Below are 138,819 nucleotides of genomic sequence, written 5' to 3' on the forward strand. Positions count from 1 at the left end.
TTCAAGACAGGGTTTCTCTGTGTTACTGTCCTGGCTGTCCTGGGACTCACTTTGTATACCAGGCTGACCTCAAACTCACTGAAATCCACCTGCCTCGGCCTCCCAAGTGCTAGGATTTAAAGGTGTGTGCCCCCACCACCCAGCCTCCAAGTATCTTTCAATGCAACTGAAAGTAGAAGTATTATAGCTCTTTCACGTCATGGCCATGTGCAATCCCAGCAAACACAAGGCCGCAATTGCAGATAGAGTACACTGCCAACAGGTGGCAGCACGTGACCACTGAGCCTTTCTCCGCATCCCTCTTCTTCTGTGACTTGCAGAATTGCAAAACCCCAAATCGAAGTGGACAGAAACATTCTATTAGGAAATCTCAAGCGCATTTAAAATCACCACTGACTACTACGATGGTGAGCACATGGCAGTTGCTACATCGAATGACAGTGAGAGGGGACGATATGACATGAAATTAACCTGAGTTGTGAAGGCTGACAGAAAGGAAGCTGGTTTTTCTGCTGAAAATTAGGATATTCGGTATCAATAGAAACACTGGCCCATAAGCACAAACCGCAGTTCAGAGCCTCTCACATAATACTAAATGTAATATTTTAAGAGAAATACAATTTATATTTGTGTGCTTTATATAAGCTAAGCATTATAATGGGAAATACATATTTTGTTGTTATAGTTGTGTGTATACACACTTGTGAAACATTGGCTAAAAAAGTTTTGGGGACAGATCTGCCAAATTTTCACACTAGCAACATGAAATGGAGTTCTTATTCTGTATCCTATTGCTAATATGAAAGATTAGTAAGAAAAATACCTATATTAAAATGAGTGCTTTGTGGCATTACTAAAATGCTTAATCTGTCTACAATTCATTTATTAAAAAAATTACACCTACCACAGGATTTTTTTTGAGAATCAAAGAAATAACTGACACATAGCACATTCTTAGTAATTGAAAGCTGTTGCTGTTATAGTTTTAATTATTTTCCCACTCTCGCACAGTAATTTTTCATTTATTTCAAGTTCCTGGGGGGGGGGCAGTATCACTAGGGAAAATGGCCTGGAGCTTCCTCAATGTTCTTGCAAATACCGCACATGAAAATATAACAAACCCGCAGGGGAGAGAGCTCAGTAACAGCCTTGGCTGCTCTTGCAGAAGAAGGATTTGGCTCCCAGCACCCACAGGATTTTGTGGGCACCATGCGTGCATGTGAAGCACCATACACGCAGGCAAAACACCCATATACATGAAATAAAATACAAGCAACATTGGAAATGGGTGGGAAGTTTTATACTACCGTGTCTTAAGGCCTTATGAGATGGTCTCCGCTTTTAGTCCAGGGGAAGGATCGCTTAGGGCTTGCTTAGTTTGTTTAGCTAAGTTTGCTGAAGCCAAACTTGATTGATACTAACCAGTCTTGCATCAGTACCCACAGTGCAAACTAAATCTGTTGTTTCTTAATTCTCATTGGTACTACTTTGCTTAGAGGCACTTTTTGACAGATGGTTGATTAGAAGGGTTTGTCCCCAAGAAGAACTTACAAAAGATTCTGGACTCGGTCTCCAAATACTCCCATAGGAGATGCAGGAGACACAGTTCCTAGCAGCCTACTCGAACTAGACTGTCTACTCTTGGACTAGACGGAAGTGGGGGCGGGGAAGAGGAAGACCAGGGAGGCGGGAGGTAAAGAAAGCCCCTGCTAAGCGCTCCCAAAAGCACATAACATTGGAATTAGAAGTTGTGCGAGCCTCAATACCTTACAAACTCAGCTTGAGGTGAGGGTCGTTCCATTAGATTGTATGTCCTCAGTGCCTCAACCGGGACGTGATTCAACGTTACGAACACACGAATGTGACTCAGGATGGAGGACACTATACTGCGTTTACTGCTTTTTAAGATAATCGCGGCATCTCAAATAAAGCTGCCTTAGAAACGCGTGGTCCGTGAGTGCCATGTGCCAAGCATTAACGCTTTCACTTTACCTGAATACCAAGCGAAGTAAACTTTGGAAAGCTAGGTTGCCAAACTGGGTGACCGCACTGAGGTGTGGCGGCTGGCATGTGGGAACGCGGAGGCCCCGAACCCAGGCTTGTCATTCAGCAGAACCCGGCCAGCAGCTTGCACGGGCAGCTCCGGGCAGAACTGCCCGGATTGCACTCACTGTCGGGTTTACCGGGAACTGCCAGTGTCCCCACCCACCCCGCCCTGAGAAAGACCAGGAAGGCCGAAGGGGAAACGTGGCTTCTGCGCATGCCCACAAGGCCCCGGGCGCTCCCACCCGAGCCCTTCGCCGCCCCAGCAGCAGCTTTCCCAGGCGACCGCGGCCCGGGCCCCGCCCACTGTGAAGCCAAACTGGCGGACGCCGGTTCCCTCCGCGGCTCGGAACGCTTCCTTTCCCTCCGGCCTGCCCCACTCGCCAACGCTCGCCGTACCCGCCCCCTCGGCTTCTCGGGGCTCTTGCCAGTCGTCAATATGGCCGCCGCCAGGCTCGTGGAGGCGGAGGCGGAGGCTTCCCATTGGCCAAGGCCTCGCGAGGCCCCGCCCACTTCCTCCCTCCGGGCTGCGCTCGCTCGGGGCGCCGCTACGCATGCGCGGCGGGGGCGGGCCTTCCGCGTGCCGCCGCCGCTGCCTCCGCCGCGCTGTCGCCGCGCCTCTGCCCTGGAGCTGCGCTGCCGGCGTTGGCGGCGCGAGCGGAGGGAGGGGACCGGCGGAGCTGGTGAGCGCTCGCGAGGGGCGCCGCGGTGCCAGCAGTTCCCCTCGCGCGGGGCGGGCGGCCACGGTGAGCAGCAGTCGGCGGGGCCCTGGACGGCGCCATGTCGGCGGGCGGCCCATGCCCGGCGGGAGCAGGCGGCGGCCCAGGGGGCGCCTCCTGCCCTGTGGGGGTCTCCCCTGGCGGGGTGTCCATGTTCCGGTGGCTGGAGGTGCTGGAGAAGGAGTTCGACAAGGCCTTCGTGGATGTGGATCTGCTTCTGGGGGAGATCGACCCGGACCAGGCGGACATCACTTACGAGGGGCGGCAGAAGATGACCAGCCTCAGCTCCTGCTTTGCGCAGCTTTGCCACAAAGCCCAGACTGTGTCCCAGATCAACCACAAGCTAGAGGTGAGCCTCGGGGGCTGGCAGTAATGGCATTCAACCCCGGGCCGTCCCAGGGCGTTAGGGCCCGTTGTACGCTTCAGGAAAACGACCCTGTAAGACTGTCCCCTGGGGCACCTCTCGGCGGCCGATGCGATCGGGAGTGCGTTTGTTTATACGTGTGCAGCAAAGGAGCGAGGAGCGGGGGCGGGGGGGGGGGAAGAGGACGGGTCTCCCGGTTCTGTCACCCACCTCCCTGATTCTCACTAGGGAGGGGACCGGGAGCTAATCTCACTACCTGCCCTGTGAGTGTTAACATTGCAGACAAAACCACGATCCTCTGTCGGGGAATACTACCTCAGCCCTCCTTTGGACGTGTGAGCTTGGCAGGTCTGCTTTGACAGTGATAAGCTAGACTGATATGTTTTCGGACAGATGCAGCTCTGGTTATTTTCATCGGATAGCCCAGATCAACGTCCGTGGCTGTGCAAAGAGACACGCATGAACTTTAAGGAAAATGTAATGGGATATATGTTACTACAGTCCTTCTCGGTTTACATTCACACTTCGTCCTAAAATTGCAGGCAAATATGTCTTCAGAGCTCCCTGTCAATATTCAAGTAACTTCTGACGTGGGAGGTGTAAGTGTTTGTACTTCACGGTAGTTCCAGAATGGTGGACATTATAGAGTATGTAAAGACAGCCTTTTGATCTCCAATCAAAGGGTTGGGTAGAGTCCAAAACAAAAACTCCTTACCCCCTGTTTTGTGTGGGAAATTAAAAGAGGACAGTATTACAAGATTGAGAAATCATGGTGTATTAACATTATGTGGAAAGCACTTTAGAAATACACAATTTAAGTAGATAATGGTTCTTTCATTTTAAGGAGGATTTTAAAAAAATGAGATAGTCTGTGATGTGTGAAGTTCTTTGTGTCTTAGCTTTCTGAAGAGCTCCTCATTACTGCTAACTGTAACAGTGATAAAGCTCATTGTGTCCAGATTAATGTGTATGTCAGATTGGTTTCCTGCTCTTGCATAGTGGTCATCCATCTTCCACATTAGCTAACCATGAAAAACATGGTGCCACTAATATTTAATAGCATCTACTTACATATCTAGGATTTCATGGTTTCTTTTTTAAAAGGTTGGGATGAAAGTGTTTAAGTATAAGTTGGGCAATGGTGGTGCATGCCTTTAATTCCAGCATTTGGGAGGCAAGATCAGGTGGATCTCTGTGAGTTGAGTCCAGCCTGGTCTACAAATCGAGTTCTAGGATAGCCAGGGCTGTTCCACAGAGAAACCCTGAGTTAAAAAAAAAGAAAAGAAAAGAAAAGAAAAGAAAGAAAGAAAAAGAAAAATACAAACAAACGAAAAACTATTAAGTGTAGATAAGTGAAAATGTCTCTTGTTTTTCGTTTTTTTTCAATGAATGGTAATTTCTAGAAGCTGAGTTTTCAGGTACTAGTAAAGTTGCATTTTATGATTTTTAAAGTAGTATTTTTGCTTTAAGGATCAAAGATGAATAGGTTTTAATCACATGAGCACTTATGTACCATTTACATCTTTAACCATATACTGGAGATAACTGGTTTTCAAAGAATAAAACAATTCCTGACTTTTTTTTTTTTTTTTTTTTTTTTTTTTTTTTGGTGACCTAAGGAAGCTAAACAATAGTATTTTCTGATGTTAGCTATAAAATCTAATTTTGAAGAAAAAAAAAAGAATAGAGGGGCTCAACTTTTTTAAAATTGTTAAATAATTTAAAGGAATATTTCTCTAATAGATCATGTGTGTAGTAACTTACGTATGTTCTCCCCTTTTTTTCAGTTGTACATACATATTCTAAGTCTTATGTCCTGTTTTAGGAAGTATCATTATTTCTTAAAATAAATGCTCAGGCTGGGTGTGGTATTGAATGCCTTTAATCCCAGTACCTAGGAGGCAGAGGCAGGCAGGTCCGTGAATTCAAGGCCAGCCTGATCTACAGAGCAAGTCCCAGGATAGCCTGTGCTGTATAGAGAAACCCTGTCTTGGAGAAGAGAGGGAGAGGCAGAGGCAGGCCATTATATTACAGTGTGAGTGTTTTTTTTAGGTGTATGCAACTCTTGATTCAGAGATCCTAGAAAAAAAGGTGAGGGAGATGATTTGACTTTTGTTGTTTATATGTATTAGCAATTATACATGATTCATCTGTGTTAAGTTTTACACATAAATGACTTCTGCAGTTTGCATAGAATAGTTGTGTACTGTTGTGAAAAGAACACCTTTCCAAGTAGAACTATAGTATACCATAGACAGAATTTCAGGGGATCCTCTATAAACGGTTGATAATCTACTGAGATTCTCAGTATTGAAATCTTACAAGAGATTTTGATGCTTTCTTACTGTTTTAATTAATTGAACTAGTTCTTTTAACTGTTCTTTATGGATATTGAAGTAACATTTGAAGCTGCTTACTGTTCCTGTAACAGATGTTTACTAGTTTTAGAGAGTAATATTAAACCATCTTATAGTAAATTGTTTTTATATTCTCAAGACATGAATAACTCCAATGTGGGTAATATATATCTGTAACCCCAGTACTTAGGTGGTGGAGGCAGTAGGATCAGAAGTTTAAGGCTAGCCTCGGCTACGTGAAACCTCTCCAAAAAAAAAAAAAAAAAAAAAAAAAAAAAAATCCCCAAAACAAATAAAACAAACAACCCACATAAATTGGTCTTTTGTATCCTTCCAAATTTCCACTTTTACCCACCCCTTGTGTTTTTAGGTACTAATACACTTCACATTATTCCACTGGTTAGGAAAACAATTTTACTGAAAAAAAAAATCATAGGTTCCCTTTTAAATTAAATATAAATGCCATCCACATAGTTTTCCTATAAGTTATAGTTTGCAAAATATGTATATAGAGAGTTGGTGATTGAAAGAAATTAGACTTTTTTGAGGTGGTGCTGTTTCAAACTGCCTGTCTGCCTGAGAATTCCTGCTGTGGTGGGGCCACTTGATTGAGGCCCAGCTAGAATCATCCAAGAGATTAATATCAGTAGCAATGGCAATAACAATAATAACAATACACCTAGGCTGTGCATGGTGGCCATTGTCTATAATCTAAAGATGGAGGGGGGAGGATCAAGGGCACTCTCAGCTGCACATCGAATTCAGGGCCACCTTCTTTCCAAAATCAAAAAAAATATACCTTCTACACCATTTCTTTCTGTCACAGTAGCTGGTCTGGTTAGTGTCTCTTTGAAGTGATTTACTGTTCAAATCATTAGTACAGAAGTGTTAAGCTTTGGTCAGAAGTTGGGTTGACATTAAGCTGATGATATACTTATCTTCATGCAGCTTTTAGTTTGTGCTCTTTTGTTTGTTTATTGTGCATGGGTAAAGGACAGAGCTCAGCATCAGGTATCTTCCTCCTGTTTTGAGAAGGGTCTGTCACTGAACCTGGAGCTTGCCAATTTGGTTAAACTGGTCTGGCCAGCAAGGTCCTGGGATGCCCTGTCTCCATTTCCCTGTCCTGGGTTACAGGTATCCTTCCATGCCTGGCTTTTTACCTTGGTGCCGGGATCTGAACTCTAATCCACATAGCAGGTATTTTATCAACTGAACCATCTCCCTAGCTCCTTTATTTTTATTTCTGAAACAGGATCTCTTGAAGTCATGGCTACCTGAACCTCACAGTTATGTCCAAGGATGACCTCCCATCTCCATCTCCCTGAAGAAATTACTGTTAACCTAAGGCATAAAGGAATAGTAGACATTAAGCTAAGATACACAAAAATATTGCCCCGCAGGGTATAAAGTAGAGAAACTAGAAAGTGGTAAGTACATTTGAAAATATGGGAAGGAGTTGAAGGCATACAGGGGGTGAGATTGCAGATGAGTTTGTATTGGTAGGTAGGAACCAAACTTGCCTTGTTTCATACATAGGCTGTGCCATAGACTCAGGCGTTATTACAACAGGAGGAAGTATTTTAAACTAGATGAGTATCTCAGGCACAAGGTTAGAACAGGCTGTCCTGGTTATAATATGCAGAAAGTTTGGGAAAATGAGAGTGAATTCAAGAAACCATTCCGGAGCTTTTGACATGATGATAGCATAAACTATGGTACTGTAGATAGAGGAAAGTATTCAGAACAAGAGAAACTTGAAAGGTAAGATTCAACACAATCTAGAGATGGATTGGAATGAGGGAAAGATAAGGGGATTCAGTGTGACTCTGTTGTGTGTCACTCACTCTTGTGTAGCTGGCTCCCTGAACAGATGGATATGTGATATTAGCAATAATGATAAATTGCTAACCTTAGTAGGCTCTGTCCTAAGGTTTTGCTTTTTTATATACTCATCTAGTTTTCACAGCAGTTCCTTAAGATAGGTTTATAATTATGGTTTCTGTTATAGTATAGAAGTTATATTACAGAAAAGGCCAACACCCACAAAGCTGAAGAAATCATTCTGTATAAACAAATATGTTTGGAGGGTGGATGAGAAAACAGAAAAGCATCTGGAAGAATTGTATATAAATAATAGCTTAGAAAGGAAAAAAGAGGCTTCAAGAAAGACATTAGTTCATTGTGGTTTTAAATGAAAAGAAGAAGAAGAACATGCTTATAAACCAACAAGAACTGCCTGTTTAAGGGAGAATCTGAACATGAAGGGAAATAGGAATAGCATTGTTAAGATGCTGGGTGCAGATGAGATGCACAGAGCTACAGTACTTGGCTTTACATTGTTTCTATAGCAAGGAGTGGAAGTGACCAGAATGGATGGGGTGAGAGGGCGGCCCTGGTTTTCTTCTACTTTTTTTCTATAAGGTGGGAGCTCAGGAGTGGCTGAAAGTAAGATTAAGGACTTGAGAATGGAAGAGGTTGGTGTAGATGCTGGTAAGTCCTTTGCTTGTGAAGATGAACTGCCAGTCCGGACTCAGGACCCAGGTGGGGTTGCTTATCCTGACAACAGTATTCACCATTTACGTGTGGACCCGTAATGAGAGTGATACTTAGGTTCCTCTAGTGTTGCAGCAAGGGAGTCTGTAGACAGACAAGGAAGTTATTAAAATGAAAATGGAAATGATGGAATGGAGGCGGTTTAAGATGCAGGAAGTAGAAACACAGGAGTTATCATTGCACAGACATACTGGGTAAGGCAGAGAAAGTAGGGGTTATGTCACATTCCTGGCAGGAAAATGTATTTGTTGGCACTTGGAGTCACATAAGTGTCCTTCCAACCCCAGTTGATGTTCACCAAAGTGATGTTGAGAAACAGTATCTCCCAAACTGAATAAAATTCAAGTTCCTTAATTGGACTGAAAAGCTCTGTAGGCTCTGACCTCTGAACTTCTGTCTCTTCAACAATACATCTTGCCATTCTTTATTCTTACTCTTGATGATCCAAACAGACCTTTCAAAGGCACTGACAATATTCTCAACTTTTTTAGTTCAGGACCCCTTGGCACTTAAATTTTGGAGACCCCAGAGAGCTTTATTTCTATATGGATATGTGTGTATCATTACTGTTTTAGAAGTTGAAACTAAGAAAGTTGTAAATATTAATATATATTAATTAGGATGGGGATAGACAGTGAATAGGCTTCTATGTAGTCTGTGCTGGCCCCTTGGGAGTCTCCTGGCTCGGCCTCCCAAGTATTGTGATAGCAGGCACACCGTGTTGATGTTAAAATCATTTTAAATTTAAAATATCTTTTCCAAAACCAAATAAAATTAATGAGCAGGATAACATGGTTTTCTATAGTTTTCAAATCTTTTAACATGATAGTTGGAGTCTTGCATCTGTTTTTGTATTCAGTTTTATTGTGAGAGCATTGTTAGTAGGAAGAAAATATGACCAGACAGAGATCTGTAGCTTGGTAGGGGAAGTCTTTTCGACAGTCCCTCTAGGTAATTGTTGATATTCTCTGGAAGTAAAAGTTGACAACAACTCAGGAGGTAGAAGCAGGCCATGCTGGGCTTAGCACACAGTGAATTCCAGGCCAGCCAGGAGTGAGAGTGTAGCCAAACAAAAATGTTTGCAAAACGGTGACAAGGGATAATTTCTTCCAAGACCAGGCGAGATTCAGTGTGTTAAGGGTATACGGCTGTAAACATGAGAGTGGGTTGTTTGTTTGGTTTGGTTTGGTTTTGGTTTTGGTTTTTTTGAGACAGGGTTTCTCAGTGTTGCCCTGGCTGTCCTGGAACTCACTCTGTAAACCAGGCTGACCTTGAACTCAGAGATCTGCCTGCCTCTGCCTCCTGGTGAGAATGTTTCTTACAGGTTGGTTGTAATGTAAAATTAGCTATATAATGGATGTTTTTAAAGTGTTTTATTTTTTAGTGTACAAAGTAATGAGCTTATTCTGACATTTTCACTCTTACTGATCTGGGTACCTTTTCCTCTGTTCCTCTGTTCCTCTGTTGCCTGTGTCTTTGTATCTGTGTCTGCCACCTGATGACCTGTACCCACAACCCCACTGTTGCGTTAGTCAGCATTGGTCTGTCTAGTAGGTTGGGTGGCTCTTTATTCATTTATTCAGGGATGATTTTGTATTATGCATGGATCATTTTTTTTAAATGTCTTGCTGATCTTTTTTTCTTTAGGTCCACCAGATTTTGATACATCTTACAGAATATTTAAGAATTACATCTCTTAGTGTTTCCCATGACATCAAGAAAATCCTTAGATTTGGGGAAGTTATCAAGCTCATGATATATGATGGATTTCAAGTTTTCCAGGATTCCAGTTTTCACTTAAAAACTCCAGTTTGATCTTTAGTAACAAATACTGTCATATTCATTCTCAGGAATGTATCTGATCTGCCACATTTTAATCTAACCAACTGTGGTTTGTTCCTTTTTTATATTTTGTGTGAGACAGGTCTTGCTATGCAGTCCAGGGTGTCCTTTAAGTTGTGATCTTGCTGGCCTAGCTCCTTGGTGCTGGGGTTGTTATTGTGCATCACCACAGCCTCAGCTACTTGGCCCTTCTCCCAAGTCAAGATGTTCTTTAAAGGAAAAAGTCCTTTTCTTCGAGATAACATATGTTGATATACAGTAGACATGCTTTGCTTCCATCGTATCCCATAGAAGGTTAAAAAGACGTGTATTCAGAGATTGAAACTCACAAGAAATTAGTGATTTTTTTTTTTAATTCATAAAGGACATTATGTTAGCGCTGAATGCCAGCGTGAAGAGAATAGCAGCCACTGGTGTAGTTCGTGCTCCTGCACGGCCTGTGCACCCGTGTCTGCAGCCACTGGTGTAGTTCGTGCTCCTGCACGGCCTGTGCACCCGTGTCTGCACTCTACTTACCAGAGCTTTTGCACTGCTACCACAGACATCAGCCTAGTGATACTTTATTATCACGAAAGTGCCTGCACCCTGGAGTGTCCCGTGGGCCTTGGGAGGGAACTCATGCTTTAGTAAGGCTGAACACAGAATAGTTAGCGCCTCTCCTGAGTCTTTTAATTTCTCTCACATAGTTTTTAATAATTACCCGTAGTATATGTAAATAGTGATATGTAAAATTGACTTTATAAGGACCTTGGACATTACCTTACCTCTTCTTTTTAAGATTGATTTATATACAGTGTATATAGTGTATACAGTGTTCTGTCTGCATGTACTCCTGCACTCCAGAAGATGGCTGTGAGCCACCATGTGGTTGCTGGGAATTGAACTCAGGGTCTCTGGAAGAGCAGCCAGTGCTCTTAACTGCTGAGCCATCTCTCCAGCCCCTTACCTTGCTTCTTATACTTTTTCTTTAAGGTGGTAAAAAAATGCCTCTTAAAAGATCTAAGACTTACATTTTTTAAAACAATGCTTGGTATTAATTTCCATATAGCCCATTCTTTTAGGTTCACACTGTATTCCAAACCTCTATAACAATTACTGGGGCAAGATGCACCCTTGGTTTTTTTGTTTTGGGTTTGTGTGTGTGTCTGTCTGTCTGTCTGTCTGTCTGTCTGTCTGTCTTCAGATCCCAGCCCAGTGTTAGGTATGTCATTGAAATTCTGTGAATGTGTGATGGTGTGGAGATGAGTATTAAGTCGTAGTAAATTGTAGTACGTTTGTGTGTGTGGTGCATGTCTGTGCCGGTGTGTGCCGGTGTGTGCCGGTGCGTGTGCACATGGAGGCCAGTGCGTGTGTCTCAGATGCTCTGCCCTGCATTTTCTCTCACTGAACACAGTGCTCAGTGGTTCAGCTAGGCTGGCTGTCAGTTAGCAAGATCCTGTTTCTGCTGCCCCAGCACTGGGATTCTAGACACCTGCTGCAAAGGGTGAGCCCAGTGGTTAAGAATTATATTGGGCGAGGGAAAGAACATTAGCAAGGAATTGTTTTTAAAAAAGATTTTAACCAAATGATCAACCGTGAAAACATACATACAAGTAAAATATACAGGCTTCATTTAAAAATATGAGGAAATGCATATACATGTGCTATAGCAACAGTTAATGAGAAAAGAGGCCATGGATTTTAAAGCACGCAAGGAGGAATAGACTAGAGGGCTTGGGTGCAGGAAAGCAAAGGAGAGATGTCATTATATTTAAACTCAAATATAAGAAAAAAACTGCGTGCGTGCGTGCATGCTGCATTTTTATGTGCTGTATTTTCTTTTATCCATTAATGGGCACATAGACTGATTTCTTATCTTGGCTACAACAAATAGTGCTACAGTGAGCATAGGCTTCTCTCTCTCTCTCTTTTTTTCCTCCTAAGAACTGATTTAATTTCCTTTGGATATATCTAAATTGTGAGCTTGCAAGTAGTTGTATCTTTGGTGTTTTCCTTTTTTGTTTGGGGAAGCACCATACCGTCTTCAGTGATGGCTATACTGTTTGGGTTTCTTTTTTGTTTTGTTTTTGGTTTATTTTCATTGATGGTAGACATTTTAACTGGGGAGGGGCTGGTATTGTAGATTTTCTTTTATTAGTTCTCTAGTGATCCCTGCTGTTAAACTATTTTTTTTTTTCAATGTACCTGTTTCTTCACCCTCCCCTCCCTCCCTCCCTCCCTCCCTCCCTCCCTCCCTCCCTTCCTTCCTTCTTCCTTTCCTCCACCACTGGCAGATGTACAGACATTGCAGAAAGGGCTCTTTGGCCCAAGTGAACAATACTAAAAAAGACCTAGGCAGGTAGTTCCCAGTAGTTTACTGTTTGCTCAGAATAAAAGTTACAGTGTAAAACTGAGGGGCTATTGGCAAATGATGCCTGCCGGGGGAGGGAAAGTGGGTTATCTTCTGGGATTGAGCCCTGAGCAGCCACAGTCCACACTTACCACGGGTGGTGCTACACCCAGGCACATACTGGAGTGCTGAGTAGACTCAGAGAACTTAAAAAATAAATAGTAAAATGCAAGAAAGGGACAGACAAGTGGAGGCAATTGGAAGTGGGCTTGATTAAAATATACTGTATCCATGTACGGAACCCTCAGACACCCTTATGTATTCAAGTCACACCCATAAGCGTACACAGAATTGAAGCAGCACTTTGAACAAAGAAGTAATGACAAGCAAGGAAAACTTATGGTGACAGTTTCTTTAATGAAATAAAAGGCTTCATATTATACCAAGAGGTGATGGCACATGCATTCAATCCCAGCACTCAGAAGGTAGAGGCAGGCGGATCTCTGTGAGGCCAGCCTGGTCTATAGAGTGAGTTCTGAGACAGCCAGTGCTACACACAGAGAAACCCTGTCTTCAAAAACCAAACAGCAAAAAAAAAAAAAAAAAAAAAAAAAAGCTTCATGCTTATTTGCAAAGGGAGAAAGGTATTGTCAACAATGAGATAGAAGACCCTTGCGCTTTTTTTTTTTAATTGTTAAACTAGCTTCAGGCCTTGTTTGGCTGTGTCTTAGGTGAGCTGTTTAAACCCTGATTTCCATTTCCTTAACTATAAAAAAGTATGACAAACAGTGCTACTGCACACGCCTGCCATATGGTCGGTAGATGCTTGCTTTGTGGGAGTGTGACTGTTGTCGGCACTAGCCACATACTGTAACGAGGGAGTCACAGTTTTCCTCCGGTTCCTGCTTGATGATCATACTTCCACAGTGCTGCCCTGGATGTCAGAATTGGATGCAGAATTCAGCTTGGCCACTGACCACTTAGGTAGTCTGAGAAAGTATGTACCTTTGATTGCATTACCTAAATATTGTCATAATCATAGTAATCGTAGTCTTTGTGTTCTCGAAGGTCCCTTTCCAGAGTTCTGCTATGTTGTAAGGTGACCATTAAATAGTATGAAGAAATTTTAAATCACTACCTAAAGTTTTACGCATATCTAAATTTTCCTTGGCTGAATGCTTATATTTTAAGCAAGAAAGGGATTTACTATATATTACAAAATTTAGAGTAAATCAGAAATAGTCTCATTCCCTGGCTATAAACTAAAATTTCAGATTTTGATACCTGCATCATCTTCTTTTTTTATTGTATGTGTATGTGTGTTTTGTCTGCTTGTATGTCTATGAACCATGTGTGCCTGGTGCCCGTGAAGGTCAGAAGAGATCATCAAATCCCCTGGTACTGGACTTATAGACAGTTGTGAATCACCATGTGGGTTCCGGGGATTGAACCTGGGTCTTCTGAAAGAGCTGCCTTCTGAAAAGAGCTGCCAGTGTTCTTAACCACATAGCCATCTCTCTAGCCCCAATATTTATTTTTATGTTGAGCAAGCTAAGAGGAAATTACATTTAATTGAACCTATGTGATAGACCACATTCAAACCTGTTCACAGTCCCATTTTTTAATACTTTTAGGATATAATTACATCTAGTTTGCATTTGTATCTCTTTGTTAATGACAGCTTTTACGTGTATTAGTACATCATACTATTTGTGGATTAAAAGAGAAAACGTAGATATAAGACAACTAGACTCTGTAAGTCTGCTTATGAAATACAGAGCATACTCATGTTCTTACTAGGAAAGCTAAAAACATTTAGTTTCAACTTCCAGTTTATAAGAAATGCAAAGAATGAAAAAGTACATTAGACAACATTGCAGAGAAAAACATCAAACATAAGTGTGAAAGGCCACAGCAGGGAAAGAGACAAACAATTCGTTGTAAATTGAACTTTGTGGGTATGCTGGGCTTAATACAAGCTACATATATTGCCCAGAGTACATACATATATATTATGAAAATATTTGTTTTCCTACATATATTGCCCAGAGTACATACATACATATTATGAAAATATTTGTTTTTCTGTTGTCTGTTTTACCTCCTAGGCCTGGCTCGCTTGTACTTTGAAACAGTGGTCTTCATAGTGTGCTGAACATGGTCTAGTGGGGTGTGGTTTTTAATGTTTACCATTTTTTCTTTGGTAAATAATTTGTTGAATAAGCTCTGTCCACCATCTTTATGGTACTGGTAAGGTTAGTCTTGTGAGTTTTTTTTCTGTTGAAGATTTATCAAAGAAAGTAGAAACTGTCACTTAGGACTAGAGAGAAAGCGCTTATCTAATGTAGGGTCAAGTTTGATCCCTAGTGCTGAAAATCAAAAATGAAACCTGCTACATACTCTTGTAGAAGCAATAGAAATGGAATACTACCCTATTTTACATATTATATATGTTTATTGTATGTAATGATTCAGTTTCTAGTATTATCCCTTTAAGCATTGAAATCATAATAAAATTTATTCCTGGTTTGGCATCATAATCAACAGTGTAGATCTGTACTCCCTAGTACAGTGTTACTAGCGTGATGTGGCCATTGTATGTACTTGGGAAATGGCTAGTTCTGATTTAGATATTTACAGGTATTACAGTTATTTACATAATGGACCTACAGACCTGGTGTAAAAATGTAATATCTCAGTGTTAAATGTTGATTTATGTTTACATATGTTATATTAAATAAACTATACTACAGAAACTTATTCCACTTGCCTTTTTACTTGTGTGTGTGTGTGTGTGTGTGTGTGTGTGTGTGTGTATGTTTAATCTCAGGTAGCCCAAGTTGAGCTTAAATTCACTTTGTAGCTTTCTTTTTTTAAACGTTTTTACATTGCATGTGGATGTCAGTTCTCCCCTTCTACCTTGTTGGCCTCCTAGGGGTTGAAATTAGATCATCGGGCTTGGTGGCAGACACCTTTACTGAACTATTTTGCTGGCTTTATTTATTAATGTAGTTATGAGAAGTACTCAAATGAAATGTCTGGCAGTTTCTTTTGCACAGTGTCAGTCCAAACCACTGGTTCTCAACCTTCTTAATGCTTTACTATAGTTTCTCGTGCTGTGATGACCACCAATCATAAAATTATTTTTGTTGCTCCTTCATAAGTGTAGTTTTGCTGCTGTTATAAATTGTAACGTAAATATCTGATATGCAGGACAGTCTGATAGGAGACTCCTGTGAAAGGGTCAGACCCACAGGTTGAGACGCTCTAAACTATCACAGCTTTCTTTCCTGTTACAATCAAAGCAAGGAGAACTTGTGTTCTAAGGGAAGGTGTGATGCAAGCACCTTTGTAAAAAACGTTTTTAACTGCCCAACAAAAGTAGGTGTGAAGCTATCCTCACACATTCCAGAACATGGTGAGCTGAAATAGCAGAACCTACCCCCATCTCAAGTGCAAAAGTTCCTGTGTGGCAGACGGGTTTCCAAGGAGCCCAGACAGACACGAGTCACCAGCAGATGCCAAGGGGAGAGACTGTCTATCCTCATGACTGGAAAGCTGAAGCAGCAGACAGGTCACAGAGGCCAGAGAACTGCTTCCGGACAGCAGGGAATCCAGATCCTTGGTCATTCTCCATCTTAAAAAAAGAAGTGTTATTATTTACCTCCTTCTGGATGGGTGGATAGGTGGGCATAAGTCAGTCTGCGTGTGGAGGTCAGACAACTTCTGGGACTCGGTTCTCACCTTCCGCCTTGCTTTTGTTGTTGTTTTGTTTTTTGTTTGTTTTTGTTTGTTTGGTTTTTGAGGGCCCCTAGCTGCCCTGGATGCCTGACTTCTCTCAAGTGTGGCCCTTGAGCAGTTCCCTGCAAACTCTTTTCCTCTGCTACCCATATGGTAAGATAGGGCTGTGACACCCCTGTAATCCCAGAGCAGCCTAGTCTTCATGTAGTTCCAGTCCAGCCAGGGCTACATAGACCCAGTCTAAAAACAATAGCAACAGGAACCCTCATGGGGTAAAGGCACCTGACACTAGCCCCAAGAGCTAGCTTTGCTCTGTCGCAGAGCCCATGCCACAGTGGAAGAGAACCATCTGGACAGAGCTGTCCCTGACCTCCACGTGCCCCGCCCGACTCCTGATAGTACTCACAATAAACAATCAAAAATCAGTTTCTTCCTTGGCAGAAGCAACTTCCGGAAGGGCCCTGTGTCGCAGTTCACGTTACATACAGTCCATTGCTGTGGGGAAGCTGTAGCCCAGGAGCTGAGACAGCTGGTCATGGCGCATCCGATGTGGAGGAGCAGAGACCAGGAGATACTTGTGCGTGCTGCGCTCTGCCGGAGTTCTGCATTTTATTATGTGTGGGATCCTCTCTCTACCCAGAGGATGCTTCCAACTGCAATTAAGATGGATCCTCCCACTCGAGTTAACACAGTACCACACATACGCACACACCCAAAGGCCCATCTCCAGGGAACTCTGATTCTGTCAACTTCGCAATTAACACTAACCGTCACATGTGGCGGTGTTTTTGCAATTTGCAATGCCGCAGTTTGGTTTGATGTCCTTTCGTGCTGACTTTTTTCCTCTTCCTCTCGGACCATCCCTTACTAGTAAGTTTCCAGGTCCCAGCCCTGCATTCTCTTCTCCGTGTGACTCTGTGTCGGGTTATTACACCTCTGCGCCTGGCCCCAGTGCACGTCTCCGCTTTGCCCTTCCGCAAAGATCGCACATCTAAGACCGCCTGCCCTGCTCCCTGCCCTCCTCCCTGCCCTGCTCCCTGCCCTCCTCCCTGCCCTGCTCCCTGCCCTGCTCCCTGCCCTCCTCCCTGCCCTCCTCCCTGCCCTGCTCCCTGCCCTCCTCCCTGCCCTGCTCCCTGCCAAGCGCTGTGCTCCTGCCCTCCTCCCTACCCTCCTCCCTGCCCAGCGCTTTGGAAAGGTTCCTGCCCTGTTTTGTTGTTGATCTTTAATTTTGAACGTACTGCACAGAACGTTGCTAACACTGTCTTCAACATTATAAAACCCTTTATTTCCCTTTCTCAAATCGCCGTGGTAGCAGATGATTTAGAAAGCCACCGCAGTGTTGGGGCCCTAAGTTGGTTTTCCTCTGAGCCGAGCTAACCATCTTTGGGCTACCTACATTTTTTTTTTTTTTTTTTTTTTATGACAGTATAGTTCTCTGGACTTTTAATTTTCAAGTTAAAAATTAAATCTTAAAATTCTTTTGCGTTGAATAGGAAAGAAAGTTGCAGGTGCTGGCTAGTTAGGAAGAACAAATCTATGGTTATGCGTAGTACCCAATGGTAAAAGGGTTACCCACTGTGCAGAAACGGAAAGCTAATATGTAAGCCCTCTTGAGGGGCTTCCCTGCTGTAACTGGAAACTTGCAGTTAACCCTGATGCTTAGGTTCACTGCAATCTCATCAGCACTTGGCGCTTTGTGCTTAAAATAACTGCCACATGGTGCAAAGGGTAATTTTCTGACCAAAAAACAACAACAACAACAAAATAAATAAAATTAAACTAAAGGCCCCACAGCTCCATAAATTGAGATTTGCCTCTTATATGAGGTCTTGTAGCTGAGTGTCAGGGTCCCGAAAGATTAGAAAACAGTAAAAGGTTTCTGAATTGCAGCAACGAAAAATCAATTCACAGTCAAACACTTACTTGCAGATATGTCCAGGGCACGGGAAACAGACTTCATGTTTTCCCGTTATTATTCAACATGTAAATCTCAAATTACTATATAAATGGATTATATTGCGTTAGAATGTTCAATCTCAAAAATTGGTAATCGAGTTTCATTTAAAGGGGGGGGGGCAGTGGTGACATACACCTTTAATTCCAGCACTTGGGAGGCAGAGGCAGGAAGATCTGTGAGTTCGTGTCCAGCCTGGTCTATAAAGTGAGTTCCAGGACAGCCAGAGCCAGAGGATCCCTGTCTCAGCAGCAACAGCAGAAAAGAAAAAAGCACATAGGTAAATAGAACCGGTTGTGAGCCAAGGAGATGGCTCAGCAGAGAAAGCACTTGCGGTGCAGCCTCACGGCTTGGCTCAGATCCTTCGAACCAATGTGAAAGTGGTGCTGTGTGTCCGTGTGTCCGTGTGTCTGGCACAAGGTGTGAGGCCAGCGCAAGAGAGTCCCCTGAAGCCTTGAGGCGGGTAGCCTGGAACGCTCAGTGCAGCAGCGAGCAGGTAGACGATGGGGACCAACACCCAAGGCCGTCCTCTGACCGCCACACTGGCGTGTACATACAAATAAATGAACACATAACTATTTGGAGGTTGGGGAGGTGCTCTGTGCTTCAGCGTTTGCTGATTTTTCAGATGACCCCGTTCCAGTTCCCAGGACCCATGTCATCTAGCTCACAACCCTCTGTGACTCCAGCTTCAGGAAATCCAGTACCTTCTGGCTTCATCGGGTGCCTGCACATACGTGGCATGTGTACGTCTAGACACATAAATAAAAATAATAGTATTTTTAATTACTAATTTTTTATTGTGAAATGAATTTTGACTTGGAATTAGGAAAGAATTTCCAACAAATTTTGTACCGGTCCTAAGCATGTATCTGCACGCAGAACTGTAGTCTCTGCACTGACAGTTATCAAAATCAGAATATTGATCAAGTCTGAAAAAGGTTGAAGGTGCTCCCAAAGGTTCGCCAAACCTGGGGACCTGGTGTCATCTGTGGCGTTCACAATTGAGAACCGTGTGATCGGGTTGTGAAAAGATTATGTTTCAGTTATGCTTACCATTTTGTGTCGGGCATCATTCATAGCTGTCCTCAACCACATGTTGCCCACATGTGTCTTATAGTATTATATCCTCAGCCAAGAACTGTAGAAAAATAAGTAAGCATTTCTCATGATGCAAATTAGTGTTGGTCTTTAATAAATGGGGAAATTGTATAACGGTTGCTTTAAAATAAATGTATGATTTGTTGCTAGGAAATGGTTCGGTGTTTATTTTATATGCCCGAATACCTGGGGTTGTGTAAAAACCCAGTGAAAGGAGTTGTAAGGGAGGCTAGGAGAGTGGAGGGCAGGCATAAGCCAAACACAAATACACGCCTCTGTGACAGTGCCCTTGGGTAACACAGAGCCATGCACAGTGAATACATACAATGAAATTTTTAAAAGAGAGGGGCAGGGGGTATAGCTCAGCTGGTAGAGGGCTTGCCTGAACATACAGGAGCCAGGATTCAGTCCCTAGCTGCACATAAATGGAACATGGAAATACGCATCTAACCTGAGCACCCAGGAAGTGGAGGCAGAAGGACCCAAAGTTCAGAGTCATCTCAGGTTCAAGGCAGCTTGGATTGGAAATATTGGGATTAATGAATGTTGCAAGTGGGAGACATTTAAGAAGTCTAAGATTCTTTCGGGCTGAAGACAGAACCCCACTAACATAATATTCATGTTAGTGACCGCCACAACACATACTGTCTGAGCAGTGTGATGAACTGTGTACTCCGCGCGTGTATAATTTCAAAAGCTTTGAGGATAAAGATGAAATGCCTTTGTAAAGGTTTCTTAGAGTAAGCTGTGTAAAGTAGAAGTAACCTGTTACTAGGAGACACTGCTGACGGCAGTGTTCTCTCTCCACTGGTGATTTTCACACTTGGTTCTGGTCAGTTTCCATTTTTTAATGGCATTTTACTTATCTGTACATGCGCACATGAGTCCTGAGGGTCAAAGGCGGCAGCGTACGCTTTTACTCCCTGGACATCTCTCCAGCCCTCTCGTCAGCTTGGTCACCTAATGGTGGGCTAGCGTTTCTGCTTTCCTCAAGGGTTGTCTTTTGGCCATTCTTTATCATAGAGGAAATGAAGCCCCTTCTGATTTTCTCTCGCTCTTGTCAGGCACAGCTGGTCGACCTACGATCTGAGCTGACAGAGACTCAAGCGGAGAAAGTTGTGCTACAGAAAGAAGTACATGACCAGCTTTTACAGCTGCACTCCACGCAGCTCCAGCTGCACGCCAAAACTGGCCAAAGTGTTGACTCCGGCACCATCAAGGCAAAACTGGTAAGTGAAGCACGATGTGCACTGAGGGGGCAAAGGTGATTTTTTTTTTTTTAACAGTTACAGTTATAAAATGCTGTGAGAATTCAGGCAATAGGAAGTTTGTCATCACATTCACCAGTAGCATCTGTGATAATATCAATAGCTACCTGATGGAATTGAAATTGCTCCATTTTAAACTATTTGTGTAAATACATTTAAGGGGTATTTATGATTAACCTAAACAAGTTTTAGTTCTGTCTGTCAGGGTTAAATTCAGCTGCTATAGCAAAAGTTCCGAGTAATGTTGAGATTGTTCTTGAATAGTTTTGTTGGTTTTTTTTTCCTCAGCTAACCCTGAGGCAGGTACCCCAGAACTGATGTGGCCAGTCCATATTCTAGGGGTTGGGGTTCTTGTTCTGTGGTAGTCTACCATTGTTAGCAGAAAAGTACCAGCCTTGGCATTTTCTCGAGTCTGTGTCTAGGCAGGGACAAGAAAGAGCTTAAAGAGGGGCAGAAAAACTCTTCTTAACTATGTTAGCCTTCATAAAGAACACTCATTAAATTTCCTCAGGAATTTTGGCCAGTGCCTTTGGCTTAGCCCTAGCTGTATGTTAGTCTGTGTATCTTGGTAAAGTCAGAGCGCTGATAATACAGAGAAGGGAACCAACAGGATTCTTAGCTCTCAGTAGAGTGTAAGCATTTCTTCTGCTACTGAACATTGTGTCGCGTCTATATATTGTTTTGTTGTGAGTTCACTCTAATTAGCCATAATGCCCTTACTCAAAACAGGCTATTTAAATAGAAAACAAACTAGTAAGATTTGTCTCAGTTTAACCTATGTGTAGAGTGCATTCCATGTGCCAGACATTTTTAAATATACAAAGACAGGAGTAAGAAAGGTAAAGCTTGAGAGAGACAGACTGAATCAGTGCTGTTGGTGTCCTGAATATAGTACATGTTTAGATTTTACTTAATTAGGCTTGACTGGTTTCAAGCAGTCTACTTCAGCATTTATATTCTCCTAAAGTCCTCATAAACTCAAGGGCATGGCTCTGTCCAATAGTGTTTCATTAACCACCTTAGAAGTCAGATCTTAAGTTCTTAGTTGAGCTATGATATTAACGTGGAGAACCATTCGTTGGAAGAGTTCTTAAGGGTTTTCTTTTTCTTTCTGCTTTGCTTTGTTGGTTTTTTTTTTTTTTTTTTTTTTTTTTTTTTTTTTTTTTTGAGACAGGGTTTCTCTGTGTAGCCCTGGCTGTTCTGGACTTCACTTTGTGGACCAGGCTGGCCTTGAACTCACAGAGGCAATCCTGACTCTGCCTCCTGAGGGCTGGGACTAAAAGTGTGTGCCATCACTGCCCAGTTTGAGTTTCTAAACTTTTAGCAGGTGCTGTAGACAAACAAATAGTGGGCCAGTGGTATTAACTAATTTTAATTTTAAAAACTTTAGGCTATTATAACTGTTGTTTATAGATTTGCAAATACATTTGTGCTAATGAGCTTTACCCAGCTGATACTCAACATATGGAAGTTTCCCTTGTAATGATGATGCCTCTAGATAAATTCATTTGTTCAATGGTTTTCTAATTATAACACTTTTCTCTTATATCTGAAGTCTGTCCCCTCTGTGGAGGAGCTGGTAAGTCTGTTGCTTCTCTTGCTTTATTTATTCTGCTGTTTGTGTATTACCTGTTGTCACACTTTGTATTTGAAAACAATGTTAATGCCAGTTTTTCTGAGTTCAGATACCGGACAAGTTCAGAGGGTGCCCTTTGTGTTTTTCTCACTGCATGTAGCTAAAGACTCACCTTTCCTTTGTGATTACAGCCATTATTAGCAGAGCCCCTCAAGTTTTGAGAACTTTTGAGTCTTGTAACTTGCTCACACTTCTACTGCGGCAAAAATACCTGCATGAGGGTATTGAAGGTGTATTAAGCAGGCCTAGTTTACTACCATCAAGTTCCTGTCTCAACTCGTTCCCATTAAGAGAGAGTGCATGCTGATTCCGCCATCCACTGCATGTGTTAGGACATTTTTGCAGGTTTGGAAATGATTGTGTAGCCTTTAAAGCGCTGCCTTTTAAGTTTTTTTTTTTTTTTTTATCAGAAATGATTTTCTACAGTAATAGTATATAAATTCTTTATGACTTTACCACTTATGAAAATTCACTTTTTATAAGTCTAAAACTTGAAACAAACTTCATGTTTATTACCTAATACAAAAAGGTTAACCAGGAAACAAATTTACAAATTGTCTTTAAATCTTAAAGTAATTCTCTTCAGTTTCTTTAATCGTGTTCTTGTTTATATATTTTTCTAAATGACAGACTGTCCTTGAATTCACAGAGGTCTGACTGCCTCTGCCCTACAAGCACTAGGGTTAAAGGTGTGTGCATCCCCATGACTGGCTGGCTTGCTTGCCTGTCTTAATTTCAAGTCTCAGAGACTGTCACAGAAAGTGGTAGCCTCATAAGCATCAGAAATTCATAAGTGCACTGTAACTGGCTCATTAGAGTAATTGAAAGGAAATAATCCTGGAAGTAGTGTTTATATAATCTATACACCAAAAGACTCTTGGTCCTCAAGCTGGGAATGAAGCTCGGTGGGTATGGCTAGCATGGGTAGAGCCCCGGGGTCAGTTCCCAGCACCACATAAAATCAGGCAAGGTGGCACAGCCAGCCTGGGCTATGTGATGGGACAGAGGAAAAGAAAGGTGGGGGACAGGAGGGAGGCAGATTAGTAATTCCAAAGAGAGTCTGCATTACTAGCTTCCCAAACCCCTTCTAATACTGTCTATAATTGTGGTGGACATATGTGTATGCATGTTTGCAAAAGCTAAAAAACAAAACAAAACAAAAAACCTGCTTATTTTCCTTCTGTTTGTCAGTTATATAATACCTATTCTTATCAATGAGACAGGGTTCCCCAGCTGGGGTCAGACCCATGCTAGGCAAGCATTCCACCAATAAGCCACACTCCCAGCCTTATATATACCAGACATTTGTACTCAAAGAAAATGCACATGTATGTACACATATAATGCACTTAAAATACATGTATATTAAGATTTTGTCACACCTTGTATTTGAACATCATTTTTGATGTTGGTCAAAATAGAGCAAAGCATCAACTAAATTAGTACCAAAATATTTCAATAAATTGGCCCCCTTCTTTATTAAGACAAACCTCACTATATAGTACTGACTGTCCTGGAACGTGCTGTTTAGCCCAAGCTGGCTTCAGACTTGAGCAGTTTCTCATGCCTCTCTGCCTCCAGAGTGCTGGGATAACAGGAGCCATCATTCATGCTCAACTGTTTGTTTGCTTTAAGACAGGATCCCTGGTAGCCTGGGCTAGCTCCAAACTTGCTATATAACTGAGGCTGGCTTTGAACTCCTGATTGTCCTGTCTCAGCCTCCCAGTGACTGGGTAAATATCTATTGTGTACCTTCTCAATACCTAGAATAAAAGGAAAAATAACTACTTAGTTGTTGCCTATAACATAGAATAATACGTTTGCCAGTTCCTCAACAGAAACAGTTTTTCCTGTGAGAAGCAAAGTATTCATAAAGGGGACATAATGGTGAGTTGAGTAATGTTGGCTGTATCTCATGAACAGGCTCTGTGGACTTCTGTAAGTCGGCACAAGCAGCTCTGATCAGTATAATGCCAGTGTGGAGTGTTTGGGCACTTTTGACTCAGAACTAATACCTCTGGCGTCTCTATTCAACTGCCAGGAGAGGTGTGATTGGCCACACAATTAGTGAGCATCTGATTTGGAATTTGCCTTTCTTTGGGCAGGATTTGTACCTCCCATTTTGCATTCTGCTTTGACCTGAAGCCTCCCATTTTATACTTGGATCCTGATCCCATGGTCTGTGAGTGTAAACACACTGTATAAACTCAGGGAAAAGTGAACATTAATTCTTGTGTGTGAACTTAGAGTAAAAATTTAGCCAAGCGATGGTTGGGACCTTTAATCCCAGCACTCAGGAGGCAGAGGCAGGCAGATCTCTCCATTTGAGGCCAGCCTGGTCTACAGAGTGAGTTCCAGGGCAGCTAGGGCTACACAGAGAAACTCTGTCTCAAACAAAACAGAAACTTTATGGTTATTATTTGGGATTATGTCCTCTAATACCTGTTGATTCACGTTGAAGGCTGAAGATGGCTTCTTTTATGAGAGCTGAAATGGATGACTATTTTACTTCATAGGAGGCAAAGGAAAGAAGTTGTTTTCCCTAGAAAAATCACTCCGTGATCTGCTGAAAGTTACAAATACATGAGCTAGATCCAGAGATTAAGACTACTCCACACATAGCCATTCTTCCTACATATTATTTCGGTGTGTGCTCTAACATAATGACTACAGGCTCTCTCCATGCATGGTTATAGGTGGTCTCTGAAAACTTAGAGTGGAACAGTGAGATGGTCCAGTGGGTAAAAGCTAGCCGGAACTATGTGTAGCCAAGGGTGACTGGGAACTCAGGACCCTTCCACTGCAACCCCCGAGTCTTGCAGTCGTGAGCTGCTGTGGATGCTCTGTTACATTTCTATTAGTCTAGTTTCTTCAGGCGTGTTTAGAAAGTAGACTCGGTCTCCTGCTTAAAGACTGCTCTTGTTTCTTGTAATATCAGGATGCATTGTTTTATGTATCCCTAATCTCAGCACTTGAGAGATGGATGAAGGATTTCAGGTTCAGGGCTAGCCTGGGCTATATAGTGAATTCCAGGCCAGCCTGAGATACCTGCCAAGACTTTAGCTTCAAAAACAAAAGAGAATCATCATCTAAAGAGATGGACCAGCAGTCAGGAGCACTTGCTGAGCCATGAGGTGGTGGCGCAGGCCTTTAACCCCAGTACTCGGGAGGCAGAGGCAGGCGGATCTCTGTGAGTTTGAGGCCAGCGTGATCTACAGTGTGAGTTCCAGGACAGCCAAAGCTGTTACACAGAGAAACCCTGTCTTGGAAAGCAAAAAGAGCACTTGCGATTCTTCCAGAGGACCCTGCAGCTCCAAGGGATCTGATCCCTTCTCTCAGCCTCCTCCATGGGCAGCCCACATCCGTGTGGCCCGCACTGAAAATGAATATAAAAACAAAAGAAAGAACTAGATTCAGCCTTTGTGTTAAGCCCAGTTCCCTGTGTTTTCATTGTTTGATTTATATGCTGAGCTTGTGTGTGATTTTTAAAGAGCTATAGAATCATAAAGATTGTTATAAAATTATGTTTTTAAAATCACCATAGGAAAGAGAGCTTGAAGCAAATAAAACAGAAAAAGTGAAAGAAGCCCAACTCGAAGCTGAGGTGAAGCAGCTAAGGAAGGAGAATGAGGCCCTGCGAAGGCACATAGCCGTCCTCCAGGCCGAAGTCTACGGGGCCAGGCTGGCTGCCAAGTACTTGGATAAGGAGCTGGCGGGCAGGTGTGTAAAAACAGCTCTGCTTGTGTTCTCAGGTGACAAGCCGTTGACTCACCTCTTGTGAATGAACACTCGGTCATTTTTACATGCAGCTGTAGGTTAGCAGTGTTGCATTAATATTGGCAGTGTTATGTATTTCAGATTGATTTATTCATACTAAATAAGCGTAGTTTACAAATGCAGACAGACGCTAACTTGATGCGAGACGCCTGTGACTGCAGTGCAGTTCCTTTCAGTATTAACTGCCTTGACTGCAGCGGGCAGCGCCCACGTGGTCAGCAGCAAGGAACCCCGTGTCCTTTACAGCTGATCTTTCAGACCCTCATATATTTGAGAATAAAAGTAATTTTACAATAAAGTTAGTTCTGTTGGCTTTAATATTGTTAGGGGAATTAGTCACAAACTTGCATGACAAGCTAGTATCAAAACATTTTATACTCATTTTAATATTCTATTCAGAACTGAGATGAAGCAAATATTTTTAAATAATTTTAGATTTGTAAATTTTATTTTATATGTATATTTTGCCTGCCTGCATGCTGTATATGCACCGCATATATCAGAGGTCAGAAGAGGGGTTCAGATCCCTTGGAGTAAGAGTGACAGATGATTGTGAGTCACCATGTGGGTGTGGGAACTGAACCCCGGTCCTCTTCAAGAGCACCAAGTGCTCTTAACCTCTGAGCTGTCTCTCTCCCGCCCTGAAGAAAATAATTTTTATCATTTTGAAATAAAAATCTTCTAATGGCTTTGTAAAAATAAACTTAGACATTAAAGGAAACGTTCTTACATAGTTCATGTCATCATCTAACTGCCCCTGTTTAATAGTACACTGAACTCAATTATGCCAAATAAAACATGGTGCCATTGATCTCAAAAAAATGGTTTCTTGGATATATTTAAATTAAGTATATAATTAAAGGAGTTCTTATTTCTTTCCTTTTTTTTTTTTTAATTTTATTTGTTTATTTTGGTTTTTCAAGACAGGGTTTCTCTGTGTAGCTCTTAGAGCCTGTCCTGGCACTTGCTCTGTAAATCATGCTGGCCTCGAACTCACAGAGATCCGCCTGCCTCTGCCTCCCGAGTGCTGGGTTTAAAGTCATGCGCCACCACTGCCCAGCTTAAACATTTTTTTAAAGCTGGTTTTCCCCTTAAAGATACCTGTTCCTTTCAGTTTGCCTGTACAAACTGAGAGACACTGGGAAAGACTTGGGTGTTAGTTTTATTATCAACTGAAATATATATACAACAGCTACTTAAATTAACAAATCTTCTCAGTTATCTTAAACATAAGAAAAACTACTCTCTTTTTCCTCATGTGAAGGGTCCAACAAATCCAGTTACTAGGACGAGATATGAAGGGACCTGCTCACGATAAGCTCTGGAACCAGTTAGAAGCTGAAATACATTTGCATCGCCACAAAACTGTCATCAGAGCCTGCAGAGGACGCAGTGACTTGAAGCGACCCATGCAAGCGCCCCCAGGCCATGTATGTTCTTGCCTCCCACTCAGTCTCTCCGTGCCTGGGTTACTAGTCCTCTGTGCTTTCTTCCCTTCTACTAGCATTTGAAACCTGTACTCAAGGGCTCAGCTTCTTTGAAGTAGTTACATATTTAGAAGGTTCAATTACGTAAAGGAATTTTGGTCATTTTTCTGTCTCAATGTTCCAAGAGTGGTGTTTCTATAGACAGTAAGTCCTGTCTAGCAAGCACAAATTGCTTGTACTTTGGATCATATTTCAATTTTTTTCCTGTATCATGATTGGCACTCTTAAATTTATTATAGACTTATCTGTGGCAAGTTGGTTTTGGGAGAAGTTTTCAAGGAAAGTTTTGGTACCTACATCCAAACATAGATTCTGAAATGCCATTTACATTTATTTGGTCTTCAGTTAGATGGAATTGGAAGTCTATCCAGTTTTCTGCTTCTGTAACCATCATTGTTCATGAGCATTCTAATTTATTACACAGACCTTAACTAAAACAATTTAATATATGGGACAGGTATAGTGGTACTTGCCTTTAATCCCAGAATTTGGGAGGCAGAGGCAGGTGGATCTCTGTGAGTAGTTTGAGGCCAACCTGGTCTACATAGTTTGTTCCAGGACACCCAGAGCTGCATAGTGAGACCTTGTCTCAAACAAACAAATTAATATATGAAGCAAACTTTTCCATAGTGTTTAACATATTTTAGTGCCACATGAATGTGGACTTCGTGTTAGTTACTATTGTTTTTTCACCAGCCAGCTCCCAAATGAATACACAGAGACATTCTTACTCAAGCCAGCCTTAGCTTGGCTTGTTTCTAGCCAGCTTTTGTAACCTAAGTTGTGCCATTTCTCTTTAACTACATTTTGCCCCTGGCTCTTACTCCATGGCTGGCTGTGGCTAGCCTCTAGCACCCTCCTCTCCTCTTTCTCTCACTCCTCCTTCTGTCTTGAACCTAGATTTCTCCCCCTATGTATTCTGTCTGCCCGCCAGCCCCGCCCACCCCTCTCCTGCCTAGCCATTGGCCATTCTGCTCCTTGTTTAGACAGGCAACGTAACACCGCTTCACAGAGTTACACAAATACAACATACAGGAATGTAACACATTTCACAATAATATTCCACAACAAGTTACTGTTCTCCTGCTGGGCTGAAACATTCAGTCTAAGGCAACTCATGACAGGAAGCATTTAACTGGGGGCTTGCTTCCAGATGCAGCGTTAACCCCTGGTCATCATGATGGGAAGCATAATGACAAACAGACAAGCAGGCTTGATTCAGGAGCAGTGACTAAGAACTCATCCTGATCTGCAGGCAGCAAGCAGAGAGAGACAAGACCACACCTCCTGACCCTTCTGTTAACAGTCTACCAGCTAGGAAGCAAACATTCAAGAATATGAGCCATTCCCATTCAAGCCACTACAGCCTTAAACAATAAAAGAGTCTGTTACCTCCACAAAAATTATTGTAAGAAGAATTAATACTTTATGAGGAGCAGGTTACATTGTATAGTTATGTCATTGTCCTCCAGAGCCTGATGTTCCGTGTTAACTTTGAGGTCCAGTAGGTCTGAGAACAGGGTACGAGGGGACACAGTGGTTGGTGTGGGGGTGTATCAGAGTGATAAAGCGTACTCAAATGGCTTTGTGATGTCATCTTACTAGTTAGCTAGAAGCCAGAAGACCAAAGTTATTTTACATTAAAATAGGACTCTTAACTTAATCACTCTGATAATTATGGACCTTTTAAATAAAGTAGTAAACATATTAGTATGGTAATGTGCCCAGCCCTCAGTCAGAAAGACAGCGGTGATCCCTGGAGACAGTAAGAGAAGCTTGGGAAGTCAGGAAGAAGTCTTAAGTTGGAGAGCTGTCAGGGAAGCAGTATATAATTGATATAATTGAAATCAAGGAAGGGAAGAGGCCAGGGAAAATTAAACAGGAATAGGAGGCCAAGGGTGGAAAGTTGGTGTGGCGGAAGAGAGTAGTGGGTCACAAAGAAAGAAACCTGAGCAGTCAGATGTAGGTTACCTGGGAACGTAATACAAACAAAGGAAAAGAGGGAGTTTCAAAGTGGATGCTTATTGGCCCCTGTCAGCTGTCTTCTGGGTAGGGTAGTGACTACACGTGTACATTGATTCAGCAGTATTTTTACAAGTGACCATAAAGAAAATTGCAGGCTCGGAAGTTGCCTTAATCCTAGTGACCAAAGTAAGGTGGGAGGCCGGGAATCTAGTGTGTGTGGCGGGCGGAAGACAGTGACTGAGCCGAAGGGAAGGAGGGAGGGATGCTGTTGGGCTCCTTTTTGTTTGGTTTGGGGATTGGTCAGTATCTTGTAATTGGAAAATGGTCAGAATTATTGAGCTGCTGAGTTGAAAAGGAGTTTAGTAGAGGAATTTAGTAGAGAAAAAAGGACGAAGGATACCAGAGGGAGCCGAGCATGCCAGTGCAAATGGTTTGTTTAGCATGCTGTAAGGCCGTAGGTTTGAATTACAAACAAAGGCAAGGGAGGTCAAACTAAAAAACAACTAAAGGACAAAGAAAGGAACGTTTTTAACAGGTAGGTTCTAGAGCACTACAGAATAAAAAGTAATTAGTGTTTCAAGTTGAAAAAACAATGTCAATTCTAAAAATCAGTTATTTATGTACAGTATTAAGACATTTTCCATGAAGGTACATGGTTACTACTTTATTCCTTAGACATATAGACATACTTGTTTATTGATTGATTCCTTCTAATTTTATAATGCCTTAAAATCTAAACAGATATGTATTTATGAAAGATGAAAAAAAAGAGGTCTTAAAATTTACCATACCTACTGAATGAACAGCATTTTCATCTTTTAATTATTATGCTATGTATACCAGAAGATTAATAATGATTTCTAAAAGCAAGTTATGTAACATGAGTTCCACTTTTTTGTTATTTAAATACTACATTTTTTTTTTTTTTTCTGTTTTTCTCTGCAATAAGGATCAAGACTCTTTGAAGAAAAGCCAGGGAGTTGGTCCAATTCGAAAAGTTCTCCTCCTTAAGGAAGATCATGAAGGCCTTGGCATTTCAATTACAGTAAGAAATAGTGCTTCTGGGTTCCCTGTGGACAGGGCTAGGAGAACCAGGCATCATCTGGAGAGCAAAGTGTTGTGGATATAGCTCAAAACAACCAAATTTTTCAAGACGTAGGCAGCAGCACTTTTGCATAAAACCTTTTTGTGTACAAAACTTGTTATAACTTAGGATGGGTGCTAACATCTTCCCTACAACTGAAAGCACGGTCTGTACTGTGTCTCTGTGCTGTGCCATGTCTCTCTGGAGCCTATGGGCAGCCAGGCTGTGCCTTTCTGAGTTAAGTGGGGTTAGAGAAATGGGTCAGTGGTTAAGCACACTGGCTGCTCTTTGAAAGGGCCCAGGTTCAATTCCCAGCACCTGCATGGCAGCTCATTAACTGACTGTAACTCCAGTTCCAGGGGATCTGACTCCCTTTTCTGACCTCCTCAGGCACCTGACATGACCATGTTATAAAGACATACATGCAAGCAAAATACCAATATACATAAAATAAATTGTTAAAGTAGAAGTAACATATAATTACACAAGCTATAAAAAGTGAGACCAATTAACAATTACTGTAATTCTTCAGTTCAACATCACATATCTTTACATTTATGAAATTAGAGAATTATCATGCAATTTTAAAACTGCCTTGGTTAAATCTGTCAGCGGTGGCACATGTCTTTTATCCCAGCACTTGTCAAGCAGAGCCAGGTGGATCCCGTGAGTTCAAGGCCATCCTGGTCTACATAGTGAATTCCAGGGCTGCATAGAGAGACCCTGTTTTTTTAAAAAAAATTATCTTGGCTATACATAAAAGAATTGATCTTATCACACATATCTTAGTGCTCCTTTGCTATGAAGAGACACCTTGGCTGAGGCACTCTTAGAAAAGAAAAGATTTATTTGGGGCTTGTTCACAATTTCAGAGGACCGGTCCCTTGTCATCGCGGTAGGGAGGTGGCCATACCCATGGCACAGGAGCCCTAGCTGAGAGCTGTGTCCCTATTGGCAGGCCAAGAGAGCCGCTGGCCCTGGCTTGGGCTTCTGCAATCTCAAAGCCCTTCCATCCCCAGGGACACACTTCCTCCCGAAAGGCCACGCCTGCTTCAACAAGGCCACACCTCCTAACCCTTCCGATACTTTCGGACGCTTCTATTCCCTGGTGACTAAGCATTCAGAGATATGAGCCTGTGGGAGCCATTCTTACTCAGGCCACCACAGTATATATATAACCACTTAGATTTGATAGAAGGCTATAGAAGGGCCCACAAGATGACACAAAATACTGTGCCATACTAGTATATAATCTGTTGTTAATGTATAAGAAATGGCGTTATTGTAATTTTTGTTTGCATATTTTAGTTTGGAGGTCTATAGTGATTTCAGAAAATGTAATGTTTTAGTCACTGCACTCAGAGGTGCTCCTTTGGTAGCAAGCAAACTTTCACACAGTGTTTACAGAGACCTGCCTATTGAGAAGAGTTCTGAAGAAAATGTCTTCTCTAAGATGCTCTGCAGCCATTTTATAAAATATAAATTAACTAACTGCCTTTGGTGTTGTTACTGTTAGGGTGGAAAGGAACATGGTGTTCCCATTCTCATCTCCGAGATCCATCCAGGACAGCCTGCTGATAGATGTGGAGGGCTGCATGTTGGAGATGCTATTCTGGCAGTGAATGGAGTTAACCTACGGGACACAAAGCATAAGGAAGCTGTAACCATCCTTTCCCAGCAGGTGAATTCGCTTTATGGAAGTAAAACTGGCAAACAGCTTGTCTCCATTCTTTGAAGCCTAGGGATGTCATTTGGTCACATTTGCTGAAAAGAACAGTTATGTTTACTCCTTTCCAAAGGAGTAAACAGATTACATAAGTCGTCTCTGTAGCAGTCTCTGTACAGCTGAATTGTGCAGTAAGGTGTGTGTTGATTGCTGCTTAGAATAGGATGGGTACATAAAAACATGATTGGCAGCATGATAGCAATATAGGTCATTAGAGAAAGGGCTGCTGGAAGTAGACTGGCTTTAGTCATAAAATGTAACTGTAAGGGCCCTGAGCATTCCTCTAGCCCACTTTTCTTACTTAACATAATTAAGCTGGGCTGTAGAGTTGACTCAGTTGTTAAGGGATCCTGCTGCTCTTGCAGAGGACCCAGATTAGACCCTCAGTACCTACATGACAGTTAATAATTCCAGCTCAAGGGTCAATCCTAGGCCCTCTTCTGGTTTCCAGGAACACAGGGCAAAACACCAATAGGAATAATATAAAATAATGATAGTGATAAATATTAAAGTGGCTGAAATTCTTAGAGAATAGAGGATGTGCTCAAAGTTGCCTAGCAAATTAAATTATAGGATAAGATTCATATTTAGAGTCAGATTTGTTATGTGCTTACAACCTCTTTTTTTTCCCTCTGAGAATAGGGTTGATGGAATTAGAACAGGGCTGGGGGTCATCAACATAGTATACTAGTGTAGGACAATCGTAGTTGAATGTCATTGTGTAGTTAGCTTAGGTCTACCTCATGCATGAAACATCTCTATGACATCAGTTAAATAGCTTAAACAAAGGGAAGACCTGCTTAGATAATGACCTTTCTGGAAAAGTGATCTATTCCTGTGTATTCCTAACCTTTTGCTACTGTGACAGAGCATTGTCACCTACAAAGTTTACTCTTTGGAGTCACACAGTGGTGTTTTTAAAGATGGCAAAAACAATCTTGCAGTGCTTTAAGTAAGTTTACAGGTTTGTGTTGGGTCACATTCATAGGTGTCGTAGGCACATGTCTCTAGGCTGGACATGGTCACACCTCTAATAAGACTACTGCCACAGGTGGCTTTTTTAAAAATTATGTGGGTACTCTGCAAGAGCAGCAGGTGCCCTTAACCGCTGAGCCATCCGTCAGCCCATCTTAATTGTGTTAAATAGGAAAAGTGGGCTAGAGGAACGCTCAGGGTCCCTACAGTTACACTTTATGACTAAAGCCAGTCTACTTCCAGCAGCCCTTTCTCTAACGCCCTATGTTGCTATGATGCTCTGCCATCTAGTTATCTGATAAGAAAGAATGCTACTGTAGTCTTTTGAGTTAGTGTCTTCTGGGCTCAGTTTGACTATGTGTCAGTAGCATAGTAGCTGAATGAATAGCAGCTGTGGGACGGAGCAGCAGGTAGCAGTCGTGAATGTTAAAGAAACAGCCTGTAGCACGTCTCTCTCGGGGGTGGCACCAGGAAAGCAGAGCACCTAAGACACTAAGTGGGTAGCTGTCAAAACAGGCATACTCCGTTTGGACAAAAGACAGGCAGTAATTTTCAGAGTTACGAACAAAAGACTAGGATGCGGTGCTTGTAGTCTCAGTAAATGACAGTTATACTTTGGGAATTTTCTTTACCTTAAAATGATTTATAATTTATACTTGAGCATAAAGTTATGATTAAGGAATAGCAGTAAAAGTGTTACATGTAGCCTAGCACAGTGAGTGAGTAAGGACTTCATAGCTGAATTGCTGCTGTCTCTTTGTCCTTCTTCACCATGTGGGGAAAGCTGAGTATTCTCGTCAGTGCTCATCAAGGCTTCCCATTTATGAGAAAGATATTATAATGGGGATGCTCTACAGATCAACAAAAGCTGTAATTTTGTGCAATCAATATAGTAATTACTGTTATTACTAAATAAATTAACACTGTTGTCTCATCTCTGTTTGAAAAAATTCCTTTAAACAAGGGATTAAGACTTGGAAAAAAGTTGGGTGTAGGGATTCATACCCCAAAATTGCAGTTTGGGGAGGCTGAGGCAGGAGAATTGCTGTAAGTTTGAAGGTAGTGTGGTTGAGTTCCAGGCTAGCATAGACTACAGAATAATTTCCTATCTCAAAGGAAGAACAATAAGTCATAGCAATTTATTGGACTGTTCAGTATACTTATATACAGTTTATTTAGTAACTGTAGTAAAGTTGCTAAATTGCTGATAAAATACAAGATGACTTTAAACTGAACGCTGGCTCGATCTGGAGAAATACTGTGCTCAGGCCAGACACACACCTGTAAACCCTTTTCTTAAGAGGTAGAGGCGGGGCTGGAGCTCTGGCTGCTCCTCCACAAGTCCTGAGTTCAATTCCCAGCAGCCACATGGTGGCTCACAACCATCTATAATAGGTTCTTCTTCCCTCTTCTGGCATAAAGTACCACATGCAGATAAAGCCCTCATATACATAAGCATAAAGTAAATAAATAAATCTTTTTAAAAAGAGGGGGGAGGTGGGGGCAGGAAGATCAGGAGTTGAAGCTAATCCTCAGCTGTGTGTGGATTCAGAGCCAGCCTGGTCTAATGAGACCTCGTCTCGAATGAATGGATGCTTTGATCAGTAGAGGGCACTGTAATGTTAGAAGGGACTCTCTCATAAAGAGGATCCATGGAGTGGTCTGACCGTCTTGGCCTTCTGCGCTTGGACCCCTTGAGAGTCTGGAATTTCCTGCCTGACTGAAAAGGGACAGGACCTGCCATCCCCTCCTGGTTCTGCTCCCGAAGACTGGGACGTCTGTCTTGATTATGGTCAGGGTCACGAGACTTGCCTTTCTGTCTTCATGCCTGCTTTAGAGAGGGGAGATTGAATTTGAAGTGGTTTATGTGGCTCCTGAGGTGGACTCCGACGATGAAAACGTGGAGTATGAAGACGAGAGTGGACACCGCTACCGTCTGTATCTTGATGAGTTAGAAGGCGGTGGCAGCCCTGGCGCTAGCTGCAGGGACAGTGGTGGCGAAATGAAAGTGTTACAAGGTAAAACTCACTTTACGTTTTGTTATGCCTGTGTCGGTTATTTTAAGATTGGATGTGACACCTCAGGGTTCTTCAGTAGCGCGGTTTCAGTTTGAATGCTGCAGCACGAACAGCTTTATTATGCACCACTAGTTTACATGTTTTCTGGTTCATCTTGGCTCGGGTGCTTGAAGACCAAAGAAGACTCCGGTTTTCTAGACTCTGAAACAAACAAACACCAGCATCTCTTTGGAGGACACGTGTCTTAGTGCAAGTGGTCTCCTCAGAGCACAAGGAGGCAGAGCTTGAGCACTGTGCAGTAGTGATTAAATTGGTATCTGTGATTATTGCCCATCAGGATATAGGATCCTCGGGATGGCTTTTTTTTTTTTTTTTTCCCTGAGACAGGGTTCCTCTGTAGCTTTGGAGCCTGTCTTGGAACTTGCTCTGTAGACACAGGCTGGCCTCGAACTCACAGAGGTCCAACTTCCTCTGCCTCCCGAGTGCTGGGATTAAAGGCATGAGAGCCACCAATGCCTGGCTGATCCTCAGGATTTTTAACTTGGTAATTATTAAAGGAACATGCTAGCACTTTCTATGGGTAGAGTAGTGGTTTACAAGTTCTCATAGATAAGTGTCTTGAAGTCCCTGGGACCTTTTGAGAGGCATGAAATGGGGGAGCTTTTCATGATAACCCTGTGATGAAACAGTGAGGATTTCAGTAAATGTTAATTCTCAGTATGTTGCTCATGTTGGCTTGCTTTTTAAGATAGCATCCCTCTGTCAAGCCTGCACGGGCTTTGAGTTTGCAATCCTCCTGCCTGGTCTCCAGGTGCTCAAGGACCACATGCTCCTCCCAGTTTATCTTGTGTGTGTGTGTGTGTGTTCTTTGCCTAAGCCCCAGTACTAGACTGCTTTTTTAATATTCCATTTGGTGAGGTGCAAGTGTGCGTGTCACTTAACCAAGCACACGGAACCAAGTGCACGTCCGTTACTTATCCAGCATATTGAACAAAGGTCTTAGTAAGTACTGCTTAGTAAGTAAGGTTCCTGTTTTAGAGGAATGGCTGACAGACAGTGCTTATTCAGACTGTTGAGTGGCCATTATCTTAATGTTTTTCAGTCTGTTACTTCAGAGAAGACAATTGAGAGTATCTGTTGCCAGAAATGAAATATGAACTCTTAAGTGAAAATTAGCTTGGCTGGTTCCCATATGTAAGTTTGGAGTGAGTTAGACGGACACACTAATGAATGTGATTCTTACGTGATGCGATAAAATGTGTCAGCTTTTGAATTGCTACTTGCTTCAGCAATCCAGTGTTTTTCATATGACCCAAAGATATGTGATTTTACAAAACTGTGTATTCACCTTCACAGTGTAAGAAAAACTATTGAACTCTAATGTAACTGTGTGTTGATAATGTCTGACTTCCACATTGTTAGGTTTCTGTATAGTACTAAAGAATATTGATAGTTATTTGAAAAGACAATTAAAATACTTTCCCCAGCCACACGTCTATGAGGCTGGTTCTGCATGTACTTACAACAGAGTAAACAAAACCTAGACGCAAACCTAGCCACCTCCTGGGAAGCCAGCGGCTACTGGAGCTGGAGAGATGGCAAAGAGGTTAAGCGCACTGATTGTTCTTCTGGAGGTCCTGAGTTTAATTCCCAGCAACCACATGGTGACTCACAACCATCTGTAAGGAAATCTGTTGCCCTCTTTAGGCCTGCAGACAGAACACTGTATACATAATAAATAAATTTTTAAAAGGAAGGAAGAAAAGAAGGAAGGAAGGAAGGAAAGAAGGAAGGAAGGAAGGAATAGCAAGCAGCACTTAGGAGGCCAAGACAGTTGAAACTGAGTTTGAGACCAGCCTGGTCTACAGAGCTAGTTCTAGGACAGAAACAAATAATTAAATAGAAAAGAAAGAAAACATGTTCCTTACTTTTTGTTATATCTGATGTTAGAAAACTTGTTACCTATGTAAACTGTTAGCACTTAAAACATGAAGTATAACTCAGCCAAAATGCATACCATGTGGTTTATGATTGTTAACTGAGCCAGATAATGAAAAGTATATCTTTGCTGGGTTTGAGGGCTTCCTATGACTCCTAGGCTGACCAGGAACTCATTGTGTAGACCAGGCTGTCCTTGAACATGGCATCTGCCTGCCTTAGCTTCTCATGTACTACCATACCTGGCGAAAATACATCTGTCCATTATTGTTTAATGTAGGCCTTTCTTAGCTTACTTAATAGGTGTTTTAGTAAACCATATTTACTTACAACCCTATTGTTAGGTAAGTTAACCAAAATCTGTTTTAATCTTTCTTCAGTCGTTATATTGCCAATGGATTAAATGTGTAACAGTCAACCAGCATACAGTTTAGTGAACTGAAGTAATGAGGGAGCAAACATAGAAATGTAAACGTTTGCATTTCAGTAGAGAGCTGTACGAGGGAAACGGAATTTTTTATTTTCGTTTGCATTTCAGTAGAGAGCTGTACGAGAAAAACATGGAATTTTTTATTTTCCTTTGTCAGCCCTAAGTTTTTTTTAGAAAACTGGGTAGATTTATCTCACCACTTTCAGGTGGCTTCAGGAGACAATACTTTAAAATTGTGCGTGGTGTGTGACGTTTACTAAACACTGTTAATTTGATGGAGGCGGGGTTAGTTTACCTTGTGTCACCCCTAATACTTTCAGTGGACGTTTTGTTTTTTTTTTCTCTCTCTCAGTAAGATTATGAAACGTAAACGTATCTCCTTCCAAAAATCCCTGGGTTTTCTTCTGTTCCTTTCTGCCAGGATATAAGAAGACAGTGAGTGACGCACACGAGAATGGGGACATGGGGGCTTCAGGCGAAAGCCCGCTGGATGACAGCACTGCGAGAGAAGCCGAGCTGCACAGCCTGCATCATAGAAAGGCTTACTAACCCACCCATCCCCAGACGCTCGCTCGTCAGACTCTTGCAATTTGGGGCACTAGGGAAGATGGCACAAAGACTGCACAAGATCAAGGGAGGCTGTGTGTTGCCTAAAGACAGGCTGGAACCTCAGGGCTTCGTGTGAACAGTTCCAAGTGCATAAACCCCTGTTTTCTGTGGTAGACCTTAATTAGCTATTGCATGGAAGGCAATTTTGATTTTCCTGGACTCTAAGCACCAAAGCATGTGTTTCCCGGGGGATATTACTAGGCTCTTCAGGGCCAAGTGGATGCTAATTCATGGCTCCTTTTCATATGTCACAGGACAATGCTAACTGGATTTTCTAAGTACCCTTTAAATACAGCAGAATAGAGGAACCCATATCACATATTCCCTGAGGATAAACTAGAATTTCAGATGACAGAACTCGACTCAGTGAATTGCAGAAATCTAGGTTGACATTTTTGCTTAATTAAAAAATTTATTTCAGGTTTTTTTTTTTTTTAAAGGTGTGTTGTACATTCCTGATATCTAAATTAATTCTTCACGATCATTTGTTGTAATGAGTTTGCTTTCCAGTTTATTCAGCTGCAGTACAAAATAGTTCTCTTTAGGCAATCCTGTATCAATCAATGCTGCACTAGAAATAGTTTCTGAGAAGTTACTGTGCATTTTCCTTTGGGGTTTTAAAGGAAACTCAGACGAGTGTAAAATCCCTGTTGTCAATTATGTTGATCTGTGTGCGTTGGCACTAGAGCACTACACTATCAGTGTTTAGTCTCAAATGTTTATACATTTTGAGTTGGTCATTAGCTTTGTCTTGTGATAGTCAGGACACATTACTATGTCATGAATTACATTGTGTTCAGACTGCAGTTTGCTTTAAGTACCTGACTTGCCAGTCATTGAAAACCAGGAACCAAGGTGGGCAAGACAAGGTAAAGACATTTTGGTGCAGTGACTGTATTGGTTTTCCTATCAGCATATGTTTGGCTAAAGCAGTACTCACATGCAAACTCTGTAATTGTTAGCTCTCCTGTATCAGAACAAAGCACAGAGTGCCTGCTCCCTCCTTCCTTATCCACAGACCACATTGCACCTTGCTGGGCAAAGGCAAATACTGTCTTTAAAGTGGTGGTGAAGTTTGCTATGTCACTGTCTTAAAGGGTTTACACCTAAGGGAGTAGTAAGTGGGAGGGGCCTCCACGCAAGGCTTTTAGGATATTATTATCTCCTTTCTTGGGATGCTTGTTTTCCCCAGATGCATTATATATTTGTTCAAAGTTAAATCTATAAAATGTATATACTTTATTTTGTGATTTTTGCTATTTATAAATTTAGTTTGTAACTGTTGCTCATTTACGGTCTGTGTGGGTGGTTTCATTCTTCAGAGTATCACCGTGGTAACTGGTCACTAGAAATGCACTTGGTCTGTATATTGTTACTGATGCTGAGCTACTTTGTAGTGTAACATTGCCTGTAAACAAGGTTAGTATTTTAATTGTACAAATGAATAAAAAAAGTTACACATTACAGTTTGCTCCTGACAAACTAGGCCTCTTAAAAGAAAGATTGTTTTTTCCCTCCTGTATTCCTCCCATGCCAAACACATACCCTACTGCATGACTTGAGATCTTCAAAGTAGGTGGTAGCCAGTGTATTCAGTTAGCTTAAGAAAAAATATCCATGGTAACAGATCTGAAAACATTTTTGCTATGACATGAAACCATGTTGTTCCTATAGTCTTTCAACATACATTGCCTGGGAATGACCTTGGCTTTTTTTTTTTTTTTTTTTTTTTTTTTTTTTTTTTTCCCTTCCAAAGAATATGCCTTATATGTATGACTGAATCTTTAGGAAATGTAAGCTATAATCCTTTGGATTTTTTTTCAAGATCTGCACAATAAATGGACATGATTTTTAGAAGCTGGAGGGCATGTCTGTGCATTCCCTGTGAGAGGCTGCGTGAGATGCTTACTGTGTGTATTTAGATCTGGTAGTTTGTGTTTCTGCAGCCAGTGTCCTTTGCTTCTCTGCTTCTCGGAGGTTTGGAAACCCGAGAGCACAGTGGCGTGAACACTGCTGTACGGCACCCTGGCACTTTCCCGGACCTAGCTGGGACTTCATTTTAGACTATGTGGTAGTTAGGGATGAACTGGGTATTTAACTAAACCTTTTCCAAAGCACTTAGTGAAAAGTAGTTTTTATATTTCACGTAATAGGAGAGATGCCCATATAACACTGAGTCTTCTTGGACAAAGCCAAAAAGCGGGAGGAGGAAAGCTGTTGCAAAGCCATTACAGCGAGAACATGAAAAAGGGGACTTACTCAGTAGCGCATGCGCTGTGCGTGCAGATATGTGTTACTCAGTAGCGCATGCGCTGTGCGTGCAGATATGTGTTACTCAGTAGCGCATGCGGTGCGTGCAGATATGTGTTCACCTTAACGTGCAAAATTGTCTTCTGCAGCTCTCTGTTCTGAGCATGATGGAAATGCCACATTTGGCTTAGGGATTATTGTTGAACTAAATTTAAGAGAGATGAAGACTGTTGATTAGAGTTGAACAATTACAAGTTAACACAACCTGTCCATGGTGCTGGAATATTCCCCACGGCAGTGGGCTTATGTCATTTTCATATTTTAAAACAAAAATATATTGGTTCATATGTAAGGTGATTTATGATAAATGTATTATATCTAGTTAAGTTGAGCGTCATTCTTAATTAGCCTGTAAATAAAAATGTCGTCTTCTACATTAAAGTGTTATTGATAAGATTTGAAGGAAAATAAATGTTTTTTCTTTCATTCACATTAAATATTTTGCCTTATTGTGGGTTCTAAGTAGCCTCTATGACTTCATGAAATATGCAAAGGTTGAATCCAGATTCTGGAGTAGAATATTATGGGGTGGTATCCTCCTGCTATCAGGTCGCTGTGATTTAACAATCTTATCTTGAACCGCAACCACTCACCCTTGTGGCAGCCACGAGAGCACGTCTCAGTTGTCTGTCTCTAGCGGGAGGATGTTTGGCACTCTGGAGGCCGAGCTGCCTCACTCCAGTTCAGGCTGATGCTGTGCTGCTTTGGGTGGCTGACGGTCGGTCGGTCAGTCGGCCGGCGGCTGACAGGCAGCCTCTGAGGCACGGGGACTGGCGTGGGGACCCCCCCTGTTGTAATTGCAGTTGCAGTGACACACATGTGGCCCTCCTCCGGTCGGTTGGTCGTGCACCCGCTCTGGGGTCGGCTTGCCTCCACCCTCCTCGCCTGCTTTCCCTCGCTGACTTTGTCACTCCTGTTGGGCAGAGAGTGCCTTTTTCCTGTCAGGGTCTTCCCTGAGTGGAGCCAGGCCTGAAGAAATGGCTCCAGAGTTGGGGATTAAGAGCTGCTCATCTCATACCCAAAGAGTAAGCAGGATGGCCTCTCAAGTGGACGCCTCTAATGCTGACCCAAGGGCACGCATGGCTTGGTTGCTTAGTGTTTCAGAGACAGTTTACAGAGAACTGTTAGCTTACCAGGCAATGGCACTTGGTGTGGCTTCTGGTAGTAGGCGGTTTATACACTTAAAATGCTTGCATCAGCAACAGTACTCAAATGTGACACTTGCTGACCATCGGGGCATTTGGAATTGTGGTCCATGCTAGGCAGCGGGCGCCTATCTACTGACGCTATAGAACATGGTCCAAATGGATCTTTGGGAAGCCCATACCCATACTGTAGGGCATATCCATCTTCTGAGCTCATGTTTTCTTACTTGTGTGCTTAAGCCTATGTTAAAATATTGAATCCTAACACGTGTTTTAAAAAACGTGCTTTAGGCTCAGGCAGCTTCGCTGGTGAATGTCGCTTTGTGCTAGAGGAATGGGACATTCCTGTCCAGCGTTGTTGAGAGAAGATTGGGCTCTGTCTCATACTGGGTTTGTTGTGTTCTTCCCTCAGTCATAGTTAGGAGCCTGATCCTGTCCTTGGTTCTGTGACCCTTCTCAAGTCAGTCAACGTGAGGCTTCTTGGTCTTGGAGACTACTCAGATAGTAACTAGGGGAGGATCCACAAGGAGAACCCTCTGGGACATTCAGCAGTTTGGCATTAGAAAAACATTTCTGTAGCCGTGTCAGGGCAGCAGAAGTGGCTGTTTCCATTAGATTTCCTTGGTGGACTGATGGGGGAGAGGGGGCTGTGGTCAGATTGTCAGTGCCTCAGCAGGGCACTCGACCTCCCAACGGGAAGTTCCAAGGAAGCCTCCCCCACTGAGAGGGCTGAACAAGTGCATTCAGTTGTGCTTTCACAGACCATCTCATCCTAAAGCTAGCGGGGGGAACCTAGAACCTTGAAATGCGTGGAAACATTTGGGTGCATGCGCCTGGGACGGTGACTGTTGGCCCCTCGTGGATTGCTAGATCTTATAAAGGCAGCCTACCTTTTCTATTAAGGCCTTATACCACCACCCATACCCCGAGCAGAGGCGGTCCCACGTACTCTTCTGCCTGGTATATAACTTGGGTTAAGGCCTAGCAGAGCTTAATTGAGACACTCAGTGTAAGAGAAATACACAACAAGAAGTGCTACAGTAACTGTGGTGGCCCACACCTCTGATCCCAGCACTCGGGAGGCAGAGGCAGGCGGATCTCTGTGAGCTCTAGGCCAGCCTGCTCTACAGAGCAAGTTCCAGGGCAGCCTCCAAAGCTACAGACATGGTGGTTTGCTCCTGTAAGCTCATCACTTGGAAGGCAGGAGGGAAGATAAGTTCTGGGCCACCCTGGGCTACATAGTCCCAGGATAGCCCAGTCTGTACAGAGTGAGACTCTACTTTCTCTACTACCCAATGTAGTATGATTAGCATATTCTACCAAAAGCCAGTGGGGTACTCCAAGGATGGGTTGAAAAGAGGATGTGATCAAGGAATATAAGAATGAATCCTACTTGCAGGGAGGGTGAATTGATTAACTTTGGAATAGGATATTTATGAAGAGCATACTTAACCACAAGGAGACAAAACTCAGCAGGGAAAAGATTCACTGAACATAATTTTGTTCCCCAAAAGTGGATATGTTAGTACAAAATGGATTAAGACAAAAAGCATTTGGGATAGAAATGTTTATACAGTTTACCACAAATTTGAAATAATTTTAACCTTGTGACTTAGTCTCTTTCCTGTTGCTGAGATAAGACACCATGACCAAGGCAACTAGGCAGGAGAGTTTATTTGGGGCTTACATTTTCAGCATCCATGTCATCACGGCAGAGAGCATGGCAGCAGACAGGCATCATGCTGGAGCAGTAGCTAAGAGCTTACTGATCGACAAGATGAGGCAGAGAGCTAATTGGGAATGAACGGACTTTAAAACCCCCCAGTGACACACCTAATCCTTTCCAAACAGTTCACCAATACGTATCAAATATGCTAGCCTACAAGGACCGTTCTTATTCAAACCACCACACATGTAAAGGGAGGGGATAGGATGGCTCAGTGGGCAGAAGTACTGGCCTTAGGCTTGACTTGAGTTCAGTCCCTGGAACCCACAGTGAAGGAAAACATACAAAAGTCATGGCACACACCATGTACGTACACTCACACACACACACACAAATAATAATAATAAATTTTAATACATATGGTTAACAAAAATTGGTAGAACCATAAGAAAATTGTAAAGATCAATGATAATGAATAAGAGCAACACAATATTGAAGGACATCAAGATTTGAACAACAAAGGTTTACTTTAAATCTTAAGTTAAAGCTGTATTTTTTTTTTAATTTGGTAAAGAAAGACCTGTAGTTTCTAATGAGGAAGATAGACAAATGGTCTGTGTCAAGAAAACTTGGGTAAATGTAAAATAGACACTAAAACAGGTTAGAAAGGTAGGTGCAATTTGAGAAAGTGGCAGTAGGGGGCAGGAGATTCCAAAAGCTGCATTTTACGCACTGGGCTAGAAGGCTTTTTGGAGGGCCATTAAGTAAAACTAGAGCCATTCGAAGGATGAATACATTGAAGTTTGGAGAAGTTACATCATTTGTCCAGGGTCACACAGTGTCAGTCATGATTCAAACCCTCCTCACTCTTCCCTACGCCATGAAGAGAGGAGGGGGAACCGCAGTTGAGGTGGAAGGCTTTGCCGTTGCATCTTGTTTTCATTTTTCCCTAAGTGGTGCAAGGCCTGAGCGTAGGTTTAGAACAGTTGATTTTTGTTACGTGGTGATTGACTGTTACAATGATGAAATACAAGCAGAAAGATCAGGAGCAGCCTCAGCTTCATGATGAATTCCCTGTCAGCTGACTGCATGAGACTCTATCCAAACCCCAAACAAGGAAAGAGTGTAGGGCCTGTCTGTAACCCCAGAATCAGAAATGTCTTGGGGGCCATAATTATAAGGGACAGACAGAATGCAATCTGTTCTTATGATGCCATGGCTGGCACCTATGCAGTCAGAATTGTCTATGCATGTCTGGTCATGTGTGGGATACTCGGACCACAGAAAAGCTCTGTTTTTCTGTGCTCCCTGCTAGATCAGGCTTAGCTGTGGAGAGAGAGCTCCTCACTCACCCAGCTGCTCCTCACAGTCAGGACACACCAAGGAAGGGAAACCCTGCCTCCAAACAAACTCCTTGCTTTCGTCAGGGTGAGCTAAGGTGTGTAGAGAAGAAATGTACTGGGCAGAGAGCAGTGTCTAGGGAGAACTGTAGAGGCTGTGTGTGGTAACATAGCCCACTAATCCCAGAACTCAGGGGGTGGTGCAAGCGGTTTTTTGTGAGTTTGAGATCAGCTGGAGCAAGCAAAAAGATGCCTGCCTGCCGCTATGGTGGCGGAAATGCGAACGGTCCCCGAGGGCTCCTATAGAAAAGTGTTTGCTTCCCAGCTAAACTGTTGAAGTGATTTGGGGAGGGAAGGGACATGGTGCATGTATGCAGGCTGCAAAAGAACTTGCAGGGAGTCTTCTCTCTCCTATCATGTGGGACCTGGGGACTGAACTCGGGTTTTCAGGCTTGATGGCACGTGCCTTTACCCCCTGCAAGGGTAAAGTTTTTATGTTAGCACACAAAGCAATGGTTCTTTGTCTTTGCTTTTTCATTGTACTTCAGAAATGTGGTTTGAAGATAAGACCTTCCAGCCAAGTTAGATGGGCCTATGTAAAAGTCACGGCAGTCTTAGCATTGATCATTAGAGTTGGTAATGGCTCTTAATTAGCATTGATCATTAGAGTTGGAAATGGCAGAAATGAGGAAGCTGTGACTCCAGTGACAACAAATGCAAACACACTTCAGGGTAGGATGCCCTAACATAGGAGATAGAGGCAGGCGGATCACAGGTTCAACGTTATCCTCAACTATAGAGAAGGGAAGACATCCTGTGCTATATCAGGGTCAGCCTCAATAAAATAAAAATAATATAAAAAGGGTTTTTTTTGGGGGGGGTCACGTTGGTTTGGTGTTTCAAGATAGGGTTTCTCTGTGTAGCCCTGGCTGATCTGGAAGTTGCTCCGTAGACTAGGCTGGCCTCAAACTCAGTGACCCACCAGCCTCTGCCTACCAAATGCTGAGATGAAAGGCACACACTACCCTGTCTGACATGCTTCTATCTTCCCTAAGGGCTCGAGATGGCAGGTGGAATACAGCTTGTCGTTAATTTTAAGAGGAATGAGAAGGTTTAAGTTACCTTTGCAACAAAAGAAGGCCCCATATAACTTTGGGGAGACGTGGGAACCATAACATAGGGATAATTTTTAGCAGACATCAGGTACTTCTATGGTCTTTTTTGTTATAGTGAGGGACGCTTGCCTCTATCCTATGAACTTTGTCTGTAAACCCTGTGAACATGTGCACCTAGCTGTCAAGGTTTGAAGGTAAAGTTTAATTGCCATTCTTTCTATGTAGCGGTTTCTAATACTAGACAGTCTTTAACAGTTGAGTTAGCCAGGCATAGTGGTGCATGCCTTTAATTCCAGCATACAGAAAACAGTTTGAGGCAAGCCTGGTCTACATAGAGAATTCCAGGACAGCCAGGGCGACATGGAGAGACTCTGTCTGTCTCACCAAAAGAAAAGTTGAGGGGTAGGACACAATGTGGTCCAGTGCCAGATCCCAGCTCCCTCGTTTGGCCTATGTAGACACCGCATGCATGTGATACGCAGACATAAATGCAGGCAGAACATTCATACACACAAAATGAAATAAAAAATAAATTTGATACACTGGAAAGGGGTTGTTTTATATGGAGATTTATTCATTTTGAACAGCCTTTTCATAGTTCTATGAAGTGCCTTTCCTGAGAGTGGCTTCTATCTGGCCCTAGACGTTCCTTCCACAGATGGTTGTCTCCTGTGTTTAGTACAATTTCATTGCTCACTTTTACAGGTCAGCCATGCTGCATTTCCTGTACTTCTTTGGGCATTTGGATGAGATGAGGGTCTGGCACCCAGGCCACAAGTTTATATAGTTGTGTAGTACTCTCCACAAACTTGTCAATCGTATCTGCCATATTAGTCCCCTGCTCCCCGTGGATCTGCTCCATTGAATTCCCCACAGTAAACACTGCTTCCTTCCTGTATTGGGAGTTGTACCACCTCAGACTTTGGAAGATCATACCTATATTTCACTTGGTGACTTTAGCCATCGACATTCCAGTCCCCTTCCAGATGGGCAGATACTACAAACCTGTTCTTGGAGTTGGTGTGGATGTGTAAGATCTTTAATTGTACTAATTGTAAGGTCCGAATAAGGACAATGAGCTCTGTTTTAGGGACAGAGTTTTGAGAAGGGTGTGCATTTCCTAAAAGGTACTAAAGCAACTAACCATTGTGTATTCTGCTTTTAAATGAGCTTTCTATCAAACTGCTGCTGTTACCCATGAACATATATTTAAACTAATAAAAACACATTTCTTTTGTTCTTTCTTTTCTTTTTCTTTTTTGAGCTTTGAGACAGGGTTTCTCTGTATTGCTTTGGATCCTGTCCTGGAACTTGCTCTGTAGACCAGGCTGGCCTCAAACTCACAGAGACCGGCCTGCCTCTGCCCCTAGAGTGCTGGGATTAAAGGTGTGAGCCACCAATACCTGGGGAAAACATATTTCTTTATTATTCTTATTATCATGCTATAGGGGATGCCATGGGCATGTGTGCAAGCCACAGGGTGACTTTATGGAGTCAGTTCTGTCACCTTCCACCTTTACATGGGTTCCTGACATTGGACTCAGGTCTTAGGACTTATGCAGCAAGCACTTTGTCTGATGACTTCCAGTACTGTCTGAACTTGGTGTGACGTTTGAATTTCCATGTTGTCCCAAGGTTAGTGTAGAGGCCTAGTTAACTAGCAAAGCAGCTATAGCCACTGCTTTAAAACAGCTTGACCACTCTGCTGTCACTGACTTGATTGCTTAGATGAGCAAGTGGCTGTGTTTGGGAATTCTGTCCCCTAAAGTAGAACTTTGCCTTTTGTGCATATAGATTTCCTGTATTGGGACATTACTTAACTCATTGTTTTATTGGTCATGTCCACTTGGACATTTTTCAGGCCAGTGGAGTAATCCCTTTTCTCTCCCTGAAATAATGCTCCATGTAAAGGTTTTGCTTTTAAGCCACAAATTGATACCCATGTTAGACAAAAAAAAAAAAAAAAAAAAAAAAAAAAAAAACCCAAAAACCTTTCTGTCAGGAAACCCTCAAAGTTGTCTTAGATTCAAGGATACACAATGAGGCCAGCTCCCATTGGAGAGAGGGGACATTGTGCAGGCTGAGCAAAGATAAATCCCAAATACTAAACCTTTGGGGCAGACATTTGGGCTCTGGTTGGAAATAGCATATGCAACAAGAAAAACAAGGGTAACCGTAGTGATTTGCTGCCTCCCTCCGCTCCATCAACCGCTGCTCAGGAGGGATTCAGAGGAAACTGCTATCCAATGTAAGATCTTCTGGAACTGGAATTACCATTGTGAGCTGTCACATGGTGCTGCCAATCGGCATGTTTTAGTTCATCTGTCATCCCAGATTTTATTTGCTTGTGTTTTGAGACAGGGTCCTGTCTGACATGGAACTTGCGTTGTAGACCAGGCCTGCCTCTGCCTTCCAAGTGCCATGTGCCAGAGTTTGAGGCCAGCCTGATATCCAGGACAGCCAGGGTTACAGAGCTTTGTGAAACCATGTCTCACAAAACAAAACCGGCGTGTGCCACCATGACTGATGTCTGTAGAGCTTGTGTTCACATAATTTTGATTTTAAGTGAAGCCTGTGTATGTGAAACAGAAGAAATGGAAGTGTCTGGGGTCACAGAGATGAGAATGGGTCAGGAGAAGCAAGGAAAAGGAGAGGGTCTGCTAAACATAGAATATACCCGCACAAAAACTTTAAAAGGGAAATACAGAAGTCCCGTGTAGAGGATTTATGCAGTGAGCAAAACAGGCGACTGGAGGTGACCACGAGTCAGCTCAGCGTGTGCGTGTAAATGGTGCTCATGGCTCTTCATGGATGCATGTTCTGAAGTGGCAGCGTTAGTGTCACTGGATAGTAGACACTTTGGCTCTTTGGCATAAGTTGTCCCTGGCAGCTTCTACAAAAGCAATCATTACCAAGGTGACCGGGCACCAAGAAATAGATGCTCTAATTGTAACTATTTAACCTGACAGTGTGACTAAAGCCTCTAACAAGACAAAAGAGGAAAACCAGATGTAAGTGTGCACATCTGTAATTCCAGCACTTGAGAGGCAAAGGCAGGAGGATTAGAAATCCTAGGTCACCCAAGGCTACACTGAGAGTTGACAGCCATCCTGGGTTATATTAGAGCCTGAATTTAAAAAAAAAAAAAAAAAAAAAAAAAAAGTTGTTGCAAACCGCATTACAGGAATTCAGTCACAGGGTGAGCCTCTTCACTAGCCCAGCAAGCAGGAGTCCAAGGAGAGTTCAGGGGCTCTCTGATTTGGCATAGTTTATTACAATTAGTATACACACAAAATCATGTAAACTCCATTAAGTAAATGGTTTATCCTCCACTATCACCAAACAGTCTGCCACGATCTTTCAGCACCCTATTTTAACACAGAACTGATAGAAAATGACAATCACACAAATAGGGTTACGATTTTTAAAGGAAGGATTGTGTTTTTGTTTTTTGGTCCATATTTTCTATTAACAAACAAGACACATACTTTTTCCTCTTTGGCAAGAGGTTACATCCCCCAGCTAATTCACAAAGAAAACCCAGGGGAAACACACGGAACATGAGGTACAGCCGAGCCCTGGGCTACTCTATGAGTATAATCACATATTTAGGAGGACACAGCTGTTTACACCGCTGGCTCAGCTACCAGCTCTCCACTGGAAAAGCTATGCTTTAGACACACGGAAGAACACATTTCAAATAACCCTGGCTTGTTTCCCAGGGATAATATAAGTCGCCGACGCACACTATTTGTGGAGAACGTGGTGAGAAGCAGGCCTTCTGAACTCAGCTTCGCTTGTAATCTGAGGCTTAGAACTACGGGACTGTGCCTCCCCCCACCCCCAGCTACAATTGCTCTGCTACCCTTCATTACACTTTGTGGAGGGAAAGCGTGGATTGCCTTGATCTCAGCACCCTGGAAGGGCAGATTTGCTTGCGAACACTGTGCAATAAGGCCAGGCCCTCTCCTTAGAGAACGAGGTCCCTCGAGGTGCAGCTGGGTCCCACACAGGCCCAGGACACTGGGCTGCCCTCATGCTCAAGGGCAGCGGCTGCTGAGGTGTGTGCTTGTTTGCATATTCCACTGCCAAGAGAGCTAACGTCACCTGCCCCGTGCGCTTTTCATATTTCAAGTAATTTCATTAGTTTATCAAAAAGGAAATGAGCCACCACAACCAGATTGGTTTTTTGTTGTTGTTGTTGTTTTGTTTTTTAAACAGACCTGCTGCTAACAGTGTCAGATAAACATAAACACTGAGAAACACGAAGACATCCTACCACATCTCTGCAAGTCCCACGTTTTCTGCTTAAACCCTGTGTAGAAAACAAGCATCACAACTTCCTTACTTTAGTTCATGTTAAATACGACTGTACAAATTGCACATTTTACAGCACAACATCACAGTTAGCAACGAGAAAAGTCTCCTTGTTCTAGCACGAGGGAAACCAAGCGGCTCTGCAGAAGGGTCGGGTAGGAACAAAGCCCGCTGCACAGTTCTGTAAACAGTAAGTGAGGTTGTCTCTAGGATCCTGAAGAGTCACACACCCAGGCGCACCTCTTCCAGTGACTCGCGCAGCCGCAGAGCACGCTCAGTACCACAGCAGGTTTCTTTCACATTGAGTTCACAAGAGAGCAGGCATGGCCATCTGGTTGAGGGGTGCAAGGCCGTTTCTGGGTGCTGAATAACCATCGTCCACCCCAGGAGTCATTTGCACTTGAGGGGAGGGGTCTCTGCTGTCCAAGAAGCTACTGGCGGCAGGCTTGTCATAGCCACCACCCACAGGCTTGGGGCTCGCTGGCCTCTGATAGCCTTGGCTCTGGGTGGCCCCTGCAGCAAGGGGATACCCTCCGGAGGAAAGGGAGTGTTTGTGAGAGGGCCTGGGCCCGGGGACCCGGTAGCCGTCCTGCGTGGAGAAGGTGTGCGCTCGCAGCAGGTGCCGCTCCACGATGGGTGTGGCGTACTCCGGTTCCGAGTGAGTCAAGGGCAATGCATACTCATGGCGGCCCAGGCGGTGAGGACAGTCATAGTGGCCACCGGCCTCAGTGTTCACCTTGGCCTCCTCGGTGTCTGTGTCCATGGGCCGGAAGGTAGAGCCCTTTCTCGTGACTGTTCCGGTGCCAATCATGAGAGGCTGATGATAATCTGCAACCAAAGGAGCATCCTGAGTGCACCAGCCAGCAGTGGGGGGCGAGTCAGCAGGTCGCTGAGGGTACCTTCCCCCCAAGAAACTCTCCACTGGGTCACTAAAGCGTCTGAGGTTCCACGGGAAGTTGGAAATGCAAGTCAGACGCTGCGGCTGGAGCAGCGTAAGCCACCACACTGCCTGTTTCAGGAAGCCGCAAAGGCCACTGAACCTCAGACACAGGAGACAGTCGTTGGGTTATGGGGAAAATGTTACGTATTTATAGACAGGGTCTTGTTATGTAACCCCGACTAGACTTGACCTTGTGATCCTCTTGCCTCAGCCTCTGGTGTGCAACTTCATGCCCAGTTTAAGGGTGACTTTTACTTATTTATTTGAGGAGGGGGGGTCTCATGTAGTCCAGGTTAGCTTTTTAATTTGTTACACAGCAGAAGACAACCTTGAACTCAAGCTCCTGGGATACCTACCAGATGCTGGCATTATAGGTGTTGGCCACTGAGCCCAATGACTTCCAAACTGGCCTTTGTAAAGTTTGGGGGTGCAGATAACACCCACCACCACCAAAAAGAGTATGACGCCACTCTGTGACAGCTTAACTACATCTACTACTAGTAAAATCCAAATGGCTGCGCACACCTCGGAGGGTTTCTTTTTTCTTAATTAAATGAAATCATTTAAAGTATGAAGAGCCACTTTAATCTGGATCTCTGAGGTGGGCCACACCTTCTGCTGGCAGCCTTCATAAAGGACATGGAAGAAGGGAATTTGGCTCTCTCTTTGCCTGCTTGCTCTCAATAGCAAGGCCACTCCGCTGGCATTAGAGCTTACTTCTTTGGGATTCTGGAGCATACTGACAGCCAGCGGAGACAGCCACCCTCATGGACTCAACAACTGCCTGACTCTTGGCCTTTCCATTGGTAGACAGCCATTGCTGGACTAGCTGGACCACAGCCAGTAAGCCATTGTAATAAGTCCCTTTCCCACACACGCACGCACACGGGGGGGGGGGGGGGCTTATTCTATAGGCTCCGTTATTCTAGAGAACCCTAATACGGAGAAGGAATAACTATGAAGACAGTTCGATGTGGCAAGAGAATGAAGGGACATGGGAGCGAGAGGTAAGCAATAGATCTGGGCCCAGTGATGAGTGTCCAGACAATGAAAGAACCAAGACTCCTCTAAGACAGTGAAATAATTCGAGTCGTTTTAGAGCTGAGGCAGGACCGTCATCACATCACAACAGGAAAAGAGCAGCGGAAGACCAAATAACCTCTCAACTCACATAGTAATCAGCAACCAGGGCAGGAGTTGAAGCTGTTCCTAGCATGGGCGTTAATTGTCTGTCAGATCATGGGGGCTGCGGAAGTCTCACTCAGAACCCACACACTAGCAGTCTAAGGCCGCTCTGAGGGCAAACTGAAGGAGATTAACGGTGAAGAAATCAAAGAGAGGAAACAGACACTGACCATTGTGACTGACAGGTCCCTTCATGTATCCTCCATCGGCTCAGAGGCCGGAGAGATGAATTCATTCATCATTCAGTCAGTCTTCCCTGCTCCTCTTTCCCAGAGCAGCGCTGCCGACCTTTAACCATGTGTGTTATTATGAGCCCTGCGGGTGTACTCAACTCAGGTGAAGGGACTATTAACCAACATCCTAGTGTCGGCTTGAAACTCTGTGCGGAGTACAGGAAAATAAAGGCACACGTCTGCTCTATTAAAGGGTCTTAGCCTTAGCACTGTCCTGTTTCCTGTCCCACAAGCACGGGTCCCGGGTAGGACACTCACCTGCCACATCACTAGTGATAAGATCCAACGTTTGTGTCACCTCCTTTTCATTGTCGTAGCTGATGGTAAATTCGTTCGATTGACGCCTAGCAAAGGGATATTTAATCTGCTTCCAGCAGCCTGAAATAAGGAGAATATGAAACGATACATCACATGTAATTCACATTTATGTATTCTTCCACGTGTCAGAAGCCAGCCTCTTGCATAAACCCATAGCCAGAGCTCTTCAGTTGTGTGGACTGGGCACAGCATGAGGCAAATCCTTCAATATATACATTACCCACTCATGGTATGTTTATTTATTTAGTTTTTGAAATAGGGTCTCTTTACATAGCCCTGGCTGTCCTGGAACTCATTATGCAGACCAGGTTTGAACTCACAGAGATCCGCCTGATCCTGTCTCCTGAGTGCCAGGGTTAAAGATGTGCACCGCCAGTCTTCCACTGATGGTGTTAATTCTAGCATCCACATGCTACCCTCCTGTGATGGTCAACTTGACAGTCTCTAGACTCACCTGGAAAATGGGCATCTGGTAGGGGAATTATCGTGACTGTATTAACTGAGGTGGAAATACCCACCCAACATGATGGGACCGTTCCCTGCCTGGGATCCTGAACTGTAAATGGACAGGGGGAGCTGGGTAGCAGCTTGTTTTCCCATTGTGGATGCAATGTCACCAGTTTGCTTTAAGTTTTTGCTATGCTATCTCTACTTCCCACCACAAGGTACTGTATCAACTCCTCTTCCTTAAATTGCTTTTTTCATTTATCACAGCAACAGGGAAAGAAACTAAAACAGTACTGTTTAGTCACTTTATGATGCATGTAAAGCAAAATGGCCATTCTATTTCAGAATATTTTAACTGTCCTATTCTGTTACTATTTAGTTGTTTGTTAATCTCTCCCTGTCTAACATATAAACTTTATCAGAACTATGCATGTAAAAATCTTGCTCTATATATTTAGTTTTATCTACATTTTTGAGCAACTAGTGTGTCTTGGAACATGTTGACCATAGACACATCACAGATAAAGGGGCTTACTGGGCACAGAACCCAAGACCTTGCTAGGCAAGTGTCCTCCGACTTGCCTACAAATGCCCTGCACTCACAGACCCTGCCCCTGCCCCTTTCCTTAAAGACAGAATAAAACTGTAGATAGAGTTTCAAACCAACCTGTTTTCTGAGCCTCTGCTGATACATACGGATTTCCTTTTTTCTTCCTTCTGTTAAGACAAAAGGTTCTACTAAGTATTCATAAGCCAACTGGTCTACCTTGTCTAATCATATAATATAAATGTCAGAATAGTATTCACTTCATAGGTTATTCTGAAGACAGAATGAGCTAGAAGCTGTCATATGCTTACAAAGACATATATATGTGTGTGTGTGTGTGTGTGTGTGTGTGTGTGTGTACACATATATATGATCAGATGTAAATATCTTATAATTAAGCTCACAATATTTTTCACTGAAAGAACGTATTATTGATATATTATATATGTACAAATATTATTTTTCTCGATGGCTCATTGAGGAAACCATTAAAATCCTTAAGTAATTTGTAATGATCACTTTTACATAATATTTTCTATTATGTATAAATTATAGGTGCCTTTAAAGGCTGTACTCATGTGGAAAGCCTTTATCAAAGATTTCCATGTGATGAGACTGCTTAGAAAGTATCATTGGGTATTTCTATGCCAACATCTGCACTCAACTTATTTTTAAAATATAAACTAACATTTCACCTCTAAAGAAGTCATGCTGTTTCTTTAACACACATCTATCAGAGGCGTAAATTTTTGGGGTTTATGAATGTATTAGGATTATCAACATCTTGGGATTTAGACTTGACAAAGAAAAACACCTCTAGGTTTGTCTATGAGCCCAGAAAGGTTTCATTGAGATAGGAAGATCCACCCTAGTTGGGGATGGTACCATTCCATGAGCTGGGTTCTCAGACTAAATGAAAAGAAGAGCTGAATATCAGCATTCATCTCTGCAGATGTGATGTGACCAGCTATTTCACACTCTTGCTATCGTGCCTTCCCCAACCTGTGAGCCAAAACAAACCCCTTCCCTAAATTACCTTTGTCAGAGTGATGAGAAAAATTAGCCAATAAACTGTTATATATATGATTAGAGAAAAAAATGAAAAGGTGTAAATCCACATACTTCCTGAAGACGGCAAAGACCCCCATTCCAACCAGAAGGAGAGTGGTGAAGATCACTGCCGGAATAACCACGGTTGTAATATTCATTCCTAGAGGACAAAGTCACCTCGTTACAACACAAATCACCTATAAGCAAACTCAGGATCTAAACTGCTTCAGAGCTGGGCGCAGTGGTGCACAACTCTACTCCCAGGACTCGGGAGGCAGAGGCGGGAGGGTCTATGTGAGCTTCAGGCCAGCCAAGGATAAACACCAAAATAAAGCTCGATAAGCAAAACCGCTTTCTGCGGAGGGAAAAAGACTATGCTCTGCCTTTATAGCGCTACAAAGGAAGCAGGAGACAGATGAAGTGAGGAAGCTCTCATATCTAGTGTCCACAGCTTGGGGCAGGGTCGACAGGTAACTGTTACCCAGCCTGGAGCAGCCAAGGGCTCTCACTGTCAGAGCTGTGGCACTTTCTCTGAAGAGAAAATGTGGCCTGATGTCCACAAGCAGCATTTTACTCTGCTACTGAAAACTCCTTGTCCCTCGACTGCTCTTCCTGTCCCTCAAATGAAGAAGTGCTCCTGGCTGTGGAAACTGTAAACAAATGGAGGATTTCACTCTGCTCCTTTCTTTGTGAGCCTTGGGGAGAAAAAACAGAGGTGCTGGGACCCTGGCAAGGTGATCCACTTTGATCCCAGCACGGGACAGGCAAAGGGAGGCAGGCAGATCTCTGAGATCAAGGCCAGCATGGTCTACATATCTGATTCCAGGCCATCTAAGGTTACACAGTGACAGCCTGTCTCAAAAAAAAAAAAAAAAAAAAAAAAAAAACCAACAACCAAAGCAGCAATGTATAGTTCATGAACAAGAGCTAAAAAAAAATCCTAGATGAACATAAAATGCAGGTGTATCCCAGTGCTATTAACAACTTAAATACTGTGGAGGGGAAAGGCTAATTAATGGCATATCCACAAATAGTAATTTAGAAAATACTCATAATTCAAAGTTAAGTGAAAAGGAATAGTATAATATGCTACTGCTTATTACTATGTGAGTATACGTACGTTTACTGCTTATGACTATGTGTGGACATACATGTTTGCTGCTTATTACTGTGTGTGTGTACACATACGTTTATCACCCTTTGTTTTTTGTCTCTACCTTGAGGTAAGTCACATGCCTAGCAAAGGTCAGACCCAGCACTACTAAAGGAAAAAAAAGAAAATAAAACAAAAAGCAAAACAGAAAATTCTTGAGCTACATAACCTGTGGGCTTTGCATGACTAAATTCCCAGGAAGACTTCTGAACAATAATATCCTTACCTGTGGAGGTAAACAGAAAGCGCTTTTCTGACAGGGATCCACTGAAATAAAAAAAAAAAAATCACCAGAGGCAGGTGAGTTGTTTTGATAGATATTGGAACCGAGCACAGGGCGGCCCTGTAGGGTTCACACACCCACCACCACCCAAAGACTGAGGCTCACAATCCTGTCAGCTTGCTTGCTATCATTTTTTCCAGTGTGTTATGGATAAGCTAAGCCAGAAACCATCATAAGTTAAAAGAAATGGGTGACAAAGACCAGACTCTCAGACATGACCTTTCCTGATAGTATGGGCTAATTGAACAAAGTGCATTTCAACTGTGACATTCTCACACATGTACACAAGGTTACTAGGGTTGTATTTAATCCCTATCACCCTCCCTCCAAGCTCTCCATGGCGTCTCCAACCTTAAGTGTCATCTCTCCTGCTGGGTTTTTTATTACTGTGACAAACATCATGGCTGAAAGCATCTAGCCAGGGAACGGTTTTATTTCAGCTTATAACGCTTAGATCGCACTCCATCACCGAGGGAAGCCAAGGCAGGAACTCAAGACAGAAAGCTGCAGGCAAGAACTGAGGTGGAGACTTGAAGAAACACTCCTTCCTGGCTGGCTCAACAAAGGACCACCTGCCCAGGGGTGGCGCCACCCAGTACTCTGTGCACTTCCACATCAGTCATCCACCAAGAAATCACCCCAGTCCTGCCTACAAGCCAACTTGACAGAGGCAGTTCTTTAACTGGGGCCCCTCTCTCAGATCACCCCTGCTGTGTTACATAAAAACCCAACAGCCCATCCCCCTTCTGTTTTGTTGCTATTATCTTTAAGCTATTGTTCTGTAGCTCAGGCCTTCCTAGATGGCACAGTGATAGCCTAAACTAACCTGAAATCTGCCACAATCCTGCCCCAGGCTCCCTCATTCTGGTGTTAGAGATATGCACCACACCACACTGATATTATATTAATCTAGATTCTGCACAATTGCACAATGTGACGTTTATCTTCCCAGGTGTGTGTGTGTGTGTGTGTGTGTGTGTGTGTGTATGGCTGTTGTCAATTGGAGAGAATAAGAATAGAAAGGATAACTTTTGGACATGAAGATATGAGTCTGTGAGATGGCTTAGTTGATAATGGGCCCACTGAGTGATCCCTGAAATCCACTCTTCCTACAAGTATGTGACATGTATGTACACACACACAGAGACAGAATTTGCAAATGCAATAAGAAATTTTTACAGAAAGAGAAGACATGAGGGAAGGTTCTGCTAACGGCTCTGTGCCTGGCTTTCCTCCACTACCAGCTGGCCTCAAATGTGCATTTCACTCTATCAAACTAACTAAATGGGACAAGGTCACACTGAGGGTAGACAAACCTTCTCCTTAAAAACTACCACCCAGGGGAGGGCAGAGCTCTGATGAATTCCATCAAACGACAGGAATCAGAAGCCTCCCCCAGGGCTCCAGAGACAGAGTCTGGAACAAGGAAGGTCAACAGAAAGGAAAAGGCTTCCCCTTCTGATGCTCAGAGCCTTCCCTTTGGGATGAGGTCAGGTCCTCCTTCCTGATTCCATTCTGGTCTCCTGAAATGGAGGAAGTGGCCTGACCCCCGGATGAATCCCAGCAGAGCCTGGATATTTACAGCAGGGACCCCTTCCTCAATGCAGCACTTCCTTCTCTGTTTTTTTCCTGAACACCAAACACTCGTGTGTGGGAACAGAAGTTCAACGACCGAATGTACGGTGCCTCCCCAAGGGCAAAACATCACAGACAAAAACAGCTGCTCCCTGAAGATTTGGGATCTAAACAAATAGAGGAGACTGGCTTAACATACAGTGGACTCCCTGCTCAGAACAAAGATCAGGGAGAAATCTCAAGAGCTAGGAGGAAGTACAGCCCTTGGTATAATTTCGGACTTTCTACTCTCACCAAAACAAAACAAGACAATTTGTTCAAATATCTACCAGATATACCCCCAACTTCCTACAAGCTGCTAGTCTATACATGCCAAAGATGTACATAACTCTAATTCTAGGTGATTCGATGACTTCTGACCTCTTTGAGCACGAGACATGCACATATCGAATATATATGCACAAAACAATCATACACATAAAAAGAAACCAGATTTTAAAAACCTTAAGTACGTATAGTGTATGTATTGGCTGGGTGTCGTGGTGCACACCTTTGGTCTCATTACTCAGGAGGAAAAGGCAAAGAGATCTTACTGACTCTGAAGCCAGCCTGGTCTACACAACAAGTTCCAAACTGGCTGGGGCTATGCAGGTATGCAGGAAAACTGTCAAAAAGGGAAAAAAAAAAGAAAAAAAAAAAAAAAAAGCAGAAAAGAAAAGGTGTATATGCAGAGCATGGTAGTACATGCCTGTGATCCCAAATCTTGGCAAGAGAAAACAGAATTCAAGAGCAGTCTGGCTAAGGGCAAGCTGCAGGCTAGCCTGGGCTGAGACCCTTTCTTGAAACAAAACAAAAAACAAAAAACAAAAAACAAAAAAAAAAAAAAAAAAAAAAAAAAAAGATTATGTATGAGAAAAGAACACTCAGAACTTCTCTCTGCATTGTTAAAATCCTACCAGGAAAAGGAGAGCGAACAGGACCTCACGGCGGTGAGGAGCACTGAGCCAAGCCTCTGCTGCTGCTGTGTGTAGCACACAGCCTGTCCTCAGTGGACAGTCCGTCATGGACCGCATCCAGCATGTTTTGCACGCTCTGTCAAAGTCTGAGGTCAGAATGCTCCCAACAGTATCCACCTCTACCCCAAGTGGGAAACTCTTTCTCCTCAGCCAGCAGGCAGCCATCATGTTGGCTACAAACATGGCAAGCCAACAGCCATCACCTCTCCTCTTTGGCATCTTTCCTCAGCCTTTGGCTCTGTTCCCGCCCAAGCTGGGCTCCTCCCTATTGCCATACCCATGACCGGCCTCTTCATAAAGGTCACATAACCAACTCCTCTCCTATACCCAGATGCTCCTTCCAAACCCCTCTCCCAAGAGCCTGGAAAAGGATTTTAGACCCAGTTTTTACTTGTAATTTCTGAAGCCTTTTTTTTTTTTTTCCTTCAAAAACTTAGGCTACGTTTTCCTGAAAAAGCAACCCATTCGGTTAGGATTTCTATTTGACCCAAACCTTTGTTAAACTGTATTTATGGACAGTCTCAAAATGACAGCAAGTCATCAAACCTAGACTTATTTGGGAGCATATCTATTACTGATAACGTGATCCCAGCATCCACATGGTGGCTTACAAGTATCTATAACTCTACTTCTAGGTGATTTAATGACTTCTGACCTTTTTAACTTCTACATGAAAATTACACTTATGCACGATGTCTAATTGCTACATGGGTAATTGACAGAATGAAACCTACTTTTAAAAAAAAATTTTTTTTTTCCCCTATGTATACAGTGTTCTATCTGCATGTTTTGCCTACATGCCAGAAGAGGGCACCAGATCTCATTATAGATGGTAGTGGGCCACCATGTGATTGCTGGAATTAAACTCAGGACTTCTGGAAGAGCAGTCACAATCCTGCCTCAACCTCCCACGTGCTGGGACATACATTCTAGCGAGATAGCCCGCACTCTTATGAGGGTTGTCTTATCAGGGTTCCTATTGCTGTGATGAAATACCATGACCAAAAAAGCAAGTTGGGGAAGAATGGGTTTATTTGGCTTACAATTCCATAACATAGTTCATCACTGAAGGCAGTCAGGACAGAAACGCAAGCATGGCTGGAAGCTGGAGGCAGGAGCTGATGATGCACAGCCATGGAGGGTGCTGCTTACTGGTTTGCTCAAACTTGCTTTCCAATAGAACCCAGGACCATCAGCCCAGGGATGGCTCCACCCACAATGGACTGGGCTCTCCCACAGCCAATCACTGATTAAGAAAATGAATCCCCAAAGGCTTGCCTACAGTGCTGTCTTATAGAGGCATTTTCTTAACCGAGGTTCCCAACACAAGGACGGGACAGTGAAATGCAGTCTTGAGCTTTCCATGTGCACAGGGCTCTGGGTTCGAACTTCAGCAACGAATAAACTGTAATCCCAGAACTGCAGCGGCAGCGGCAGAAGGATCAAAGTGTTCAAGGTTGGCAGAAAACAATAATTACCAAGGGGATAGGGTAACGTGGTAAAGCTAGAGGAAAAGAAAAAAGCACCAACTCTCTCCCACATGTAGCTGGGAGCGGAAGTCCTCCTCCACCCAGGGCTCAGGCCGTTGTAACTTACGTACTGACACAGGGAGCTCGCCTACTGCTACATTTATTTTCTACATAGCAGCCATAAATGCTGTGAAACTTTCGAATATCTTTAAAGATTTATTTTATAAGTGATGAATGAGAACAAGAAGTAAAGAGGAAAGGAAAGGGCATGACTGCTCCTAGGTGTGGTGAGGGAGAAGTTTATTGCTGATATCTGGGAGAGCATGGCCAGAGGCAGGGACTTCTGGGAGAGTCCAGAATGGAGGAGACCACACTGAGTTGGGCCACGTAGGGAGATGGGGAAGAGAAGGGAGGAGAGGGGACCAGGTGCCTCTGCCAGGAGGCCAAAGGTACAAAAGGGGAGGGTAACCAAAATGTCTGAATTATATAGGGAAGACCCTGCAGGGGAAGGACAGCCCGGCGCCTGGGCTGGAGAGTTCAGGGTAGAGGCTGGGGTACGCCAGAAATACCCTGTAACAGGTAGGGACTGAGGGATGCTGGGAGAACCTGGCAGCCAGCTCCAGCTTTGATAATGTTAAATAGGCATGTCAGCTATCTGCTTAATAGTATATGAGTGCTTTGCCTTAACGCGTGTGTGTGCACCACTTACATGCCTGGTACGTGAAGAAGTCAGAAGAGCTCATGAGACACCCTAGAAACGAAGCCACGCATAGTTGTGAGCTGCCAGTGTGGGAACTGAACTTTGGTCCTCTGGGAAAGCAACAAGTACTCTAAACTGCTGAGCCACCTCGCAGCCCCATCACAGACATTTTCACAGCTGACTACCGCTTGGCATCACATCCCACCGGCCTTTCTAAACCAGGAGCTGATTATTTACGGCCTCAGGGCTTTCTCCTCTAGGAGAACAAGCAGAGTACTTACTGTCGCGACAGCACACCGTTGGCCAGGGTCCCCTCATAGTGACTGATGCCTTTGCTCTGCAGCAGGTTGACGCGGCCACCTCGTTCGTCTGCGATGACCCCTGCGTGGATGGCAGCTTTGCACAGCAAAGAGGTCTGAAACAGAGTGACACCATCATTCAGCACTTGCTGAAGAACACATTCAAAACAAAGCTGGGGCTTTCTACTTTTGTTTGTTCCGGGTTTTTGTTTTGTTTGCTTCTTTGGAGACAGGGTCTAGCTCTTTGGACCAGATCTGCCTGCCTCTGCCTCTGCCTCTGCCTCGAGTGTTGGGATTGGAGGCACACCCACTGAGTTTTCTATTTTGCCTGCTTAGTCATTTACAGTAGTAGCCCTGGCCCCATGAATAATGTCTCTTCTGTGGTTGAGCACTTTTCCTAGCATGTACAAGGCCTAAGTTCAATTCCCAGTCCCATCTGCAAAAATAAACAAATGATAAATAAAGAAAAGATAATACGGGGCTGGAGAGATGGCTTAGCGATGGTTAAGAGCACTGCCTACGCTTCCAGAGGTCCTGAGATCAATTCCCAGTAACCACATGGTAGCTTATAATCATCTCTAGTGGGATTTGATGTCCTCTTCTGGCATAAAGGCATACATGCAGATAGATTACATGCAGATGGATGGCTCATACATAAAATAAGTAAATCTGCCCTAGGCAGTTCAGGGAGGGGAGGCAGGCATCTCTCCCTTGCCCATGCCACCGCAAGACATGAGTAATGGGCACAATCTCTTCCGTGCTCACAACTTCGGAACTGGCTCACCCACATCTCTGCCAACAGGGTCAGCTATATTGCACTGCCCAGGCGAGGTGCAGGGCCCGCTTTGCTGAGTGCTGCAGCTGGTAAGGGGGAGGGCACCCTTTCCCTGCCTCCACCACCACACGAGGGAGGTCCATGACCCTATCTACTGGGTCAAACTCTACCACGCTGCCCACGACAGGCGGCGGGCCCCGTCCTCCCAAGTGACGCAGCTGGTGAGAGGTGGCAGCTTACACTTTTTAAGCCCTCATTGTCTGCTTTCACTAAAAACACTTTCTGCATGGTACTGTATGCCTATAACCCCAGCATTTGGGAAGTAGAGGCGGGAAGGTCAAGAGTTCAAGGCCATATCTAGACCAAGGTCAGCCTGGGTTGCATACAACCCTGGGCAGCTAAGGATCACAACCCACGGGAGGAGGGCTTGCTCAGCACAACCCTGTCTGGACATCCTGGCCGGACTCTAACTGCATTCACTACATGTGCGGAAGTCGTTTCTCTGCTCTGGCTTTTCTTCCTAAATCAACCGGACAGCGACAAGGATAGACTGGATTATCTAGATTACGCGGTATCCACTCTGGATGCCTGCCACCTTCTGGCTCTACCCAGCGCACCCTTTGTAGGGCCCACACGGGCTTGTCTCTCTCCTGATGCTCTTAGATGGAAACAAGTTAGCGGAGGCCTCCCGGGCAGCCATTCCCTGGGCCTGCAGTGATTTCTCCCTCAGAATTATGCCTGGTGACTGATGAGCAGCTCAGGAGCTGTGTGTGCTCTCTACAGAGCTCCCAGTGACTGACAGAACAGAGGTCAACGAGCAATATCGCCCACCAGGGTAAATGGTCATGAAATATTCTGACTTCCCTCAAGAATGGAAGGGGTCCAATGGTACAGACACCTATGAAGGAAGAGTTTAACTACAGATACATTTCCTCACATTTAATGCAGGGCACAGGATAGACCTCTAGGGGACTAGTCACCAGATCTGCCCATGAAGTCATCATGGCTAAAATGACCAGTCTTTCCTACAATGATTTTCTTCTTAAAAACAAACAAACAAACAAAAACAGAATTCCTCATCTTACAATTTAAGCATAATTCATGCTTTGAATGCCCCATATCACTTTAAAAATTGACCTTCATTAAATCTAATTTTAAAAATGAGATAAATTTCACACCCAATCATGTGACTTTTTTCTATGTGCTTCATTATAGCTCCTATAATCTTCATTTTAGCATATCTGTAACATTTTTCTATGCAAAGTATATCCTGTAGAAATTTTAGGAACTATGAAAAGTTCTTCACATTGTCACTACATAGAAACACTTAGCATTATTCCATTTTCCCTAACAGTTTTTGGGCTGAGCATAGGCCCAGTTTCTCACTTTCTCTGCCTAATCCAGGAGTATACTTTTATTTTCTTATATTTCTTGAACATTCTTGATTTTTGAGACTTAATATATTACATACTTTCTGTAAGGATCCAGGCATTACGCTGGCCCGCCCGGTCACCTGGCAGAATGCACTCAGGCAGTGCCCTGGTCAGCCCAGGGGTCCATGAGTACCAGTCTGCAGGCAGATGCAAGGACAACAACACCCTGCTCTCTTGGCACTGAAAACAGACACAGGGTAGATGCCTACACCGTCAGACAATGAGACAAAACACAGGATCTTAAGAGCTCCAAAGGCCTTCGAAAGCCTTTCACATCAGCCTCAGAAGGTGTCCTCTGTTCCCAACCCACTGGAACCTTCACTTACATATTATCACCAACAAAATGCTTGTAACATCTACACACCATTCACTCTATGCTATCTAATTATTCCTTTAATGCAGCTGAAACTGGCATCTCTATGGTGGTTATCCATTGATAACCTTGCTTGCTGCTTTTTGGGTCACACAGAATGAATCAATACCTTTTCTATAATTATCCCTTCAAGACCACATATTCTCAATGAGATGTATAAACCCAGCACTTGAGAGATGGAGACAGGAAGACCAGGAGCTCAATCCCAGCCACGGATACATACAATTCAAGGTCAACCTGGGCTACCTGAGACCCTGTCACAAACAGACAGACAGACAAACTGACAGGCAAGCAACCCAAGTATACATTCTCCTTCAAGTCAGAATGCTTGCTACTTCAAAGGCTCCTCAGGCAATTAGTTTTCCAGACTCTGTTTTCTTGATGTACAGGATGCTTTGGTTTTACAAAGAACCTCCCCTCAAAAGTCTGCTTACACTGAATGCATTTCCTAAGAGGAAGCTGCCACACAGCAGACTCTTTTTAAAATCACCCCAGGATCTGCCTCCCGGTAATCCCCCTTGTGAAATGCTGAGTGTGTGTGGAAGCTCTGGTGTTTTTCTATTAATAACTCATAGGATGTGGCAGGGAGGTGGGGAGTCATCCCTTCTCACTGTATCCCATGCTACTAGGAGACACTTTTGCTAGCAGTTCTCCTTCGCTGGCTACAAGGAAGTGTGCAGCCATGGCAACAGCACCAGGTAAAATCCAAGAAAGCAAGGCCTTTGGTCCACCGGCCCTCAAGTACCCGGATGTGCCCAACACTGCAAGCTGAGAAGCCCACCTCTCAGGAGAGGGACTACAGCTCCAGTTGACACTTGAGCTATAGCCTTACATCATCCTGAAGCGGGAACCCAGAACCCTGCTCAGACTCCTAATCCACAGAAAATGGGAGACACAGGGCCAGCAAGGTGGCTCAGAGGATAAAAGTGCTTCCGGCAAACCTGACTTTGACGTCTGGATTCCATCATGGAAAGAATGAACACCCGAAACTGTCCTCTGACCTTCACATAGCAAACAACCACCTGCATGCACAGGACACACAAGACACACACAGACAGATACATGTGTATCTGGGGAAAAAAAAAAAAAGTGGGTGTGGAGGTGCATGTCTCTGATTCCAGCACTTGGGATGCAGAGGCAGGCAGATCACTGAGTTCGAGGCCATCCTGGTCTACAGAGCAAGTTCCAGGACAGCCAGGGCCATACAGTGAAACCCTTTCTTGAAAAACCAAAACCAAAGCAAAAGCAAATGATACAAAACAGTTGTTGAGTAACAGGGAGCCTGAATGCTAACACCTGCAGATAAGTACTCAGATCTAACAAGAAGGAGGACTGCCCTCCCAATGTCCCCCAACACACACACCACATACACACAACAACGCATACACACCACACACACACAGATCACACACATCACAAGCACACACCACACACACACACAATCACAAACACACACCACACACACACACCACATACACACAACACACACACACAGAGCACACACATCACAAGCACGCATACGTCACACACACACACACATCACAAACACACACACCACACACACAAACACACACATAGACAAATAAAAAACAAAAAAAACAAAAACAAAAACAGGAAAACAAAAACTTTCCCTTCAGTGGGAAGAAACTCTCCTTTAACATCTGACTTCCCCTAGTTCATTTTTCCTTTCCTGGAATCATTTAGGAATAGCTCTGCTAGTAAATATTCAAAACAAAGAGGTGTAGATCACAAGAAGAGTCAAAATTAGGTGTCCCACATGCAGGGGGGGGGGGGGAGGAAGAAAGAAAAAATCCCAAAGGCCAGATGAATTTCCTGTGTTCAATTTATAAACAAAAGCAATACAGGAAGGAGGAAACAAAAAGCAAAATTACACCATGATCTATTTCAAAATCAGGATGTGCTAAAATAAAAAAAAACTAAAATAATAATAATAATAATAAAAATGAAGCCTGCGACAAAATTAAAGTCCTGATTTTTTTTTTTTTTTTTTCTCCCGCCAGGTGGCTTTTCTGTCTCTGCAGTGCGGGCAAGAGATACTCACTTCTCTGTGCACCAGGACACATCAGTAATGGCTTTCCAACACTACACAGACTTTCCACATTCTAAATAAGCCAGCTTTCAACAGTGAAGGGTAAGTGCAACTATTTTAAAGAGTAGCATAAGCTGGGAGAGGCTTTGTGTGTGTGTGTGTGTGTCAGGGGACTGCCAGGAAACCTGTAAGTAGAAATAAATGGTGGGTTGTGTATTAGAAGATAGGACATATTAGAAAAAAGAAGTTTCTGAGATTTATTTTTGTTTGGGAACAATATATATATATATATGTATACATATATATATATATATATATATATATATATATATAAAATCCCGAGAGTCCTCCTAGACATAAAAATGCAGAGGGTGGTCATCAGTAGCAAATTAGATTAGGACAGATGGCTTTTTACTGTGTGATGTGACCCATCATGACAATGGCTCTAAGTATAGAAGCAATTGGAGTTACTACAAAACTAGCAAGATGACTCGGGGTCAACGGTGCTTGTCATCTCATGATGCAGGCCTGACAGTCCCACTACACAGAATTGTTCATTGACCTCCATGTGTACCATGGCACATACACCTACATATGTACCACACACACACACACACACACACACACACACACACACACACACACACACGGGAGGACGAACCCTGAGTTCAAGAGAGGGAAGGGGGAAGAGCCAGAATATGAGTGTTTAAGTATATAAATCTATGGCTTTTGTAGGAACAGGACAGGTGTCTGGATCGCAAGGCTCACATGCTAAGAGCTAACGCCCAGCCTATGGCATGATTAGCATGGCCTTGGGAGGAGAAATTAAGTCATCAAGAAAGGACCACTGGCGGGGCCGATGGAATGCCCCCTTTGCCTCCCTCCGCTTCCAATCCATCCTCAGGCGAGCAGCTGTTCTATCTACCACACGCCCCCCCCCCATACCTCTTTATCTCAGACTTCCCCTAGGAGTACTGCAAGCAGGCTGCACTGACACCACCAACAATTCGAGAGGGAAACAAACCTTCACACGCTTAACACACATTTATCTCAGGTATTCATTACAGTAACAGAAAGCTGACCAGTACAACGGCGTGAACTTCTTAGGTGTTAAAATATATTTGTTCTTCATTTCACTCTATTTCTTTTAGCAGGAAATAAGAATGAGGGCATAGACTACTTTGGTTTGAAAATTAATGCACTTCACACCGTCTCTTAATAAAGCGAATTGTGCACCTGTGCAGATTTCTATATCCCGTCTCGTTTGATTTTGGAATCAATTCAGGCAGAGCCACCAACATTGACTCCTTCGGTGTCACCTTTAATCACTTACATCTCTGTAGCCGTCTTTCATATTCCCAGAAATATCTCCTGCTATTTCTCTACAACCAGCTGGGCAGAATTTGCTGGGGGGGAAAAAAGAATTTATATTTTATCAAATACTGAAACCAAAGAAATGCATTAAACTAAACTTCAGGTTTCCCCCTCTTTCATAACATAGACAGCAATATCTTTCTTCAAAGACAAACAAGAAACCTAATTTGTAAAAACACAAACTGCTCTGGAGATAAGCTTTACACATGGTTTCTTGCTTTCTATAAGGATTCATCACTGGTAAAGTATTAAGGCAGCTCCTTAATGTGGCTTGATTCTAAGATGCCTAAGAAATACTTCTAAGGTAAAAGGAAAATTCACCTATATAATTTAACCCTATTCTTATTAAAAGAAATGTTTGAAATACACAGCATTTTATGTTTGGATGAATAAAAAGAAGGCAAACAGCAATACTCCTAAGCAGCATTTTGGTGTTCATACTCTACAACAGCCTAAACTATACTCCTCTGCATAAACACAATGGAAGCCAGATGTGTAGATATAAATATTCTAGTAGCTGTATTACAAAAGTAAAAAGAAACAGAGAAAATTAATAATATACATTTAACACAATATATCTAAATTCTGTTAATTTTCACGTCACAAAAAACAAGAATCAAGGAGATAACTTAACTTTGGTTTTTCTTAGTATTGGGGATTTTTTATACCTGCAGTAGAAATACACAGTCACCAGGGCTACTGTAACAGATACTACTATTCTGTGTTAATAATAAATTACCTTTACAATTAAAGTGGCCTATTTTAAACGTACGGTTCATTCAGTCATCATCATACAAGTCTGTAATCCCAAACAATCCAAAGGCTGAGATGATGGGACCACATGCTTAATTAAGAACAGGTTTTACCCACAAGTGTGTGTATACACATACACAATAGATAGTAATAAAACAGGGATCAATTTACTTAACAGTCATCATTCAAGGAACTTTCTGGGAACACATCATAGTACACAGGCTATTGTAGCTGGAGAGTCTCAATGCTAGTGGCTGTTGACTTGAGTCAGCCTCTACTTAGCTAGCTGACCCTGAACACTGCTATATCATCTCTTGGGCTCAGTCTCTTTATTCCCAGCTTCTTGAAGCATCAAGGACAATTACATCTTTGAAACATACAACAGACACAGACACACACACACAGGCATAAAAACACTGACACTTTGAAGATGAATACCAAATGCCCATTTCTATATATACTACTCGGCCTTCTTTCTTTCTTTCCTTCCTTCCTTCTTTCCTTCCTTTCTTCCTTCCTTCTTTCCTTCCTTTGAGATTATAATATAATCACACCATCATTTCCTCCTTCCTTCCCTTCCTTCCAAGCTTCCTATATGCCTCTCCTTGATCTCTTTCAAATTCCTGGCCTCTTTTTTCATTAATCGTTATTACTTATATGTATAAACATATATTCCTAAACCCAACCTGCTTGGCCTCTACAATGTTACTTGTATGTACGTTTTCAGGGTTGACCATTTGGTACTATACAAGCAATTGTTGCTCTTAGCATTCCTTAGTTACTTATAGTCTTTGTGTAGAGTCTGAGGCTTCTTTACTCCACTTAAAAACTGACAGATTTCAAAATAGCAGCTGTTTCTTTTTATTTCCTTTCCTTTCACTTTCCTTTTGCTGATTAGAAACTCAGACTGTAATGACAACTAATTATTGAATGACTCAAACATTTCATAGTTGTTTCCTAGTGGCTTGCATGGCAGTAGGAATCAAGGAATTGAGAAATACAAACAACCTCCTGCAGGTCCACAGGTCCTTGAGAGACAAATTGCTTAGTGCCAGATAACCCTCTGAATTCAGAATGCTCGGGATGCTGCCCATAGTATAAGACCCCCACGGAGCCCACATGCTAATCAAAAGCAGTAAAAGCTCATAAGGAACGCAGGGATAGCAATAGTACAAAGCAGAAAGACTAAATAGCCTCATGCTAATGTAGTCTAATTTTGCTGTCAAATGAATTGACAATCAAATGAGTAACAAAGGCCTTCTAAAGCTTTCCATGTTCCAGAATTATGGGTAAGGGGCCTGTAGTAGTGGCCATCCTTAAGCAATGAAAAATGACTGGCCTAAAGTGGAATCATTCTGTCATCATAATGCCACATTGTATGCTTGAATATATTCTCCTGTGATGCCCAGCGCCCTGATTATGTGTGGTTGCTAAAACATTAAAGGCCATTAGCCTCCGTATACATGGGTTAAACGATAACCTTACAAGTCAATATATAGTTTTTTAAACTATGATTTCTCGTGCTTCTCTGGCACACTTAATATTAGCTAATACTGGAATTGATTCTGCATATCAAATACCTACACTAAGAATGTCCACATTTGTAAGATAGTTAAGAGCACAGGCTCTCAGTGTAGTTACTTACGCGGATGGTGCAGAGAGATGCACTGGCCACTAAAGAGAACTCTAAACTTACAGTTTTGTTGTTGGCAGTGACTTTTAGAGAGCAATTATCAGCTGTCCCCCAGAAGACACAGGTCATTGTCTAAAGCCACTCTTGGTTGCCACAATTGGCATGTGGACAGTTAAATTCAAAGAATTAGGGCATTCAACAATGCCTAGGACAGTCCTACACAAGGATCACAGGAAGAGCATGCCCATAGCTGGGAGCTAGGAGTTGCCTCTGGGCCATTTTACTTCATTGATGGCTGGGGAGTAAATACGGATCGGAGATAATATATCTGTACTTAGTAAAGCTGAGCTACAACCCGTCTCTTTAGCCTCTATAGGCTTTAGGATAAAAGGCAAAGCCCCCATAAAGAATCATACAACGGGGAGTGGGAGGAAAGGAGGGAGAGGGAACTAGAATTGGAATGTGAAAAATAAATTAATGAGAGAGAGAGAGAGAGAGAGAGAGAGAATTATACAACTCATTTCCACATACTAGCCAGGGAAACAGTAGACTCCAGACTCAAACTGTGAGTCTGGCTCCTTGGTAATACAGCAGAACTTAGGGATGGGCAAACTATGGACCAAGTCTGAAATATAACTTGCTTCTGTGTGTGTGTGTGTGTGTGTGTGTGTGTGTGTGTGTGTGTGTGTCCACGCGCATGTGCACACTAGCATGCACACTCTCATTGTGCTTCATACAGCCCAGGTTCACCACTGAACTTCTAGGACAACACAGGTATGAACCACATTCATTCCAAGCCATATCCCCACATTGCTGCTTTTTTTTTTTTTTTAATCTTACATTATGTGTACCTACTAGTATTTTTGAATAGGTATTAATCTGTGAGGACAGGTGCCCAAAGAGGTCAAAAGAGAGCATTGATCTCTTGCACCTAGAATTACAGGTAGCTGTGAGCTTCCTGATGAGGGAATGGGAACCAAATTCAGTCTTGTGCAAGACCAGTGTATACTCCGAAATGCTGAGCCATCTCTCCAGCCTGGGCTTGTTCTTATAAATAAAACTTTATTATAATGCCAGTGTATTTATTTCCATCATCTACCTTGGCTTTTTTCCTTCAACAGCAACAGAGATTACATGAGTCAGTGCAAAGGAAACTCTTGGCCTACAAAACCTCTATTTACAGTACAGCTCTAGACACAAGGCTTGCAGACTCTGCCTTTTGGGAACATCTCTCAAATACTCCTATACTGCTATGCACGAATAATTCAGGACACATACTTACCTGTATTTTTCCTCCGAATAATGATTGCCTCGGTCCAAACAAGTTATTAAATCTATTAAAAATAGAGAGAAGTACAATTAGCAGTGATTAGAAACAACCACCTGTTTCTAAATATTTCATTAGAGATAAAGAAAGTAAACTTTGAAAGCATTATCATGCTATTTGAGTTTTTCTAAAAATAAGTAAAATCTGTGGTTACAGTCTCCAGTGTTTAATCTGTTTCTTTTTCCTCTCCTGCCACTGATGGTGACTTTCCAGGGCTACTGTCTAGAGAACAGTAACAGCATCTACTTCTAACAGTAACTACTGGACATCTGCAGGTGGCATGTACACAATATCCCTGCCAGGAGGAAACCATTAAAGAATAAATAAATTGCAATCCATGGAAAAATCCCCAGAAAGATTTTCTTTCTCATTTGTTTGTTTGTTTATTGAGACAGGGTCTGAGGTAGCCCAGGTCTCAAAGTTACTACATAGCTGAAGATGACCTTGACCTGTGATGGTGGTTTGAAAGAAAATGGTCCCCAAATGGAGTGGCACTATTAGGAGGCGTGGCCTTGGAGGAAGTGTGTCTCTGTGGAGGCGGGCTTTGAGGGCTCATATATGTTTAGGCCATGCCCAGTGGTTCAGATCACTTCCTGCTGCCTTCACAAGATGTAGAGCTCTCAGCTGCCTCTCCAGCACCATGTCTGCCTGCACATTGCCATGTCCCTCCATGACGATAATGAACTAAACCCCTGAAACTGTAAGGCGAGTTGGTCATGGTGTCTCCTCACAGCAATAGAAACCCTAACCAAGACATATGTTTAGGAACCTTCACCTCGCCTTCCCGAATGCTGGGCTTACAGGTATGTGCCACCAGGATTGGATTTATGTGGTGCTAGAGTTAGAACCCAGGCTCCACACATGCTAGACAAGCAAGCACTCCCCCGATGGAGTGGCATTCAGTCACACAGAAACAAAAGTTTCCAAGAACACGGATATGGTGATGAACAATCTTCTGACTTTCTTCTTTTCTTCTGGTTTTTCAAGGCAGTGTTTCTCTATGTAGCCTTGGCTGCCCTCAAACTCGTAGAGATCTGCCTGCCTCTGACTCTTGAGAACTGAGACTAAAGGCATGTGTTAGCTAGAGTCAATAACCTTGATCAACAATCAGAAGCAAGCACATGAAACGAAAGGTGTATTTTTGTTGTTGTTTTGTTTTGTTTTATCAAGGCGGGGTTTCTCTGTTTTGGAACCTGTCCCGAACTAGCTCTGTAGACCAGGCTGGCCTCAAACTCAGAGATCTGCCTGCCTCTGCCTCCCAAATGCTGGAACTAAGGGCGTGTGCCACTAATGCTTGGCTAAATGGAAAGTTCTTACAGGGGAACATTAAACCAGCAAAATAGACCCCCCAAATATCTCATATTCTTGGCAATAGGTTCTTTCTCTTCAGGAACCTTTTGAGAATCTTAAGGGACAACACATGGTAACCACTGGCCAGGATGGCCAATCACACCTAATCCGCTCTGAAGGAAATGAATGGCACATCCCCTTCCAGACATATTTCTGTCGGGGGGGGGGGGAGAGCATAGCAGGAACACTGGGAATACTGTGACCCTGGATAGCAATGGAGTGGGCTACATGGTGCTGACCCTGCGCCATATGAGGCCAAGGAAGGAGCCAATGCTTTCCTCCATCACATTCTCTTCCCTTCTCTTCCACCCATGGTTGGGTTAGTCATGTGACAGGGACTTCTTGTCCTGCTACTATTGTGTCTCCAAGCTGGCATGCTAGTGCGTGGCAGAGGTAAGGATCGATAGTTAAAATGTTTGCTTCCTGAGCAAGAAAGGAACCTGGAACCAGACCATAGCGGGGTCAGGGAAATTTCCCTAAGGATGTGTCAATCAAGGTTTATAGGAAACAAGATTTAGTCTATCCCACATGACTCATCGGATCCACTGACCACATGCTCTACAATGACTCAGTACAGGACCCACTACTTACAAAGAAGCCGTTCCACTATGTCCTCAAGATGGGGTTTTACTACATATGTTGGGAACCAGCAGTTTGCTGACCCCGCCTCCTGATGATGGGCTGGACACTCATGGCCATGTCTTCTCTACCTCATGGCTTACCTGGCTGCTCAAGCTTTACCTGGCTGCCAGGGGACTCAGTTACGCATGAGCAAGTTTCCCTTTTAAAGCAAGCACGCCAAGTGTGCCCCTCTTGTTCTTTCTCTTCCTTCTCTCTCTCTCTCTCTCTCTCTCTCTCTCTCTCTCTCTCTCTCTCTCTCTCTCCTGCTTTCGGTTGGCCCCTTTTCTCTCCCCTCTCTCAATAAACTCCACGTGGGCACTGAGTCTCGTGTTTGTGTTTCATAGGCGATAATTATATCAAAAGAACCAACAGCATAGCCTTGGCTGGTCTGAAACTCACACGCAGACCTGACCGGCCTTGAAATCACAGATACCAGCCTGCCTCTGGCTCAAGAAAGCTGGGATTAAAGGCTGTCCAGCTTGTCCTCACATCTTACCACTGTATCTGAGATCACACTTATGTCCAGAGAGAGAGAGAGTGAGAGAGAGAGAGAGGGGAGCAAAAAGATGTCTCAGGCAGACAGGCTTTATATATGCATGGTGGTTTCTGTTGTACCTGGATGGTCACTGCTGGCATAGGCCAGCAGAAAGCCCCGACCAGAAATGTGAGATCCACTCTGGAATCGGACAGTCACTTCACTTGAGTTCACCCAGAGTTCTTTGGGAACAGTCCAACTCCCACAATATGGACCTGGAAACAAAGCACACACGTAGCACATTTGAAAACTTACAAAGAACAAAGAAAATTTGGTTTAGAGACAAGATATACTCTACAACACGTAAAATCTGTAATTCTTACGCGTCTGGAATTTCATTTGACAGAGATTGATCGGGAAACCTGACTAGACTGCTAAGCTTGGGGTAGGGCAGCTGACCATAGAGAAGCAAGAGGTTGCAGGCTGCTCACTATCAACAATCCAACAGAAGGGCCTCGACCTTGGAAAAAAGACTAACAAAACAGAGGTCAAATACGTTAAGGAAAAATTGATCATAGAGAAGATACTCTAGGGAACCTACTAAGTTTGCTTGAAGAAGCCTAGTCAAAGGAAGTTCCGGATGAAAATACAATGAATGCCCAATGCATGATTAAAAAACAAAAAAAAAAAAAAAAAAAAAAAAAACACCCACGGAGACTGTTGAGATGGCTGCTTGTCACCAAGTCCGTTTGGTGGAAAGAAAGGGCTAACCTTCATTAAGTTCTGTAGCATGTATGTACCCACATACACATAAATAAATATAACTACAATGTCAAAATTTTGCTCATATTCATTGCTCACATTTTCCTCTTGCATTAACTTCTGTCTTAACACAAAGTGTGTTCTGATTTGTGCCAGGGAGTCTGTACAAATGATGTCTCCCCCACCTTGAGACAGAGTCTCAGAAGCCTAGACTGGAACCTGGGACCCTCCTGTCTCCGCTTCTAAAGTACTTTCTAAAGGCAAACACTATGTTATAAATTTGTAAGGCATGGAACCCCAGAACTCCTGAGACAGATGTTATCTTTGTGAGTTGGAGGCCAACCTGGTCTATATAGAAACTTCCAAGACAGCCAGGGATACTGAATAAGAACCTGTGTCAAACAAACAAACAAATAGACAAGAGAATGAATAACCCAAAGTAGTTCTGTAAATTTACTGACTAATGGAAGTTTCTAGCTTGGTGTGGTAGCTTATGCTTGTAATACCAGGACTCTGGACTCTGAGGCAGGAAGATTGCCATGCATTCCAGGCCGTCTGGGCGACATAGTAAGATATATCTTTAAAAAAAAAAAATTAAGAAAAGAAAAAGGCTATAAACTCATTTTTAGAGAAAATTGCTTGAAAAGCAATAACAACTGTTATAAACTGTCAAAGGGCAAAATGAGACTGAGTGTAAAACAGAAACTAAAACCCTTCCTGTGACTACTTAAGTAAAATCCAATAGAACACTGTGTTCCCCGGTGTGCATGTGGAGGTCAGAGGGGATTTTGGGCTTGGGGACCAAACTCAGGTGGATGGGATCGGTGGCAAGCACCTTCCTTACTCAAGGAACTATCTTGTGGGCCCCACCAGCAAGTTTTGTTTTTGTTTGTTTTTCCCTCTCTTTTGTGAGTCTCATTGTACACTCTTGGCTGGCTTGGAACTCACTATGTAGACCTGGTTGGCCTAGAACTCAGGGATCCATCCGCCTTACATCCTGAGTGCTGGGACTGAAGGCATGCACCACCATGCCCAGCTCCACAAGCAAGTTTTGGAGGGAAATTCTTCACTAACTTCTCTTAAAACAATATAGAAGCGGCCAAAAGCAGCAGTTACAACAGTCAAGCTAAGAAGGAAGAGATGTGGGAAGAAATGATTGCTCCAATTCAGTAGCAATCAAACCAGCTCGCACTTCCCCAAACCCTCACAGGACCAAAATGATCCTATTCTGTAGATCAAGAACCCAATTAATCAATATCCTGTCCTGGTAGGAAGGATGTGACTGCTCTCATGTCCCCTCCAAGTTTCATATTCTGAAGGTCTGAGAGAACAAGCCTTACTCTCCTGCCCTACATCTCTACATTACTAAGTCACAGTGAAATCCAAGTACAACAACTTCCTGGCTCAATTCATCCATTAGATTCGTGTGTGTAGTACATGCACATGTGTAAGTGTGGACATGTGTGTGCCTGTGCATGGGTAGCGTCTTCCTCTATTGTTCTTGACTTTATTAAAGACATGTTTTAAGTGTTTGCATGCAGATATGTATGTACACTATGGGTGTGCATGCCCAGGGCCCACAGGGACTAGAAGGTGGTGTTGGATCTCCTGGAGTTAGAGATGTTTGTGAGCTGCCATGTGGTTGCTGAAAACTGAACTTGGTCCTCTGCAAGGGTGGTAATTGCTCCTAACTACCAAGCCATCTCCTAAACCCTTCTATCTTAATTTCTGAAACAGTCTCTTGCTGAACCTGGAGTGTATGGATTGGACTGGGCTGGGTGGCCAATGAGCTGAAGTGCTGGCTTTTATCTGGGAACTGGAGATCACAGCTCAGATCCTTGTGTGTATGGTAGGCACCGTGCCAACTGAGCTGTCTTCCCAGCTCCACTTCCATCATTAAAAGCCCTCATCACATATTAATACTTCCCTGACGTAGTATTTGCAGGTGTCTTAGAATAGCTCACATGCCAAGAACTATATGAGTGCTTCTTTTATAAAAAAAAAAAAAAAAAAAGCACAGTTTCTCTTGAGACTGTGCCCACAGAGCAAGACAATCTTATATCCGTCTCTTCATCTCCAGCGGACTACATTCTATCCTTCAAATATTGCTTGCATTGAAATGTTCTTCCATTTACAACAATTTGTAAAAGCCAAACCCAAATAAAAGGACATGTGGGACATTTTAAAAATGTATTCTCTCTGATATGCCACGGGAAAGAAGTGAGCTGTGCCAAAGTAAGAAAATAATTAAATACTAGAGCTGGGCCATGACTGTAATCCTGGCACTTGAGAAGAGGAGGCAGGAGGATTTGGAATTCAAAGGCAGCTTGGAGTACATGCCAGGGGGCATGTCTCAGAAACCAAGGGCTGGGGATGTATGGAACTCAGTGGCAAAATGCTTGACTAGCATGTGCAAGACAGTTGCTCAAGGTGATGGTTAATAATGATTAGCAGCTGGGTGGTGGTGGCACATGCCTTTAATCCTACCACCATGGAGGCAGAGGCAGGTGGTTCTCTTCGAGTTCCAGGCCAGTCTGGTCTACAGAGCAAATTCCAGGACAGGCTCCAAAGCTACAGAGAAACCCTGTCTCAAAAACAAAACATAACAAAACAGGTCACAAGCAAGTTGGGAAGGAAAGGTTTTATTTTAGCTCACAAGTTAGAGTCCTTTATCAGGCTGAAACTGAAGCAGAGATCATGGAAGAATGCTACTTGCTGGCTTACTCCCCATGGCTTGCTCAGTTTGCTTTCTTATATACACCCCAGTTCACCTGCCCAGAGGTAGCATCGCCCATGACAGACTGGGCACTTTCTCATTGATCACTAATGAAGGAAATGACCCATAGACCAATTGTGACTCGATAAAGTGGGTAATAAGATTCTGGGTCACAATACAGGCTGACTGAGGTTTATTTGGGGGAGAATTCACTCACATAACAAACAGAAGATGGCCATGCATTCCCGCTCCAAGGATGTCCTTAGGAGCATCCAGGTCGGTATCCAGACTCCATCACTCCCACACCTGTCTCCACGTCCCAATGGACATGGTCAGTACAGCAGGTGTGGGCGGGGTGGACATCTCACTACAACTCTACTTTTGCCATGCTGACAAAAATGAACCAGAACAGTTATGAAGTACAATGGGCATTCCTGTAGGTTAATGCCAGTCATAGACAGTGCCTGACTGCCAGGTCCTTTACATGTCTGAAATGCATTTGCCCATTGCAGAGGTTAGTATACTGGTATACAAGCCAAACAGTGAAAACAAAGTAAGCCAGCAGTTAATAAGTCAGGACCTTCTCCTCCTACCCATGTCTGCTTCCTTGCACACTTCTCTGCCTAATACCGAGTCTCTGCTAACTCTGAACAGCATCCCAAGGAGCTCTGATGGAAATGTGGGCAACACATCTAAACTGGCCGTCCAAAAGAATTCAATTTCATTTTTTAAAAGTTTACAGAAGAGTTGAAACATTGCAAAACTGTCCACTTATCCCACACATGGATAGGAATATGGGTCAACAGACAAACTTGTACAGTACATGATTCCCCCCCCCCCCCCCGAAGCCAAACACATACATCTGTAAAGCTCTAACTTGGTTAATCCTGCCAAAGTTATGATAAGCGCACAGACATTTCTGGAAAAACTTCAAAGAAAGTGAAGGTAAACACACTGTCCTTTAATGACCCTGAAGCCAGGCACCAGTCCATCTCAGTCTTGGCGTGCCGCAAGAGGGCGTGTCCTAGTGTGGGTAGGAGGACCCTTCCTCTGTATCAATGTCATGTAGAATGGCTTTCCTGATAGCCTTGGTGACCACATCGTGAGGCTTAGTTTGGGGTGGGCATTGATGGGAATTTTGTATGTTTCTCTTACTCGTTGATGAATAAGACACAGTTGGGCCAATGGGGCCATGAACACACGGCTGGGGGAGGGGTGAGAGAGTGAGACATGAAATATGAATAATGCACCAAGAGCATTAGACAGGAAAGGAAGGAGTAAGCTCAAATAGAGAAGGAGAATGAACAGCTGCGGAGAGAATCCCAGGAGCCTGAGCCAGGGGCGGGGGAAGTGAGCAGAGCCAGGTGTCAGCATGGACTCTGAGAGTGTAACAGGTACTTGTGGTGCAGAGGGAGGCTGGAGGCCAGCATGAGCTTTGATACGCTAATAGGCTCCACAGATAGCCATTTGTCCTGCCCCCAGCCAAAGGGGAAATGGCTGGGCTGGCGGTGGAGATGTGCTTGGTCTAACTGCCAGAATCTGGAGGAGACAGAGTTCCCTCTGGACCCAACAGAAGCTCGTAACTATCTTCCTAGAGTTAAGAGGGGAGAGAGGCAGCTAATGGGAACCCCAAAGCGCCCCTGGCTGTCCAAGCAAAGCTCTCAGTTTTCAGCCAGACCCCTTGGAGGATGATAACCCACTCCCTACGCTATGTGGTACTGGGGTTGAACCTAGGGCCGGGCCCGGGCTGAGCTAGTGCTCTGCTACTGGTCTCTCCTTTGTATTTTAGGACTAGAACATTAGTTTGCTTAGACTGGTAGTGAACTCAGGAGGCAGCTCTTGTGAAATTTTCTTTTCTTGCCTCAGCCCCCGGGCGGCCAGCATGAGTAGACTGAGTAGGAAGTATCTTTTCCTAGGAAACTTCTCCCCGGCCCACATGTGTTCAAGCGGTAGAATCATGTGGCACACACCAGCACTTTGGTCAGTGGTGACTTTGTGTATTTCCGTGGCTTCATAAAATCAAAGCACTTGTGTTTACAGTGATGCTGGCAAATACAAACATTCTGAGCTGGGCCGACAGGGTGACTCATGCCTGTGATCCCAGCACTGGGAGACTAACACAGGAACACTGCCATGAACCTGAATTACGCAGTGAATTCCAAACCAGCCTGGGCAAAACACTGTCTCAAAACAAGCAAACAAGCTGGGCAGTGGTAGTACACACCATTAATCTCAGCAGAGGCAGGTGGAGCTCTGAGTTTGAGGCCAGCCTGGTCTACAGCGTGAGTTCTAGCATAGCCATGGAATAAACAGAGAATCCCTGTCTTGAAAAACCATAAATGAATAAATAATAATAAAATAAAAATAAACTTTCCTGCCCTGCACATGGTATAGACATATTCACAAAACATATATAGTTATGGGCAGTACATTACGTTCTGGTCGAAGCTTCACCCTAGCCCCTAGCATCCATATACCCAAAGAGCCTGGAATGTTCTGGTGAAGCTTCAACCCAATCCCCGCTTGTCGGTATCCAGGCACACCTCACCTGTTGGGGACCTGGCAGAGTGGGTCACCCCTGTGTGCGTGGCAAGCACTACCCTGGCTCTGTAAGCAGCCACAAAAGGCCCCTCTAAGAGACAAGCTCCGCCCACTTCCTGTCTCTTTCAGCAGCTCCTTTGAGGAGGCAGGCAGGCCTCCCACGTGAGTTCTGCCTCTATGTTTGGTTTGTTCCCCCCCCCCCATGGGATCTGCAGAGATTCCCCCTTGCATCAAATACCATAACACCCCTCTCCCATCTCTCTGAAAACCCTGCTACATCCCTGAAAGTCCCCCAAATAATGACTCTCCTCCCAGAGATGCTCAAGACCACTACCACTGGGCATTAAACCTGCCCCCAGGAAAACAGATAAGTGGTGTTTTGGTCTCTCTTTTCTGGTCTTCCCTGAGGGGGTGGGGGTGGAAAATCATGCAGGAGCATTGTGCCTATTAAATGTGGGCCTTTTCTAATTTGGTTTGATTTGTATTGCTCCATCAGCGGAGAGGCTTACTGGGATGCAGAAACTTTTCACATAACACTTGATAGTAGGTGACTGTTACCCATTCATGGACCTACTACATCTACTTTACTTTAGAGTCCACTCCATGAATGTCTGTATTGTGAGTGTGTGGGTGTATCTCTTCAAAAACAAACAAAAAGAATCTCATGAAGTGTAAGCTGATCCTGAACTTGCTACGTAGCCAAGGATGGCCTTGAAATCCTGACTCTCCTGCTTGACTCCACTCTCCCTCCCATGAGAGAGTAAAAACCTCAGCTAAGTTAGTCATTCCTCCCTTAAAAGCAAAGCCCCCAAAAGAAGCCATGTTCAAGCCAGGCATAGCGGCACACATGTCTGTAATCTCGGGACTTGGGAGACAGGCAGGAAGATAAATAGTTCAAGGTCATCCGTAGCTACCAGCAAGTTGTAAGCAAGACTGGACTAGAGGAGATGCTATCTCAGAAAACAAAAACAGAATGGAAGCCATGTTGAGCATTTTGGCTTGTCTAAGTGCATTCAGTGTTCCCTCTCAAACTACCCCATGAAGTATTAGTTCTCAGTGGAAGAAACGGTTACATCTATTTTTTTGGTATAAAGTATGCTTCAAGTTCAACGGCAATACGGAGAAGCAGGAAGCCCTTGGACTTTCTCAGCTCTATGGTCACATCCTTGTCTCAGAATTCTGAGTTGGAAAGTTGCAGGCAGTCTGAACCTGTGAACAGAAAAGAGGACAGGCCCAAGCCCCAGAACACTCACTAGATAAGGTTTTGCATCCTGAATCAACAGGACAAGGAGTTTGGGAAGGTCGATGGCCATGTCAAAAGGCTTGAGGACTGTAACACTCTGTGGGAAAACAGGTAAGGAATTGTCCTTCAAATGGACTTTATAATTTTTTTCCATATTTATTTTGTGTTTTACTTGCATGTATGTATGCATGCATGTATGCATGCATGTACATACGTACATGATGTGTGCTTGGTGGCCACAGGGGTCAGAAGATTGATATCTATGAGCCATGTGGGTGTTGGGAAATGAACCCGGGTCCTCTGCACGAGCAGCAAGTGCTCTTAACTCCTTGCTGAGGCCGCCCTCCAGCCCCTCACTCAGGGATTTAAAAACCACTATCTCAAACCAACCCAGGCACTTTTGGCTTTTCTCCGTCGGGTTCTGTGGGACAGCACATTTTTGTTTCACTTTTGCTCATCTCTGAATTCGGTCCTGCAGAGGGAGAGGAGGGTCTTGTTTCCTCCCGTCAGGGCGCGGTCCTGCTGTTGAATGATGCTTGCCTGCTTTTTTAACAGGGGGTCCTCCTACATTTAAACACTGGAAAACACAGACCCTCAACTCAAATGAGTGCTCAGGAGCCCCTCGCTGTGATCATCTTCTATCACACCAGTTTGGCCATGGTGGGTGTACTCTGCTGCAGGGAGTATTCTTTGATCGGGGAAACCTGTTTCCACTCAAAGTCTGGTCCAGCCCTGCTTCCTACAGCTAGGGCACACACATTCTCAGGGTGTCTGGTTCCCATCAACTGTGCTATGTGAGCCACTGCCCTGGAACCTGTCATCTCAAGCCTCCTGTGCTGCCTTTCTTTCTCTAAGCTCAGATGTCATGTAACGCAGCCTGGCCTACAACTTATTATGTAGCTATGAACACCCTTGAACTGCCTGCTTCCACATCCCAGTGCAGACCCTGATGTTACAAGCTTCCCCCACACCCACACCCAGTTTTGTGCAATGACCCAAACCCAGGATCCCAAGCAAGCACTCTACCAACCAAGCCACATTGCCAATGTTGCAACCCTTATTCTTATTGGTGAGACGGGTCCCATCTAATGCTCCAGTCACAAATTCCCTTGTCACCGGGATAGAACATTAATTGGATAGGCAGAAAAATCAGGGAAGAGATCACTTTTTCCTCTTGTGGGTAACTGGCAGCCCTGTATCAAGGGAAGAGCTATGAGTAGTACTAAAAGGAACATCATTGAAGCATTTGTCACCAGTCAGGAAACCAAGTCCTCACATCCCCGGGGCCAGGAAAGCAAGAGCTGCCTTCTTCAGTTCAGGAGTCAGTTCCTCAGTGCATCGCCCTGGGGGCCACATCAGCCTCTGGGAGGGAAGCCCTTTGTTTCCACGCACGAATAAAGCAGAGCTTCTCAGAAGAATCAAGTGCCTTCTCCAGGCCAAGCCTGGAGCCTCCCAGGCTTTGGCAACGTGTGCAGCAGCGCATAGCTCTTCTCCTCAGGCTGCCTGTCCTTGGCAAGGTAATGAGAGCGAAGCTTGAAACCGTCCCAGGTTGTTTCCGGTGGAAGTGGTTTTATTCCTGAAAGCTGGGTAACTAAGTCACTATTTTATGAGTGAAAGGGCCCCGTGCAAAAACATTACATTAAGAACACAGCCCCTCCTTTCCCTCTATAGCCAATGTCCGTGTTAAAAAAACAAACACAAAACACACACTCAGGCACCAAATGAAAACCTACCACCTTGGAGGTTTGTCATAAATTAAAAGGGACAACAAAAAGGCCTCCCCAAACCCTTCATTAGTCGTATGGAGCCCCTTCTGAACTCGTATATAATTTTCAGGACAGATAGGAACATGCCCGGCTGGGCTCAGTGGCAGGGCTCCTCACAAGGCTCAGTCTCAGCTGCCAGGAAAGTAAGTGGTCCCCAGCGTGGCCCAGCCTCATGCTGAGGCAACAGCCGCCAGGGATGCTGAAGCTGCTGCCACAGCGCTATCCACTTTTCCTTCGCTTTTCAGTGCAGTCAAAAGGCAGGATCTGTCCAGGCTTGCTAATTGCAGCCGGGTCATTGTACAAAATTATAGAATCTTCAGGGCTATTTTCTCTGAAAAGGAGAAATTAGCATTTAAAAAGGGATACTCTTGGGCTGTGCCATTAAAACCATAGTCACGAAATTTTGGTCTCTGGTTCTCAGACAAAAAAAAAAAAAAAAAAAAAAAAAATCAGTTAACACATAACAAATGAGCCAGACAGATTCCCAGACAAAGGTGAACTTTCCTTGGGCTTCAGGGACACAAGAGTGAAGACGTGCCTCCCTGGATCAGCACAGCACCCTACCAAGCCACCAGGCACAAAGGGTAGCAACTGAATCACGGTGTTTCCCGGGAGGCAGCTTCTCCCCCTGGAGACTATGGTTATGTTAATGAAATACCTAAAGGGGGATCTTTAGGCAAATCCAGCCTTTTATACGATGGAAATTCCTTTCAAGGTTCTGTGTTCTTCCAAAAACTGAATAGAGAACTTCATATGTTCCAAAATCAAGCACTATTTGTGAAACAGTAGCTCCTGGGCTTGTGTTTTCTCTTCTTGGAATTAAAAACACAGATCAAGAATCACAGTGACAAGATGCTACTGCAGTATGCCAAATATCTACCATCTTGAAAACTTAGAAATCTTTTTCTCTCTCTTTCTCCTAAGACAGGATTTCACTGTGTTGCCCAGGCTGTCCTCGAACTCAGAGATCTGCCTGCCTCTGTTTCCCAGTGATGGGATCAAAGGCATGGGCCACCAATACCTGGCTAAAACTTAGAAAACTTATGGGTTAAAAACCACTTTGTTATTCCCTACTTTCTCCATTTTTCTTTCTTTCTTCTTTTTTTTTTTTAAACAATTTTTTACAAACATTAACAGTTAATGTCATATCATGACACTTGTAAGTCACTGACAATGGTTAAAAATACATGTTGGGGGTAGGGGTACAGGAAATATAGACCGACATTTGAATGTCCTGATTTCCCTAGGGCTCAAAGCACAGAACAAAAGTCGTCCTCTGACGAGGACTACTGTTTCCTTCCACCACAGGCCACCCCGGCTGGCTTCCCGTAGAGAACCTTCTGGGAAGCTCTGTGAGGGAAACCCAATGAAGTAAGTAAATGCCTGTTTCCTTCAGCAAGAGCCACATGAGAGTTAAAAGCTGGCGGTGTAACACACAAGCCAAGAGCTCAGATGACTTCTGCCACACTGAATTGGGATGGTGCAATGCTTAATTAAGAGCACACTTTTACAGTCAAATGCCCACTTGAATCCTAAGTACTAAGTCAGCTTCAGCAAGTTCCTCAGCCTCTTTGAGCTTCAGTTTCCTGTTACGCAGTGGGTAGTGAGTTAGGAGAATCAGGAACACACAGGTCCTGAGTCCAGGGAGCTCACACAGCTGCACGCTGGGTCACATGCCCTTCTAATCCTGATCCATGGAAATTCTCTGCAGACGGGAAAGGCTGAGTGTGATTCCTTCTTTGGTGTGACTACAATGATACTGAAATTTCTCTTTTGTAAGAAGCCAGCCTTATATATTTGCTAAAAGTCAAACTGCAAACAAATGTTGACAGATCATCTGGACTGGGAGGATTGTGCCAACCACTCAGGATGAGACAGGAGGGTTAAAGGGTTTCCCAGCTCAAGGACACATTCCCCAACACCTCAGGTGAAGTTGAAATAATGGCCCCATAGACCGGAACCAGGTTCAGAGTATGGAGGGAGGAGCTAGAGCTGCAGGACATCAGAGAGCTTTCTAGAAAAGGTGGTCCTGGGCTGGGGAAAGGTGGGTGGGGGAAAGGTGTGCACGGGCATGTGTTAGAAGGATCAGGTAAACAAGGGGAAGAGGAAATAGCAGCAAATGTAAAGGCCACAAAGTTGTATGAGGTGATAGATAGTGTCCTGTCTAGATTGTGAAAGGGATTCCTGTGAGTTTAAAGGTGATCTTGCTAATCACAGAAAGGGAAACAGAGTCTGCTTGCCTTGGGCAAACAATTTCAGGAAGAGAGACTGCAGGAGACAGGTAGCCAGTCCCCTATAGTGCAAAAATTTCCTCATTCCCAAACCCCTCACCACCCACATAAAGGGTCCTGGCCAACCTTTTAGTCTGGCAGAACCTCAGTTTCCAGAAGCCTCCCTACCCGAGCTCCCTACCCAACTACGGAGTGCTAATAATAAGCATAGTTTGCCGTCTACCTCAGGGTATCTAGTGTGATGCATTTAGGGAAAAAACATAGGGCTAGGGATGAGGGTAGGGTTAAGGGATAAGGCTACACAGAGAAGACTAGGAAGTAAAAGGCCTGAGTTCCACACTGCCGAGTTTATGCAGATTATAGAACACAAGGGTTCGTTCCTTTATTTACTTATTTATTTTGGTTTTGGAGACAGGGTTTCTCTGTGCCCTGCCCTGTCCTGGCTATCGTGGACCTCAGAGATCAGTCTGCCTATACCTCCCAAGTGCTGGCATTAGAGGCATGCGCCACCATGACCTGCACAGAATACATGAAACTCGTACCAATGTCTGTCTTAGGGTTTCTATTGATGTGATTAATAATAAAATGACCAAAAAACAACTTATGGAAGAAAGGGTTTATTTCAGCTTACAGCTCTCAGATCTCACTCCAGTGCTCAGGGAAATGAGAGCAGGAACTGGGCTTGCTCCTCGTGGCAGGGTTCTTCCTCATCAACCACTGGTTAACAAAATGTCCCCACAGACTTTCCTACAGGTCAGTTTTTTTAGAGACAGGATTTCTCTGTGTATTGCTTTGGAGCCTGTCCTGGAACTAGCTCCATAGACCAGGCTGGCCTCAAACTCACAGAGATCCGCCTGCCTCTGCCTCCCGAGTGCTGGGACTAAAGGTGTGCATGACCAACGCCCGGCCCTACAGGTCAGTTTTATGGTGACATAGTCTCTTCTCACGTAACTGTAGCTTATGTCACATACAAAAGGGCAAACAAGGACAATACTGCTAGGAGTGTGACTGACTTAAGAAACTAACCCTGCCTTTGAAGCAGTAAAAAATTGCAGCAGTTGATTAAGACAGGCACGGTGTCACATGTGTTTAATGCCGGGACTCAGTGACAGGACAGAGCTCTGTGAGTTAAAGCTAGCCTGTCTTAGCCAGCTGCAGGCCAGCCAGAGACCCTCCCTGTCTGAAGAGGAAGGAAGGAAGGAAAGAATGGTGGATAACGTTCAGGATTGGGAAGCATTTAGCCGCAGTGGCTCCTTAGTCTCCTATAATCAAGGATTGTTCCAGTCTGTCTTTGTCTTTTGTGCTACCCAGTTATTTTGTGCAGTGCCTGTCAGTTTAGGTTGCTTTGATGTCCCTTGTGATTAAATTCAGATGCTGAATTTTTAACTATCGTAATGCTATCACCGTCTGGCTGTACTGAGACAGAGTCAGGCCGTAACCCAAGCTAGACTGGAACTTACTGTAGCCCAGGCTGGTTTTGAACTCACAGCAATCCTATCTCCTCAGCCTTCCCAGTGCTTTGAGTGCATTCTGGACACCACGTCCAGTGTAGTACTACTTCCTAAAGTAGCCTTTAGCGCAGTGTGGTGACACACGCTCTTAATCCTAGTACTTGGGAAGTAGAGGCAGAAAGATTAGAGTTCGAAGTCATCTTCAACTACAAAGGGAATTTGAGGCCAGTCTGGACTCCGAAACCCAGTCTCTAAAAGCAAGCAAATAGAAACTAAACTACTATAAATGAATAGATTGTAACTTTCCGATACCAGAATCCAGTGAGTTGCATATGCTTCCAAAATGTGAGTTACAATGCGACCTTTTCCCTTCCTTTTCAATGTCTTCTCCAGTGGAAGTTTGTTTCCTACTCATGATGTGAGAGGCCCCGCCCACTGTGGGTGTTGCCACCCCCACCCCACCCCACCCCAGGCAGGTGGTCCCCAGCTGTATAAAATAACAGGCTGAGCAAGCATCTCCCCTTGGCCTCTCTGCTTTAATTCCTGCCTCCGGGCTCCTGCCTCCAGTTTTCGCCCTGACTTCCCTGAGTGAGGAAATGTGACCTGTGAGCTGTACACTGAACTAAAACTTTTCTTTCCCGAGTTGCTTTTGAGCATGGTGGATTTTTTTTTTTTTTTTTTTTTTTTAAATCACAGCAACAGAATCAAACTCAGACAGGTACCTTCTTCTAACTGATGACTGAACTGGAGAACCGGTCATAGTCGTAACACACCGCTCCATTCTCTCTGCACAGGCTTTTGAGTATCGGCCATCTCCAGCATGAATCTGCCCCGTTCCTATGAGATGGAGTGGTGTGTTCACACTTACTATCAGTTCATCTTGTTTCAAAGAACGTGTGTGTGTGTGTGTGTGTGTGTGTGTGTGTGTGTGTGTGTGTGCGCGTGTGTTCCTGAGTGTGTGGGAAGCAGGGGTGTAGAAGTAGAGGCTGACGCTGAGATGTCTCTATGATCACATTTCTACCTTACTTTGAGACAGGGTCTTTCTTTTACTGCACTGAAGCTCATTGTTTGAGTTATACTGGTGGCCATCAGGCTACCCAGACCCACCTGCCTCCACCATGCTGGGTTACAGGCACTTGCCTCCATGCCTTCCTTTCACGTGGGCCCTGGGGTTCCAAACTCAGGCCTTCATGCTTCCTCAGCAATTACTTTCTACGGATCCACCTCCCCAAGCCCCTAAAGAATGTTAACAATGCCCGAAGTATATGAACCAAGCAACGAACCACCAAAAGTTAACTGTCCGGTAATGAAACCTGCACAATCTGAGTCTATTCCCAACAGCTAACTAAACGTGAGCACATTCCGAGAATGTGCCAACAATTGTGCCAGAAAATGTTACTCTTTTTCAAAACGTTCATCCTACATTCAAAGTAATAAGGACTTGGGGTCTTAACGTCCCTTCTCAGTTGGGTTTTAACAGTTGGTTAATGAAAACTGTTTGAAGAAAAAGAATCCAGCTATTTTAGTCACACACGAAACTGTTAAGAGTCGACCACATCTTTCCAAACCACAGAGTCATTCCTGAACGTGTTGTCCCTTCCAGAAGCACTTTGGTGGTGATTCTCTAACACAGCATGGGTCCCTGGGATGCTGTGGCCACAGCGCTGCCCATGCCCCCACACCTTCCCAGGGATGGGGCAATAGGACACAGAACTGGTTACAGGAGCACAAAGTGCTTCTGCCTTTCTTTCTGCGTTCCTAGGGGAGGTTCACACTGACCCAGGGTCTATTTTAACTCAGTTAAAGCATGTGCTGGCTAGTGGTTTTCAAAGGGAATCTTTAAAGTAGCCACAAAAGAAGAGCTCTGAACATCATTAAACATGTTGACTTAACATCACCAACTAAATTACTACTTTTTCTTGTGTTTTAGATAAAATTGCCGCATAGCATTAGAATGGGCTGGTGTCTTAGCTGGGAAGACAGGATTCGTGCAGCACAAGGAAGCCTCGAACTGGATATGTAGCAGAGGCTGACTTTGAACTCCTGATCTTCCTGCCTCCATCTCCGGAGTACCAAGGATTACAAATCCGTGCTGCCCTGTCTCCTGTCCCCCACTCTGGCTTTGTTTACATCAACGGTTCTGGGTCTTGATCCACTGAGGGTTGAAGGATCCTTTCACAGAGGTCATCTAAGACCATCCTGAAACACACATATTTACTTATTATTCATAACAGTAGCAAAGCTGCAGCTATTAAGCAGCAGCAACATTTTAGGGCTCTGGCTTGCTTTTTTTTTTTTTTTTTTTTACTCAGTGTATAGTCTGGGTGAGCCTTCCCACCACAAGGAATTTTCATGCCCAGAAATCTGTCACCAAGGTGATTTTCTATTCTGTCAAATTGGCCATCGATATTAACAACCATGGACAATTATCTCAGGCATAAACAGAGTACCCATAGCACAAGAAACTGAATTTCAGGTCATTTGGGAAAATTCCCTCTACACTTGTCCTTCCTCCCGAAAACCGACTTTGGTCTCACGAAAGACAAGAGTCCATCCCCCATTCTCTGCTCTAATGTTCCCGTGTTGGAAGGGCCCATGTGACCACCCCACTGAAATGATCGTGGAACAGGCTCTTCCCTGCATAGGGCATCTCCTTTTTCTTCCTCACCAACTGTCATGTTATAAACACAGTTGTCTTCTCTTCTCCCCTGGGTAATCTCCATGAGAGGAATTTCATTTGTTCACTGAATATCACTCAGTTCTTCATAGACCATCTAAATCACAGTCACTATTCATAAGTGATGTAAGTGCTAGCAAGACACATGGGAAAAACATTTAATATTTAATTTCTCCTTCACTGTTGCAGTTTATGAAGCAAGTAGATCGATGTTACCCTGCGGCGAGTTTACACAAAGCAAGTTTGGCTTCCCTTCTTGCCGGGCTGTGCTGCTTGCCTTTCTCTCGTCTCGATTCTCCCACACTTACAGACCCCGCCCACCCCCCACCTCCTTCCTTACCGTACTGATGGGTTGGACTGGTGAAGAGAAGGTAGTCAGAAGCGCAGGTCTTGGACTCAATGTTCAAATCTCCCAACCTCAGAATGAGTCTCTTCCCCTTCGGGACCGTGATGGTCTTCTCACACACAGTGTGATTGGGGTACGTCCCTGGATAATTCTTAGATGTCACCGTGCCACTGTCCTGAGAGGCCACTATGTGCCCACAGCCATCACCTGGTAAAGAAGAGAGGATGGGAAAATTAAGAGCAACCGATTCCTACCAAGATCAAGAGGCTGCTACCCTCTCCAAGGCAAGTGTTTCTCTTGTTTTTTCCCTGACAGGAGGAAGGACCAAACAATGAAGACTGAAATGAGTTATGCAGCTGCGTCTCGTTTCAAACTGTTTCATCTGTGGTTCTCAGTTGCGTCTACTGAACTCACTCGGTGGGTCAAGAGTTTCATGCTCTGAATCAGAGTGCACAGACCTCAGGAAACACACCATGTTTTCCTGGTCATCTATCTATCTGCCCATCTAAACTTCTTCAAAAGGCAAGGCCTTTTGTCGCACATTTGTCAAGCCACCCTAGAGCGAATGAACAATAATTTATAACATAATTAGAAATAATAATTTATAAGTGGTGCTGCTAGGTGAGACAATACATACAAGATGCTCCTGGTAGAAGGTACACTAATACAGACGGGGTTCTGTTTAGGTGCAAATCCCTTAGCTGAACAACCATTGCATATTTATGTCTCAATTACTGTGACAGTCACAGATTCAAAGATTTCTCATAGACCCAGGATATCAGAAAACATCAAGGGTTTACTGTGTGGAGTGCTTGGAACACAATAGACATGGTTTTACTGCTGGGTTACACAAAACCAGCAAAGGCTGCTTCAGGGAACTTGAGTCCTTCGTATGATAATTGTGATTCTAAGTCATTTGTTCTCAACCTTCCTAACGCTGTGACCCTTTAATACAATTCCTGTTGTGGTGACTCTCCCCCCCCCCCCATTAAATTATTTTGTTGCTACTTCATAATTGCAATTTTGTAGCAGGCATTAGGCGTTGGTGGTGCACGTTGGTGGTGCACGCCTTTAATCCCAGCACTTGGAAGGCAGAGGCAGGTGGATCTCTGTGAGTTCAAGGCCAGCCTGGTCTACAGAGCACATGCCACGACAGGATCCAAAGCCACAGGGAGAAACCCTGTCTCGAAAAAGCAAAACAAAAAGCATAATTGTAATTTTGTTAATGTTATGAATCAGAATTATACATATCTAATATGCAGATATCTGATATGTGACCCTCAAGGGGCCACGACCTCCAAGTTGAGAACCAGTGTTCTAGATGATGTGCGCTGTATCATGAAGCCTGGACACAATGCTAAAGGCCCATGAAAGAGAAGGCATGTTCATGACTTTTATAAATAACTTGCTGAGACAAGAACTTACTTTTGGTTATTTTGAATAGTAAAGTCTACCGATTAACCAACAGATTGCGCCAGCTGATAAGTAAACAAATGAAAGGCACAACAAAACAAGCAAAAACCCAAACAAATTAAGAACGGAAGGCCGTCTGGCAGCTGGAGGGCAGAAATCTGTAGGAATTCTCTGAGGCAGAAAAACAAGTCTCCTTCGTGTGGCTCTCTGCCGAATCTGGATGGCCCTTCATTTCCAGGCCTTGCCCCATCCAGGAGAGTTCACCTGAACTCTTTTTTCATTCTAGACCTTCCCTGCTTGCTCTGCAGTTTCTACCCCAAATGACTAACAGAAACTCCACAACCCATTTCATCTCAGCAGCCAGTGCTGCGGGCTTGACTGGAAGCAGGTCCCTTGTAGGGTAACAGCAGGTGCAGAGGTACCACGGGGCGCGTCAGGCTGCAGAGATGGAAACACCCTGAACCATGAAGATTCAGACAGAAGTCTGGTGGGCAAGGAGCCCTCTGAGTGTGGAGTTAATGAAACGGTGTGAGAAACCACGTGTGTTAACACACACCTTTCATTCTGGCACTCAGGATGCTGAGGCCAGAGGGCCAAGAGTTCAAAGACAACTGGAGCTACACAGAGAGAATGCAAAGACAGTGTGGGCAATAGATTCCGACCCTGTCTCATAACATAGGAACCAACAAAACAACAGGTATCAGAAAAAGATGACTAACCGAGCTGGATACTGCTGAGATTTCGAGTGTGGGAGGAATCCCGGAGGGGGCTGAGATTGGGAAGCCAGGAGGAAACGGCCTCCGGGTTTCCATACCGCCACAGGAAAGATAAGAGGAGACACAATGTGGGCTGTTTAGAGCTAAAGGCTGATGCAGACAGGAAAGCAAATACTTCGGTTGACAACTTTGGGGTGATAACAAAATTCCCTGGACTCTCGAGCAGCTACAAGTATAAAGTTGAAAGTTACACTAGGGAGGGCTTTGGTTTCGCATTTGAATTATTTGCTCGCCTCCAATGGTTTTAGTAGAAAACTAAATTTATAAATCCTCCAGAAAACTAAAAGTCATGTCAATCACATGAATAGATATTCTCACAGGATTATAGAAATAATTCCTGTCCCTTTAAAGAGATAAGCACCCTAGACCTGTCACTCATTTTTATTCCTTGCCCTTCCATTGTCGGTTGATTTTTAGCATCCAGAAAAATCAACTGTGGGTTAACAAGTGTGAAAACAACCAACCACACATAACGACCCACAGTATATACACCTCACACCTCGCAGCCACCAAGACACGGCAAGGCTGGCCACTTGAGAATGTGCTCTCTTTCAGTCTGGGCAATTCTCCTCTAACAAGAGGACAGAAAACTGTTCAAGGAGAACACAGGGCTGGTAAGAAGGCTCTGTGTAAAAGCATTTGCCAAGCAAGCTGGAGGACCTGCGCTTGCCCTCAGATGTCCCGTGAAAGAACAGAATTGACTCTTCAAAGCTGTCTTACACACACACACACACACACACACACACACACACACACACACACACACGCATGCACGTACGCACGGAGGGGGAACACAAATGGACAGCGTGATGGTTCACACAGCTCGGCATCCTAGAAGTAGAGGCAGAAAAGAGCAGAAGTTCAAGGCCAGCCTAAGCTACGCAGAAATAATACCCTGTCGCAAACAAAACAAAACACAACTGAAGATAAAATGAGAAACTATGGCTCACACCTATCACCCCAACACTACAGAGGCAGAGGCAGGAAGATTGATGCAAATTCAAGGTCAACCTTGTCTATGCCTTCTAGGCCAACCAGGACTATATAGTCAGAGCCTATTTAAAAGTAACTAATAATAAAACAAGGAGCAATTATATGAATCAACCTCAACATGATTGTTACATCCAAACATCTCTTCTTTTAAAGAATGGTGATGATATGACAATTGAAAAACCCCAGGGCATCATTTGTATTCAAAGCTTCGATTTTACTTCTTTCCAGTCATTTATGCTCTTAAGCCCAAGGGGAACTTTGTCACCCACTGGTGATGCAAATAGACAGATTTGTCCTAGACATTCCCATCATTGCTATGTGTAGGGACCTGGGCCTCCTTGGGAAGATTTCCCTTCCCACTCTCAGCATGGAAATCTGCATCTCAAACCAAGTGGGATTCAGTGAAAGGCTGGTAAGGGTTAGGGGAGGCTGAGCTTTCTCTTGCATCTCAGAGTACACGGTAGGATTTTCTGTGGCAAATGCAGCTGTCAGCTTATCTGCATTAGGTCAGCAAATTCATCCACTGCCTTTCTGCAGTTTTGATGACTTCAAATGACGGAGTATAAATACACCAAAGGGAAAAATGGCAAACTGTCAGAGAGAAAGTGACGCCAGTATCATATGTTGTATGAGACAGGCTGCGAACACAGGAAAGAAAGGCGGGGTCCCAGGCCTTCATCCTGACCCTCATTGCCAGATCCTCATTGCCAGACTAGATGGCTATTTAAAAATCCATCAATTAGCCGGGCGTTGGTGGTACACACCTTTAATCCTAGCACTTGGGAGGCAGAGGCAGGTGGAGCTCTTTGAGTTAGAGGCCAGCCTGGTCTGCAGAGTTCTAGGACAGCCAGAGCTCTTACCCAGAGAAACCCTGTCTTGAAGACAAACCACCAAACAAACAAAAATCTATCCGTTTAGCCAAGCACTGGTAAGTAACCTAGTTGGGTCTGGGGAAGGAGGACGACCAGGAAGCCAGCGTGAGTTGCAAAGAAAAAAGAAGGCAGGTGAAATGCCTGTGGCCCCCACTTGAAAAGTTAACCTTATAAAACTCTTTAAAAAGATCACTCCTGGGGCTGCAAAGGTAGTTCAGTCATTAATATGGCTTCACATCCTTGCAGAGGACCTGAGTTCAGTTCCCAACACCCATCACCTGGGACTCCAGTTCCAGGGGTTCAGACACCCCCCCTTGTGAGTTTGGGGGCACCTGCATCTGCATGCGCATACCTACACACAAAATCTGTCCCGTAAGAAGATCACTGTTACAGTAATATCAAGAAATCACTAAATGATTTCATTAGCTGTGACACGGTAATGAAGTTCCATAAGATCCTATGGCTGGTAGCACAGTTGATGGTGTTCCCCTACCCGGAATGAAGCCCGATTCCACCCTCGCACCCTAAAATCAGGCATGGGCCACACATCTGTCACTGCAGCACATGGGAGGTAGAGGCAAGAGGATCAGAAACTCAAGGCCATTCGCAGCTACAAAGTTAACTCAAGGTCACCACAGGCTACATGAAACCCTGTCCAAGAAAAGAATAAATAAAAGAAAAAGTTACCTCTTTTACAGACACTTCCTGACTTCTGCAGTCTGAGATTTTCCTTAAAATACTTAACACAAACGGGGAGAGGCAGGACAAGCGACAAGAGGGCCGTTGTGACTTGCAGGGACTGCGCACAACCGTACCGAGAGGACCCAAAACTGAAAACGTGGGCGGGGACACAGTGCCAGTCCCAAGGCTCTGACTCCACCGACGGCACAGCTAACCGGAAAATGGAATGCAGTCGTCGTTTAAGGAAAGTAATAAAATCACATCTTTATGATTGAACTTCACAGAAGTGTTGGGTTGATCTCTCAGGCAGGGCGAGCTAAAGCAAGGCAGCAGCAGCCAGATTAAACCGCCACCTGACTTCAAAGGGGAGAGGAGAGAGGGAAGGAGGGTGTATTGCTGCAGGGAATCTGTCTGCTCTTCAAACAGCATCTGCCACAAAATGTTTATCTTCTCCTTCCTTTGAACACGAATGTAACTGCCAAAGCACAGGATGACTAAACTAGTATCTTTCCTTTTCCCTAGCCGGAAACTGCCAGTCCACGACAGAGTATAAATCTCATGGCGGTCCCTTGACTACAGGCTAACCTCTGGTCACTGCTCAGAGCAGTAGCTGCACTGGGAGAATGACTAACCATTCTCTTAAAACAAATAGCAAAACTAAAGCTGAGTGGGACTGGGAGTTCAAGGCCAGCCACCGATACACAACAACCTTCGGCCAGCCTGGGCTACATGAGACCAGAGAGCTGTGCAAGGTTGTTCATAAGGAGCACACAGCCCTCAAGACTACCCCATAAGTGCCACCAAAGCCCGTTTAAATAGCTGGTGTCATACGGATGGAAGAATCGTATTCTGGAAAAAACAGAAAGAAAATTATATTTTTGAAAAAAACAAACGAACAAACAAAAAATAACTCATGGCTGGGTGTAGGTGGCATATACCTTTAATCCTAGCACTAGGAGACTGAGGCAGCTGGAGCTCTCTGTGTGTGTTTGGGGCTAACCTGGTCTGCAGAGAGTTCTAGCCAGCCAAGGTTACAAGGTGAGCCAAGGTGAGACCCTGTGGGTACGCATGTGCGGAAGCACACGTGTTTTCGGGAGTCAGTTCTCTCCCTCCACCGAGTAGGGCTCAGGAACTAATATCAGGCTGTGAGCCTTTGCAGCAGGGATGTGGACCTACCAAGCTACTGCCCTAGAACTCTCAAAGTGACCTGTGCACAGAAGTGCTTTCTCTCTGAACATCTGGAAACAATAATCATAAAAAAAGGGGCCCAGCACTCAAGAGGCAGAGGCAGGCAGATCTCTGTGAGTTCAAGGCCAGCAACTGTGTATAGAGCAATGGTCTAGGGCAGCCAAAGCTAAAAGAGAGACACCCTATCACTAAACAAACAAATAAATAAGAGTTATGGGCTAACAAGACCCTGTTGTGTAAAGGTGTCTGCTGCCAAGACTGAGGACCTGGATTGATAGAACAATAGAACCAAGTCCCTGAAGCTCTTTATAAGACCTGTGATGTGTGTGTGTGTGTGTGTGTGTGTGTGTCTGCCCACATATAAAATAAATAAGCATTACAAAATAATAAGGCTAAGCTGGGCATGGTAGCTCATGCTTGTAATCCCAGTACCAGGGAAATAGAAGCAGAAGGATCAGGAGTTCGAGGTCATTATAGTGAGTTTGAAGGATACAGTATCTTAAAAATGTGTGTGTATGCACAATACATAAAAGGGATGTGTGATATAAGTTCCCAAATAATTTTCATCTTTTTTATTATACATTTATTTTCCTAAATACTTACTGATTGATTATGTACATGCTCACATGCCATGGTACATGTTGTGGTATTGAGGACAGAGGACAACCTTTGGGAATTCTTTCCTTCTATCCTGTAAGTTCCAAGGGTCAAACAAACTCACATCACCAAGCTCAGCAGGCTTTATCTTCCGAGCTACCTCTCTGGACCCTTATCTTCTAATGTGAATACAGCTAACTGAATCAGAAAAGTAACATGAAAAGACCAAATTCACCCAGCAGTCTTTGTAGCAATTAAGTCTACTTTTAGCATGAAGCATATATAGAGAAAAAAAAAATCTCTCCATAAACCAGTAAGCTCAAATGTTGTTAAAAGAGTCATACAACAACTAAGAAGAACAATGAAGCTCTTTCTTCAAGGAGTTCATAGTCATGGGGGGGGTATTAACAAGTAATTGTTGAGACCGTTTCACATATTTTAGACTAACCTTAAACTCACCGACTATGCACTACACGTATGGCCCTGCCTCTACCTGCCAGTGCTGGGATTATAGGTATCTCTCCTCTGCCTGGTTTATGTTGACATTGAGATGATCCCGGGACTCTGCACCCTAGGTAAGCATGCTGCCAACTGAGCTGCAGCCCAGCCTTGAGTAATTTTTGAGAGTAAAGTTGTAAGCGCAAAGCCATAAATATGGACTTCACATCTACCCTATCTATGACTAAAAATGGTGGCTATGCCTCGTCATTTTTAACACTGGCTATTCAGGAAGATGGGTATGAGTTGTTTTCTAAATAGGCTGAGTCCTAGATCCTTGTGTACAGGAGCAAACTTTTTATTTAGTCTAATCTAGTTCCTCCCGCTAGGAAAGGAAAACAGCAACTTCCTTAAACAGCTCCTTCCCTCTGATAAGATACATGTTTCAAATGAAGAGATACATAGTATGAAAAAAAAGATACATCGTATGGACTCAGAGATACAATACTAAAGGCTTAAAAAGGAAACTCGGTGGCTAGAAAGACAACTCAGTCGATAAAGAGGGCAATCACAAGGAGCCAGTTCAGATCCCTGGCAGTCAACTAAAAGCTGGGTATGGTAGCTCTTCTCTGAATCCCAGTGTTGGGTGGACCCCTGCAGCTTACTGGTGCCTAGAGGAATGGGTGAGCTCCAAGCTCACTGAGAGACAAGGTCTCAACACTCAGGAGCTGATACTATAAGCCTTGTTAAAAGCCCATGAACCTCGAGGTCATAGGTCCAAGCCATGGGCAATGGTAGGTGGGTGGGGATACTATTACTGTTTTTGCTAAACTGACAGCTTGTCGAATCCCTTTCTAAATGTCTGTGCGTTATACCCATAGATTAGTGCTGCCCTCAGCCTTGGTCAGAGAAGCCCCTTGGTGCAGTGGCCTCAGGGAACACCGTGGAAGAAGAGGAGAAAAGAATGTAAGAGCAGGAAGGACATAGAGAATTCTGCAAAAGGCTGTTTTCTGGACAGCAAATGGTCGTGCAGTCATGAGCTCACAGCAACCAAGGTTACCTGCACACAATCTGCCCAAGATGGGGTCCATCAACATCCAGTATGGGCAGGGGAAGGGTTTGTGAGGCCCCACTCTTGGGGAAGGAGCTGGTGGCAATTGATGCCTGCTAGGGAAGGGGGAGTCATTTGTCTTCAGTCACTGGTAGAAAAAAAATCTATGACACAGTAAATGACCCATGTTTGTGCAAGCTACTACTTAGTGGGGCATGCACAGGCACACACACACACACACACACACACGGGGGGGGGGGCATGATACACACAGATTCCAGAGAGTAAGAAAGAGATAGGAGAGGGGAATGGGGGTGAGGATAATCCAAGTAAATGCATGAAATTGTCAAGAAATAAGTAAATTAAAGATTCATCTTTACAAAAGGTGGACAGTGAAGAGGACATGAAGGCTTCCATACACGAACTAGCATTCATATGCACACACCTAAATGAACACACACTGCAAACATAAACATGCAAAGCTTTTCATGGGTCTGTACTTGCAGGAGGGTTATCTGGGTGATGTGAAGAAACTGTTGTACAAATACCTCCAGATTGATTATTTACCACTCTCTAGAGTAAAAACAGAGGCCTATTTGATTATGGCCCATATGGGTTTATCACAGGTTAGCAAGTATGCATATGTGTATAAACCGTCCCCAAACTTTACTGATGCAATTCTTCTATTGGATGTAACCCAGTGTCATGCTTCCCACTTTATCCCACTGATTGGCAACTCACTGACGGCTTTTGCCTCCTGGACCTCATTTACTAACGAACCAGGGATTTGGGGAAGAATGCTCTGAAATACCATGACAGTGAAACCATTTCTGGAAACGTGAGTTCATTACGGCTGCATCTGTGCTGTTCCAATACTCAAGTTCCAACAGGTCCCCCCCCCACAATCCCCCATGTGTGGGTGTGAGAAAATGTCTTCCCATGCCTAAGATCAAGTGAGCTCTTGATGACTGCAGTCTTTTCAACCACAAAGGCAAGCTTGCAGTCATTACCACGCTTTTCTGTGGGGAGGTGGCAGATTCCCAAGGTCTCGCTAATTCTACCGTGAGCCATACTCTTATAGACACCACTGTCGTCCAACCGTGCTCAACTCTACTTGTGTGCTGCAGAAATGGAGAAACAAGGCCGGCAGGGTGGCTTGACACAGTAACCAGGTCTCCAGCCCCTTGGAGCTGAACGACGCTTTCTCAGGGGGTGCCTAAGACCATCGGAAAACAGGAGTATTTACGTTATGATTCATAACAGCAGCAAAGTTAAGCTTATGAGGTAACAATGAAAATAATTTTATGATTGGAGGTCACCACAGCATGGGGAACTGCATTAAAGCGTCTCAGAATTAGGACCTGATGAACTGAGGTCAATCACCAGAACTCATTTACAGATGGAAGGAGAGCACTCCACAAAGGAGCCCTCTGGTACCCACAGGTATGCCGGACACACCCCCCACTCACCGCTCTCTGGCAATAACAATAGACTTTAAAAAAAAAAAAGCCATGAGCTGGGCGGCGGTGGCACATGCCTTTAATCCCAGAACTCTGGAGGCAGAGGCAGGTGGATCTCTGTGTCCAGGCCAGCCAGGTCTCCAGAGCAAGTTCCAGGACAGGCTCCAAAACCACACAGAGAAACCCTGTCTTGAAAAACAAACAACAAAATTTTAAGAAACGGAAAAAGCAAAGTTCAAGGAAATGTTCTACAGCAACCCACATGCAGAGATGGGGGCAGGGCTTCTCTTACTTGGGCCCAGCACATAGTGGAAACTGGCTCTTCCCTCAGTCTTCTGGAACACTTCCCCTCTGATCCTTGGAGGGCAATCCAATGAGTCAAAAAACGTCTTACTCTTACCGCCGATAAAACCGACACTAAGGATCTGATGAGGTCATAAAAACTTTGTTTCAGCAACTTAAAAAGATTTGAAGTAAAGTAAGGCACAGAAAGGATTCTCCGAGGTCTCTTCTGTGACTGCTGCCCTCCATCAGTACTTAGTTCCCAGGCCTTTGGAAATGCCTCCATTGAGGGACAACCATCTTGCCAAGGTCTTACCCTCCCTTCCGGGGTGAACTCAGACTCAGTGAGTTCTTAACACAGGAGAGGAAAGACCTGGCCCCCAGGCTTTTCCTATGGCTGTCCCAGCTGCAAACCGCCCCCGGGGGTCAGGCATGGCATGGCCTAACTTCTTCCCATTCTTTACCCACAGCTGTCAAGGCCCAAATCATGGCCTCACAAATTCCCTGTTAACCTTGCAGGCCACTTCCCAGGTGCTCTGCTTGTGCCGGACTCTCATAGTTACATGTTGGAAACCTAGAGCTCTGCTGCTGAGAGGCTGACTATAATGAGCCAGTGAGTGAATTAGAGCCATGATCTCAACAGTGGATGACTATGACCTCTAATCCAAGCACCGTGAGGCCAGCCTGGGCCACAGAGCAAGTTCCAGAACAGCCAGCACTGTTACACAGAGAAACTCTGTATTGAAAGATGGGGGGGGGGGGAGGTTACTAATGGACACGGGATGAGTTAGATCTCCTTCTCTCTAGGGAGCACATTTTCTGACTCTCTGATCTTCTGCCACAGGCCCAGCGGACCTTTAGTCTTGGACTTTGCACCCTACAAAATTTTGAGGCAAACCAATTTCTTTTCTTTTTCTTTCCTTTTTCTTTTCTTTTCCTTTTTTTCTTTCTTTCTTTTTTTTTTTTTTTTTTCAAGATATGGCTGTCCTGGAACTCACTCTGTAGGCCAGGCCAGCCTCAAACTCACAGAGATTCGCCTGTCTCCGCCTGAGTGCTCAGATTAAAAGGGTGTGCTACCACCACCCAATTTACAATTATTGCTACTCTGCACTGACCAACACCAGAATGCTAAGAGGTGCAGCTGCCATTTCCAGTTATTATTATTTTTTTAACTGAAATGTCATGCCAGGTGTAGTAATGTATCACCCTAGCACTTGGGAGGCTGAGGCAGGCAGATCTCTGTACATTTGAAGCCAGAGTGGTTTATTGATTGAGTTCCCGGACAGCCAGGGCTACACTGCCAGATCCTGTCTGAAAAAAACAAAACAAAGAAGGAAGGAATATATTCTGATCTTCGGGTTGGGGTTCCCTCCCCATCATCTTCTTCCCACACAAATATCATTTCTCTAACTTCTTTTATCCCTTCCACACCCTTGCATGGAGACAGAGCTCCATGATCAGAGCCCTGGCTGTGACACAACCCTGCCTGATCCCGACTATGGGGCCTTAGGTGATTGCCTACACCTACCTAAGTTTCCTCGTCCTCAGCCACAGTGTAGAGATAAGGATGGCACTCACACCACAGACTTGTCATGAGTATTAAATGGCACAGGGCTGGGAGTGATTGATGCGACCTGAAATCCCAGCACTTGGGAGGCAGAGCCAGCGGGATGTGGAATTCAAGGCCCCATCTCTAACCAACCAACAACAGAAGCACAGAGGCAACAAAACGTGAAGGACCTAAGCTGGGCATGAGGCTAGGGGGACACGCAGCTCAGCAGTGACAGCGCCTGCTGCTCTTCGGGAGGACCCTGTACTCACGTCACAAGTGCCTGGGAGGACTCACATCACAAGTGCCTTTAGCTCCAATCCCAGAGGCGCACCTCATCCTGCCTCCATAAGTACTTCCCCCACTACACACCAACACACAGAAAACACTAAGTTAAAGCATTAAAAATTAATCTTTCAAAAAAAAAAAAAAAAAAAAAAAAAGCCGAGCAGGGATGTGGCTCATGCCAGTAATCCCGGCACTCAGGAGACAGAGGCAGCACACTCACTATTGGGTTCAAGGCCAGGCTAGACCCCATCTCAAACAAACAAACACTAACAACTAAAAACCTTTGTTTGTGAGCACGTGTGGAAGTCGGAGGACAACTTGTGGGAGTTGACCTCCCACCATGCGGATTCCAAGGACTTAATTCAGGTAGTCTGGCTTGATGGCCTTTACCCACTAAGCCATTGTCACTGGCTGGAGAATTTGATATACTTTAAATTGCCACTAAAAAAATTACGTTCAATTAGGCGACTTTACTCCAAATGTATTTATTACTCACTGGCTAAACGATCTCAACTAAGAAGAAAGTCATCTTCTGTGTATGTTTCCCTCACCTTTCAATTACCAACCATAACAGGGTGTGGTAAAGATAGATGACTAGGTGTGTGTGTGTGTGTGTGTGTGTGTGTGTTTAAGGCTTTAAACTGCTGACAAAGTCCAATTAGAATACACTCCCCAGTACTTATGTAATGCCTACTTAATACCAGGTCAGCATATCCCTAAGCACTAGTATTTCTTGTTCTACTATTTGGGACACTTATATTAGGATCATACCATCATCTCTAAAGAGTTCAAGGCTAGATTGGGCTACATAATAAGGTCAGACCCTGTCTCAAAACAAACAAAAATAACCATAGCAACAGTCATACATTAAGAATTCAAGCTGGGGGCTGGAGAAATGCCTCAGAGGTTAAGAGCACTGACTGCTCTTCCAGAGGTCCTGAGTTCATTTCCCAGCAACCACATGGTGGCTCACAACCATCTGTAATGAGATCTGGGGCCCTCTTCTAGCATTCAGGGACATATGCAGGCAGAGCACTGTATATATAAGTAAATACACCTTTAAAAAAATGTTTAAAAAAAAAAGAATTCAAGCTGGATATGCATAGCAGCACATACATGTGATCCCAGCACTAAGGAGATATAGGAGAGCTTGCAGAATCCCACCTTCTGCGTTAACACACACATGTCAAGGCCCTCACCATGCTCAGTGAGGCACTAATGAAGGCCGCAGCCTGCAGTATTTCTCAGGGAACTTGGGGCATCTCCTGGGACCAGAATTCTGTGGAATACACTGTATGAGACATCCCATAATGGGGCTCGGGGGGCTAGAGGGCCAGTGTGGACAAGTGGACTTTTGGCCTTCAGAGTTCTAAAAATGATACTGAAATTGAACTGTCATTTGACATTTAAAAACAAAATTTTTCCCACTGGTGTTAGTAAGTTTCAAGTTTTTGGAAGCATTAGCCAATTTTTTTTTTTTTTTTTTTTTTTTTTTTTTTAATGCAAGAAGTTTCCTGATTTCATGGATAAAATTATAAGGAAAAAAAATTTTTTTTTTTTTTTTTTTGAGACATGGTTTCTCTGTGAAAGGGTGTTGACTGTCCTGGAACTCACTCTGTAGACCAGGTCTGCCTGCCTCTGCCTCCCTGTGAGTGCTGGGATTAAAGGCATGGGCCATCACTGCCTGGCAGGGGAAAAAAAAACAAAACAAAAAAACTTTTGTACAGCAAAAAGCCTCTAAGACAGCTTTTGAAAAAAATTTAAATTTTCTTTTATGTATATGAATGTTTTGCTCGAATGTATGTGTGTGTATCCTGTGTGCCTGCTGCCTGTGGATGCCAGTAGACGACATCAAATCTAGAACTGGAGTTATAGACAGCTGTGAGTGGCCCACCATGTGGAAGCTGGGCATAGGACTAAGTCCTCTGAAAGATCACTGAGCCACCTCTCCAGCCCCCAAAGGCACGGCTTTTGTCTATACTGCACAGACACTCAGAATAAAGCTAACTTTACTAATAATACCAGGCCATTGACGTTCAAGCCTCCATCGCTTAAACTTAGGCAGATGTGGTGAAGGGGGCCTGTACCTCAGCCCTGAGGAAGCTGAAGAGCAGCTGAGGGTCAAAGGCCAGCCTGGCATCTCAGAGAGGCCCCGCCTCAAAACCCCAGGAAACAGCAAAAATGAAGAATCGGTAAGCAGGCAGGCAAGCAGCACATAAGCCAAATGTGGCTCGGTGGACATGGTGAAACAGGCAGAAAGCCCTGGGTTCGAGCCCCAGCACCGCACAAATGGGTGTGATGGATGAAGGCTCACATCTATCATCTTAGCTCTTGAGTCAGGAGTACCAGGAGTACCAGAGGATGCTCGCATATGTAGTCTCCTTAGATACATGAGAACCTATATCCAAAAATAAGTAAATAAGTAAGCAAATGGGGGGTCGTGTCTCCTGTCTCTAGAATGTTTTTTTAATTATTTATTATGCCTCTGGGCGGAGGTCAAGGGAAGATTTGTGGAAATTGGTTCTTCCCCCCACCATGTAGGTCCCCGGTATTTGACTTGGTCGGCCAGACTTGATAGAGAGTACTTTTCCCTGGCTCACGGCTCAAAGATAATGCACAGAAAGGTGGAAGGAGAGAACCATTTCCACAGAGTTGCCCTGACCTCCTCCACACATCCCCTTCCCAACAATAATAAATAAGTAAGTTTTAAAACAGTAACAAAATCAGTGATAACAAAAAGGGAAATGGCGTCACAAAAAGATGATGTAGGGGCCCTTGCCAAAACCCAGCATTTACGATGTGCTTGCTCTACAAGGTGACAGACGGGGTACTTTAAGAATTACAGGCATTTTTAATCTTTGCGACAAGCCTACTTGATAGACAATGATGGCTCACTTTATATACATACGCATACGAATGTGATACCTCAAATATCCAAGTACACACTCCAACAAAAACCCAAGTGACATTCCCAACTGCCTCTACCACAGATCCCTCCCATCAGGTAGATGTGTGAGGTAGTTACGGCTATGAGCAGGATAATAGAGCCATGGGCCGACAGGCTATGAACCTGGTTTGTCTTCAAAGACCACAGGACAGAACCTTTGTATCCCGAGGCCACCTTTGCCAAAAATAAATGCGAGGAGCTGGAGGCAGAGACTTAACGAGACTTACACCGTCTAGGCTCTTCTTACTAGGGCTGCTGCTGGCACTAAAATCCGTTCCACCTTCTTTTGTTATGTGCAGTTGCATTCTTTTTGTCTCAAAATTAACACGAGGAGCCAGGGCTTGGTAGCCCACACCCAGCATCTAGGCGCTGGGGAGGCTTAAGGAGGAGGCTTGCTATTGAGTTTGAGGTTAACCTAAGGTCTACACCAGCCTGGGCTACACCGTGAGACTCTAGCTCAAAAGAACAAATAGTCATGTTTAATTCAGGATTTCTTATAAAAATTACATGAGAAATTGTTACCCTTCCTGTTTAATTATTCAAGCACTCTTCACTGGATTATTCAGGAAATAATGTACTGGGGCATTATTTCACCTCCAACACAGATCCTTCACTTTGCTTCCGATCTTGTGCCTCGGAAGTGGCAGGCTTATGGGGAAGTTGCTCTTCCTCAAGCTTCAGCCCCAACAATCACCTGGAGACCTTGATAAAACTCGGGATTCGGAAATTTTACAGTTCAGAAAACTCTTGGTAATAATTATCCTGCTGGCCCTGGCAAGATGCACTGAGGAGGAAGCGTCTAGAAGAACACTTGATATTAATGAGGATCTTGAAATGAACCTTTTAAAAGTGGAAAATGCTTGAGTTGCCAGTCCGGGGTGGCTTTATCCTCAATAGCTACTCCTAAAATTGGAGCACAGTACTTACTGTCAACTTGTTAATATTCGTCGTCACAGTGGAAGTCAGCAAAGCATGAACTAACTCCAGGCCCTGAGTCACAGTGCCACTGTGCTACCCTGTCAACTTGGAAACTATTTGAGCCAACTGAACACAAAAAGAAAAAGGGTAAGAATGTTTGTCTGAGCGCAGGCATATCTGATGTGTATCGAGAAAGTAACCAACGTTGACTGACCAGAAGATAGCAAATCTCAGTAGGGAGAGAGAGAATCTAATAAGGTATGAAGCACACCGCTTGAGGGGGAAATGAGCCTTACAACACTCCTGCCTATCACTCCACAGTCCTGGAAGCTGCATGGCCTCTGTGTACTCTGAACTCGGGATTTATCACAGTGTCATAGAGGCAAATGGCTAGCTATTCATTAGGATTTTCAAGAGTCAAATGTGATTACCCCTAAGAGACAACAAAGACTGTTCATTTAAAGCTTGGTTGCATAAATTACCCTCCGGCATCATGTTCCTCTGAAATTTCTTTAAGCGGTTCTCCCCTGGACACGGACAAACAATGGTGTCCTTGTGTGAGTAGGCACCACAAGAAGGCATTTGGGATTGTAAACCGTGTCCCTGGGTTCTACTTTCCACACACCAAGTGCATACACCCAGAGTAAAGGGGCACATCTCTCTACATCTCAGTCCCTTTAGTAGTTCTCAAAATTACTGTAATTGAGTTAGATTTAAAACAAAAACAAAAAACTTAAATCAGAACGCAGAACAAATTGTAGTCCTGAAACACCTATAATTTTAACACCGTCAAGGTTGACAAGGGCTAGAAGACGCTCTTTCTTTCTCTTTTTTTGGGAAGGACTTGTTTGTTTTTTGTTATGTATACAGTATTCTGCCTGCACACCAGAAAAGGGCAACAGACGTAATTACAGATGGTTGTGAGCCACCAGTGTTGCTCAGGACCTCTGGAAGAGCAGCCAGTGCTTTTTACATCTGAGCCCTCTCTCCAGCCTCAAACCCTGTTACAAAATAACAAAAAAGGGTCAGAGTGCCTGAGACACATTTAAAACAAAACAAAACAAAAACCTATATAAAGTTTCTTGCTCTTTAAAGCTTACATATATTCTTACACATAGTTTATTCTCACTTTGTTTCTACCTAATATTTAACAAAACACACACATTAGACATCCATGACACGGCTTAACTCAGTACTAATGCCTAGTTATTACCCTCAGATGGCCTGAGGTAAAAGAGGTCTGCTGCACTAAATGTGCACACATCTGTAGACCTCAGGGTAACCCTTAGCTCACCTGTCCTATTCCCAGGGTTGGCAAGAGCCAAATTCACAGCAGCTCTCCGGCTGTTGCCTAAAAGAGGTCTCTGAAACCTCAGAATGGCCAAGTTGACATTTGCTATCTTCTTGAAGGCAGACATGGTCTTTGTGGCATTGATCTGCAATGTCTATCAAAGCTGGCTGTTGAAGGCATGGTCTCCAGAGCGGTAGGACTGGAGGTGGGCTGAGAAGGGGGATCAACAACCTACTGTAATGACAGGAACTTTCCGAGGTGAGGTTTGAGGTAAACAGGTCTATGCTATCACATGCTCCCAAGCTCCGTCTTCCTCCCAGCCTAGCAACGGCCGATGGACTAACTGTAGGCTGAAACCTAACCTCGAGCCTCAGCATACCTTCCTCTTTTAAGTTCATTCTCTCTCATTTTCTGTTGAAGTGATAGAGAGCTGGCACACAACAGTGTTTCCTAAGGCTGCACAGCCCTATATACAGATGCTACTGAAAATACCCTTGAAAACTTGACCTCTTTCTCCCAGACCTCAGCTGAGGCAGAGGAGCATCCCCAGCCAGGCACTGACTCAGGAAATAGTCATCCGAAACCGTTATCTGCCAAACTCTGTACCAGGTACCAGTGCTAAAAATAATCAGGCTTGGATTCATGGATCTGGGAGATTCCTCCAGGCCGTCCATCCCCCAACAACCCCTCCTCCCCAACCCCTCCCCACTCCACCCCCCCCCACACACAAAATAAACAAAAACCACAAGGCAGGCTTGGTTCTGGAGTCAGGGTACCTGGGCTCCCAGGTTCAACTTCATTCCTCGACTGAGTAAGAAAACCTCACGGTTTTCTTTTTCTTCCCATCAAGTAAGTGTCCCCTGTCACACAAAAGAAGCAACTATATATTTTTTAAAATGTATATGAAGAATAGAAGGTGGCAACAACATGGAGTCTTCCAACGCAGATCACTTCATAGTCTAATTTTAAAAATCTTCCCGCTTTCTGGCGAGATTTATCCTTTCATCCTCGGTGCCAGGCGTCTCATACTGGAGCAAGATGCATTTTCACACTCACTTATGTGTGTGCACATGGGGAGGGCGGGCATGTTTGCCTCCTTGCAAATGTGGAAGCCTGCGAACAACCTGGAAGAGTCATGTGGGTCCCAAGGATTAAACTCAGGTTGTCAGGGCTGCTGGCAAGCCAATACTGGCTGAGCCATCTCGCCAGCCTGAGTTCCAGTAAGTCCATACTCTAAGACAACAACTAATAACTGGGGCACACAATCTGTTTTGATTTTCAACCAGTGAGACCTGGGCCTTAGCAAGAGAGTGGGCGTGTGCTTCCACCGCCTTCCCATCCCATCCCCAGTGAGCACACAGCCCTGCAGAGCATGTATCGGATACTGTTCAAGATACAGTCCAGTAGGAGGAAAGAGAAAACACACACACATACACACACACACACACACACACACACACACACACACACACACAGTACATCCTACTGGAAGAGGGCAGCTGCTCTAAAGAAGACAGAAGGGGGAAGCATGGAGCTCTGCAGATGGGGGAGGGCTTCAAACGGTTGAGAAAGTTCACTGAGATGGGAGCGCCTGAACAGGTGGGTGTGAGCCCTGTGGATAGAACAAATGGCACATGCAAAGGCTCTGAGGTAAAAGAGAGCTGACATCTTGGAAAAGCAGAAAGAAAGTCAACTGGTGAACCTGGACAGGCTTGAGTAGAGGAGCAGAACAGGAACGAATTAGAGCCAGCAAGAGAGGAAGAATGAGAAAGTTTGATTAACTGCCAAGTTAACGAAGGGTATAGACAGTAACAAGAGCAAGTCAGCTGATGAGCACCACGCCCTACCTGTGTGCAGAATGCCATGTCTGGCAGGTCATATGCATTACCTTAGATGTAGACAAAGCAACCAATTCCTCCAGCAAGGACTCACACTATCTGAATTAAAGCTTTAAAAGGTAGACAGAAAAGTAGTCCAAACCACTACAAGATGTGCTTCTCTTAAGTTGTTGTTGTTCCTACCTTAACATGATTAAAAACATCTACAATTAATTCATTTCCCTATGCATCTTAAAAACATTTAAAGCCCGAGTGTGGTGGCACATGCCTGTAATCCCTACATAGGGAGTCACAGTCAAGCCAGGGCTTACAGACATTGTGTCAACACAAAACAAAACAAAAAAGCAACAATCTACATAACACAACAATAACAAAAAACAGCCTTGGTTGTGCATGCCTCTAATCCCAGTACTTGCAAGATAGAGATAGGGTGATCAGCAGTTTATGGTCATCTTTCCCTAAAAAGAGAGTTCAAGACCAGCCTCGGGGGTAGGGAGGTGGTCTGGATAGGGCTCAGGGGTTACGAACACAGGTTGCTCTTCTAGAGGTCCTGAGTTCAATTCCCAGCAACCACATGACGGCTCACAACCATCTATAATGAGATCTGGTGCCCTCTTCCCCATACTGTGCTTGCATGGGGAAGGTAACCTTACATACTGAAGCGTGGCAAGAGAGCTGGGCTTGGGAAACACAATTAAGTGAGTGGAAGTTAAGTATCCAGGCATCTGTACTGGCCTCTCCTTGGGGTTCTGACAGGATACGCCCTCAGCTGCAGCCACTAGAGCACCACCTGAGCACATTCACTACGTTCCCTTTTAAAAGGGCTCAGCCCACCTCCCCTCCATCACTCCCTTTCTCTCTCTCCCCCTCTCCTCTCCCCTTCTGCTCCTGTCACTGGAGATTGGTCTCCTCCCTCTGCTTTCCCCATTTTATGATCCCTTTCCCTAATTAAAACAAACAAACAAACAACAACAACAGCAAAACCATGGCATCTTTCTCTAGAGCTCTCTTTCCTTAAATTACAACAGAAGCAGCCAGTGTACCTATATAAAGAATTTCATTATGACCTATAGTACTCTCTCAGGAACAAACCACTAAGAAATGGTTTGAAAGTTCTGTGAAACACAAGAATATTCGGCTCAACTCAGAAATAGTCATTGAGTATCTGAAGCTCTCAGCAAGGATGACAGAGAAGGGGACTTAGCCTGCAAAGCTGACTAAGCCTCACAGTCCCCTGGACAGGTAAGATCCAGGGAGGTCTGCATGAAGACGCAGAAGATGCCAGAAAAAGCCACTTACCTAAAACATCAAATACCAGCAGGTCACATGTTTACCCAAATAGAAATTAATGATGAAGATTAGACCTCCTAGCACAATAAACCAAGAATTGAGAAGTGGGTTTCCTTTTTTTAAGATGTATTTATTTATTGTATGTGCATTGGTGATTTGTCTGCATGTGTGTGGGAGGGTGTCAGACCCCCTGGAACTCGAGTTACAGACAGTTGTGAGGTGTCATACGGGTGCTGGGAATTGAACTCAGGACCTCTAAAGGAGCAACCAGTGATCTTAACCACTGAGCCATGTCTCCAGCCCCGGGAAGTGGTTTCTAAAGCAATGTGTAAGCATCCAGGAGTTGATCTCCAAAGAATCAAGTGCTCCTTTTCAGTTTTGTCACATTTAAACCGCCAGGAGGAAATCTGTACTCTCCACAGGCGCATGTTTTGGTGAAAAGAGAATTAGGATTTCAGATTCCATCACAACCAAGGGCATTTTGGAAAGAATGTAAGAGCCGGAGGATGGGGTATGTGGGGTAGGGTCTTCTGCACATGAGCACACAGCAGCTGTGGCTGTCCTGCAGAAGAGGACAGTAAAGTAATGGGCAGCACAGAGAGAGGCTCCAACCCTAGCTGAGGAACCATTGGCAGGGGGGTTGCTGGGAAAAGAAGTCATTTTTCTTCAGTAGGTGCTGGTAAATTATCCATCTCCAGGAAACCACACGCCCATGCTTATGCCAGCAACCCTCATTAACTCAGTGGACTACAACAAACAAACAACAATAAGAGACTACCTTAAAAACAGAAATAAGGACCAAACCCAAGTATACAGATTGGCACAAACAAAATCCATACATTTGGGCAAGCTATATGTCATATTACTATAAAGTAGAAAATCATGTTAAGAGTTGATGGGCAAGCACACTGGGAAAAGTTGGGTTTTAAGAAACGGAATAAAAGTTCCAGAAAGGCAAACAGCAGCCACACAAAGGAATCACTGTAGCCATATGAGGCCCCCAGACCCTAACACAGAAACTTAGATAATACCATTGTCTAGCATCATAAATAATACAGGTGGGAACATGGTGCGGTGGCTCATGCCTGTAGTGCTAGCACATGGGAGTCTGAAGCAGAAGTCTGAGGCCAGCCTAAGCTCTGAAGCCAAGCCTGAGCCACACAACCAGACCCTGTGTCCCGAAACAAAACAAGCAAATGACTTTATTATAATTTTTTTTTCTTTGTATGGAAAAAAAGTCAACTCTTATTGGCCTCTGCTACCTCTGATGAGATGGAAACAAAGGTTGCTTCTGCCAGGTCAAGAATACTTGTCATTTTAAGCCAGGCGTTGGTGGCGCATGTCTTGAGTCCCAGCACTCAGGAGGCAGAGGCAGATGGATCTCTGTGAGTTCGAGGCCAGCCTGGTCTACAGAGCAAGTTCCAGGACAGTCTCCAAAGCTACCAAAAAACCCTGTCTCAAAAAACAACAACAAAAAGCAGAACAAATAAATAAAATCAGGGGACTGTAGCTGCAAAGCTTCCAACCTGGAAGGAAGACCCACACTGAATGAACAAAAGTTTCAATTCAAAATAGTACGTTCTCAACAAAGACAGGCTAGTAAGCTAATGTTAAGCATTGACAGCACTGATTTCATTCCTGACACTACGACCCCATAAATCAAGAGCCTGGAGCAAATCTCTAGACCTAAAGTCAGCATGGTTGGTTACATTTATGAACACTTGCAAACTGTTCCTTCCACCAAGTAGTCTGGAAGACCACAAATGTGAGAACATTAGAACTCATAGATGCCAGAAGCGATGGCGAAGGATGCAATCTTAGCAACAGGGAGCCAGGAGCAGCCGGGTTAGGAACGGAAGATCTGAGGCCAGACTGGGCTACATAGTGAACTCCAGGACATTCTGGGATGCAGAGTGAGATCTTGCCTCAAAACAAAAAACAAAAAACAAAAAACAAAAAAACAGGGCTGGTGACATGTGAAGGTCCTTGCTGCTAAGCCTGAGGACCTGAGTTTGATCCCTGGAATATACATGCTGGAAGGACTCCTGCAAATTGTCTTTTTATCTTCACACATGTGTGCATCAAGTACACAGACAATTAAAAAAATAATAATAAAAAACCTAAAAAACAGTACTCATCAATATTATTCCTAGATCCTGCTAAGTAAATATCCCGAACCTAAGTTTTACCTTTTGTGTGTGAATACCCACATTCATTCACTAATTCATTTATCTGTGTATGTTTATTTGCTTATCTGTTTATTTACTTATTCATTGACAGAGTCTTGAAATGCAGCCCTGACTTTACCTTTTGTGTGTAAATACCCACATATAGTCATTATTTTGACAGAGTCTTGCAGTGCAGCCCTGGCTGGCCTGATATTCACTATGTAATCCAGGCTAGCCTTCAATTGGAGGCAATCCTCTCCTGCCTGTTTGCAAAGTACCTCAGGAGACAAGCAAACCTCAAGGCCTCCATAGTACTCATTTATTTTAAAAACCTGAATACAGAGGATGTTCCATGATAACCCTGATGACAGCATCTCCTTCCATCAGTCAATGGCAACAAGGTCTAAAGTTGGAAGCGGGGTAAGAATCTGAACAACTGTACTTTTAAAGTGCTCACATAACCCAGGTAAGCATCTTCATGTGGAGGACATGCTTCATCACAGATGTACAAAAAGTTAAAAAATGCCTTCTCACCTAGCTCTGGAGGCTGAGGATCAGGATTCAGGTTAAACAGTGAGTTTACAAAAGACCCACTCTCAAACAAACAAACAAAACGTAAGAAAGGAAAACAGAAATAAATGAATGAGCTACAGCAGTTAAGAGACCATATAGCTCTTCCAGAGGACCCAAGTTGGGTTCCTAGCACCCAGATCAAGTGATCACAACTCCAGCCACTGGAGGATCCCTGGCCTCTGCCCTCAGAGGGTCCCTACATTCATATGTACACACCCACATTCATAGACGTAATGTACAACAAAGTAAAATTCTAAAAAAGAAGTAAGCAAAAGCCAAAACCGTACAGTGGCTTGTGCCTGTCGTCCAGCACTAGGGCGGCTTTAGAAGCATTGTCATGAATGAATTCAAGAGTAGTCTAAGATACATAGTGGGCTTCAGGCCAGCCTGAGGTACAAAATACAGTCTTGTCCCAAAACAGCAAATAATGATAACAATAAATTAATCAGAAATTTAAAAGATGGGGCTGCAGAGATATCTCGGCGGTTTTGAGGACACACTGCTCTCGCAGCATAGCCAAGCTTGGTCCCCAGCGCCCACACTCGGGGTTCACATCTGCCTGCAATTGAAGATCCAAGAGATCAGACACCTCTGGCTTCACTGGCATCTGCACTCACATGCATATATCCCAACATAAACACGAGTACACACAATAATAAATCTTTAAAGAAGTAAATGTAAAACGGTACATTTTCAAAATGGCTTGAAGAAGTGTTTTCAAGATTTAAAGCATTCAAGGGGTGAAATATAGTTCCGTTGGTGAAGGACTTGCCTTGCACAGGGGTCCCCAGAACTAAGAATAATAAATAAATAAATAAATAAATAAATAAATAAATAGTATGTTTATAAAGCATTCATAATACCTTATATATTGCAAATTTAGCACACGTTGGATTGTGCTACAGTAACTAAACAAAATAACTTTACATTTTTGTTTTGTGTTTGTAATACTATCAACGTGCTGAATGTCTGGGTGAACGAATACATTTTTTTCAATGAAAAAAATCCAGCGAAGGGTTTAGCTTCGATTCCTGTCTCACCAGAAAGCCTAGCGGGGGCGGCGGGGGTGGGGTGGGGAGTGGTGTCCAAGTATTCTGCATAAATTCGCTGCCATTAACTAACTCCGGTTACAGAGGAGAAAAGACAGGAGAGGAGAGAAACAAAAACTGAAAGAAACAAGAAAGAAGGAGAAATAAAAACCCCCAAAACAAACAAACAAACAAACAAAAAAAAAAAAAACGGCAGAAAGCTGGACCTTCCTATCAAAGGAGAAGTATGCAGATTAACGAAGGAGAGCCACGTAGGGCTGGGAACCCAGATTCCTGCTTTAATCCGGTAGACTGAGGGCAAATTCGGTGGCGCTGGAAGCCAAAGATCAGCTACCGAGGAAAAGCAGCCTGGGCCGGGAGTTGGCTCCCTCAAATACAGTCTTGGGACCCGAACCACAAGTTCCAAGTCGGGTCGCCAGCCGCACACGCGTAAGGCTGTGGCCCCGTCTGCAGCCTGCTCTCGGCCAGCCCCGCAGAAGCACCCCACGGCAGGCAGAGACCGGGAGCCGGCGGGGCGCTCAGCCGGAGCCAGGCCCCTCGCCCCCGCCGCCAGTCTGGAAGTCTGGAAACTAAGCAGCCGGGCGGGGGACACTGCGCAGGCAGCCGGGAAACAGGCGCCAAGCTGCCGCGCTCGTTTGTGGGGGGAAGGAAGGCGTTTCTGGGGAGCGATCGGGAATGCACCCGCTGACTTCAGCCGATCCCCGGCCTGGCGGAGACCGCCCGCCCAGCCGCAGGCTCCCCGGAGGCCCATCGCCCTCCCAGAGTCCCGGCGCCCGCGGCCACTCACCCAGCTCCTCCGCCTGCAGCCGGAGCGGGGCGCACACCGCGAACAGCAGCGCCGCCAGGACGCCCGGCCCACCGGCCCCGGCCCCCATGGCCCTGCCGGGCTCCAGGCTCCCAGGATCGGGCTCCCGAGCCGTCCCCGCGCCACCGCTGCCCGCCTGGGGCAGCCTCGTCCGCGGCCCGGCGCGCGGCGCGGGCACCCGGCACCGATCCCTCTGGGCGGCCCGCGCCCGCGAGAGGGCGTGTCCGCCCCGCCCCGGCCCGGCCCGGCGCGCCCGCCCCCTCCTCGTGGTGGCCCGCGGAGCCAGCCGCCTTCGCACAGGGCAGCGCCGGGTTTCGTTCCCCTTCCTCTCCCACCCGCCCCGCGCCACCTGCCCCGATCCACGTGAACACGGAAATCCGAAGTCACCTGGCGCGCAGCTCCGCCCGCAGCCCGGCCGCTCAGAGGACTCCGCCCCTCGGGCACTTGGCCAGCTCCACCCGGCTTGGAGGTCCGCCCCGGCAAGGCAGGGCACCCGAAATCGGGAGGGGGGCTGGCGGTAGCCGGTATAACCCAGTCACGTTCATTCATAGTCTCTCTCCGTCCGTCCGTCTGTCCGTCTGCGTCTCCCTTCTTTCATTCTTTGCGTTGTTTAGCAGGGCGCTTCAGTTCAGGCGGCATTCGAAGAGCTTCGAAATAGTCGCCCAGTCCCAGGACAGACTGCAATCGGGGACGGAGGGTGGTGTCCTTGGAGCACATTTCGGGGGAGATCTCATTATATGCATGGCAACGGGGGAGGGGAGATCGGCAATACTGCCCCCCCCGCGTGTGAAAGGCCGAGGACTGAGCTGGTGACCAGGCTGTTGAGAGGATTTAACCTCCAGTGTGGCCCGGCCTCGGCAGACAGGTGTGCAGAGTAGAGCCTGTAAGAGATGCGTAAGCCACAGTATCCTCAGAGTCCCCAGAGCTTCGTACCTCTGTGAGGTGATGGGAAGGTCTTGAGAGGCAGCCTGGGCCGCTGAAGAGTTGGGGCTGTTGCTGAATCCAGCTGGGGTACTGGCCGTGAAAGTGGACAGGGGAAGGGTAAATAACTCCTTCTAATGACTGTCCCCTTTTAGGGTCCCCTCACCTTCCTCTGCGGGGCCACAACCTTAGCGCTGCCTCGCGCACCACCTCGCGGCTCTGGGAAGGATTACATCTAGAGGCGCAGACTCCTGGCGGCGGAGGAACTTGAGACCCTCCAAGGCCACGTGACCTTGGAATCCTCTCCAGTCCCCACCCGACCTTAGGCTGGCAGTTATGTCTAACTTTTCGCCTTAAAAAATAATTCTAATAGTATTTTTTTTCGAGACTGAGATTTCTTGTTTGTATTCAGAAAGGTTTTCTTGTATCCCTGGCTGGTCTTGCGTTTGCTAAGTAGCAGGAGGCTAACCTTGAACTTCTGGTCCCTCTGTCTCCGCCTGGCTAGGGGAATGCAGGTCTGCACCATCCTATCCTGCCTGGCTTACACTTTAACTCTGGAGATTTAAAGTGAGATCTGGCAGTGGACTTTGCACTCTCCACTGTAGCAACTTAGAGGAAAGAAGCCGAGCTTTTTCCAAGTGAAGCTTGTTCTGATCTGAGTCCAGGGCCAGCCTCTGACTGGGTCAGACCCTCTTGCCTTCAGGTTTAACTCCCCCGGTTGTCATAGAGAGGAAATAAATACGTATATAAGGATTTATCATGCAAAGAAGGTTCTTAAGTAGGCTTATGTTCAAATCAAAAGTACATATGCTTTCATGGAAATATTGACTATGTTCACACACTCCATAAAAAGTTACCTTGATAAGGAACCATTTACTAACTCCATCCCACCCCTTTTCCTTTCCTTTTAAAAAATACATTGTCTCGTTTGAGGGAGGGTCTAACTCTGTAGCCCTGGCTGGCCTGGCCTCAGTCTCCGAGGTGCTGAGATTAATTTTGACCACCACAACAGGCTCTTATGGAAAAATTTTAAACTGCATTTTTTTGTTTGTTTTGTATATATGTGTAGGTCGTCACGTGTAGGGAGTTAGAGGGCAGTTTGTGGGAGTTCCTTCCGGCTTTCCACTATGTGGTACCCCAGGATTGAACTCAGGTCCGGGAGCCTTGAGAGTAGCCCCTCGGTGGGCTGAGTCTATCGCTGGCCACAGCTTTCCTTCTCTCTTCCGTTTATTTCTAAGAAAACGAGTTTGTGCAGCTGCTGGTTGGCTCTGACAGGTTTGGCTCAGTGAACTGTGAATGAAGCAAGACAATTGGGAACATTGTTGCCGGGTGAGGAATTCATGGAGTGCATCAGGCGGGCTGGGGACCGTTTCCATCTCTGTCAGTACTTTGATATGAATAGTTCTGTCTTCCTACATTGGAGCCCTCAGCTGGATAAAGGGAAAGATTTACGATCTGGCAGCAAGAAGAATTCCATCATACCATCCCTTTCTTGAATATGAAGGAAAATGTCGCTGCCGTAAGAAAAACCCCAGGGGCCAGTGACAGCAGACCAGAGATCCGACTGCCTCTGCCTCCCCAGTGCTGGGGTCAAAGGTTTGTGCCACCACTGCCTAACATTTTGTGTATCTTATTGCAGTTTGTGCTTTAAAAAAATGTTTATGCCCTTCTGTTAAAATAGATGGCTGCAGGTAAGGACATACCTTATTTGTGTATATAGTATACATGTCCTAGTTAGCTTAAATAAGAGACATTAAATAGAATTCCAAGCCTACTATGTTTCTAAAGTAATTAGAAAACTTCAAAATAGATTTTGGTAGAGTGTGATGACCTAATCAATTTTATCCTTAGCCTTGAGTAGCCCTGAGTCTTACTCCCTGACTACGAAGATGGAATCTGAGATATGACATTGAAACATTCTAGGCATCTATCTCCTGCTGCCAAGCATGGGCAGAAATAGGGTCTTGCTGTTTTGGTTTTGAGATAGGATCCTCTATAGTCTGTGCCGACCGTGAATGGCCTTGAACTTTTGGTCTTCCTAAGTGCTTGAATTATAGGTGTATATTACCATACCCCCCTGTTGATGAAATAACAAAAGAAAAAAAAATCAAAGCAGCTTGTTGCTGATAGCTATTGGAGAGCCATGTCTTCTAGGTCTGGAGAGGATTGTTGAATGCTATAGCTACAATGGGAAAAATACTACCCTCTAATTGTTTTCTTTCTCATCCCAGACACTTAAGTTTTGGGTCTACAGGAGTTCTGACTACAGACGGCTGTCTGCCTTCCGGATGATTCTCCTGCCTCCATTGCTATCTCATCAGACCTTCCATCCATTTAGATAGGTAGATGATGGATAGATGAATAGCCTTTGCCTCCTATGTTCACAGAGTTAGCCAAATGAATGACCTTCTTATAGTCCATGACTGTCATGGTGGGGAGCGTAGCACCAGGCAGGCAGGCAGGCAGGCAGGCAGGAAGACAGGCAGGCAGGCAGGCAGGCAGGCAGGCAGGCAGGCAGACAGGCAGGCAGGCAGGCAGGCAGGCAGGCAGGAAGACAGGCAGGCAGGCAGGCAGGCAGGCAGGCAAGCAGGCAGGCAGTCAGGCAGCTGGGAACAGGATGTACTTTTGGAAAACACACTTGATGTCACCTTCTTCAACAAGATCAACCTCCTAATTCTTCCCAGACAGTTCCACCAACAGGGCACTAAGTATTCAAATAAATAAGGCTACGGGGACCACTCATTGAAGCCACTACAGACTGTAACCCTCTGAAACGGTAAGCCCCCCCCCCCAAAGCCCTTTCTTATATAAGTTGTCTTAGTCATGGTTTCTTTTCACAGCTACAGAAAAGTAACAAAGATGATGAAAAGGAGGAGAAGCAAAGAATAACAGTATCTTGGTTCATACGGCTGGAAGAGAAACCATGACCAGGGTACCTCTCATAAGGAAACATGTAATTAGGGCTGGCTTACCGTTTGGAGGTTTATCCATCATTGTCATGGCGGAAAGCACAGCAGCATGCAGGCGCACATGGTGCTGGAGAGGCAGCTGAGAGCTCTACATGGAAGGCAGCAAGAGACAGTGAGACCCGGGGCCTGGTTTGAGCATCTGAGGTCTTAAAACCCACTCTCAGGGGCACACTTCCTCCAACAAAGCCACAAGTATTCCAGCATGGCCACACCTCCTAATATGTCCCTCCCCTAAGCTCCTACGGGGGCCATTTTCATTGAAACCACCACAATTAGTGTGCTCTGGGATGAATAAAAAAGCTTTTCTTGGGCTAGAGAAAAGGCTCCAGGGTTAAGAGCATTGGTTGTTCTTCCAAAAGGCCTGAATTCAAGTTCCAGCTCACTACCTCAGGGCACTATAAATATTAAACAAATCTCTTTTTTTATTTAAATTTGAAACAAGGTTGTTTTACATGTCAATCCCAATAAGATAGTCCTACTATGTGGCCCAGATTGGCTTTTTGTTTTGTTTTGTTTGTTTGTGTGTTTGTTTTTCAAGACCAGGGATTCTCTGTATTGCTTTGGAGCCTGTCCTCAAACTTGCTCTGTAGAGCAGGCTGGACTCGTACTCACAGAGATCCACCTGCCTCTGCCTTCCCAGTCCTGTGATTAAAGGTGTGTGCCACCAACTCCCTGCTAAATAAATCTTTTTGAAATTGTTTTAGCAAATCTTGTAAAGAATGACTAAGAAACAGGGATCTGGAGAGATGGCTCAGCAGTCAAGACTGAACTTCTCTTACATGAGGGCATGAGTTCTGTTCCCAGCACCTCCATCAGATGACTCACAACTGCCTGTGACTTAGTCTTTCTTCTGGTGAACCGTGGCATCTGGATTCACAGGTGCATAAAAACAGATACACAGCAATAAAATAAGTATATAAAATAAAAGTTGGTTGATACTGGAAGAAAGAAAAAGCATAGTACCCCCAAAATATTGGTGGATAGAGTAAGCTTTCCTTGTGATTTCAGGCATTATAAGTTAGACTTAATGATCCAAGAAAATCTTCAATGCCTCTGAGCCAGAGGTAGTGGGCTATCCTGTAACATCGACTCTCAGAAAGTGGAGGCAGGCTACACAAAACCTAACTAGACAAAGTAAAGACATTAATAGGGAATTGTGTCATGCAAATGTGAATAATTAAAGTGTAGGAGGAACCAGGTGTAGCGATGCTCACTCGCAGTCACTGTTTCCCGGACACAAAGGCTCGAGAACCATCATGAACGGGGGTGGGGGGAGGGGGTTTGGGGGTGGGGGGCAGCTGCAATTATAGATCCAGAACTAGTCTCAAAACAAAACAGGACTGTGGGGAGTGGGGATGGTTCATCCCTTAAACACTAGCCAGACAAGCTTGACCTGCGTGTGATCCCCAGGACCCACAGGGTAGGATAGGATAACAGACTCCAACAGATTGTCCTCTCATGGCTACATGAATAAATGTAATAAAAAAAAAATTAAAAGCAAAAGATAAGGGGACTGGAGAGACGACACAGAGGCTATGCTTACATGCTGTTTAGAGTTCTGTCCCTGTTCCCGTTTTGAGTGGCTCACAACTGCCCATGAGTTTAGCTTAAGAGGGACCCCATATCCGTTTCTAATCTGTGAGCATGAAAACAAACACACATGCACACGCATAGACACACACAAAAAGTGAAGCACATCTAAAAGCAAATAAAACACCAAGGGAGAAAAACACCTTTATCAGGAAGGAGCATGTGGGTCGATCCCTCCAAATGGGTAAAGGATGTCTTCACATCCTGTGTTCCATGTAAATGCTCATCTAAAGGTGAGTAATCAAGTAGATGGATAGGAAGGGCCCATTCTGTGGACAGTCAGCCTCTTCCCCAGCCATCCCTGTCACTGTCCAAAGGGTCCATGAACAAAGTAGCCTTGGTGGCAGAGATGGGGATTATGGATGGGTTTGACATGTGGACTGCCATTTACCATGACTGTCATGGCTACAACTGCTTCCGAATGCCAAATTTGCCAGCAGCAGAGACCAACACCGAGCCACAGATATGGCACCATTCCCTGGGTTGACCTGGTGGCAGCTAGACCTCTCCCTCCATGAGAGGACAATGTTTTGTACTTAATGGAGTAGATACTTATTATGGTTATAGATCTGTCTTTCTGCACATAAAACTTCTGCCAAAACTACCATATGTGAAGGAATAGAATGATTTATCCACTGTCATTATTCCACATAACATTGCTTCTGACCAAGGAACTCACTTTGCACCCGGAGAGTTGTGACAGTGGGTCCATGTCTCAGTTAGGGTTGCTGTGAAGAGACACCATGACCACAGCAACTCTTATGAAGGAAAACATTTAACTGGGTGGCTTACAGTTTCAGGGGTTTGATCCATTATCACCATGGTGGGACATGGTGGTGTGCAGGAAGACACGGTGCCATAGCTTGAAGCCATTATTTTACCAGTCAAATCGCTTAGTGCTGGGTGAGGAAGATAAGAACGGGTTGTTAGGAACGTGAGATTCATTGGTGTGCAGAGCCGTGCACAGGCCTGAAATAACCTGAATGGAGTTTATGGCATTGCGGACAGCCGGTTTCTCCACTGTCATACCTGCCTGAATCGGGTGCATCCTGGACTCAGCAGAAAGCATGGTACCAGGTGTAACTGGGGGCTTTTCTGTCCCACTTGGCCCCACAGCAGTTTCTAAATAATCACTCGGAGACGTAATATTAATTATAAATGTTTAGGCAATGGCTGAGGCTTATCACTAGCTAGCTCTTACATTTAAATCAATCCAATTTTACTAATCTGTGTATGGACACATAGCCTGTGACTTACCACTGGTGCTCTGGAGGAGTGTTGCTCCTCAGGCAGCTGCTGGCATCTCCGAACGTCTTCTCCTGTATCTCTGCCTGGCTCTGTCATGCCTTGCGGTAGTCCAAAGCATCTTTACTTATCAACCAATGAGAGTAACACATATTCACAGCACACAGAAAGACGTCCCACGGCAACCAGGTGAGTGGTAAAGATCATCTTATTGCTCCCTCAAAAGCATGGAACATCTTACCTGGGCTGCTGAGGGGCATTTATGGCTTATATGTAAAATCCAGCTTATAGATCGAACAAGCTAATTATCAAGTGCCCCTAGATACTTTCAAATGTTGTTATGTAGCTAGGGTGTGTTTTCCTAGACAAGTAAAAACCGAGAGCATGCTGGAAACATGGGGACAAAGGCCAGTGGAAGAAACCAGTGAGAGCCAAAGAACTCTTAAAGCCCATAGCAATTATGGAGGGAGGGTCTCCACATGACTGATGTCCCATCAGGGTAAAGGGGATTTCCACTCAACATATTTGACTCTGTGTGTGTGTGTGTGTGTGTGTGTGTGTGTGTGTGTGTGTGTGTTTCTTTTTTCTTTTTCCCCCTGAGACAGGGTTTCCCTGTGTAGCCCTGGCTGTCCCTGCGTTCAGTCTGTAGACCGGGCTTGCCTTGAACTCAGAGATCTGCCTGCCTCTACCTTTCAAGTACTAAAGGTGGGACTAAAGGTGTGTACCACCACTGCCCGACGACTCATGATATTCTTATACACCGTCCCTTGCTGGTGCATTTGTTTGCTTATTGACTAACTGATTGAAACCAAGTCTCATATTTTCTACACTGGCTTCAAACTCACTTTATGGCCAAGAATGACTATGAATTCTGGATCCTCCTGCCTCTACCTCTCGTTGGCTGAGAGTGCAGTCATGCTGTATGATGCTGACTTTCCGTTGTACTGGTAATTGGATCCCAGGGCTTCCTGCCTGCTAAGAGAACACTGAACCAATTGAAATGCATCCCCAGTACCAAAGAGGATACAAGATCAATGTTTTTCTCTCATTACTGGGGCTAGAACCTGGGGACTTTGAAAGGCCAGGCAAGTATTCCACCACTGAGTTGCATCCCAGCATATTTTCAACAACCATTTTTTAAAAGCAGTTGCAGGCCAGGATGCTTTGAAATGTATGCCAAGTACTTATGAATAGGGACCTGGGGGCTAGCATGGACTTTGGTATGCCACCACAGGTACCTGTCAGTCAATGGAGCCACATGCCCCTTCTGCCAGGGCCAGAAACTTCTTACACAAGTTCCTGAGGAATACTGGCTTTTATTTAGGTCCAGTTTGAGCTCATTTTTTGGTTATAGGGACTGCCTAAGACCTAACACCAACTGTGATTTCAGGGGACCTGATGTCCTCTTCTGATCTCCAGGGGCAGCAGATAAGCAGGCGGTGCACACATGTATACATGCAGACACAATACTCACACATACAAAATAAAATAAATAATTCTTAAAAATTAACACACAATCTTCCATGTAACTATTGTACTGAAGCTCTTACTGAACATACAGAAGGCTGTGAATTTGTGGCATATGTATTTACTATTCTGATTTGTTTTCCTGGGTCTCTTTATTCAGCCCTGGCTGTATGGATCTCACTATATGAACCAGGATCTGTATACTCAGAGATCTGTCTGCCTCTGGACTTCAGGAATTAAAGTTTTGACACCACATATATGTATTTTATATTGTACAGGTATAGCCTTTTGTCAGAAGAACCCAAGATAAATAGGAATGTGCATACATTTATGTCCTTTACATGATGACTTACAAATATTTTTTCATCTTAGAATGATAGCTCTTTTCTTTTTTCCCCTTGAGCCAGGGGCTTACTATGTATCCCTGGCTAGGTTGGAATTCGATGTAGATCAATCTGGCATCAACCTTAAAGAAATCTGCCTGCCTCTGCCTCCAGAGTGCTGAGGAGCAAGGTGTGTACCAGCACAGCTGGCTTATATTAATGCTCTTATTTTGTTGTTTTTGACACAGGGTCACCCACTGTATAGCTTAGGCGGATCCCAAGCGCAGATGCTTGAATTGCAGGCATCATGCCGGTGGCCACACTGCAATGATAAATGAAAGAGAAAGCGTGCCCTGCCAAGGTATGCCTGCAAGCGGACGGACGCGCCATGCTCAACAGAGTTAGTGCGAGAGGCTCGTTGGGGGAGGTGGGAGGGGCACAGGGAAAGAATGAAGGGCCATGCTAGTGTGAGGACATGAGAGAGGCAGACCAGACAGACAGACAGAAGAAACAAGTGGAACAGGAGAGGAAAGAAGACGCAAGAGAGACAAGAGAGGTTAAGAGACGAAAGAGGAGGCAGGAAACCAGCCGTGCCGGGGGGGGGGGGCACTTTGAAGCGGTGGGCGCAGTGTCGTGTGGCTGAGCAGGAAAGGCACCTGTCTGTCGCATTGGCAGCTAGCTGCTACGTCGCATTGTACACAAGCAGGGGTGAGGCGGCTGAGCTGGTAAAGGTTCTTGCCACCGAGCCTGAGGACCCGCGAAGCTCCTAGGAGCCTTTCTCGTGCAGAGAAAGACCACTTCCACAGTTACCCAACTGCATACCTTGATCCTAGCACCTGGGGGGCAGAGGCAGAGGGGGTGGTGTAGGGTGGTATCTCAGTGAGTTCCAAAACAGCCAAGGCTACACAGAGAAACCGCCTCCCTCTTGAGTGGGGGTGTAAGACAGCTATTTTGGCCTTAACATAGCGGGCTTCTTAATTTGCAAGATAATGTTACTCCCCTTCCGGTCTCTCACGCTCCTGCAAGCTGCCTCTGACCTCCATGCAAAAAGCCCACTTAGTGTAGCACCGACCCCACACTATGTAAGTAAACGTAATGCAAATTATTAAGAACCCAAACCGTGGTGGCAGGAGAGACGGCTCAGCTTCCTCACTTGCGGGGGGGGGGGGGGGGGGCTCAATTCAGTTCCTAGAGTTCCTAGCACTCACTTCAGGCTACTCCCTCTAGCTCTAGGGGATCCAACACCCTCTCTGGCCTCTGTGGGCGCACACACACACACACACACACACACACGACATATATCCACAAGACAAATACACATATAAATAAAAATAACAAAAATGAATCTTAAAAACAAAACAAAAAGCACCTACACACTGACACACATTGACACACACACAAAGAATGAACTAGAATTCTTCCTACCACCCCCCACCACTTCCCCGTTTTGAGACTGAGTAGTTCAAGCTGGGGTGACAAGGTGACCTACCCCACCGTGGCATTTCTTCCTAATTCCTTTCCCCCCAGGTAACCATTTGCAGTGAGTTCACCGGCGATTCCAAAACATTGAGTTTTGCTTTAGCAACATTGCCAGCTAAGTGTAATCATTATATCACGAATGTGCTGACCATCATACAAATAAAATTTTAAATGCAGATAGAATTTGGTTTAAACTCTGGGTGGAGCACGCACTTTGAGGAACTGTGTTATGATTAGAAGCCTCAATTCCATTCTTTTGCACAGGAGAAACTGGTTGGGCCAGTTTTTCTTGGTTTACATAGATAGCGTTCCTGGCACAGTTCATCTTTCCCAAACTTCATTCTCCTTTTCTTTCTTTTAATTTGCTTACTTTTAGTTTATGTGCATTGGTGCTTTGCCTGAAGGCACACAGAATTTGGAGTTACTGACAGTGTGGCATGTGGTGTCTGGATTTGAACCCAGGTCCTCTGGAAGAGCAGTTAATGAATTTAACTGCTGAGTCATCTCCAGCCACCCCTCCCCCAAATTCTTATCTACCTAGTGAAAACATTCTTTGTACTAATTGTATATTTTTGTTTAGCAATTCTAAGGCAAATGACTTTTTTTTTTTCTTTGTAGGAAAAAAGTCAACCTATATTGGCCTTTAGTACCTCTGATGGGATGGAAACAAAGGTTGCCTCTGCCAGGTCAAGAATACTTGTTATTTTAAGTCTGGTATTGGTGGCATATGCCTTTAGTCCCAGCACTCAGGAGGCAGGCGAATCTCTGAGTTCAAGGCCAGCCTGGTCTACAGAGCAAGTTCCAGGACAGGCTCCAAAGCAATACAGAGAAACCCTGTCTTGAAAAACAAACCAACAATAACAAACAAACAAAAAAGAATACTTATCAGTTTAAATGTAATTTGAGCTGTAGGCCTTTAATTCCAGCACTCGGGAGGCAGAGGCAGGCAGATCTCTGTGAGTCTGAGGCCAGCCTGGTCTACAGAGTGAGTTCCAGGACAGCTAGGGCTGTTATAGAGAAATCCTGTCCGGAAACACCAGAGAGAGAGAGGGGGAGAGAGACTGATTTCAAGAAGAGTGGGGAGGGCTGTATGGAAGTTTGGAGAAAGGAAAGGGAAGGGAGAAATGCGGTTATCAAATTATAATATAAAAAACAAAGCTGCACTCAGCTGGTCACACTGTATCCTCACTCCGAGAGCAGAGTGACCAAGAAGAGACACTGGGCTATGAGACCTCAAGTCCTGCTCCTAACCACTTCCTCCAGCATTCACAACCCACCCCCCTCTCTCCCTCCCTCTCTCCCTCCCCTCCCTCTCTCCCTCCCTCTCTTCTCCTCCCTCCCTCCCCCTATCCCCTACCCCCTCTCTCTGATGTTTCCAGACATGGGCTGAACTGATACTCTGTGTAGAATCTATGGCAGAGCGGCAGTGTTGACCTGAAAGGTCACTCTTATGTCCGATCAGGAAAGGAAGGAGACCTCTGAGCTCCTCCCCACTCTCCTTTAGTAACACGGACAGACTAACATCGTTCTGACGCCTAACTCTAAAGTTTGGTGCCATAAGCATCTAATCCCAGAGTTTGGGTGGCAGGGGCCTGCAGATATGAGTTTGAGGACAATCCTGTCTACATAGTGAGTTCCAGGACAGTCAGCGCTATGTAGAGGGACCCTGTCTCCAAACACCAGACCCTGGTCGGTGGTGTCGCATGTCTTATATCCCAGCAGTCAAGCAGCAGATGTGTAGGGCGCAAGAGCCAGTCAAAGATGGAGCTGAAGGGAAGTCAGATGGGGGAGTCCTGAGTACTCTACAAAAAAAAAAAGGTGATTGATTGCCTAGAAAACCAGATGTGGCACTGCATGATCAGCTTGTGTTCACGAGGTAAAGCTAGGGCCCTAGGCACATGATAGGCTGACCTTTAAAACCATTGGCTGGCTCTGTGTGCCCCCCCCTTTAAAAGATGCTTGCTATGGGACAATAAACGAGTCCCTGGTGTCTGATTGTCTCTGGGATTCTGGGAGGCTGGGAAACTGGAGGGTGCACACTTACCTTTCCTCGGACCCAGCTCAGATTTCCGTGTCTGGGCTAAGACCCCTGCACAGAGGCAGGTAGATCTCTGTGACTTGGAGGCCAGATTGGTCTGCAGAGCAAGTTCTAGGTCTGGCTCCAAAGCTATAAAGAGAAACCCTGTCTTGAAAAACTGGAACTGGAATCTACTTTGGGTTTCTGCTTGTTTGTTTATTATTATTATTATTATTATTATTATTATTATTATTGGTTTTGTTTTTGGGATGCATAGGTATGCACAACGTAATACCTGGGGATGCACAGGCATGCATATCCATGCCTGTCTTAAATGAGAGGCAAGGGAATTACATTCCCTAAAATATGCGCATGTGCAATACCGAATATGTGAGTATTTCTGTGACAAAAGGCTGAAAACATTTTAATTTTGTGATTTTTAAGGCTTTTTAAGGATTTTTAAGATTATATAGTTCTGTCAGATAAATTTTTAATGTATTTTGTGAAAGGCCTGAATCAATTACAGCCACTGAACTGTTTGTTTTCAGAGTTTGGAGACATGGCAGTTATTAGTTATGGGTGGCTGTTACTGGAAGAGGTCATTGCTCTCTCGTAGAGCGCTGTCTCCTCACACAGCTGAGCATATATGTTATTGTGCTTCACCTGGTTTTGAGTCTGTGGGATACTACACTGCCACCCTGTGGATCTGGGGCCTTCAGTGTTAGCAAGGCCTGCTACTGCATGGCTAGTACAGCTAGTATAGCCACTCCTGGAAATTATGTAAGAAAACAAACTCCAAATCCAGTACACAAGGAAATCCCATGCATTGCTGATCGTGTAAGAATTAAGATAATGATTGCTTTAGTTATAAAAGGTATTATAAAATATCGTTACCATGTGAGTCTGTTTCTTAGAACATGTGTTTGAACAGAAACCACAGAACTCATGAGAGAAAGAAGTGGATTTTCTGTGTTCTTCTGAGCTAAGTCCCAGTATAGGACGACCCTGTGTCTCATTTTGTCTGGAATTAACATTTTCCTAGAACTCCATACGTGCAAAGCAGGAGAGCACCCAGCAAATCGAGCCCTGTCAATTTGGAGAAAAAGAAAGAAAGAATGAATGAATGAAAGAAAGAAAGAAAAATATTTCAACAATAAAATGGAATGAGGTACAGGTGTGGGCGGACTATGAAAGAACCTTAAAGATTTTATACTAGCGGCTGGAGAGGCTTCAGTGGCTATGAGCATGCACTGGCTGCTTTTCCACAAAATCTGGGTTTGATTCTCAGTACCCTCACGGTGGCTCACAAACATCCATACCTCCAATTTCAGGGAATCCGACACCCTCTTCTGGCTTCCTTGGGCACAGGAATACAAGTGGTACACAAATATACATGTGGTCAAAATACCCAAACACACAGTATAAATTGAAATAAAAATTTAAAAAGATATTACACTCACTCAAAGAAGCCAGGCACACAAAAAGCCCAAGTTACATAATTTATTTATATGGCATGTCTGCAGTAGACAGATCCATACTGTTCACCAAGGACTGGGGGGAGAGGAAATGTGCTTTCGCGAGCTCCATAGAGCAGGCGAGCATCACCTGCAGTTATCCTAGCACACTGGGCTTGTGTGCTGAACACTTGCTTCAAGTGAACAAACTGATTCATATCAAGGACGACATTCTACTTCATATTTGCCATGGTCCCTGACCTCGCCTTTTCTCGCTTTCTCTTTCAGTATCCCTGCACCTAAAGGCTCCACGGCAGAGGATCTAAGGGAGGAATAACACGGAAGTTTTCAAGATGCCTCAGCAGGTCCCTAGACCTGGTGTTGCTGTACCTCTGCCTGCTACTGTCCTTGAGTCAGGGGGTGCTGAGGGGATACATACTAGCGGGGTTTGCTCATTTCCAGGTAGGTGCTCTTGCTGGGGAGAACCAGCCACAGCCCTAAGTGGTTAAGTCAGTTTCAGGAGCGGAAAATGAAGCGTTCCTGCTGCCACCAGCCAGTCTGATGCTAAGGTGGGTTGAGGTACTGTGGGACATAATCTAGCCCTGGCTAGAAGGAAATCATGCAGAACTCACCCTCAAGGCATTCTGAGAACTCAAGAGCAGGCTGAACTCCCTCATAGAAGAATGAGGAAGGAAAGAACCTGCTGGACTTAAATTCCCCAGCAGATTCTCGTTGGGAATTTGGTATTGTGTTGAGCCTGGAAACATTTATTAAACCCCATGAGTAAGAAGTAGAATGTATCCCAGGTGTGGTTGTGCACACCTGTAACTCTGGCATTTGGGAAGTCCAAACAGGAGGATAAGGAGTTCAAGGTCCTCCTCAGCCTCACAGTGAGTTCAAGGTTTGCCTGCACTACTTGAAACCTTGTCTCAAAACAAAATAATGTAGAGAGACTTTTTTTTTTTTTTTTTTTTTTTTTTTTTTTTTGAGACAGGGTTTCTGTTCAAGAACTCGCTCTGTAGCCCGGGCTGGCCTGGAAGTCACAGAGATTCAACTTTCTCAGTCTTGGCTTGGACTGCCACATAGGGCTGAATGTGTATGAGTTTGTGTACATGTTTGTGTGTGTGACAAGGTCTCATGTAGCCCAGGTTGGTCTTAAATTTGATATGTAGCCTAGGATGACTTTTATCTCTTTATCCTTCTGCCTCTACTTCCCAAAGGCTGGGATTATACTGAAATACCTCCCTTCATATCTGGATCATTTGTTTGTTTACATATTTTAAGAAGCTTATGAAAGCAATATTCCATTACATTATGGAGTAGCTGAAAAATGCACAGTAAAGCACAGAAGCTTCAGCTTAACCCTTGACACAGAGACTGACAGTTGAAGGTTTATAACAAGTATTCGTTGAATGAACCACATTTCTCTCCATTTTGATTCCAGAGACTGGCCAATCCCTACACCAAACTCCATGGTCCTCTGTGGCTCTAGATTGCTTTAGTTAGATCACAAACTCAGCTCAACCAACCTTTACTTACATTTCTCACAAGTTTTGCCTAGGAAACGGCTCTGTTCACGTGAGAATAGAGTTTCAAAAATTATCTCTCAAAAGTATAAAATACGTACATTAGAAAAAACTGTCTCTTTTGGGTTTGCAGATATGGTTCACTAGGTAGAGGGCTCGCTTAGCATACACAAAGTCCTGGGTTCAAGCCCTAACATAACATAAACTGGGTGTGATGGTGCATACTCCTAATCCCTGAACTCAGGAGGTGTGGACAGGAGGGTCAGAAGTTCAAGTCCATCTTTAGCTACAAAGAGAACTGGAGGTCAGCTTGGGATATGCAGATCCTGTGACAGAGAGAGAGAGAGAGAGAGAGAGAGAGGGAGGTTCTTTTCTGAACGCAAACTCTAAAAATTTTAATTATTTGTATTGTACATTTTAATTACATATATATGTATGCATGTATGTATGTATGTATTGTGTGTATGTTTGTAGTTTGTATACACCATCACACCTAGTTTATGTGGTCCTGTATGTATAAAACTCAGGGCTCCATGAATACCAGACATTCTCCTAACCAAGCTATATCCCTATATACATCCAAAGTTAAATTTTTATTTATACTATTTATAATAAAAGTTAGGCTGTGGTAGTCTTGGCTGTCTTGGAACTTGCTATGTAAACCTGCGGCCTGAAGTACATGAGATCCTGACTCAAATGCAACAACCAAAAGCTCTGCGCCAACCCAGAACTCATAGGAACCCTTAGAACCGTGGGTTGGTTATATAGAGATTTCAAAAGAAGGGAATTAAACTTCGATATATAAAGTTAAGAAGTTGTTATCTTCAGGAGGGCTCTATTGCAGACTCCCATCTTCCCATAACTTTAAATACTGGAACCTTGACACTCACTTTGTAGACTAGGCTGGCTTCCAGCTCAGAGATTTGCTTGCCTGTGTCTTCCGAGTGCTGGGATTAAAAGCGTGCACCATCATTTCCCAGTTTAACCTGTTTTCTTAAAGTGCTGTGACCTGGGCCCTACCCCCTTGCTTTATGTTCTCTAGTCTGTCATGCTGCCTGGAACTAACCTCATCTACGAGAAGAGTCTCTGGACAGGAAAGTAAACAGTACGTTGTTCTATGCTGGAAGGGTTTTGCAACTATTTTGCATTGTGAAATTTCCTCGTTCCTAGGAGGACTGGAAGCTTCGTCTCAAATAACCACAGCAATGGTGGTTGCAAATTCAGATAGAGGGATTGAAGAAAGACGTGTAGGGATTTTCTAAATCTGGTTGGAGTCCTAGCTCTTCTATGAACATTACAAAGGCATTGGGACTCGGAAAGACAGTTCTTTGCTCTCATTTGCTGACTCAATCCTATCTAAGTGGCCCAAGGGCTCTCATGAAAGCATGTGAGTATTGAGATCCCTTCATTAAACATAAATGGCTAAGAAAACAGTGTCACGTCTCTATTCAAGCAGTAGAAAAGACTAAGGACCAGCAGCAGGGAACAAGAGGAGTAAAGTGCATGATACCACCCAACCCCATCTTCTACAGCCTGCATTTGAAGGTCGAGAACCGTCTCTGGATTCATCAAAAACTGAATATTGCTACTACAGTAATTCTTTTCAGAAGCAAGAACTATAATAGGAGTACTTCTTCCTCACTTTTAACACATTTATATAAACATCACATGGGTGGGCCTCACAAAAGCATGAATAGGTGAGTTAAGAATATTCATGACCAGGTGTGGTGGCCTTTAACCCCAGCACTCAGGAGGCAGGGGCAGGTGAGACCCCTGTCTAAAAGAATATTCTCTACAACATCCAACACTATATTAGATGGACATACAAGGTATCATGTATTATTTATGGGTTTTACAGGAATATATGTCCAAAGCATACTAGAAAAATAAACAGATAAATAAATCTTTACACAGACAGACAATGAACTCTTAACGTACATGGTTTCAGGTGCAACAATTTTTTTTTTTTTACACAGTTTGTTTTTTTTCCTGAGTGCCAAAATGATAGGCGGTACTACCATGCATGGCTGATTTTCCTTGATGTGATTAACTGCATCAAGTGTCTATAAACATACTCTCCCACTCATGTGAATTTATGTGCTTATCAGAACCTAGAGCTCACACACAATCTTTAAGTTACAACACTTCTTTTTTATACCCTACAATAGTCAAATGAACATCTTGAGTTTTCAGGCCACATTTGGAAGTCTGTTTTGTTAGTAAAGTAAAAGTTATAAGTTTGCTTATACTAACAGGACAAAAGGCACTGTCAATTCAATGGAAGGAAACCGAAGATTTATGTATTTTGATTTTATGTGTAGGAATATTTCACCTACATAGATGTATGTGCACCACATACATCCAGTGCCCATGGTGGCTAGCAGAAGATATCAACATTCCATGGAGCTAGAGGTACAGACGGTTTTGAACTGTTATATAGGAGCTGTGAGCAGAACCTGGGTCCTCTGCAAGAGCCTCAGCTACAAACTTGTTGAGAGGAGAAAAATTATTTTTCTGCAGAAAGACACTCAAATTCTTAGGATCAAGGCACAGAGTAGCTGTATATTCTTTAATCTCCATTTCGGAAAATGCAACAAACTAACAAGACACAGGTGAGCAGCAGGAACATTTTCTCAAGTGGTTAAGTATGGGGGCAGGTCACTATCCATTCATGTTTTGTTCTCAGTGTAACATTTACCAAAAGGATGCTGAATTGCAGACAAAACCTCATGTCTGTGTAGCTTGAGAACCTGGGTCCCCTGTAAAATGTTAGATGATATTTTCTCTTTCAATTGGAGACAAGGTAGTTTATTTGATATTCCAGATTGTTATTAAAGAGACTGGGAAGATGGTTCAGTGGCTGAAAGCACTTGCTGTCAAGTCTGATGGCCTGAGTTCAATCCCTGGAGCCCACATGGTTGAAGAAGAGGATCAACCTCTACAAGTTGTCCTCTGACAACTTAAGTGCCTAATACTCAACAGACAGACACACATATACACGGATAGTAAATACAGTAACAATAACAATAATGGTGATGATAGAAAAATGACCACACACTTGGAATATGAAGGCAGGAGAATTAGAAATTCAAAGCTGGACCAGGCATGGTGGTGCATGACTCTAATCCCAACATTTGAGAGGAAGAGGCAGGTGAATCTCTTTGAGTCTGAGGCCAGCTTGATCTAAGTGTTGGCTTCCAAGTCAGTCAGGACTACAGAGTAAGACCCTGTCTCCAAGAAACAAAGAAAACAAACAACAACAGCAACAAAGTAATTCAAGTTTGGGACTGGGGATATAAATTGGTAGATGATTGTCTAGTGTGTTGGAGGCCTGGAAAACCTGCAACCTCAGCATTCTAGAAGTAGAGGCAAAAGGATCAGAGGTTCAAAGTTATGCTCAACCGCATAGTGAGTTGAGGGCTAACTTGGCCTACAGAAATTCTGTCTGGAAAAGAGAGAGAGAGAGGGGGGGGGAGAGACAGAGAGAGAGAGAGAGGGAGAGGGAGAGTAGTTTGCAGATTTCTTATCCCTTTTTTGTAGTTTCACATGAATTTTGGTTGATAAGTTCACCGAGACTGTGTTGGGTATTTGCTTCCCAAGGGGCTACACTTTAAGTATCTTAGGTCTCTATAGTGGTTGCTTTCTGTCTCAATAGACCTGATAAGGTGTTATTTTAGTTAATATGTAGTAAAATCCTCAGAGTTCTTTAACAAACTTCCTTGTCTTGACCTCGCCCTCAGAGAACTTGTCTATTAGTTTCCAGCTTTGTTTGCTCTTTCATTTAGGAAAAAAAAAAAAAATTACATGTTTGGTTTTCTTCTCTATCTCATCGCTCACTATTGAGGCTTCCAATTTTAAAATATTTGTTACAAGCCACGATTTGCCAGGCATGCACAGTCAAACCCCAGTTTCCTGTGCAGCTCAGCCAACCTCAAAGAAGTGCGGTCACTGACCAACCCAAGCATTCTGCACAGGTCTGTGTGGCCGGCTCGCTGGAGCGCAATCTGCAGACCCACTGCCTACTTGGCATGTGGAGAGCTTCCCTGAGATCTAGCCTTTAGCCACTCAATGCCAGTCATTACCGGCATTACGCTAAACTACAAAATAGCCACGTTGTGATGTCACGAGCCGTCTGAGATGCAAAGGTCTAAACTGCTCTCGGTACTCTTTTAAGAGGGGGAAGGTATTCCAACATTGCAAAAGAAAACAGATAACCTCTTACAACTGGAACGATGAAGCCCAAAGAGTTCCTATAGCGAGATGGAGACAGCTGTCGTGTAGGAAGCTAACCTGGATGAGGGATGAAGATCATCGGCTGGCTCACCCGAAAACCTCTCAGCGCTGCGATCCTTAGCTGTGTATGGGTTCCTGTGGTGCAGTGCACAGTTTTGAGCAGCTGCCTAACGTCCTGTGTAACGAACCTGGTAAGTTTCACTAACCCGATGTTTGCGTTTGCAGGAACTAGAACAAGAATCCCCGTGCAACTGAGGGTCATTTTCTCCTCATGACGCCTTTTTTTTTTTTTTTCCCACGAGAAGGCAGCAAGAAATTCTGCTTATGATTTTATTTTCCCCTGAAGATAGGAGAATATGTAATTGCAAATTGTATACAAGGGTATTTTATTTACTTGTTATCATGATTTTTGGGGGGGATTTGAGGATTGGGTAAAAGAGTCTTTAAATAGAATCAGGTTTTACAAAGTGCAAAATAGTTCACTTAGTAATTTGTTATAAAATCATTAGTATTTGTTTGAAATATAAAATGGGCTTATGGCGGACTGTAAACGTTCCAGTTCCCCGTTAAGAGTGGTGGTACTCTGCATGGATTGATTGCTGACTAGGAAGCCGGTGCGGAGGCTAGGTACATTTGTGTCAAGATCAGATTATGTTGTCTCTTTATTTCTACCTATGCATTTGTTGGGTTTGACTAATCAGGTTTGATGTGAAAAACTCTTCTTTCTCATTATTGTTCCTTTTGCGTGTATTATATGATAGCTTTCAATAGTGACATAGTTGTACTAAAAACAGCCATTCACTTTCTTTTAAGTTAACTTGTATATTTATAAATTAATTTGAAAAACCAAATGCTGTAACTGGGAAGAGATGCCTACTTCCTCTCTAAAGATTAAATAACACAGCCAGGTGATAGTGGTGCACCTCCCAGCCCTTGGGAGGCAGAGCCAGGCAGATCTCTGTGGGTTCGAGGTCAGCTTGGTTTACAGAGTGAGTAGTAGGACAGCCAGGATTACACAGAGAAATCCTGTCTCTAGAACAAAACAAACGAACAAATGAAAAGATTAAATAGCATGGCAGCTTAGGTATAGCATTTTGTAGCTTTACTATAAAGCAACTAAGTGCCGAACACTGTACACATTCTTATGCTAAGACATTGAAGGTAGAGTCCTTTGGTAGATCAGAAAAGGGCCTGTTACACTCTTACATTTGAGTTTAAGTAAAGCAGTAAATCATTGCCCAGGCAAACTGTAGACAGTAGCATTTCAAAAATAGTTTGCAGAAATCTTTGCCAGGGTCTTACTGCCTTTGCTGCAGAAATGTGTGCTCTGGCTTTTTGTAATTATAATACAAGCTTAAAAATGACATGATAGTTAAGTCTTGTGAGGGAGGCTGAGTAGTCAATGCCAGCCTAGGCTACAGGAGATGTACAAGACTACTGTTTTCTGCCCTGGGAGAGATTTCTTTTACTCTTTCTGATAAGTATATGGGTATGTTGCGGTATATCTATACATGTCATATTGTTTATATGATAAAGGGAAAAGAATGAAGACTAGTAATACCACTGTTAACCATGATTGTTTTTCTTTTGGTATTTTTCTTTAAAATATATATTGAGTTCACGCTGACCTCAAACTCTTGGCAATCCCCATGGCTCAGCTTGCCTAGCGTTAGAATTATAGGAGCATGCCACTATGACTGGCTTAAACAAATATATAGTCTTACATACTATCATTTTACTTCACATTATGTTATGAATTTCTCTTTAAGTTCTATTATGAATTTCCCTTTATGTCCTGAAATTCTCTGGAAACAAGTCCTTTAGCATATTTAGAGTGCGCTGTCATAAGTACACCACTGCAAGTTGTAAATTTCCTTACTTTTTGAGACTGATTTTCATTGTTTTCTAAACTACAGTCTGAGTTTTGTTCCTAGCTCTCCTTATTGTCCTCTGTGTGTGGGCTCCATGCCCTCAGGCTTTGGCAGCTCAAACAGTCCCTTGTTGAGCTGCCTTCCGTTCACCACCTACGGAGGAGGGCACAGCCCCCGAGGTGGCAATCGCAAGAGACACAGTCTGCTGGTTTGACCAGTGAATGTGACAAAAGTGTTCTGAGCTGCCCCCCCCCCCACAGGCTTGGGAGGGGCAGCAGCAGGTGGACAGACAGCTGAATGTAGCCACTGTGAGACATCACATACACGCCTTGTTATCCCCTGCTATCCTTTTTAACGTGGGCATCTTTGGTTTCAAGATTTTGTTGGGTGGTTGACACGAAGGTATTTTCTTTTTCACCTAAACATGAGAACACATTCTTGAGTAAAAGAATATTAGGATTAAGTCAGCCATGGTGATTCATGCCTGTAACTTCAGCAGATAAAGGTTTGAAGCCAGCCTGGGCTACAGATGACCTCCAGGATATCCTGGGCCGTGGGGTGAGACAGCCAGTGCTGCCAACAATCAAACCACAGAAAAGCATGTTAGGGTTTCTGGGGAGAGCCAGATGGAGATGGCACATGCCCTTAATCCCAGCACTCGGGAGCCAAAGGCAAGCCGATCTCTGTGAGTTCGAGGCCAGCCTGATCGACAGAGCAAGTTCCAGGACAGGCTCCAAAGCCATGCAGAAGCACTTTGTCTCTAAAAATCAAAACAAAACAAAAACAAAAAAGAAAAAAAGAAAAGCCTAGGCAAGGTGGTAGTGGCACACATTTAATCCCAGCACTCAGGAGGCAGAGGCAGGCAGATCTCTGAGTAAATTCCCTAACAGTTTAACTATTTAAAATTTCCATTATTCTGTTTACTGTGAAAATAAGCAGAAATGGTACAAAGAAAGTTTCAATGTGGAAAAAGATATTACAGGCAACATATTAAATTAACCAACTTGGAGATAAATAAAAGCACTTAAAATAAGAATATGAATAACCACACACACACACAAAGAACTTTAGGGCTGGTGAGATGACTAAGTTCATAAAGATGTTTCAGCCAAGGCTAGTGACCTCGGTTCAATCCCATGGACCCACAGGGCAGGAGAGAACCTACTCTGAAAATTTTCTCTGACATGTATCCTGTGACATGTTCAACTCCCTTCAAGAAATGTAATAAAATTAAAGAAAAAAAAAAAAACCCTACAAACTGCTAAAATGCATGTGGTAATAGTAAGCCTCAGGCTGCCTGTAGGAAGCTTGCACATGTCAAAGAGAGATTCCTAAGATCTTGTACTGAGTTGAAAGTTTTCCACTTTTTGTTTTTTTTTTTTTTTTTTTTTTCCTTTTTCTGAGACAGGGCTTCTCTGTGTAGTTCTGGATGTCCTGAAACTCACTTTGTAGACTAGCTGGCCTCAAACTCAGAGATCCGCCTACCTCTGCCTCCCAAGTGCTGGGATGATGGACATGCCCCACCACACCCAGCTTAAATATTTTGTTTATGCCTGTGTATTACAAGTGTGCCTCTTGTTCTGAGGCAGCAGAAGGCATCAGACCCCATGGAACTGGAGTTGCAGATGGTTGGGAGCCCCCATGTGGATGTTGGGATTTGAACCGAGGTCCTCTGCAAGAACAATAAATGAGCTAAAATCACTGACACATCTTTCCAGCCCTTTAAAATTCTTAAAAGTTTAAATGTATGTGCTTATGTTTGGCAGTACTGTGGTTGAGCCCAGAACCTTGCATAGGGCAGGGTAGTGCTGTACCTGAGTCACGCCCCATCTTTTTTTTAATTGATATGTAAAAACATAAACAATATTTTATACAAGTACATTGTTTGAATCTTCTCAGAATGTTATGAGCTGAATCTGTTTTGGTTGTTGCTTTTTATCTTTCCTTCTTTTTTTGTTAGTCAAGTTAGTTAGTTAGTTAGTCAAGTTAGTTAGTTAGTTTATTTATTTATTGAGTTACAGTCTCATTGGCTGGCCTGGGATTTGAAGCAATTCCCCTGACTTAGATGCCTGAATGCTGGAGTTGCAGGTATGAAGCAGCATAACTGGCTTCTAGATTAAGTATTATTCTTCTTAAATGTGAAATACCAAGTCAAGCATCTCTCTTAAGGAGCAAATATACATTAAAGTGAGTTAAAGTGCGGGCCATTCTGCTCGGTTCCATTTGTGAGAGAGGAAGTTAAGAATTTCAATTAGTTCCAGCTCAGGTGCCAGGAAGGACAAGGCTTGGGCCAAAGAGTAGGTGTTGGGTTCTGAGAGTCTGTGATGTGGGATCAGTTTGTGTGATGGAGGCAGATAACTCACTGGAGTTTTGCAGGGATGGCTGAAGGCCCGAAGAGCAGAGAACTCTTTTGTGTGTTCCCAAAGGTCACGATTTCCCTGCTCCTGGAAACCAGAACCTAAGCAGTCTTTGGTCCTGGCTATAAAACAGGGTTAGTAACAGTGCCTGTTTTGTCGCGTTGTTCAGATAGCTTATTGAGCTATGAAAGTGCCTGGGACATAGGGTCGGCTCTAGAGATGTGAGCTGTGAGGGCTGTGAGGGGGGTGGTGAGTGAGTGGAGGTACAGAAAGTGTGCTGACATACTTTACTCCATCACAAAGCCATAGGCCTGACAAAGGCTGCCTTGCCCAAGGCCTTTTGGCAGGCAGTCCATGCAGCTGGTCTCTAGACATGCCAGGGATTCATGTCTGCTGCAATATGGCTTTGTAGCCATCTGGAATCTTCTCCTGCTTCAGTGTTTAACATGGACACAAACTCAGCATCTTCTTCTTTCCCTGTATGAGCTAACATAACTTTTAAGGGATGGGGAAATAATCAATTACAAAACACTTATCTTTCACTCCATTTTATATGATTAGGATTTAATCATCCTATAGGAACCAAAACTTAATTTTGAACAAGTTCATGGAAGCAAAGTCCTATTAAACATCTGGAAGCTTGGCATGGCCCATACCTATAGTCCCAGCACTTCAGAAGTAGAGGCAAGGGATCAGGAGAAGGTTTGACTACCTAGGGAGTTCAAGACCAGCCTGAGACTACCTCAAAACAAAACAAACAAATAAATAAACAAGCAAAAGCCAAAGACAAAACAGGTCTGGCGATTGGTTAAGAGACACTTGCTGCCAAGCCTAACAGCAAGAGTTCGATCCCTGGGACCCACTTGGTGGGAGGAGAGCTCTGACTCCTTATTTTCTGATGTTCATTCATGCCACAGCGTGGGCACGCCACTACTCCACCAAATAATAGACAAACATAACAAAAGAAACCAAAATAACAGTCGGTGGTGGTGTGTGCCTTTAATCTCAGCACTTGGGAGGCAGAGGCAGAGGCAGGAGAATCTCTATGAGTTCAAGGCCAGCCTGGCTTACAGAGTGGGTTCTAGGATAGACGGGGATGTTTCACGGAAAAACCCTGTCTCAAAAAACAAAACAAACAAACAAACAAAACCACAAACAAACAACAACAACAACAAAAAAAAAAACAACCAGAGAGAAGCTAAACAAAACAATAAAAGCCCATACAATCTCCCTCACAAGGTTACAAAATTAACTAATGTCAGAGTTCTCTGTGAATACAAAACATTGTTATTACTTGTTATACAAAATACCCACCTTATTCCTTTCCTTACATGTGTAAAACACCAAGGATGATAGGTAATGTTTGTCTTTTGAATTCTGAGTTTGCTTCCTTTTCAAATTAACATCACAGTGTGAAGTCCTTAGATAAAGCCAACAGAGGTTCCTAAAGCTTTTGTAAGTGTGTGTGTGTGTGTGTGTGGGGGGGGGGGGTCTGCCTTTAACCCATTCCTTTGCCTGTATTTTTGAACAATAGTTTCCCATCAGGCATCGCTCTGAGCCCTGGAAATGAACCCTGAAATGCATGGGAAGGAGGGGGTATGCCATTTGGGCCGTCTTCTGTGACAGCACCATGTAGTCAGAGGCCACACTGGATGCTTAAACCAAACTTCCATCCTTCTTGGGGCTTTTTTTGTCTCCTGCGACATATTTTAGTTTTAGAACTGGAAGCTAAGGATGGACACTACGTTCCTTGCTTAGAAGTATTGATTATGTCTCAAACTCACTATTTCATATATAAACCTTTTTTGGACGTATTTGTAGCCCTGCAGTTGGTGGCACACACCTTTAGTCCCAGCACTTGGGAGGCAGACACAGGTGGATCTCTGTGAGTTCGAGGCCAGCCTGGTCTACAGAGCTAAGTCCAGGGGCAGCCAAGACTACACAGAGAAAACCTGTCTTGAAAAAAAAGGAAGGAAGCA

General features: G+C 44.1%; 2 protein-coding genes across 3 annotated transcripts; one reads left to right on the top strand and one right to left on the bottom strand.

The window, feature by feature from the left end:
• The first annotated feature begins 2,639 nt into the window (after positions 1–2,639).
• On the top strand, positions 2,640–39,656 carry Gopc (golgi associated PDZ and coiled-coil motif containing). Of its 2 annotated transcripts, XM_051175521.1 has the most exons (9): positions 2,640–3,111; positions 20,068–20,232; positions 21,827–21,850; positions 25,452–25,627; positions 26,949–27,114; positions 30,086–30,181; positions 31,737–31,901; positions 34,759–34,939; positions 37,729–39,656. In XM_051175521.1, exons 1-9 carry the CDS (start codon positions 2,824–2,826, stop codon positions 37,854–37,856), a joined length of 1,389 nt encoding a protein of 462 aa, XP_051031478.1. In that variant the 5' UTR covers positions 2,640–2,823; the 3' UTR covers positions 37,857–39,656. The 2 variants fall into 2 exon arrangements, with proteins under 2 accessions (XP_051031478.1, XP_051031479.1); XM_051175522.1 differs by lacking the exon at positions 21,827–21,850.
• Positions 39,657–48,743: 9,087 nt separating this feature from the next.
• Dcbld1 (discoidin, CUB and LCCL domain containing 1) lies at positions 48,744–113,594 on the bottom strand. Its single transcript, XM_051175524.1, has 11 exons — positions 113,371–113,594; positions 88,916–89,128; positions 73,329–73,463; positions 70,698–70,749; positions 66,989–67,061; positions 61,007–61,140; positions 55,909–55,949; positions 54,602–54,689; positions 53,600–53,649; positions 52,426–52,545; positions 48,744–50,637 (listed from the first exon to the last, which is right to left on the bottom strand). Exons 1-11 carry the CDS (start codon positions 113,456–113,458, stop codon positions 50,117–50,119), a joined length of 1,515 nt encoding a protein of 504 aa, XP_051031481.1. The 5' UTR covers positions 113,459–113,594; the 3' UTR covers positions 48,744–50,116.
• Positions 113,595–138,819: the final 25,225 nt, after the last annotated feature.

The sequence above is a fragment of the Phodopus roborovskii genome, unplaced genomic scaffold, assembly GCF_943737965.1.
Source record: "Phodopus roborovskii unplaced genomic scaffold, PHOROB, whole genome shotgun sequence".
NCBI lineage: Eukaryota > Metazoa > Chordata > Mammalia > Rodentia > Cricetidae > Phodopus > Phodopus roborovskii.

Excerpts from the sequence above, each read along its gene's own strand:
- Gopc (XM_051175521.1), top strand. The coding sequence starts at position 2,824 with ATGTCGGCGGGCGGCCCATGCCCGGCGGGAGCAGGCGGCGGCCCAGGG. Across the intron at positions 3,112-20,067 it reads AGATCAACCACAAGCTAGAG|GCACAGCTGGTCGACCTACG; the intron begins GTGAGCCTCGGG and ends CGCTCTTGTCAG. Across the intron at positions 31,902-34,758 it reads TAACCATCCTTTCCCAGCAG|AGAGGGGAGATTGAATTTGA; the intron begins GTGAATTCGCTT and ends TGCCTGCTTTAG.
- Dcbld1 (XM_051175524.1), bottom strand. The coding sequence starts at position 113,458 with ATGGGGGCCGGGGCCGGTGGGCCGGGCGTCCTGGCGGCGCTGCTGTTC. Across the intron at positions 67,062-70,697 it reads TATTCGGAGGAAAAATACAG|CAAATTCTGCCCAGCTGGTT; the intron begins GTAAGTATGTGT and ends TTTCCCCCCCAG. Across the intron at positions 54,690-55,908 it reads CTTTCTGTTTACCTCCACAG|GAATGAATATTACAACCGTG; the intron begins GTAAGGATATTA and ends TTTGTCCTCTAG.